The following is a 144179-nucleotide window of genomic DNA, read 5'->3' on the forward strand; positions in this document are numbered from 1 at the left end:
CTGGGGATTCAAAGGAAGGCAAAAAACCAGTATTTGTCCTCCACGTGCTCATATTCTAATAGTGGAGAGAAACTGAAAACAAGTACTTTATATACATACAGTCCTAACAAAGAAGTAATCTCAGAGGGAAATCCAGACAACCCTTTAAAGATTATGAATTGTAGAATTTAATTGTTGCTCTGCATTGGAGGGAAAGTTCCTTTCCACCAGATGAAATCACAGATCTGAACCAAGAAAAAACAGCAGGTGGCTTTTTTCCCCATAGCTCTGAAATGTGACCTGGTACCAAGATGAGGGATAGAAAACCAAACAGATCCAATCAGAGATCTGACTGTGATTGTGGTAGTATAGATGTGGGCTGTGCGTATATATGGTGTAGTATTAGAAGAAAAATAAAGTTTGTGGATGGGTAAGAGACGAAATATGTGGCAGCAACAAATTTATGGGTATGATAAATCATGTGGCCCTGATGATGTTTTAAAACTGTATTTAGGCTAAAGTAAAATTAAATATTTTATCAAAATATACATACATATTGAATTATATAAAGTATATACATTTATGTAGTTAGTTATAGAAATATATTTATAGAAATTGTATGTTCATACTAAAATGTATATGTGTATTTATAGCTTATATACTTACAAATATATAATTAATTGAAAATGAAATATTTCTATTGAAATATAACAGCATATTTAAAATACAGACTAAGAAGGGAATAAAGTGTTGTATTTTTTGAACCATCTACAATCTGACACAGGATAGAGATCGTCCTGGTGACCTGCTATCTGCCCTACCCCGATTTTCTTTTTTTTTTTTGGTGAGGCAATTGGGGTTAAGTGACTTGCCCAGGGTCACACAGCTAGTACATGTTAAGTGTCTGAGGCCGGATTTGGACTCAGGTCCTCCTGACTCCAGGGCTGGTGCTCTATCCACTGCACCACCTAGCTGTCCCCCCTCCCCATTTTCTCTAATGAATACAGATAGACAGATCCACAAAGACAGAATTTTATCTTGCCTGCAGATGATCAACTGAGATTGAGATTGTGTTGGTAGTGATAAGGGTAAACTTCCTTCAGTCTAAGAGAAAAACCCTGGCGTTCCAATTAGAATGGTATTTCTTTATGTCAGAGTCATGTTGGCCCCACTAACATTTAGCTTCCATTCTTCTTCCCATTTGGTTACTAGATTTTTCAGTTGTAGACATGGTTCCTACTTAGTGAAAACAGAGGTGCTGGTACCATCTGTAGGCCATTTTTTAAGGGAGTAAAGCCTTCTTCTGAAGAATATATTGCTCCGTGCTGCTGACCCCCAGTGTGTGCTTCATTTAGTTGTGAGAGACAGGGTACTAGGCCAAACCTCTGGTGCCTATCTCAGAAGAGGTTGTTGGGGCCAACTTTCCCTTCTCATTCTTTTTTTCATTTTGTAGTGGGTATTTGGGGGCCTCTCTTCCAACTGGTTAGCCCATGTCAGTAGACTTCAGGAAAAGCTGTTTTACTTCACACAATGAAGATGCGAGATGTGGAAGCAACAGACTGATGGGGTTTGAGGCTGTTAAATTAAACATAAGCAATCCCATGTTTTTGGTCTAAACACCAAGATGTACAACTGAATTAGAGGTTCTATCTGAATTTACTTTTCTGAAAGCTAAATTGACTTAAGCTGTCAACACGATACGGGGGAAATAATCAGCTGGGGCTGTCATTATGGAAATGGAAAAAAACCCCATATTTTTCTTTGTTCCTTTACAAAATTCATTAACTTAGCTAGAAGTGACTTTGGTGTTAGTGCCATGCAACAAGAAAGCACGGAGCCAGTGGCAGATGGTGTTGTGTCATGGTGTCCAGTGTATCCACCCCCAACACAATGTAAAATGCATCCATGCTAGGTAGTCAACTTTTCCATGGGGAACACTGCATGTAGCATGGAAAAGTGTAAGCTACACATGAAATTGCAAACTTCTCCCTATCTACAGAATAGAGGAGAATGTGATACACAGGGAAGAGGGGTGTCTTACTATAGGGTGCTTACTAATTTCCCTCTGCCAGAAGTAACCTCCTTCCTATCTGTACTCCCTGTACCTCTCCACTATACACCACACTTTCCCTTGTATTTTATATCCCCTGCCTTATCACTCCTATTAAGGCCCCCTTAAAGGGCAGGGGCCATGTCTTCACTGAATCACAGGGAGAGAAAAGAAGTGCTTATTTGTTGAAAAATAAAATAGATTTGAAAAAGAAATAGGGAAAAACAGTTATCTCCTGAGGCAAGCCATTCTACCACTGCAATACTTCTAATGGTTAGGAAGTTATCCTTCCCATCAAAGCCTGCATTTGGCTCTTTGTAACTTCTACTCACTGCTTGGTCTTCATGGTCATCCTTTTCTAGTTCCCTGCACAAGCAGTTTTTTTATGCATAGTAGGCACTCAAAACATTTTTTTTAAAACTCTCAATATTAGATCGGATCCACTTAAATGTTGGGAATACAATGTCATATTGCCTACAAGATACTAAAACATCTTAACTAAAACTGAAAAATTCCATCAGTTATCTGGCTGATTCACCACATTTTTCACTCAGCTATTTTCCTTCTTAAAGAAATGCTTGGCAATTGATCTGGATGCAGGGAGGGAAGGAAGGAGTATTTATATAGCACCCACTATGTGCCAGCTACTGTGCCAAGCACTTTGTACAAATATTTTCCCATTTGATCCAGTTTAAGGTATTTAAAAAATTACTTCATTTTCTTTAGGTTTTTTTTGGCACATTTCCAAAAGGGTGGATCCAAAGCCTGTTGAACAGCCACATTTCAAGAGTGTTCATTAAAGGCAACTTGGAATGAAGTCTGCAGTGGACTGCCATAGGAGTCTGTGCTTGGCCCTTGTGTGTTCCATATTTCTTAGCATTTTAGGTGACAATGATGGGCTAGCTGATGTGTCAGATGATCAGATCGGCATACAAAAAACAAGTCTGTGGCAAATGAAGCAGTCCTCAAAAAAACCCTTGGAAATAAGTTAGGCAAAAGACCATTAGGATCAGTTTCTTTGCTTTAATTACTTGTTTGATTGTCTACATGTCTATAATGTAGACTTAGCATTCGATTTTTGAGTCACTGTGGACTTAAGCAAGGCTAAGCTTCTATTCTGGGTAGTCATCCATCAGATATGCTTAGAGGAAATACAACTGACAAGTTTGAAACCTTTCCCAGATAATGACAATCCTGTCGTGAACAGAATCAGGTTTAATTTCTCACTCAGCAATCTATTTTGAGTCTGTATAGCCAAATACCAAGGGACAATTGTCATTTTGGGGTTGTAATTTTCCAAGTGTAATTCTGAGGCAGCAGAGATAAAATTCTTTCATAAGCAATTTGAACATTTGATAAACTTTAAAGCAATTAATTCAGTGGCTCTGTACAGCATTAAAGAACATGAAAAGATGCACAATAGAAATCAGGTTTAATCTTAATGATTTTCATTGCCCCTTCCTCTTCTCCCTCTTTTGGGGCTATTTATCACTTTAATGATTGCCACAGGAATTTTGGGAGATTGGCTTGTGTGGTACACAAACAATGTGCAATTGAACCAATTCCTTGTACTTTGTAGAGATGACAAATTTCCTTTTATTATTCTAAATCAACAAAGATCCTACACAGACAGTACAAGGTTCCTAAGATCTTTACTCATGTCATTCCCCTCTACCACCTGAGTCCCCCTACCATCTAAGAAACATCACGAATACTTAGAAGCAGCTCATTTATGCCGTGGATATTGTGATCAGATTAGCTTGGGGGTGGGGAGGGAACTCAGGTTCTTATATAATTACAGGGCCAGTTCTAACCTGGGTTTTTTTATTGCATGAACACTAAACAAGAAAAAAAAAAAGTGCTAAATCACATTAAAAAAAAAGTTGCAAGCTTAGTTGGGCCTGGCTATCCTGCTCAATGCTGATCTTATAACTTTCCCAGTGTACTATGTTCTCTAGGCCTTTATCCATCCTCACAAATGGTTACTACATTATGTACCATGCGGTATTTGTCACCAGCCTGTAGAAATACAATCTCTGCTGAGTATTAATCCTGATTAAAGCTGATGTTTACTTGATTTTAGAGTTTAATTTTGTCATCAAAGGTTAATCAGACTTAGATTTACAAATTAATTAGGGTAGGGACTTAGCTTCCTTGAAATGACCCACTTTAGCATTGTGGCTTGGAAGATTAGGAGACTGAAGTAACCTTGTTGAAATATCTGTCACTGAAGAGTGCTAACATTTAAACAGACTGTTGGAATTTGCAAATGGATATTTGGTGATGTTAACTTATAAGTGATTTTAAGAAACCAAGGAGGTTCCTGGTTGGCACAGATGATTACTTTGACATCACAGATGTAGACCTGGAAGGGACCTTATAAAATCATCTAATCTAACCCTATTCAATTTACAAAAAAGGCAACTGAGGTAGGGGGATAGAGAAAAAAAGTTTGTTTTTAACTGACTTCTCATTATCAACTTCTGATTAAGTAGGCCAGGAAATCTTGACTCACAAGTCCAAGCAAAAAGTAGGTATATTTCCAGGTAAAGGAATTTTGGACAAAGTTAGATTAAGAGTTTCCTATTTCTGTAAGATTATATCTTTCTGACTTACTGCATTAGCAGAAAAACATTTGCTCAGTTTTCACCCTGGAAAAATCAATCTGGGGTTCTGAGGTCTTCCAAAAAATTTTAAATGAAACTCAGGAGAGCTGTTCTGCCTGACTAGGTAAGTAACTTTCCTAAAGTAAAAAACATTCTAGGTCTTTTTCCCAAATAATCTTTATGGGGGAAGAGCCCTCCCTAGTGACATAGTCTGATGCTTCCTCCTCCCACTGAAAATGAATAAATTCCTTTGTTTTGAGAGATATTTAGAAAACCAAGGAAAGATTTCTTCAAACATCATGATCAGACTGCACAATACCAGTAGTTTTTTACAAGATTAATTTTCTTGACTAATGATAAATATAATTTTTCTCAATGTGCAACGTGATGGGAATAATTAAGGAGTCAAAGTTTCTCTGAATCAAGTATTTGAACCCTAGGGTCAACAGAGTATACACTTCACTACATCCCAAGAATTCTGAAATGAGTGATGAGATGCTCGTTCTATAATATTAAAGTGATGAAGTCTTGATCTAATTAATTTCAAGTTCTTATTTTGTCCTTAAAAAATATACTTGGCCACAACCAAGTTAGAAGAGAAAACCCTCTAAGATGGAAGAATATACACATGCAATGGCTTTGCAGATCACAGAAGCCCTCTATTTCATTTCTTTTCATTCAGGAAATCATAATGACTACTGTACGAGAACAATTATTCAGGGAGTTGTCCCTCTGAAACGAGATAAAAATGAAATGGTTGGCTTGTTCAAACTTCAGCCTTAAAGAGAACTAGACTTCTGAAAATCTTCTTTTCCTGTAGTATTACTGAGGTGGGCTGAATCCCCAACCACTGCATGTAGTGAAAATAAGTGCCATTTTTACAGTATTTTAAGTTTCCAAAGTGCCTTATAGCTCTTATCTGATCCTCTGAGCCTGAGGTAGGTACTTCAGTTATTACCCCCATTTTACAGATGAAGTTTAGAGGGGTTTAGTGAATTGGCCATTATCTTTGATGAGGCAAATGTAAGTGCCCTTAAGTGTCTGATGTTGGAATTTAAACTCTTTTCTCCTAAACTAGGAGCCCAGCACTCTCTAGCCACAATACCACATTGCCTCTCAGCTGTGATGTCCCAGAGATTGCATTTAGTCCACCATTATCCCATGTATCTCTAAACTTTTTTGATAATCATGGTGGATCAAGCAACTGCAGGGACAAAGCACACTATTATTTCCCTAAGGTTTTCTTCCTAAGGATTTGGAACAAAAAACTATAGTTAGATCTAAAAATATCAAATATGTAAAAAAAAAAAATTGTTTCCAAGTACTGGCAAGGAATTTTTAGGCTTGCTTACCCAAGCAGCTCACTGACACCCAACGTGTTTCTTTTAGTTTATGTGACTGAAAGTGAAATAGTGGGAATTTATAGATACTTCAAATATTTGTTCATGGAACCCAGGAAGTTTGCATTGCTTTAAAAGAATTTGAATGGTTAGAAATTATCTCCAAGGGATTCTTGGGGATCATTCTGTTTTATGACCTGTGGTTTGAGATGCTCCCTGACTATCTTTTCTAAGTCAGCCCACTATATCACTGATTTAAAAGTCAATTAAGAAAGGGGCTGAACATCACAGCAGGCCACTTCTTGTTTCTGGGCCATTGGTTTTGCCTTCTTTAAAATGACCACCACAAAAATGTGAAGGACTTGTAGCATTTGCTAGGGATGATCTCAGAAGTGAGAAAATGAACCACATATAGGTCTCTAGCATTCGCTTTCCCAGTTAAAGACAATGTAGGAAATGCACTTCAAAGCATATGCAATGCCAGGCTTTTTATTATATAATCTGTACCAGTCCTCCCTAGAAACTTGGATGGATTGTAAAAGGCAGAGGGCACCCAGTGCAATTTATTATCAGCCCAGAAAGCAGCTGCTTCTGTGAGTTGCAAACAAAAGCAAATGTTAAGCTGTTGAACAGCTTTCTTGTTTTCTGTGGATTATTCTAAAAGGGCTTTACTCTAACCTTAGTTTTGGAAGTTTGCCATTCTTGTAGGCCAAAGGAGACACCCAAATGGGACATGGAAGATGTGCATTTAGTAGTGATTACCATTATGAGGCCTCAGGATGCACAAGAATCCTACAGTCTATAAAGAGGTCTCTACTCATTTTTGAAATTACCCATTCACTACCCCCCATACGTTGTTGGCAGTGGGACATTAGGAAATGAGCATTTTATGAAAAAATTAAATATGGATACTATGTGTTGTGTGTCAAACTACTTCAAGGGCTTTTACGAAGACACTGGAAACCATGGCTATCCTGGGATTCGGAAGCCTACTCTTTCCTCACTAAGCTTAACTCGGATTTTTCTATTAGGCTTTTCTTTTTTTAAATAAGTAAATGAAAGAAGGTCTGAACATTGCCCTCCTAATCTGCGACCCCTTCATTTTCTTCTCTGCATTTGACCCTTCTGTAACTTCTATTTTTCTAGTAGTTTTTTAAAATAAGTAAACGAAATACGGCAGTGTGAATATATCCGCCTAATCTGCGACCCCTTCACATTCTTCTCTGCATTTGACCCTTCTGTAACTTCTTTTTTTCTAGTAGTTTTTTTAAAGTAAGTAAACGAAATACGGCAGTGTGAATATATCCGCCTAATCTGCGACCCCTTCGTTTTCTTCTCTGCATTTGACCCTTCTGTAACTTCTTTTTTTCTAGTAGTTTTTTTAAAGTAAGTAAACGAAATACGGCAGTGTGAATATATCCGCCTAATCTGCGACCCCTTCACATTCTTCTCTGCATTTGACCCTTCTGTAACTTCTTTTTTTCTAGTAGTTTTTTTAAAGTAAGTAAACGAAATACGGCAGTGTGAATATATCCGCCTAATCTGCGACCCCTTCACATTCTTCTCTGCATTTGACCCTTCTGTAACTTCTTTTTTTCTAGTAGTTTTTTTAAAATAAGTAAACGAAATACGGCAGTGTGAATATATCCGCCTAATCTGTGACCCCTTCACTTTCTCTGCATTTAAGACTCTTCTAATTCATATTTTTTCTAGTAGTTTTTAAAAATGCGTAACGAAACATGGTAGTATGAACATTGCCCTCCTAATCACTTTCTCTCCATTTAAGACTCCCCTAATTCGAATTTTTCTAGTAGTTTTTTTTTTTAAATACGTAAATCAAAGATAATACGAACATTGCCCTGCTAATATTCTGCCCCTTCACTTTCTTCTCTGCATCTACGGTTTCTCTCTAGGTCCAAATCCCACCCTTGTTCCAAAGCCAAGGCCATCTCGCGGTGCAGCCCAGACCCCTCTCTTAGATGGCTCATGCTGCCGGCCCAACTACCGGAGCCTTCTGGGTCCCCCCTATTAACGGCCTGTCTCCAGCTACAGCATTCTACGAGTCGGATCGGTTCCGTTCCATATCGGCTCCCCCAGTGGGAGGCCCAAGGCTGGACGGCCATGTCCTCTTTCTTGGCGAAGTAAAGAAAAGAGCGATAAAGAACAGGAATACTCAAGCCTGCTTTCTCAACTTACTTCTCTGCAGGCCTCCCAGGAAATATTTGTTGACTAAGCGAGCACCCCTAGGCCAGCCCCAGCTTTCGAGTCTTTTCTGGGCACCCTTCAGCCCCCGACACGAGGCGCGGCAACCCCCGACTGCGTCGCTTTCTCCCCCTCCAACCCCCCATTGCATCGATTTCTCTCCCCCTATTGCGTAGCTTTTCTCTCCCCTCATTCCATCGCTTTCTCCCCCAACCCCCCTTTATTGCGTCACTTTCTCCCCCCTCCAACCCCCCCATTATGGCGCCTTCTCAACCCCCATTGCGTAACTTTTCTCTCCCTCCATTGCATCGCTTTCTCCCCTTCCAACCGCCCCCCCCAAATAAAAATGCGTCACTTTCTCCCCCCACACCGCCTTTCCGGGACCAAAGTAAGCCAGCAGCTCAGAGATGTGCGAACCTGGCCCAGGGCCCTTTATATAGTCTCTCTTGCCCCTCCCCCCCAAGTTCCGGTCGGAGGCGGGGCGGGGTAGAACGTAGGCTCTTTTCTGTTTGTGGGCGTGGCCTTGGCAACGGGCCAACATTCGATTCTTCTGAGTCCCTTCTTTCCCAGTTGGGCTCCAGCTGACATGATGACCCTGTGGTAGGTAGGTAGCCCCTTCCCCATTTCCCAGCACTAGCTCAAAGCCATGGAGGTGGGGTGGGGTGGGGGGGACGACACACACCTAGTTCTCTCCTTTTGGGTGGGTGGGGGAGCTAGCGTCCTCTGGGATTGGCTGGGACGGACGGACTGGTGGGCTGGCTTCGTCCCCTACATTGGCCGGGAGGGACTAGATGGCTCTGGGGCCCCTTCCAACTCTCCTGTCTTGGCCTTCTGGGATTAGTTCGCCTTGGAGCGTTCATGTTTTCTCCCATGGCCCCTGTCTTTGGGCTGCTGCCAGGTCACCTGGTACTATTGAGGCCAAGAGGTACTACAGTCTGTCACCCGGTTACCTGTGTGTCTGCTGGGGTCTGGCGGGGGTGGGGGGTGGGGGGAGTCATGAACTCTCACCTACTTGAGTTTGGAGAAATTAGCGGCAAAGGCCCGGAGTGCCAGGCTGGCACGGCTGTGGGCTGTCATCTTCAAGGCCTAGAGTCTGCTAGGCACAGATAAGGGGTGTGTGTGTGTGTGTGTGTGTGTGTGTGTGTGTGTGTGTGTGTGTGTGTGTGTGTGTGTGTGTGTGTGTGTGCTTGTGTTTAATTCCCATGTGCTAAGCATTGGCAGTTTTTTATATTTCTATGTTTAGAGAATGAACATTTGGTCTGAATTTGGGAGAATCAATCGTGTGTGTGTGTGTGTGTGTGTGTGTGTGTGTGTGTGTTTGGAGGTGTTTCAGAATAATATGATGAGCCTTAATTTAAAAATATAAGTGTGTGTGTGTGTGTGTGTGTGTGTGTGTGTGTGTGTGTGTGTGTGTCCTAGCCAGGCAGAGCCAAGGATATTTCACAGTTAGGCTGATCACACAGGGGAGACAGAACACCAAGTGATCCTTTTGTCTTTTCTGAGCTGAAGTTGATTTGGGCTGCTTGATCTTTTGGATTCTGTCAATCTACAAGCATTTATTAAGTGTTTATTGTGTACCCTGGAGGGAGTACTCTCAGAGGGAGCCCTGGGGGATACACAAAAAGGCAACAACATGGTCCCTGACCTCAGGGCCTTACTGTTCTGGTGGGAGAGACTACATGTAACAGGGAGCTGCTGGGGTTTATTGGGGGGCAGGAGTCTGGGAGTAAATTGTTTAGACCTGAACTTTAGGAAAGCTACCTTGGCAGCTGAGGGGATGATGGATTCAAGTGAGGAGGGGCTTGAGGTTGGGAGACCAAACAAAATGATTGCAATGGTTCAGATCCCAGACCATTTTCATCAGGGTCTGAGGGGAGATGGTATCGGTGGTGAGGATGGTCTGATGTGCCAGGATCATGCTGCTTCAGGGTATCTGGCTGTTTCAACTAGGTTAGCTTACTTGCCCCTTGTGTGATAGTTGTTTGGCAGTTAGAGAAAGGAGAGTGGAAGATCCCTACACTGATATCAGATAGAATCATCTAGAGGATCCTAGAGCTTTGCCTTAAAGAAAAGAATGAAATAAGCTGCCCTGTCATGCAGAGTTGGCTTTAGGCAACAAATGATGAGCCCCTTGTCCCTGTGGACTTCCCATTTCACTAAGTCCCTCCAAATGTGCCCATTTCCTTTCCTTGGAACCTATTCCTCTGTGTGCCCTCCTCTCCCCTAGGCAGAAACAATTTAAAATCCATTGATGGCATCTTAACACCATTAAAAGTCATTCTCAATATGGAGAAGCTGAGTGTGAAACTCATCAGTTCCCATACCTTCCCTTCACTCATTTACAGCCCAGTTTACAACAGTGCAAGGTCTAAAGCTCTGACCTTTGGAACCTGTTGGCAGCCCCTCTAGGACAGTTATGATTCAGCCATTACCCTGGTGCCCATAGTAGCAGCCGTTAAGAATCTCCCTCTCCACACCCCTGTATGAGGGGGAAATGCTTGAATGGATGAGCACTGATCAAGAACGGCCCAAGGCCTGGACAAAGTGATCACTGCTTCTTCCAACTTCCAGAAATAGGGAGTTCTTAATATGGAATTGTCTTAGGGAAGAATTTCTGGATAACATTAGTTGTTTCCAGACTGAAATGGTTAACAGAGAAGCTTTGGAAATAGCATTCAATCCCCCAATACTTTTTGTGCTCCTAATCTGTGTAGAACATTGTGCTAGGCACTCTGTCAGATCCTATCCTAAGAACCTTAAACCTTTTTTTTTTTTTGGAGGGGAACATTGGGGTGGGAAGAACACATGAAATAGGACAATATGTGGTAGATCATTATTTGAATGGTACAGTGCAAGGGAATGGAAACTTAGAGGACGTGGGTTTTGAACAGTGGATGGGATTTGTCTAGGCAGAGAGAGGTATGGAGGGGGTATGGGGGGGGGAGGGATGGCACTGCCAAAGTTCCAGAGGTGGAAATGAATGTGGCCTGGTAAGGAGATGTAGAGGAGGCCCAGTTGGCTGGAGCAGAGAGGGTTTGGGTTTGGAAGCATTTGTAAATAAAGTTGAACCTAGGAACCACATCTTGCTGAGCCTTGAATGTTAGGGTGAGAAAGGGTAGCACTAGAGATTCCAAAAAAAGATATTTTTTTTACCTGGTAAATTACCAAAGCAATTTAGGAAGAATTGTGCAGGAAGGATTGAAATGAGAGAGAATCTAGGCAGGGAGAAGTGCTAGGATATAACACAGGCAGGAGGTGATGAGGGTCTTATGGGAGGTGGTGGGGAAGGGCCAGGGCCCTTCGAGATGAACCACCATATCTGGGTTCAGGTACTGTCTGCTTTCCAGACCAAAACTCAGCTACCAAGCAATGGGCCCATCACAAGTTTGGACACTGGTTACTAGAATGGGATTAGAAAGCCAATTCACAGTGTGATGAGAAGCCAGTGCAGCAAATACAAAGTGAGGACAAGAGCAGAGAAGTTCTGAGACAAGCTGCAAAGTGCCCATCTCAGAAGGGTTACAAGGCCTGTCACTGCAGGGTATTGTGAAGACCTAGATCCAGGACAGTCACATTGGCAAAAGTTATTGCCTGGTAAGCTGGTCTGCTCATGGTTCTGCATCCAAAAGGGATGGAATGGGTCTGAATGAGGTATCCAAGGTAGGGAAAACTTCAGAGAGCGGACCAGAGGAACATTTGCTATGATGAAGAAACATTGGAGATTGAGTGCTCACCTCTGTCTGCTTTGTAGCCAAGACGGAAAATTCTAGTCATGAAGGGCCTGGTTCCTGTGAGGGGAAATCGTACTTAACCCTGGGAAAGCCTTCAGTTTGGGTATCTGTCAGCAAAGCAGAGGGGTCCCCCAAGGCTTTCTCCTTTCTCTCTCCATAATCTCCTTTGGTGGCCTCAACAGTTTTCAGAGGTTCAGTTATCATCTCTACACAGATGACTCCCAAATCTCTCTATTTTCCGACTATCTTCTGGGCCCCTCAGACTCAAACTCGAAGCCACATTGCATAGTGGATAGAGAACTGGAGAGCTGTGGTTAAAATTCCATCTCAGATACTTGCCATGTGCACAAATCACTTGCTTTCTAACAAAAACCCAAATTGTGTTTTCTGCCTAGAGTGATCAAGGCAAACATTTGATTCTAGTTAAATGAGTCTATCAGAAGGGTGACTTGCATATGCATGCAAATGAAGCATTAGAAACCCACAGTCTAATGGGGGAGACAACTAGGTGCAAACAGGGTCTAGAGAGGAGAAACTGGAGATAACAGAAGGATGGGGGTCAGGAAAAGCTTCTTGTAGAAGGTGGGATTTTAATTTAATTGGTGTGGTCTTAGAGAACTTCCAGGGATGCTGCAAAGTTAAATGACTTGCACAGGGTCATACAGCCAATATGTGCCGGCGGTCAGACTTGAACTGGTGTTTTGTGAGTTGCCGCTTAGCTATTCCTCCAAATGTGGTGAAGAGAGTTGTGACTCCAGTTTGGTGCCTGGGCCGAGGGGTGGAATTGGTCCAAGAGCTCTGGGGAGGAGGGACATTCTTGATTCCTGCTTTGAGAGAGACAAATGTCATTTCGCACTCTCTTTGGGGGGAGAGAGAAAAGACCTTGGGAAATGGCAGGCATGGCAAGGAGCCCGTCCCTCAACATGTCCCTGATTCCCAGCTTCCCTCTCAAAAGACTTCAGGGATTTTCACCTTGATGAGCTTGGGGTATCTCTCTTGGTTGAGCTGAGGTATTTCCCTTGAAGTGGGAGAGCCTATTCATTCTTTCTATTTCCTGGTATATTCTGTTCTGTATGTTTCTAAGTGCTATATTTGAGTAAATGGATTTGCTTTCTAGGTATGATTTATGATGTTCTTTTTGTGTAGCCAGTGTTTGTTGGGAAGGAGTCAGGCCTGAGGGTGTAACCTTGGGGTGCCTTTCTCCATTAATGGTGAATGACTAAAGATGATAACAGCTTTGTTGCTTTTCAATCTAAGAAGGCAAATCAAGCCCCTTAGACCAGCAATGGGGGTTGAGGGGGACAGACTGATATGATTCTAGTCCAGTCCTCCCATCTCTCAGAGATGAACAGCATGCCCAGCCTCCAGATCCTTCTCCTCTTTCCCTTCAAGCAAGAATCCAAGTCTCCCATGCAGAGAGGTGGGCAAAATTCCAGAGGTATAACCTGTTATGGGGAAAATAGGGTAGGGGGTTTGGCATAGGGATACAGGTTTGGGGTAAGGGTCCTTAGGAATTCCTCTTTAAAGAATCACATCCTCTTGCACACAAATCCAATAGAATAAGATAATAGTTTATTTAGGGGCTGGGGAAGGGAAACCAAGAGAGAAATCTTTGGACTTCTTCTCATGGGGAGAAGGCATGGCACAGAGTGTGGCTCTGAGATACCAATCTCCTCGAGCAAGAGACAGGCAGATACTTTTACAGAGGTCTGATGGTGGTCCAATGAGGTGATCATCTGACTGTGAGAAATTCCCCTGTTGAGGGAAGACCATCCCCCGCTGGGGGAATTGGGTGAGGGGTGGCTTTGGATCTCTCAAGCCACCTCTCTCTCCTGCTCATGCCACGAAGGCAGCAGCCATACCTAATCTTATCTCCCCAGGGGTGAGGGAGACTGGAATGAAGGGTGGTGGTCCTGGAGATAGCTCAGTCCTGATCAGGTTCCACTTATCCCTTTGATGTGCCCCAGAGAACTTCTGGGGTGCTAGACCCTATAACATTCCCCACTTCTCTCTATATATAAGGAAAGGGGATGACGATTCTTCTGAAACTGCTTCATGCTGAGCGGGGGTCAAAGAAATCACTATGTGGGGGAGGAGGGGAGTGGAGAAGTGGAGAAGGCCTGGTCCCTAGTGTGAGGAGCTGTGAGGTCCAGAGGGTGGGAGGAGACACATAGGCACAGTGGGTAGCTGCCCTGAGGTTGAATCCTTGAGCTTAGATGGAACAGAAACAAAAATTTTAAAGAGACCAGAGCAAAAATGAAAAAGGACTTAGCAGATAAGGAGTAAAAAGTAGCAGCTGTTTTTTTTTCTTCAGTGGCTTTTCTTCCATAGGGCGTGGCCTGCTTTACCAGAGTTAAGTAATTAGATCAAAGCTTAGTTCTGTGCAGTTCAATGGTTAGACAAAAAAAAATGTTTTTCTTTGCAACTTTTATACATTACAAATAATTCCCAATTTTAACTATTCTACCATGAAAGATTTTAAGAGTAGCAGTAAACAGATTAACAACTGTGAGATACCTACAGGTTATTTCTTCTGGTCTAGATCCCAGATGCTAGGAATTTCTCTCTGAGCTCACTTTTTCTTGACATCACACGCTAATAAGGGCCCAGGTGAAGAGGGTAGAACCAGGGAGGGATGAAGGAATTTGTGATCCTCATGCATACACATTAAAGGCAATGTTGGCCTATGTTTAAGGGGTGTTCCCCCACTCCCCACAACCTGCTCCTTTGATGGAATAGTAGGACCTGAATGAGAGAGTAAGACAGGGGTTGCCCTTGAGTCATCCATAAACTTACCTCCTACATCCAGCTTGACCTTGGGTTTGGCCATAGAAATATTAGTAACAAGGGGCTGGCCAGGAGATCAGACTGCAGGGAGCTGGGTTTTCTCTAGGCCAACCTCTTGGGGCTGCACTAGGGACAAGGAGGTAGGGGAGGTGGCCTCACTTCCATGGGTCGTCCCCCACTCCTGTGTCCCAGTTTACTGCAGCTGCCAGAATCTCGGCCACCCAGAGATCTGCTGGTAGCAGACGTGATGGCTGCTGCTATTAGCGAGGCTTGGTCTATGGAACAGGCACGAGCCAGCTTTTTTTCTCTTTGGCTGCCACAAGGTCCCTGTTATCAAAAATCTTAAAAGCAACATCAAGGAGTTGTGAGGGTGGGGTTTGGGGACCCCAGTCTAACTCTCTCCTAATGTCAGGAGCAGATTGGCTAATAAAATGCATATTGAGGACTGTTATTCCTACATCTTTTCCTGGATCTAGATTAGCATATTTTTTCAGAGAGTTCACAAGGCAACTCATGAAAAGAGCTGGGTTTTGGTGTGGCCCCTGTGTGATCTCCTTCACCTTCTCATAAATGACTTGTTTCTTAACCCCCCTTCTCATTCCCTCAACCAGGCAGGTGACCATGTGGTTTCTACAGGCCTTGTCCTTTCTACCTTCTTTCCATCTTGGGTCTACAGCTGGAACAGCTGTAGTTCCAGGAACCCCAGCCCAATTTCCAACCTGCGAGTATTCATCCCCGACTTGTACCGCCAGGTCCCAAATCTGTTTTTTCTCATCGGGGGTACAGCAGCTGGCAAGAATAATATGCAAATCGGTCCAGGAAAAGTCAAACTGCATTGTCACAGACTTAAAGTCATCTATGAACTTTGTGGGGTTGCCTGAGTAACACCCCAATTTCTCTTTAATCTGAGGTAAACTGCTCATGGAAAAAGGAACATGCATTAGGGTTGTAACCTTCCCAATGGGAAATTCCCTTAATGGAAGCAGGGGAGCAGTGGGAGATGCTGGTATGGACCTGGGTGAAGTCGGTTGGGAAGAGGACCTGGGGGCTGGTGGAATAGGTATAGTCACATGCAGAGGGTCAGATGGAGGAGCCAGGTTAGTCTGTGGAGTGGGTGGGGGAGGAGTAGCAGTCTTTGGCTGTGGAGTGGGTGAAGGAGGGGTAAAGGAGACTGGGGGGATGGGCGTAGACAACTGCAGATTAGTAGATAAAGGAGATGGGAGCAGCTCCTGAATGGAAAAAATAGGAGCATAGAGAACGTGTTGGAGCTCCCCCAGATTGTGATAGGTTGTGGAGACTGCTGTTGGGTGGGGCAAGTAGAAGAGTACTGATGTCCACTCCCAGTGTGGCCGGAGCTCAGCTGTGGAGGGCATAGGGGATTGGTTCTGAGATCAGCCGGTGGGCAAAGAGGAGTCTCAGTCATGGAGTGGTATGACAGTGGTTGACCCATCGGTATGGAAGCAGGTGGGGAAGAAGGGGTGAAGTGAGAACCAGGTAGGGAATGAGTCTGAGGAGCAGGAGGGGATGGGGTCCCAGAGGAGGAGGATGTGCCAGGAAGGTTAGCTAATCGTTTGGACTTGCTGTGATTTTCTCTCACCAAGAGGACATCGTCCAATAAATCATTTAATTCCTGAGCCTCCTGTGAGGAAGGAGGCTTTTTAGGGTTACCCAGTGTCTCCTTAGATTCAATTGGTTTTGCTGGGCATATTCTGTTCTGTTCCTTTCCTTTTGAGTTCTGGCTTAAAGCCATAAAGGCCAATATGTATGGGATCTCCGTCCATTTTCCTTCATGTCTGCAAAACTTGTCTAATTGCAAAATGGTGTTATAGTTAAGAGTTCCATGTAAAGGCCAGCTCTCTTGGGATCCTAACTGATACTTTGGCCAAAGAGTGTTACAATAATAGATCATGCATCTCTTTCTCAAGTTTGTAAGTTCTAATTTAGTCCAATCTCTTAGGATGCACCCCAGCGGTGAGCCTTTCAGTATACTCCCTTTCTGCCCCATGGCTGTACCCAGATAATTGTCCTGTCTTAGGAGAATGGTCTGAACATGGTTCAGATGTTAGGTTGAACTCTCTCAAGGGAGGGAGATGCTGGCTGCCTGTCTCATAGAAGAGCAGAAAGCTGGCAGGGGATAGACACACAAACACAAAAGTTCTTACCCAGAAACATGGAGTCTGAGGGTCCAAGTGTGTTTGGATATCTGGACAAACTTTTGGGGAGTGAGGGAGACCCAGGCTGCCTGTCCGCTGTTGCATGTAAAAGCTGACCGTCTCTACCTCTCTGTGACTCAAATGGGAGGTTGAGTCAGGTGGGAGAGGGAGAAAAGAAACCCAGTAGGGAGGTTCCTACCCCCAGGTTTTGTGTGCCAAGAGGAAAGAGGAAATTTCCTGTACCCTTCAGCGTTGGGCACCAGTTATGTTGTGGGGAAATAGGGTAGGGGGTTTGGGATAGGGGTAGGGATTCAGGTTGGTATTCTTAGGAATTCCTCTTTAAAAATTACATCCTCTTGCACACAAATCCAATAGAATAAGATAATAGTTTATTTAGGGGCTGGGGAAGGGAAACTAAGAGAGAAATCCTTGGACTTCTCATGGGGAGAAGGCATGGCACAGAGCGTGGCTCTGAGATACCATTCTCCTCGAGCAGGCAGATCCTTTTATAGAGGTCTAATGGTGGTCCTATGAGGTGATCATCTGACTGTAGAAAGTTCCCCTATTGAGGGAGGACCATCCCCCACTGGTGGCGGCTGGAGTAATTGGGTGAGGGATGGCTTTGGATCTCTCAAGCCATCTCTCTCTCCTCCTCCCACCACAAAGGCAGCAGACACACCTAATCTTATCTCCCCAGGGGTGAGGGAGACTGGAATGAAGGATGGTGGTCCTGGAGATAGCTCAGTCCTGATCAGGTTCCACTTATCTTTTTAGGTGTGTCTGTCCTTTGGTGTAGTTTCTCAAGGAGAAGGTTCTTCGATGTGTCCCAGAGAACTTCTGGGGTGCTAGGCCCTATAACAAACCCATGTAGATACATGCATCTTACATGGGTATTTGCATTGGCCATCCTTATCTCTAGAACCACTGCCCTCTCCCTTCTTTGTCTTAGAATGTTTAGCTCTAGGCCTCAGCTAATGTGCCACTTCCTATAAGGAAGCCTTTCCTTAACTCTCTAATAATGTGTTCTCTCCCTCCTCAAGTGATCATCCATATACTTAAATATTTCCATGTCCTATCTCCCCAACAGACTGTAAGCCCTTTGAAATGGAGGACCACTTTTTATTGTTTCCTTGTATTCAGAATGTCTAGCACATTATCTTGAGCATAGGAAGTGGTTAAATACTTGTTGGAATAGATTTACAATAATTTGTTCAGTCATTTCTGTGATGTCGACTCTTTTTGACCCCATTTGGGGTTTTCCTGGAAAAGATACAGGGAGTGGTTTGATATTTTCTTCTCTAGCTCATTTCACAAATGAGGAACTGAGGCAAATAGGATCAAGTGACTTGCCCACAGTCACACAGCTAGTAAGTATCTGAAGCTAGATTTCAACTCATGAAGAGTCTTCCTGATTCCAAGCCTTTACTGCGCTATCCACTGTGCCACCTGGCTTCCCTTTCCATATAGCCTTTAAAATTTCATAGTTCCTTTACTTAAACCTCAGGACAACCCCATGAGATAGGACTGTTATTGGCCACATTTTACAGATTGTGACACTGTGGCTTAGAGAGTTTACGTGGCTTGCACATGGTCACATAGCTAGTAAGTGTCAGAAGTCGGTTTCAAACCCAAGTCTTCTGACAGATCTTCATTACTCAGTGGAATTGTGGGAAAGACATGGGGATAGTGGGTTTCACTGAACTCTCTGAAGTAGAGCCCCCTTCTCCATAGGACACTGAAAATGCACTAGAACAGGTTGGTTTCCAGGTAGTCCTCTCTGAAGGTCAGGGGATGGAATCGCCACTCGTGCAAGGTCGTTGTCTCCTCATAGGACTGTAATGTTTCATTCTTCCCTTTTGGATTCTTCCATAGAATACTAAGCCTTTTCTCCTGTCACAGCGAAGATGGTGTTTAACTTTTTATCTGAAGGAAATCCTGTAATTTGGGGGGGAGGGTGAGAGAGATGATTATTTGTTATAAATATTTGTGATCAAATAAGAGGAACAGATATGTCAAAACACCTTGACAAGTTAAAAGCAGCACATAGGGAAGGTATTATTGTTACCATGGTTATCTCAGCCGATGATTTTCAGGTTTGTTGCGGGCAACGATGTTGTCTCGTAGATGGACCGGACACAAATCCTATGGCTTTGCACAGAACCGGGCTCTGGCCTAGACACTCATTTCTAATTCTGTTGAGTTCTGCAGTTTTGAATCCAAGAGAACTGAGATGCTGCTAATCTCCCTAAATACGCTTGCAGTGGCTTTGCATCCAACTGAAAAAGATACACCGGAATTGCTGGCATCCACTCTCATCCACACTTGTTGGTTGTTGGTCCCAAGAAACAGAATGCCAGAACCTTCTGGATTTAAACTATAGAAAGTGAAGGGCTACAATTCTCCACTCCCCCTCTTCCTCTCCTTAGGTAAACAAAGACCATCTGTCTCTGGAATGGAGAAATTGAAAAGTGATGGGAGTGGCTCCTAGACTTTGTATATAGGTAATAGCCTGCTGCAGACTGCTCATTTTCATTCATTTCCACCTCCTACTTCCTTACCTCAACTTCCCCCCCACCCAGTGGTTAATCCACATAGGACAGAAGATTATGGCTAGGAGGGGTGGAAAGCACCTAGCAGCACTGTGCTGGGTGATCTGAATCAAGGGGCATGGCAAAACAGGAGGCCTGGAATCTGCTTCACTAAAAGAGCAAGACATGTTGGCAACCTGGTGATGGATACCAAACTGACTAATGCCATGTAACTGTAATGTCTAGTCTTTGTTGTTGTTATTCTTCAGTTGTGTCATGACATAATTTGGGATTTTCTTGGCAAAGATACTGGAGTGGTTTACCATTTCCTTCTCCAGTTCATTTTACAGATGAGGAAACTGAGATAAACAGTGAAGTGACTTGCCTGGGGTCACCCTAGTTAAGTGTCTGAGGCTGGATTTGAACCCAGGTCTTCCTGACTCTAGGCCCAACACTCTGTTCACTGTGTCACCTAGCTGCCCCAAAGAAAAAAGATGGGGAGCTATGTACCTCCCTCCATTCCTTGAAGGGGTGGGGGAATATGCGTATGGAATGTTGCATATACTGTGAGACTCTGTCAGTTGGTTAACTGTTTTTCCTTGCTAAAAGAAAAGGCTCACTTGGAGGGGGGAGGGGTGGGGGTGGCCTGTGTATTCAGAAATGATTCTGATGTAAAAATAAGAAGCATCCTACCTTGGCTTGCCTGTACCTGCCCAGGGGGCTTCCTGGCCTCTCAGAGCAGCCATTGAATCATACTCTAGGCACTCCTTCTGGTCACCTACAACTCCACAAAAGTTGCCTTGCCCCAACCCGAGATCCCCCTCTCTCTTCTCCCTTTTCCAGCTATACACAGTATGTTAACCTGACAATTAATGAAACAATAAATATAGGAGAAATAAGGTCTTTAATCGGGGCAGAGGATCTATAACTTGGAGTATCACAAAGCAAGATGCCAGGAGTACCCCAAAGATGGGGACTGAAGACAGGGTTTATATGGGCTAACAGAACAGAGGGAGCTATGAGACTGCCCTTGGGGAAAAGTAAATTTCTCACAGACAGAAACTACTAAATGTAAATAATAACCTAAAGTCCTGGAGGTAAGCTTGGGGATCTTTGGGAGGGGATAATTTGTTTGGGGGAGATCCATAAGATATTGACAAAGATTGGTTAGCCTCAGGCAATTCATTGGCCTGGGAATGGGGAATCTGTGGGGATCAGTCAGTTCTCAGTAAATTGTCTTTATCATCAGGCATATGCCCTGGGACAACTCCACCCCCAGGCTGAACCCTTGTGGACAATGATAACCTACCCAAACTTATGTCTGTAATGAATGTATTTTCATTCTACCATTCCCTCCACATCCTGGTGATTCTGAACCCTGGGCTGTCATTGGTCAAACCCTTTTGTCAGTCCCCTCTACCATCCACTGTAAAGGCACCCGTGTTTTCTGTTGTGCTCTCAGGAATGCTTGTTCCATAGGCAACAAACTAGCTTTTAGATCATCTTTCTTCTCCCTTTGTCCCATTGCCCTCTCTAGGACCAGGCTCCCTCCTAATGCCACAGTTTTCTGCCCTCCCCCCCCCCTCCCCTTTCCAGCACTGGTTTTACTTTCATTTGTACCCTTCTGATTCACTGATCATGGTATGGACTTTCAATAACCTTTGCTCTCCATTACCATTTTCAGGCTCTCCCTCTCTCTACCATAATTACTCAGTAACTTCTATTCCTTTGAGGTTCATTCAATCCATATTTATCACCCAATCAAGCTGGTGGTTGCTGTTATCTACCAACCTGCAGTAAGTTTTGTGTTTTGACCCATAGTATCTCTCTCTCTCTTCCCTAATCCCTGCCCTCATACCAGGGGACTGCAACATATTGACATGGGGAAAATGGGGTAGGGGGTTTGAGGTCCTTAGGAATTCCTCTTTAAAGAATTACACCCTCTTGCACACAAAAGCAGTTAGAATAAGATAGTAGTTTATTTAGGGGCTGGGGAAAGGAAGGGAAACCAAGAGAGAAATCCTTGGACTCCTTCTCAATGGGGAGAAAGCATGGCACAGAGCATGGCTCTGAGATACCAATCTCCTCGAGCAGGAGACAGGCAGGTGCTTTTATAGAGGACTGATGGGGGTGACCATCTGACTGTGGAAAGTTCCCTTAGTGAGGGAGGACCATCCCCCACTGGTGGTGGCTGGAGGAATTGGGTGAGGGGTAGCTAGGGATCACTCAAGCCATCTCTCTCCTCAGGACACAAAGGCAGCAGCCACACCCAAACATATCTCCCCTGGGATGAGGGAGACTAGAATGAAGGGTGGGGGTCGCAGAGCTAGCCCAGTCCAATCTGGTTCCACTTATCTCTCTAGGCGTGTCTGTCCTCTGGTTTAGTTTCTCAAGGAGAAGGTTGTTTGATGTGCCCCAGAGAACTTCTGGGGTGCTCTGGGCCCATAACATTCCCCACTTCTTTATATATAAGGAAAGGGGATGACGATTCTTCTGAAACTGCTTCATGCTGAGCGGGGGTCAAAGAAATCACTATGTGGGGGAGGAGGGGAGTGGAGAAGTGGAGAAGGCCTGGTCCCTAGTGTGAGGAGCTGTGAGGTCCAGAGGGTGGGAGGAGACACATAGGCACAGTGGGTAGCTGCCATGAATCCTTGAGCCTAGATGGAACAGACTTAAACAAAGATTTAAGAGACCAGGGCAAAAAAAAAAAAAAAAAAGAAAAAGGGTTTATCAGATAAGGAGTAAAGTAGCTGCTTTTTTTTTTTCCAGTGGAAGCTGAATGCAATACAGGGCGTGGCCTGCCTTACAAGAGTTAAGTAATCAGATCAAAGCTTAGTTCTGTGCAGTTCAATGGTTAGATTAAAAAATATTTTTCTTTACAACTTTTACACATTACAAATAATTCCCAATTTTAACTATTCTAGCAAGAAAGATTTTAAGAGTAGCAGTAAACAGATCAACAACTGTGGGATAGCTAAAGGAAAACCCATAAGCTAGGAACTTCTCATTGAGCTAGCTTTTTTTCTTGACATCTTGCCCTGATAATGGCCCAGGTGAAGAGGGTAGAGCCAGGGAGGGATGAAGGAATTTATGATCCTCATGCATACACATTAAAGGCAATGCTGACCTAAGTTTAAGGGGTGTTCTCCTTAACCTCCCCACAACCTTTAGCTTTGATGGAATAGAAGGATCTGAATGAGAAAGTACCAGGCACTGGCCAGGAGATCAGACTGCAGGGAGCTGGGTTTTCTCTAGGCCAACCTCTTGGGGCTGCACTAGGGACAAGGAGGTAGGGGAGGTGGCCTCACCTCCATGGGTCGTCCCCCACTCCTGTGTCCCAGTTTACTGCAGCTGCCAGAATCTCGGCCACCCAGAGATCTGCTGGTAGCAGACGTGATGGCTGCTGCTATTAGCGAGGCTTGGTCTATGGAACAGGCACGAGCCAGCTTTTTTCTCTCTTTGGCTGCCACAAGGTCCCTGTTATCAAAAATCTTAAAAGCAACATCAAGGAGTTGTGAGGGTGGGGTTTGGGGACCCCAGTCTAACTCTCTCCTAATGTCAGGAGCAGATTGGCTAATAAAATGCATATTGAGGACTGTTATTCCTACATCTTTTCCTGGATCTAGATTAGCATATTTTTTCAGAGAGTTCACAAGGCAACTCATGAAAAGAGCTGGGTTTTGGTGTGGCCCCTGTGTGATCTCCTTCACCTTCTCATAAATGACTTGTTTCTTAACCCCCCTTCTCATTCCCTCAACCAGGCAGGTGACCATGTGGTTTCTACAGGCCTTGTCCTTTCTACCTTCTTTCCATCTTGGGTCTACAGCTGGAACAGCTGTAGTTCCAGGAACCCCAGCCCAATTTCCAACCTGCGAGTATTCATCCCCGACTTGTACCGCCAGGTCCCAAATCTGTTTTTCTCATCGGGGGTACAGCAGCTGGCAAGAATAATATGCAAATCGGTCCAGGAAAAGTCAAACTGCATTGTCACAGACTTAAAGTCATCTATGAACTTTGTGGGGTTGCCTGAGTAACACCCCAATTTCTCTTTAATCTGAGGTAAACTGCTCATGGAAAAAGGAACATGCATTAGGGTTGTAACCTTCCCAATGGGAAATTCCCTTAATGGAAGCAGGGGAGCAGTGGGAGATGCTGGTATGGACCTGGGTGAAGTCGGTTGGGAAGAGGACCTGGGGGCTGGTGGAATAGGTATAGTCACATGCAGAGGGTCAGATGGAGGAGCCAGGTTAGTCTGTGGAGTGGGTGGGGGAGGAGTAGCAGTCTTTGGCTGTGGAGTGGGTGAAGGAGGGGTAAAGGAGACTGGGGGGATGGGCGTAGACAACTGCAGATTAGTAGATAAAGGAGATGGGAGCAGCTCCTGAATGGAAAAAATAGGAGCATAGAGAACGTGTTGGAGCTCCCCCAGATTGTGACAGGTTGTGGAGACTGCTGTTGGGTGGGGCAAGTAGAAGAGTACTGATGTCCACTCCCAGTGTGGCCGGAGCTCAGCTGTGGAGGGCACAGGGGATTGGTTCTGTATGGAGCAAACTGCCTCAGTTTACCCAAATAACTCGAGGAGACCACCAAGTCAAGCAGAGACAGATTTATTACATCCTCATGAGGACGGGCAAAACCCAATTACATATTGAAGTCTTGCAAAGATATGCCCAATCCTCTAGGTTTTTATAGTAATCTTGAAAAGAACTGTCCCCACGTACACCTAGGGTGGATGAGCTCACAATCTAACATCCAATCCTGTCTCATCCAAGGTGCGTGTTCAGCTCGTGATCAATGTATGGAGACATGCATACGTGTTCCAGGAGCAAGGGGGAAAAGGGGAGGGGGAACAAGGTCAAACCAAAGGAAAAGGAAACAGGGGAGTGAGAGTCAGATGTTTCACATCTCACAGTTCCCACTGACTCCCCTCTCCAGGCCCCTGTCTCTAAAGATAAGGATGACAGGGTTAAAATTTATCTTCGGCTATGTTGGGAAGTCAAAGAAATAATTGGCAATTAAACTTAAAGGAGACAGTGAGAATTTTGACAAGCAATAAACTTCTAACAAACTATACTGGGGCAGGTCTGGGTACCTTCCAGACCCCATCCTCAGAGTTTAATCTGACTCAAATCCATAATCATATCATACAATCCTCCGTTTTTCTTTTATGCTCAGAGAGCATATTCTGGATTTGAGTCACTGTCATTGAGCCCTTCAGCCATGCAGGATTTCAGCCCATCAGTCCAAGTCCAACTCATCACCAGTCTTTCCTTTGTGAAGTTTCAGGATCATGGCCTTTACTCCTGTCAGCTGCATCTGTTGAACTGCACGTTGTATCAAACCTATAAAGCAAGGGACTAAACAGGGACAAGTATAAGGAGAACTCCAAAATTACAAATGAATACCTAATCCTGTTCCACAGGTATCTTTCAGGAGGTAAATTGGGGTCTAATTAATTATCCCAATATACCATATACATGTCAATAACTACCAATATTATAACAACAAATGTGATTTAAAACCTCTTTATAATTTCAGTGATGTGCTCCCAGTGTCCATTCACTTAGCAATTTTCATCTTTGACCTCAGACGCCCCCATTAGAACCTTTTACAAAGCAAATTTAATAGCAAATACAACTGTTTCCCAACTTTATCCAAGGAAAGGGTAATCTCTAATTGACCTCTTCTAGGCCTGAGCATCCCCAACTAGACTCAGGCCCACCAGGCTACCACGACATTTCCCCACCCCTCCTTCCAATAGCTAAGGGAAAAGAGGGCGAAGATCTCTTCTTCTGTAACTGCTTCAGCTGAATATGTGTGTAGAGCTGACAGTGGAAGGTGCAGAAATCCTTGCAGGCCTGGTCCAGATGATGAAGGGGGTATATAGTCTGGAATTGCTAACATAAAATTGAAAGCCTTGAGCCTAGATAAAACAAACTATCAAGAGGTTAAAGAGACAAAGACAAAAAATTTTAAAAGACAACAATAGGGAAAAGGGGCAAACCAAAAGAGTGAATCCAGGAACCCCCAGATCCTGCATCAGGAGCAAAAAGCTGTTCACAAATGTCCTTCATCCAGTGAAAGGTGTCATGAATGCCCCATGCTGTTCAAAGCTTTACCTAGTTCTGTATCTGACAGACATTATTAACAACAAATCAAAGGGTTACCACTATCTTGCTACATGCAAGCCATATAATCTAAATGTTTCAAAATGCCACTGATGGCAGAACCCTTAAATCTTTCCAAATTACATATATATCCATTGTAAGAAGATGACCACAAATGAACTTACATAAGAGTTACCAAGTTAACTTCAATTCTAATAAAAGACTTAGGATGACATTTAACCAATTAATTTCAAAACAGTGCATGTCAAATAAGTTGTCCATAATAAACCATGTTTGTATTACAGGACATGCTCTATAGACAGATATTATTTCTTCATTACACAATAAACTTATATAACAAAACATTCTATATTTTACTCTTCTCTATTTTCTTGAAACAGACTTGAGATGTCTCTGGTTCAGTTTCTAACATACATAACTAATAACAGACAGATGACAAGGCTAAATGCTTATACATTCTAGTTGTTTAGATTCTGAAAGGGACTGGAATTTCTAAGCCAAATAGCTTGAATCTTAAACCTGCATCTCACCCAGATATTACAGTATTAATCTAGGGATGAAGAGACAATATTGTGTTCATGCTTATCAAGTGACATGATTATAGGAACTTGCCATAAAAGAAAAAGAACAAAGCTCCGAGGAAAGGTACTTCCCAACTCCCAGTAGAAGTTTTATAGACAGCCAGTGCAATATGCCAGACTTAACATCAGCCAGGTGGGAAAGTTTGCATTCCATATGTAATATTTGGGGAAACCGAGTCAGGAGACACCTACCTCAGCCTTTGCCAAACAGTCGGTCTCCCATCCTTTCCCAAGAGAACTCCACCTGCAGTGCACACATGTAAAACCCTATAGGGTTGCTGGTATCATGGATCATATGGCTCACCATTCCTTAATAGTAATAACTGGAGTCAAACTCAGAGCAATAATAATTAATAGTCCCATAACATCTTAAATAGCAAGTCTCAATAATCAGCACTAAAAGCGAATTCACTTCTCAAGGATCACATATCCTAGACAGCAAGTATTAACTATACTTGTACTTAAATAGGTTTCTCATCCCCAGATTAGCACTACACAAATGAATCTGCTTTGAGATGCTCAATAACAAGCAATGGTTGAAATAAGTGTAAGCAATCCCAAATTGCATACTGGGAACAAACTAGAAAATGCCCCACACAATAGCACATGGTAAAATGGGTTTAGATGTTAAACATAAGATACTGTCCTCAGAATTCCTCTAAACAATGGGAACATCTTTAAAGTGACAACTAGTTTGCATGTGTTTCTACACATGTTCTAATTCCAATTAATTAAAAACATAAGTAAACTTCAGATTCCCTGTTAAGATGATATAAGATAGCTCATAAGTTACTTATTGTTCACTAACATGTCATACATGACAAGTTCAGGCACCAATTTAACTATTGCTTAGCACCAATAAATCCAGATCAAAACAGCAAGATCTTTCTCATAGCTTACTAATTATTTAGATGTTCTAGTATTAATTCAATAACCAATTAATTCAATGTTGCAATAACAAACTTCCACTTTGTCCATTCTCATAATAGAAATATACACCAAACCTTAAGAATGAAACTCAAATATTCAGATATTCAGGATTCCAGAAAAGCTTTTTCCATTAATTAACAAATCATAGTAGGTTTGAACATGATTGTTATCAATATCAAATCGCCATCACAACAAATTAGCTTAACTTTATCTCTGCTCCCCTTCTCTCTCATCTAAAGTGTTTGCAGTGGGGAGGAATTTCAGCTTCTTCCAAACCAAAGAGGAAATATTCAAATAACTCATTCCAATCATAATAACAAATTTTACTAGGCCCCTTTTTAAATCCTCTCATTATCTCTTGTTGTAGTTGTAGTTGTTCTTTCAAACTACAGTATACCAGATCACAATACAACTTAAAGTAATCCAGCAGTTTCTTTTGCCAGTTTTTTTTTTATCTCTAGATTTCATTTCTTTCTGTCCTTCAAGGTAAGAGACTGCACTAAGGATTTCAAGTCCCATCCCCCTGTAATACCAAATTACATTTCACAAAGAGATCCCATCAAGCTTCTAACTTTTAGAAAAAAAAGCAAATCACTATACTTTACTGAGGATCTGTTGGATCTTAAAGCCTTAATATACAGCTGATAATATTCTTACTATGCCCACTTCACAGAAAACCATTATCACATTCAATTAAATTCATAACCCAAAGTAATTTAGAGAGTCCAAATCTGACCATATCTCCAATACAATAAACTATTAAACTATTGGGCACTTTTCCTTTACATATTACAAATCACCTTGAGGTAGTCAGCTTAAAGTTACACAAATAGAACAGTATATATTTCACTTAGAGTTAAATCAGAATTAATTCAATTAAACCTCAATTTGTTTTCTGAACGATATCATATAGAACCTCATTGATAATTTCATATTAGTATTAATTCATCCCATAATCACTTAATCTAAACACTTCCTATTTTCTTGTTTTTGTTTCTCCTTAAACAGTTCCATTACAAAAGAAAATTTAAAGTGGCCGTATATAGTTTGTATGATTCCCAAAGTTTCTTAAATAGATAGCCCAATCAAATTCAATTACCCTTCTTGATTCCCTAATAACACAAACTTTTCTTTTGCTAGTTTAAAGGAATATTTTAATGCCACATTTAGTCCTCCAAATTAGTCTGAAAGACAATGCCAGAGCAGCAAGATTCCCCCTGCTCCTCCCCTACTTCCTTAACCTAGCCAGTTGTTTTTTTTTTTTCCCAAGGGTAGCTTCTTCAATTAAACAAAACTTTTCCTTCTAGATTCCAAGCACAGACTTATGCTCTCTCCTCCCCCACAGCAGAAAAAGAGGAAGGGGTGGCTTTCTTCTCTCTCTCTCTCTCTCTCTCTCTCTCTCTCTCTCTCTCTCTCTCTCTCTCTCTCTCTCTCTCTCTCTCTCTCTCTCTTTCCTTCTACTTTCCTCTCTTTTTCCTTCCTTCCTTCTACTTTCCTTCTTTCTCTCTCTCAAAAATCCCAACTATTCACTCTCATACCCCTGGTCACAGTCAATGCAGACAGAGCAGACCATGTAGGCTAGCAAACAACTTCCTAACCATTCATTCCTCCTTCTCACTTAAATCAAACTTCCTCGTACCTTCTCAACATACTTAAACCATCTGAAACTAGCAAAGTGGCAGCTTAGCCAATATCTCACCAAATAACCCCATTTATCTATTTTAAGATAGACCCAGGGGATTCTCTTCTTTAATCTCCTATTACAAACTTTAGGTGTTCCCTAAGAACAAACTTCACACTCACTCTTTCTCCTTTGTGGTCAGCAACCTTTTACCTAAGGCTGCAGACAGATCACATTCCAATGGCTCAATTCAAATTCTGAGTAATTTACAATTCTACAATCCCCTTCTCAGTCCCTTCTCTAACCCAGACTGCAGGGATCAATTTCCCTTTCTTCTTCTTTTGTCAATACAGTTATTTTGATGGAATTTTTACTCCTGGACCTCTACTTTTAATTTCAATTGAAAAGGTCTCCTCCCAATTATCTAACCCAGGATTTTTTCCAGCCTCCTCTGGCTCTTTAAACTTGCCCTACTCTAGATGTTCTACCCGTATTTTGTTCAAGATCCTAGCCTGGTCTGGACTTTTTAACCCTGAACTCACCGGGCTCCTGTTTTTGCTCGGGATGTCTATTCAACCCTGGCTCAGCATGGACCTCCACCTTTAAAAGGTCTCTACCATCTAGTCGGTTTTTCAATCCCGCAAACAACAGGTACTAAACCCCCCCTAGGGGCGTTCCTATATTTTGTTCGGGGTGTCTTTTGTTGGTTGGGCGTCCCCAGACCTTTTCAACCCCGCAAACTCAATAGGACCTAGAGGGCACCCTAAGGTTAATTCTGTATCTCGTATCAGGGTGTCTATTCAGTCCTAGTGACCTGTTCAACCCTGCAAAACTTCAACAGACCTTAGGATGATAACTAGGGGTTCCCCGATTTCTTCCTAGAAATCCCCCTAAATGGTCACCCAGTTACTCACCAGTCTGGGTCTGTGCACACGTTGTGACCGAACCAATCCGGATACTCCTCATTACTTTAGCCGGCATCCCTGTGTCTGGTTGGCTTTTAAGTCTCTCTCTCTCTCTTTCCGGGCATGGATGCTGAGAAGCCTCACTAAGAGCCAGACCCCTGAACCTGCTGAACTCAGCAGGGACGTCCTTGTTCAGAAGGACAGGCTCCTGGGAGTCTCCAAAGATCCCCAAAGAGATCCCGGACGCGCCCCCATCTGTATGGAGCAAACTGCCTCAGTTTACCCAAATAACTCGAGGAGACCACCAAGTCAAGCAGAGACAGATTTATTACATCCTCATGAGGACGGGCAAAACCCAATTACACATTAAAGTCTTGCAAAGATATGCCCAATCCTCTAGGTTTTTATAGTAATCTTGAAAAGGACTGTCCCCACGTACACCTAGGGTGGATGAGCTCACAATCTAACATCCAATCCTGTCTCATCCAAGGTGCGTGTTCAGCTCGTGATCAATGTATGGAGACATGCATACGTGTTCCAGGAGCAAGGGGGAAAAGGGGAGGGGGAACAAGGTCAAACCAAAGGAAAAGGAAACAGGGGAGTGAGAGTCAGATGTTTCACATCTCACAGTTCCCACTGACTCCCCTCTCCAGGCCCCTGTCTCTAAAGATAAGGATGACAGGGTTAAAATTTATCTTCGGCTATGTTGGGAAGTCAAAGAAATAATTGGCAATTAAACTTAAAGGAGACAGTGAGAATTTTGACAAGCAATAAACTTCTAACAAACTATACTGGGGCAGGTCTGGGTACCTTCCAGACCCCATCCTCAGAGTTTAATCTGACTCAAATCCATAATCATATCATACAGTTCTGAGATCAGCCGGTGGGCAAAGAGGAGTCTCAGTCATGGAGTGGTATGACAGTGGTTGACCCATAGGTATGGAAGCAGGTGGGGAAGAAGGGGTGAAGTGAGAACCAGGTAGGGAATGAGTCTGAGGAGCAGGAGGGGATGGGGTCCCAGAGGAGGTGCCTGAAGGATTAGCTAATTGCTTGGACTTGAGGTGATTTTCTACAGGCAAGAGGACATCATCCTTTCCTTTTGACTTACGGTTTAAAGCCATAAAGGTCAAAATGTATGGGATCTCCGTCCATTTTCCTTCATGTCTGCAAAACTTGTCCAATTGTACAATGGTGTTATAGTTAAAGGTTCCCTGTACAGGCCAGTTTCCTTTGACCCTAGCGGATACTGTGACCAGACAGTGTTACAATAATAGATCATGCATCTCTTTCTCAAGTTTGTAAGTTCTAATGTAGTCCAATCTCTTAGGATGCACCCCAGCGGTGAGCCTTTCAGTACACTCCCTTTCTGCCCCATGGCTGTACCCAGATAATTGTCCTGTCTAAGGAGAATGGTCTGAACATGGTTCAGATGTTAGGTTGAACTCTCTCAAGGGAGGGAGATGCTGGCTGCCTGTCTCATAGAAGAGCAGAAAGCTGGCAGGGGATAGACACACAAACACAAAAGTTCTTACCCAGAAACATGGAGTCTGAGGGTCCAAGTGTGTTTGGATGTCTGGCTGACTGGCTGAGCTTTTGAGAAGTGAGGGAGACCCAGGCTGCCTGTCCGCTGTTGCATGTAAAAGCTGACCTGTCTCTACCTCTCTCTGTGACTGAAACAGGAGGTTGAGTCAGGTGGGAGAGGGAGAAAAGAAACCCAGTAGGGAGGTTCCTACCCCCAGGTTTTGTGTGCCAAGAGGAAAGAGGAAATTTCCTGTACCCTTCATGGCTGGGTACCAGTTTATGTTTTGGGGAAAATGGGGTAGGGGGTTTGGGTAGGTGTAGGGGTCCTTAGGAATTCCTCTTTAAATAATTACACCCTCTTGCACACAAAAGCAATTAGAAGAAGATAGTCATTTATTTAGGGGCAAGGGAAGGGAAGGGAAACCAAGAGAGAAATCATTGGACTCCTTCTCATGGGGAGAAAGCATGGCACAGAGCATGGCTCTGAGATACCAATCTCTTCGAGCAGGAGACTGGCAGGTACTTTTATAGAGGACTGATGGGGGTGACCATCTATCTGACTGTGGAAAGTTCCCTTAGTGAGGGAGGACCATCCCCCACTGGTGGTGGCTGGAGGAGTTGGGTGAGGGGTGGCTGCAGATCTCTCAAGCCATCTCTCTACAGAAAGGCAGAAGCCACACCCAAATTTATCTCTCCAGGGGTGAGGGAGACTAGAATGAAGGGTGGGGGTCCTGGAGCTAGCTCAGTCCAATCTGGTTCCACTTATCTCTCTAGGCATGTCTGTTCTCTGGTTTAGTTTCTCAAGGAGAATGTTCTTTGATGTGCCCCAGAGAACTTCTGGGGTGCTCTGGGCCCATAACAGTATATACTGATACTCCCTTGAACACCCTAACCACAATCATCTTTGCTGGATCTCCTTGCTAGTCTTTTCTGATAAACATCAGTGTCTCCCAAGGCACTATCCTGGGCCACCTTTTTTCCCCTTAACACTATCTTACTTGATGATCCCATCAGCTTCCAAGGTGTCAACTATAATCTTTATGCAGAGGATTCTCAGATCTTATTAGTGGAGCCCTAACCTCTCTCCTAACTTCTAATCTCACATGGCTACTGACTATTGAAGATTTTGGAGACGTCTTAAACTCAACATACCACCCCCACCCCCCCTTCTCCTCTTCCTAAGTTCCTGATTATTGTTGAGTATACTACAAACCTTCTAGTTACACTGGCTTGCGACCTAGGTGTCATCCTTAACTCTTCTTTCTCATCTCCCTCATTCAATCAGTTGCCAAGTCTTGTCGTTTATATCTTTGTTGCATGTTTCCTACACGCCTCGGTCTTACCTCTGACACTAGCCCTGCCCTTATCAGGGTCCAGGCCCTTATCACCTCAGTCCTGGACTATTACAATAGCCTCCTGGTTGTTCTCCCTCCCTCAAATCTCTCCCTACTCAGCTGTCAAATTGGCAAACTCTCAAATTGTACTTCCTAAAGCATAGGTCTGACCATTGACACCCCCACTCCAATTCAATGAATTTTAGTGGCTCCCTCTTGTCCCCAGGTTCAAATATAAACCTCTGGATTTGGCTTTTAAAGCCATCTATAACCAGAACCCATTCTACCATTTATAATCTTTTTACTTCTTACTCCCCTTAACATACTCTGTCATCTAGTGACACTGGCCTCCTGGCTGTTTCTCACATAAGACATTCACTCCATTTCCCGACTCCCAGCATTTGCCCTGGCTGTCCCCATGCCTGGAACTCCCTCTCTCCTCATCTCCACCTCCTGGCTTCCCTGGCTTCCTTCATTTCTGAGTTCAAGTTCTACCTTGTGCAAGAAGCCTTTCCTAGTCCTTTTTCATTCTTGTGCCTTCCCTTTGGGGTTATTTCTTATTTGTCCTGTCTAGATCATGTTTGTATGCAGTTGTTTGCATGCCATCTCCCCCATTAGATTGTAAATTCCTTGAGAGTAGGGACTGGAAGGGTTTTTTGTTTTTGTTTTTTGCCTTTCTTTGTGCTTAGCACAGTGCCTGGAACATAGTAAGCACTTAATAAATTATTGTTGATTGTCATCCTTAAAATGTAAGAAACCAAACCAATACTGGGCTGCTTGTCATAAGTGCCAAATGAATACTGTAGGAATTCCCAGGTGGTAGGGTCATAGGTTGTAATGTAAAGATGAGGCCCCAGTGATAATCTTACCCATTTAAAATTAATTGCCTTCATTCAAATCATAGATTTATAGCTTTAAGGGGACCCTTAGAGACAAGAGTGTCGCGATAAATATTTAACAATTTGCTTTATTAACATCTCCGTAACTTTCCTAATTCTAGGTAATTGATAACCAAGCCTTGAATAAAAATAAAAATAATAACCGAAGTCTGCCAAATTTCTGAAGTGTAAATACACTGAAAATTTAATAGTTGGCACTCCTGATCCGGTTTGAGCTGGCTCTAACATAGAGGTCTTTTAGTTTAACTATCTCATTTTACAAAGCATGAAAATGAAACTCATCCAGGCAATAAGCTCCAGGACCCAGGTGCTCTGAGCAGATCTATGTGGAAGGAGAGGGAATTCTGACTTTAGAATGAAGGATGAATTGGAAAACAATCCAATTACAGGGTTCAGGTAGATTAAGAGAAAGGCTAGTAGCCTTCTTGCAGTGTTCTTTCAAAAATACTATTTATTTTTTTATTGTGAGCTTAATCATCAACAAAAACAAAGTTCAGTATACAAAGAAAAACAAGAGATGATGAGCTTCTGTCATGTGCTCTTAAAAAAAGATATATATATATATGTATGTATTTGTGTATATATATCAATTTTACACATATATATTATAGTGTAGTTAACAAAATTATCTATATCTTCTTCTTCAGGGAGCTAGGTGGCACAGTGGATAAAGTGCTAGCCTGGAGTCAGGGAAGACTCATCTTCCTGAGTTCAAATCCAGCCTCAGACACTTACTAGCTGGGCAAGTCATGTCACCCTGTTTGCCTCAGTTTCCTCATCTGTGAAATGAGCTGGAGAAGAAAATGTCAAACTACCCTAGTATTTTTGCCAAGAAAACCCCAAGTGGGGTCACAAAAAAGTAGAGCATGGCTGAAGAACACCACCACCCCCTTCTTTATTTTATTTTATTTATTGTTTTCTTCTGTACATTTGAAAAACTCCTTTTAGTGATGTTCTTTTGGGCATATCTTTCATTACCCACTAAGTTCCCTCCCCACCAGATAAATAGAAACCCTTTCTTGTAATGAACGTGTACACTCAAGCACCACAAATCCATACCTTGGCCGTATCTGAGGACGTGTGTCTCATTCTAGGTCTTGGTTCATTGCTTCCCTGTCAAAAGGGTGAACGTCATCAGCTTCATCATCTATAGTCATGATTTCAGCCTTCTCTTTTTTGTTTGTTTTTTTTTTGTTTTTTTGGTGAGGCAATTGGGGTTAAGTGACTTGCCCAGGGTCACACAGCTAGTAAGTGTTAAGTGTCTGAGGCCGGATTTGAACTCAGGTACTCCTGAATCCAGGGCCGGTGCTCTTTCTACTGCGCCACCTAGCTGCCCCTCAGCCTTCTCTTGATGAGATGATTGGGGGGTAGCTGGCACCTCCCAAGAAGAGGAAGAGTATGACATGCCAGGAAGGGCATGGCATCATAAGGAAAGGCAGAGAAGCAAGAATGAGTTGTGTATATGTAGGGAAGAGGGAATATGTCTCCTTAGAGGGTCTCTGTTGGGAAGTATCAGGCAGGTGGAGACCACATTGTGCTGAGGCTTGAATGCCAGGACTTTGGGAATCTGATTCTGTGCCTCATTTGAAGGCTTTCTGAACAGGAGAGTGCTGGCATGATGAAATGGTAACACTGGAAGATTCCTTTGGGCGTAGCAAGCTTGGTTAGTGGGAGGAGACACTGGAGGTAGGGAAACTAGCTTATTGCAGAAGTCCTGTTATGAGGAGATAAGGGCCTGGACTGCGAAAGTCCAGGGAGAGGGTGAGGGACATCTTGAAGGGAGGTTCAGTAGTTCCTGGTGACTTGTGGGGGCATAAGGGATCAAGAAAGGGAAAAGTCAAAGATGATCCCTAAGGATGTTGGCTGACAGATAGGATGGGGTTAACATGAACTTAATTAGGTATGGGAGGAAGAGAATCCAGTTATTTTTTGAGGGGAGACAGCGGTACAAGAAACACAGAGGACTGAGGATGGAGCCCAGTGGAGCCCTCAAAATTAAGAGAAAGGAGAAGAAAGAGAAACCAGCTGCAGATCTCTGTGCCTTAGTAAAAATCTGCTTGGAGGCAGAGGCATAGACTCACTGCTGAACTTGCTCCTTTCAGTTTGCCGATTCCCAGAGTAGTCTATTACACTGCCCAAGTATAATTATTATTATATGGCTGAGTAAACTCAATACCTTCAAGATGTTTAAAATTCTCAGGTCATCCTCAGTGATGCATAGCCACACCATTTGTCAATATCTATTACACTGCAGCCTGCCTTAAGAGGCCATTGAAAAGAGCAGAAAAAAGTCATGTCTCAGAGAGGTGATTTGTTACCTAAAGGTCAAATGAAAGGGATCAGGGATGTGGGGAATACTTAGAAAGAAGGCAGATGGTGTGCTGGGTAATGCAGAGATACAAGTCTTTTCAATCAGTGACCTGGGTCCCCATATTTATTATGTAATAACATCATTCAGATTGTTTTTAATGGACAGTTTGTGTGTTAGAAGACTGATCAATATAGTCTCCGCTTCATTCCTTGGATCCAGTCTAGACATTGCTTTCTTGGGAGTATAGCCGGTACTATTCCTAGATTGGTAGTCAGAAGACAGATTCCCATCCCTCCTTCCCCTCTCTGTGACCTTAAGCAAGTTGCTTATCAGTTTGGGTTTCACTTTCCGCATCTGTAAAGCAAGGGAGACTTGAACCAAAGAGCCCTTCCAGGTTGGAACTTTTGATCTTGTGACTTGAAGCCCAGGAAACCCTTTCTAAAAAAGGGGGTTCAGGTACAGACTTACATGGAGCCTGAATTCTCTTGCTTCCTTACAGAGAGGGGATTAAGCTTATCGCCCCTTCTGTCTTCTTATACCTGTTATCTGCTCCTAGGTGATAAAGACAACTGCTGAACAACATCGATCTGTACCTCATAAGGCCAGATTTTATGACCAATTCTTTAGTCCCATCAGGTTCAGGATGATTCTGTCAGTGGTCATCTTCTCAGAGATGTGATATGGTTGCCAGAAGAATCTGCCACTGGCAATTTGCAACCTCTTGACCTCACATTCATGAAGTTATCATGTGACTGGAGATGTCCATTTCTCAGGATTGCTGTTTGATGACCTGGACTTAGAGAAAGAAACATTTCAATAAAAGGGGCAGCCATGGGCCTAAAGTATAGTCTCAGATTCACCCAGCAAGCCCATGTTCTCTCTGTCCTGTGTTCCTGGGGTGGGGAAGAGGGAATCCAAAGCAGAATGGTCACAGAATCTTTCCCAAGGGAGGGGAGCCTGAAGAAGAGTGGAAGATAGAGCTTTTCTACAAAAGAATGTGTTAGATTTCCCCATAAGAATCTGTCCCCATAAGGCTTAATAGCCAATCCTCTCTGACACATCTGCTAGGTGTAGGACAGAGCATCAGGAGTTGCTATGTCACCTTGGTATCATCTAGAAGCCAATGACTCTGTCCATTCCCATGGAACCAGAGCACATGCATCTTAAGACCACTCCTGCTACAACCTTATGATCTATTTCTTCCTCTTTCGTATTTTTATGGATACCCTGGGATAGAAAATAGACAGTGTGTCTTGTATATGGGATTTGGAACAATCTCAAGGAAAAACTGGGATCCCACAGAGGTGATGAGTCTATCTATGACCGAAGGCAGTAACATTCAGAAGAGGGAAGATATCATAGGGTCAGAGACTTAGAGCTGGAAGGGATCTTAGTGGTTATTTAGCCTACCCCTTTGTTTGACAGTCAGGAAAATGAGGCCCCAAGAGGACAAGCGACTTGCCCAAAGTTAGCATATAAGTCTTGGAGTCTATGATGAGAGTCAAGAGTCTTTCTCCAGTGGATAAGCACCAGCCGTGGAGTCAGGAGTACCTGAGTTCAAATCCGGCCTCAGACACTTAACACTTACTAGTTGTGTGACCCTGGGCAAGTCACTTAACCCCAATTGCCTGACCTAAAAAAAAAAAGTCTTTCTCACTTCTAAAGGTTCTAAAGGTTCCAGTTGTTTATGAGGGTGAACTCCTTAAAATCTCAAACCCACTGTCTCCTTTCACATCCCTGATGTCTGACAAAGACAGGTCACGTGTCCTTTAATGGAATTGTTGATCGCATCGACATCTCAAGATACTAGTCAGAAAACACTGGTCATGACAGCAAGTAAATCAGGCTAAACAATAAAGTTGTAAGCTTGCTTTTATCAATGACTCTCTAATGTCGATTGCACAGAGAAAAAGTAAATTAGACAAAAGCTGTGCTGCGCTGAGAACAGATCAAGTACTTTAATAATACTTTGCAGATCTTTCAAAGAGCTCCTGACAAATAATACGTCAAGCTCTGGAAGCGGTAGGAAGAAACAAAATGAATACCTGCCAAATCGATGGCTGTCTTCTATCAGGAGAGCTGAAATGAACAAAGACCATCCCACCCCCTGGCATGGCCAAGAAGGAGAAAGCCCTGGCTCATATTTTAATTAATACTCTCAGTGTATGTTATTAGCAAAACAGATAAAGGTCTACCAATTACCCTTAGAAATAAAGAAACCTCCCCCCGCCCCTCAGTCGTTTTTTTCCTTCTAAAATGTCCCTAATGTTTGGATTCCTTTCAAGAACTAATTTCCAGCTTCAGAAATTCTGACACCCTGAAAGGCTAGAAATATTTTCTTTATCTGAAGAACAAAAGCCTTTTGAGGATTTAGGATAACTTTGAAAACGCTGCTGGACAGTGCTCAAGGAGAGGGCTTGGTTCTCTGGGAAGCTCAGAAGGAAGTGTATTGTTAAGTTGTAAGCAAACCTATCCTGTGTCCCATGATGGGGAGACACAAAGAACAGCTAGCCATGTGAATTAATCTTTTAATTCGCTCCACATTTATTGTAGGATGTGGCAAAATTGTGAATTTCATTGAGTTAATTTTTGCAAAAACTCTAGCATTCACCTCCAGTTTTATTTCATGTGAAGATGAGCTTGGGGTTTTTCAACCCAAATTTGCATCTCTACCAGTCAGAGATGTTCCACCAGGTTGTGTCTTTGTTATGGTAGAACTTGATACTGGTCCGTGAAAGCAGGGGATTCCATATCTTTCCAGCTCTCCATGGATAGATTTGTTTAGGTGGGTCAGTTATCATTGCAGGAGTTTCCCCTCCCCCCCCCTTAACCTTGGTTGACAGAAACAACAAAAGAAGAGAGAGAATCCTGAGACCTTGGAGAATAGTGAGGTAGGGGAAGTGGTGTTATACTTAAGTAACTCAGCATGCTGAAATTCACTGTGAGCTGTTCCAATATTTTCTTAGGACCATAGCCCAGTTTCAGGATCAATGAAGGAAGAAAGGAAAGCAGGACGGTGGGAGGTATCTGTTCAGTGGTAAGTATACTTTTGTCAACTTCTGAGAGCTGCCGGAATACCTTAGGAATTCAGAGACCAGAGAAGCAATGCTTGCCAGGATAAGGACTTCAGCATCCTTTGATGTTTGGAGCAGACTGGAGAGAAGTTGAGAGGTAAGGAAATTGGTTGTTGCTTTAGTTTAGCTTAGATATCAAGTAAGAGAAAGTATGTAAAGTGCTTGCTATAAATATATATTTTATATATAGTCCAGGAAATTTTATGGAGGAAGAACTGGTAGACTGGATGTTGGAAGAGAGATGATTCCAAGTTAATGCTTGGAGTCTAGAAGACTGGTAAGTGAAAGAATGGATGAATGAATGAATGAATGGATGGATAGATAGATGAATGAATGAATGAATGAATGAATGAATGAATGAATGAATGAATGAAAAAAACACATTTATTAAGCAGTATGTGCCAAGCACTATACTACTCTGGGGTATACGTAGAAAAATTAAGGGGCAGCTAGGTGGTGCAGTGGATAAAGCACTGGCTCTGGATTCAGGAGGACCTGAGTTCAAATCCAGACTCAGACACTTGACAATTACTAGCTGTGTGACCCTGGGCAAGTCACTTACCCCTCATTGCCTCACAAAAAAAAAAAAGAAAAAGAAAAAATTGAGATAGTCCTTTCTCTCAAGGAATTCATATTCTGAATAGCTTAGACAACACAAAAAAGAAAGTTCATCTTCAGGGAGGAAGTCAAGGCCCAGAAGTCCCAAGGACTGGGGGAGAGTGGGAAGGGGGACGTGGCATGACACAGAGGCACTAAGGCTACTAACAAAAATAGCTAAAATGAGCATTCCAGAGGACTGTAGGCTATAGAGGCAGGCCGACTAGAAGGCCTGGTGGTCCTAGATAGATCTTATCTGAAGGGAAGCAGGTTCTCAATGTTAAGGGCTAAAATTCTAGCTAGTCTGTCTAAAATATCTAATGAGTGGTCGCCAATAAATTATAAGCTTTAGCAAGAGTTAGACTTTTAAGCGTTTATTAAGGAGAATAAGAATTTGATAAAGAGAGAGAGAAAGGCCTAGATTCCTATCAATTAAAGGGAGAGCGCATTTCTAGCTCCCTTCTCTGCCAGAGTCCCCAGGAAAGAGCGTCAGAGTGAGCGCCAGTCTCTTCCTTCCTCCTCCCACTAGCCCGCGTCACTTCCTGACGCCAAAGAAAAGACTCCTGGTCTTGCCCTCAAAGACCTTTGCTTCATGGGTGGAACTCTTCTACAGTAAGTCTCCAGCAGGTGGCGTCATTCCAATCGTTACATCAAGAATCCAAGATATCTATGGTTTCATAAATATGTATGACCCAAACAAATGATCACCTTGTGGTGATAAGCCTTTCTAGACTTGACTAGACTTGTCCTCAGGTGGCAGACCTGTACATAAGAGTACATTTATGGACCCCTATTTATAGACTTTCCAGCTTGGAAGACTCCCTGCCTTCCAGAACCCCAAATTGGACTCCACACTATGCTGAGGTATCCAAGTGAGCTTTTAATGGATACTAGTGCCATCTAATATCCAAGAAGTGTTCTAAACTACAGCACTGTGGGTTTTTATTGTTTCACTTTATTGATAGCTAGTAGAAGAAAATAATGGAAAATAACAAAGGGCATTCATTCATTTACCAGCAACAAGGACTAAAGTGTATTGTTATTAGAAAACCCTCGAAGGTACTCCAAATGTCACAAGTCCCAGGCCACTTATGTAGTTAATTCAAGCAACATGACTCTCATTTTGCTAACCCATCACTCTCTATGACAAAAAATCATTGGAACAAAAGTCTGTCTTTTCAGGCAATGAAATAAATAAGTCACAGGACCACAGAGTTTGAGCCAGCCTTCTGTCTGAAGGAACATGAAATAAAATTAAAGAAATGAATAGAAAAAAATCCAGCTTCTTTGCCTATCTGTCTTTCTATAAAAACAACTCAATTTCCATCTTTAGAAAGAGGAATCTCTTCTATAGTCCATGGGTTGGAGGATTGTGAATTGAGAGCATTTTCCCTTGGCCTAAGCTTCTTTTTCCTGCCTACTGAGTATAAACTTCACTCTCCTGGTATGGAATCACCTGCCTAGGAATGGTAGGACTGGGGAAATTCTTCTGCTATGTCATAGGACCCTATATTTAGAGCTGGAAGGCTGTCACATCATCCAACCCCTCCATTAAAAAAAATTTTGCAGGGTAATGAGGGTTAAGTGACTTGCCCAGGGTCACACAGCTAGTAAGTGTCAAGTGTCTGAGGCCGAATTTGAACTCGGGTCCTCCTGAATCCAAGGCCGGTGCTCTATCTACTGTGCCACCTCGCTGCCCCCAACCCTGCCATTTTAAACATGAAATAGCTATTTCAGCCTAGGTAATGTAACCTCCCTGTGCCTCAGTTTCTTCATCTTAAAGTCTAAGGCAGGAACTGAACTCTGGTCTTCCTAACTCCGGGTCCAGTAAGTGCCCCATCTCTTGCATCAGGTTGCCTCTGGATGAAACTGTAAGCATCTTATTGTACTTCACCCTCACAACAGCCCTGTGAGTTACATCCTATTATTATCCCCAGCATCTAGTACTGTTTCTGACCCATGGAAGGTATTCAGTAAATGCTTGTTTGTTCACTGATTATTTCCATTTCATTGATGAGAAAAGTGAGGCAAACAGAATTAAAATGACTTATAAAGGGTCCAGCTAGTAAGTGTCTAAGGCAGGATTCAGACCCAGATCTTCCTGATCCAATGTCTAGCCCTCTCTATACTACATCAACCTTCCTCTCAGGGTTAAAAAAGCCTCTCACCAGGGGCTAGATGGTGCAGTGGATAGAGCACCAGCCCTAGATTCAGGAGTACCTGAGTTCAAATCTGGCCTCAGACACTTAACACTTACTAGCTGTGTGACTCTGGGCAAGTCACTTAACCCCAATTGCCTCACTTAAAAAAAAAAAAAAAGGCCTTTCACCTAAAAACATAATTAGAGACAGTATGTGGAGGAGGAGGAGCTAAGGCTTGGTCATGCCCACAGAGAGCAATTCACTTCAATTTAATCATTAATCCTATACTCTGTGCAAACAGCTGTGCTAGGCCCTGTGGTCAGAAAGACAAAAAATAAAATAGTCATTGCCCTCAAGGTGCATCCATTCTGTTAGGGGTGGGGGTGGGGCAGAGTTTTAACATGCATGGGTCATCAGTGTCAAAGAAGTGAGAGATAGAGACAAAGGAAAAATCAAGACAAAGTCCTCTAGGAATATTTGAGAAGGAAAAGTTAGCCTAACCAAGGAAGGTGACCTGGAGAAGGTCAGAGGAGGACATCCCTGAAGGAAGATAAGGCCTTTCTGAAGAAAGGCAGACATGAGTAAGACTTACATGGACAACATCTTATAAGAATGCATGGAGGGGGGGCAGCTAGGTGGCACAGAGGATAAAGCACCGGCCCTGGATTCAGGAGGACCTGAGTTCAAATTCGGCTTCAGACACTTGACATTTACTAGCTGTGTGACCCTGGGCAAGTCACTTAACCCTCATTGCCCCGCAAAAAAAAAATGCATGGAGGATAGAGCTGCCTTGTTGAGTTGGGGGGATATTGGCTCAGTATGGTCAGGACTCTCCCCAAAATGCACAGTACAGGGAAGACTTATTCACTCGATCAGTCTCAATCAACATAATTTAGTGTCCCATTTTTTTACCTTAAATTTTTTTTGCATCTAGTTATATATCTCAACAATTCAATTTCTTTTATGTGTGACCCCATTTCCATTCCCATACATAATCCATGCTAACATCTCATGTACTTCCAACTAATGTTATTAATTTCTAACTAATGTTAATCTCTTACTTACAATAACATAATACCTAACTTTCTAACAATTATAACAAGTGGAATGTGCTGTCTTCAGAGGTAACAGTGGGTCTCCCCCATCACCAGAGGTCATCAAGAAAAAAACAAGTGGTCACTTGTGCCAGATGATGTCGAAGGGATTTTTGTCTACATATGGGTTAGACTAGGTTATCTCTGAGGTCCCTTCTCATTCTTGAAATTCTATGGGGTCACTTTTTCTTTAGACCCCACTGGTGTCAGCATTTTCCACCAGTTATTCTAATTATTATGGCTCCGTGTTGGAAATTGTCATCCATGAATATTCTCTCTCTGTCTCTCTCTGTCTCTATCTTTCTCTGTCTCTCTCTGTCTCTCTGTCTCTCATTCTCTCTCTGTCTCTCCAGAGGGGATAGATTTCATTGACTAGCAAGTTGGAGGTTAAGGCAAGAGAAGGGGCTAACTAGGGCCCACTGAGGTGCTGAGGGGGCCCTCATTGCTATGTCATTTTAAAGTTCTGATGATGACAGTTGTCAATTTCAAAAAAAAAAAAAAAAAAAAAAGTCCTATTCAGCTATTCCAACTCTTTTTCCTTTAAGGGAAAAGCATACAACAGAATTAACAATATTTCCCTGCTACCTCCAAATCAGGGTTTTGTCTGTTGATAGAAGCTTGAGAAATCGTGAGCTGAGATGTTTGTATTATTCAGCCTCATTCCCTAAATAACCCTTTAAATGAGACTCCTCATAAGAAATCTTTTTTAAAGAAAGAGAAAGGAGCCTGAGCACGCGAGTTTCAGTGAAAGTTCATCTGCTTTTCCCTTGCTTGGAGAATACTTTAAGCCCTCTCCATAGATCCGGTATTAATCTCATTCTGAAGATGGGAGATTAAAGCTCCAGAGAGAATTAAATCTCAGAGAACCTGGATCATTAGGGCAGTGCTCTGGTCAAGGTAGATAGCATTTCCTCTGTTATTAGAAAAGGTATCCAAGTGTAGGTGCTGTTTCTTGGAGAGGAAGGAATTAGGTGTCCTTTTTGCTTCCTGGAGGCCACAGATTAATTGGTAGAATAGCTTATATGTATGTATGTTTTTATCCCCCACCTAAAATTCTATGATTCGATGGTTCTCATTGATTAACTCTGGTGCTTGCTTTGGACCCTGTAGTGTCCTCAGGCGTTAAAGAAGGATTAATTCTGTTGCTCTGGAATGGGTGAATGGATGTCTTCCAAATTTATTAGACTTTTCAACATCATCTAAACATCCAAAGGCTGGTGAGTCTTTTCTTTCTTAAGAAGCTACCTGGTTTCACTGATTTGATTTGGGAGTAGTGTGGAGAGCAGGGTCTTTAGCATACAAACTTCAGATTCGGACTTTGCTCTCAGCCATGGACAAGTAAACAACAAGGTTTGGTTTGGTTTGATTTTCTTTTTCCTTTAGAACACTGTGTATCATCATCTGGTGCACAGATGCAGAGTGAATGCCATTCCAAATTGTCGACTCTCAAATGAGGCAGCCCAGTATAGTGGGTTAGACATCAAATTTGTTTGTGGATCTGGGTTCAAATCTTCCTCAGACAATCATTTAACTTCTCTAGTCTCAGTACCCTGATGTAGCTCTATGTCAATGAAGAAACTCCCCTTCCCCAGCAGAAATAACAGGATATAAATTATGACAGGATGTGTATAAACACACAATACATATACACACATATATACACAATACATATATACCTGTGTGCATATACACGTGTATGTTTGCACACACTCATACATGTGCATATGCACAATGTATATACATGTGTGTGTGTATACATGCACACATACATACACTCATGTATACGTATGTGTGTGTGTAGGCAGCAATGTGGCACAGTGGATAGAATGCTGGGCCTATCTAGTTAGTATCTTTTTTTTTTTTTTCTTAGTGAGGCAATTGGGGTTAAGTGACTTGCCCAGGGTCACACAGCTAGTAAGTGTTAAGTGTCTGAGGCCGGATTTGAACTCAGGTACTCCTGAATCCAGGGCCGGTGCTCTATCCACTGCGCCACCTAGCTGCCCCTAGTTAGTATCTTTACCAAGAAAACCCCAAATGGTGTCAGAAAGAGTCAGACATGACTAAAATGATTCAACAACAAAAATATGCCCATATATGTGCACAGAGGTATATTTTTCATCTCTGGTGAATCTCTAAGGATTTGGTGGTAGTACAAAGAGTTGCTCTGCCTCTGCTGTAAAGCCACTATTCTCTCTACTACAGTAGAGTGTGTGACATCCTAGAAGAAAGTGAATGTTCTAGTTCTTTCTTCACATCCTCAGCTCCTAGTACAGAGTAGAAACCCAAGAAGTGATTGTTGAATAATGACCTCATGGGGTTCTTAAACCTTCTGATTATAGGAAGCTGATATCCCCCAACTGCCTCTACTCAGTTCATATTCAAAAGGTATTCTGTTATTTTATGTGTGGATAATTAAAGCTCTCCATCACAACAACTGGCTCTCACTTTACAGTTCCCTCCATCACAGTTAATTTTTCCAGCTCATTCTCATTATCCTGATCAAGGATAGCATTTTCTCTCTCTGTATATGTGCGCACGCGCGCGCGTGTGTGTGTGCGTGTGTGTATGCATATACACACACAGATATACACATATGCAGACATATACATATATATGCATATACACATATATGTATATATCTATAGCTATAACTCTCTCTCTATATATATGTATATATATATATATGTCTGTGTATGTATGCATAGATATAGCCTCAGGAATGCCCTGTGAGGCAGGTGCTATTATTAGCCACATTTTGTAGATGAAGAAACTGAGGCTGAGAGAAGTTAAATGACTTGCCAGAGCTACTGCCTTTTTTTTTCAGTAATTCACATTTATGAAACCACCCCCATCATAATTTCTTATGGTACAATAGTATTCCATCACAACCACATACCACAACTTGTTCAGCTATTCCCCAGTTGGTAGGCACCCATCAATTTCCATTTTTTGCCATCACAAAAGAGCTACTATGAATATTTTATACAGATAGTTCCTTTTTCTTTATCTTTCATCTTTTGGGGGTACAGACCTAGTAGTATTATTGGGTCAAAGAGTTTTATAGTCCTTTGGGCATAGTTCCAAATTATTCTCCAGAATGTTTGGACTAGTTTACAACTCTACCAGTGGCATTAGTGTCCCAATTTTCCCATATCCTCACCAACATTTTTCATTTTCCTTTTCTGTCATGTTAGCCAATCTGATAGGTGTGAGGTAGTATCTCAGAATTGTTTTAATTCGCATTTCTCTAATCATTAGTGACTTATAACACTTTTTTCATGTAACTTGATAGTTTTGACTTCTTCTGGTTGTTCTGGTTGGGGGATATCAGCTTCCTATAATCAGAAGACTGGTTGTTCATGCCCTTTATTTATTTAGAATTTTATTTTCCCAAATTACATGTAAAAACAAATTTTAAAATCGATTTTTAAAACTTTGTGGCCTAGATCCTCTTCCCCCTCCTTCCCTACCCCCCTTTAAGAACTTAAGCAATTCAATATAAGTTATATATGTGTAGTCATGCAAAACATTTCCACATTAGGTTGTAAAAGAAAACAGACAAAAAAACTTTAGAAAAAGGAACTAACAAAAAATTATGCTTCAGTCTGTATTCAGATACCATTAGTTCCTTCTCTGTAGATGGGTTGCATTTTTCATAAGTCCTTCAGGGTGGTCTTGGATCATTGTATTTCTGAAAATAACTAAGTCATTCACAGCAGATCATCTTACAATATTGCTGTTATTTTGCATACAGTACATTTCACTTTGCATCAACTCATGTAAGTCTTTCCAGGTTTTTCTGATAGCATCCTGCTCATCTTTTTTTTTATAGTAAACTACATTTATATAGTACTTTAAAGAGAGATTTCCTTACTATAAACCCATGATGTTGATTATTGCAACAACAATAATAGCTAACATATATATATAGTACCTTATACCTGACAAAGAATTTTCTTCACAATAGCCCAGCAAAGTGCCATATGTTTTATCATCATCTTCATCATTGTCATCAGCATCTTACATTGTGCTCTTGCCTTTGCTTCAAATTTTTTTCGCAGTTACTATTGCTGTTTCCCTCCATCCTATACCGTCCCCATGATATTTACTCTATTTTCTTTTTTATTATTATTTTCCAGTTACATATTACATATAAGGATAGTTTTCAACATTTGTTTTCACTGGATTTTTAGTTCCAAATTTTTTTTCTCCTCCTCCTCCGTTCCTTCCCTCCTCCCCAAGACAGAAAGCAGTCTGATATAGGTTGTATATGTACAATCACATTAAACATATTTCTACATTCTTTTAATCTATTTTCTATTTTCTTTCACCCCATGTTTGGCTTCTGACTGCCCCCTCCCCCAATATTCCCTCCCTTCTTTCACCTCTCCCCCTTATCCCCTTCTCTTCCTACTTTATTGCAGGCTAAGATATATTACTCTACCCAATTGAGTGTGCATTGGCTCTTTGAGCCAATTCTGATGAGAATAAGGCTCACTCACTCCTCCATACCTCTCCCATCTTCCCCTCCACTTCATAAGCTTTTTCTTGCTTCTTTTATGTGAGATACTTTACCCCATTCCATCTCTCCCTTTCTCTTTCTCCCAGTACATTCCTCTGTCACCCCTTAATTTTATTTTTTAAAGATATCATCCCTTCATATTGAACTCACCTGTGAGTCACACCTCTGTCTAAATAGACTCCATTCAACTACCCTAATAATGAGAAAGTTCTTATGAGTTACAAGTATCATCTTCTCATATAGGAACATAAACAGTTTAACCTTTTAATATACCATATGATTTATTTTTTCCTGTTTAACTTCTTATGTTTCTCTAGGGTCTTATATTTGAAAGTCAAATTTTCTATTCAGCTCAAGTCTTTTAATCACAAATGCCTTTAAGTCCTCTCTTTCATTGAATTCCCATTTTTCCCCCGTGAAAGATTATATTTGATTTTGCTGGGTAGGTGATTCTTGGTTGTAATGCCAGTTCCTTTTCCCTCTGGAATATTATATTTCAGTCCCTCTGGTGTTTTAATGTAGAAGCTGCTAGATCTTGTGTTATCCTGACTGTGGCTCCACAATACTTGAATTGTTTCTTTCTAGCTGTTTGCAATATTTTCTCCTTGACTTGGGAGCTCTGAAATTTGGCTATAACATTCCTGTAAATTTTTCATTTGGGGATCTCTTTCAGGAGGTGATTGGTGGATTCTTTCAATTTCTATTTTACCTTCTGCTTCTAGAATATCAGGGCAATTTTCCCTGACAGTTTTTTGGAAGATGATGTCTAAGCTCTTTCCTTGATCATGGCTTTATGTAGGAGCTTTGACTTTGTTATCTTCTTCTGAGGGTGTATTTTGATCTTGCTTGTCACCAAAGAAACTTTCTAGGGTCAGCATTATTTTCTGTTTGCTCATTTTGCCAGCCTAGTTCTTGACTTTTAACTTCTTAAAGTGGGGCACTGCTTCCAGGGCGCCCAAGGTGGTAGGATGTTCTGTGATCTGGTCTGCAAGCCAATTTGCCCTGTGACCCAGAAGAGAATCCAGTTCCACTATGGCTGAAGGCTCTAGTGTGCCTATGCCCCTATTCCCCCACCCCCACCCCCACCCCCACCCCCACCCCAACCTGCTGTCTTGAGGAAGGATTTGAACTCAAATCTTTCTGATTCCAAATTCTGGGTTCTTTATTAGCTGCTATGTACCATCTTTTAATAAGTATGGTGTAGTGGAGGGTGGGGGCCATTTTGTAGTTTTATCTTTTTCCTGGGTCCCCACATCCAAGACCTTTTCACCTAGAACCAGCCTTCCATGGAGGGGATAGGCTTGCCCACAGACAGCCAACTTCATCTTCAAAGCCTTGATATCCCCTTAGAACCTTCAAGTGCATAGGCCTCACTCCTGAGACTGAAAGAATCCCAGCTCACCTCTACACCATGACAGGGCACTGGAGGAAGACTTTGGTGGGTTATGGAACAGCACAGTCTATCAGGAATTAAACTGATCATTTGTGTCACCATGATAATAATAATAATAGTAATAATAACAATTTTTTGGTGGGGCAATAGGGGTTAAGTGACATGCCCAGGGTCACACAGCTAGTAAGTGTCAAGTGTCTGAGGCCAGGTTTGAACTCAGGTCCTCTTGAATCCAGGGCAGGTGCTTTATCCACTACACCACCACCTAACTATCCCCCTTTGTGTCACCTTTGAGGGAAAGATGCATGATGGATATATTTTACCTACCAGTGTGAGAAGGGGAAAAAAAGTTCACTGAGGACTTATATGATAGGAAGATCAGATGTGTGTGTGTGTGTGTGTGTGTGTGTGTTCTTGTCAGGTAGCAAGAGTGGAAGTTAATGGATTCATTAAACATTCCATCGGTAAGCATGAAATCTTTTTTTTTTTGGTGGGGCAATGGGGGTTAAGTGACTTGCCCAGGGTCACACAGCTAGTAAGTGTCAAGTGTCTGAAGCCGGATTTGAACTCAGGTCCTCCTGAATCCAGGGCCGGTGCTTTATCCACTGTGCCACCTATCTGCCCCCGGTAAGCATGACATCTTAAAGAAAGGCTTTCATCATGATGGGGAATTCATGGAATGGATATATACAGGGATCATACAGAATAAGAAAGTATGAAGGGGCTGCCATTGGTGGAAGGCGTACCCATATCCCTGAGAAAGAAAGATATAACAAAAATAGTGATCTAAGAGTCAGGAGATCAGAGCTCTAGACCTGACACTGGGCCAACTTCATTTGCTCCATGATGAAATTGGGCTAGCTGGACTCTGGGTTTTCTTCTAGCTTGGAAGTTCTAAGATTCCATGCTTTACCATTCTGTTCTCGTGGATCCAAGGCCCTGGGCCAGATTGGCTAAGCCTTTAGGAGAGTTCAGAGTACTTCAGTCTGGATATATACTTAGTAAGTTTTCCTTTCTAACCTTATGATATATTACTATGCAGCTAGGTAGCATAGTGCATAGAACACTGGGCCTGGAGGCCAAAAGATCTGAGTTCAAATCCAGCCTCAAACACTGATTGGCCATGTGACCCTGGGCAAGTCCATTTAAAGCTCTGTTTGCCTCAGTTTCCTCAAATGTAAAATGGAGGCAATTAACAGCACCTCTCTCCTAGGGTAGTTGTGAAGATCAAATGAAATAACATTTGCAAAGCACTTAGCACAGTTCTTGGCACATAGTAGACACTTAATTAATGTTAGCCACTATTATATTGCTCACTTTTCTTTCCTTTTTTTTTTTCCCGGGGAAATGAGGGTTAAGTGACTTGTCCAGGGTCACACAGCTAGTAAGTGCCAAATGTCTGAGGCCGGATTTGAACTCAGGTCTTCCTGAATCCAGGGCCAGTGCTTTATCCACTGCAGCGCCACCTAGCTGCCCCTATATTACTCACTTTTATGCCCTCTACGATCAGGCCAAGCTAACCATCTTTCTTTTCCACACACATAGCCCTACACTTCCTGTCTCCGTGCTTTGGCCTGGAATGTTCTCCCTCCTTACTTCCCAGAATCTCCAGTTTCCTTCAGAGTTCAGTTCAACATGAAGCCTTTCCTTATCACACCCCTCCACCCCCACCCCCCAGCATAATCCCTTCCCCCTAAATTACCTTCCGTTAATTTTGTATATACTTCTGTGTGTACATGTTGTCTCCCTCTTCAGAAGTATGCTCCTTGAGGGCAGGATCATGGATTATCAAATGGAATATTTGTAAAGTGCTTAGCACAGTTCTGGGCACATAGTGGGTATTTAATACATGCCTATTCTCCTCCACTCCCACTGGAGGTAATCCTGTTTTCTCTTAGATTATACCAGTTGAGGTTAAGCTTTGACAAATCCTATGGAGCTAGTTAGTCAGTCCACAAACATATTAGTTTTTTACTCTGTTCCAGGCACCATGGAAAGCTGGGGATCCAAAGAAAGGTAAAAAAGACAGTGTCTGCTCTCAAGGAGCTCACAGTTTAATGGGGGAAACAACACGCAAACGACTATGTACAGACAAGTTCTAGACAGCATGAATTGGAAGTGATCAGCAGAGGAAAGGCAGGAGAATTACAGATGATTAGGGAAAGCTTGCTGTAGAAGATGGCTTTTTTTTTTTGGTGAGGCAATTGGGGTTAAGTGACTTGCCCAAGGTCACACAGCTAGTAAGTTTTAAGTGTCTGAGGCCGGATTTGAACACAGGTCCTCCTGACTCCAGGGCCAGTGCTCTATCCACTGCGCCACCTAGCTGCCCCTGAAGATGGCATTTTAACTGAGACTTAAGGAAGCCAAGATGCAGCAAACAGGAGGAAGAACATTGCAGGCAGGAGGAACAGCCAGTGCAAATGTTCTGAGGTGGGAGATGAAGTATTCTGTTTGTGGAGCAGCCAGGAGGCCAGTGTCACTGGATGGAAGAGGATGTGGAGGGTAGTAAGGTATAAGGACACTGGAAAGGGAGGAGGGGGCTTGGTGATAAAGGGCTCTGAATGCTAAAGAGAGCATTTTGCATTTGCTCCTAGAGGTGATAGGGAGCCACTGGAGTTTATTGAGGAGGAAGCCTGATTTCCTTGTGTCACATTGACATAAAGAGAAAGGGAAACATGTATTAACTGATGCAGAGTCAAGTCACCCAAACCAGAATAACAGAGATAGTGACTACAATTAAGTAAATGAAAGTATCTTTATAAAGAAAGCAGTTTCTCAGAAATTAGGAAAAAATACCAATAATGGTCCTGGAGAATAGAATATTCTTTCCTGATCTTGACAGAGAGGTGGGAACTATGGGGACAGATTGTTGCATTTATTTTCCAGTATAGTCACTGTGTCTATTTTATTTTGTTGTTTTCTTAACTGCCTTTACTATAAGAGATTGTCTAATTTCAGATGGTGGTGGATGGTAATCCAGAAATAACGAATATAAAAGGAATGAAAAGAGGGATGAAAATGTGATTTGAGGGGAAAATGAATGCTTAACAAAAAAGCATTTATTAAACACTTACTATGAGCCAGACACTTTGTTACATACCAGAGATACAAAAACAAGCAAGCAAGATGGCCCCTGTTCTCAAGAAACTTACATTCTAATCAGGGAACACAACATCCAAGAGGGAACTAGAGATGAGAAGAGGGTCAGAGGGCACAAGCATAGCTGTGTAGCTTGGGTCTAACCAGGAAGTGGGCAGAACTGGGCCAAATAAGGTGAAAGCTCCCCAGTCAGATTCTAGGGCCCCGGGGATGGGAGCCCAAATTCTGGTGAAGACCTCCTTGGAGGTGCCATGACTTGGAGCTGACCCAGAAAATCTCTATTTGCTTTTGCAATCCTTTCAGTTTAGACATGAAAATAACTAAGATCTATGTAATCCAAGGATTACAAGTCTCCAGATGAGAAATGTTTCAGAAAGTTCATCAAGCATCCTTTTTTTTCCCTTTTAAGTTACATCAGGAGGAGCTTCATATGATCTTGTGTTGTTCCTCCTACAGTCTGACGATCAAGGTAACTGAAGGGTACTCTAACTGGATTTGCAGTTGCTGTAATGTTTAGATTTGTTTTTAAGGCCCTCCTGTGACAGGTTTGAGGAAATGGGAAACAGCATTTAAAATTGCCAAGTGCTGCTTTTGGACCCATCTAGGAACACTGGGTGGACTTTGCCCAGAGACAAATTGAGGTTTGATGTCTGGAAAAACTTCCCAACACTTAGAGCTATCCAAAAGTAGAATGGGCTGTCTCAAGAGGTAGTGAGTGAGTTCCCCATGCTGGGAGGTCTTCAAGCAAATGCTAGACAACCATTTGTCAGGTGTGGTGTAGGGAGAGTTCCTGAGGTATGAGTTTGATTATATGACTTCTCCATCCTTTCCCACTCAGAGATTCTGTGACAAAACAATAAGCCAGAAAGCTATAAAGTAGAGTAGATGCCCTTGTGAAGACAGTCTCTGTGATCCTAAGTAGTTTAAATAATACCCTAGTGGTCTGTGGGTTGAGGAGTGGTGACATATAACTTATTGGGTGAGGACAAAAGAAGGTCAGAAAAGAGGATTGTATATGAAACTATGACTATTACATCTCTTCTCTTTCTCTTTCTGAATGTATGTGTTAGTATATATGTATGTATGTGTATGTATATATATATATATAGAGAGAGAGAGACAGAGAGACAGAGAGACAGAGAGAGAGAAAGAAAGACAAAGGTAGGCACAGCTAGGTGGATAGAGCACTGGGCTTAAAGAGTCATGAAGACCTGAGTTCAAATCTGGCTTCAGACGTTTACTCACTGTGTGACCCTGGGCAAGTCACATAACCTCTGTTTGCCTTAACCCACTGGAGAAGGAAATGACAAACCACTCCAGTATCTTTGCCAAGAAAACTCCATGGATAGTATTAACATGCTTTGGTCCACAGGGTCACAAAAAGCTGACTTGACTAGCTTGATGGCTGAATGACTGAACAACACATATATCTATATCCAGATATAATTTCATATAACATATATGTACATATAAAAATTTATCAAGGTAGTACCAACATCTAACTACTTTTCATTGTGCTCTTCTGAACTTCCTTATGCTCTTTTCTGTGTATTTTTAAATGTTTCATGAACACCTTTCTTTCTTTTCTCATCATTATGGTGATTACCATAACTCTCCCCCCGCCCCCAGACCTTCTCTTATAACAATTAAGCTGATTCAGACAAAACAAAACCTTACATTGGCCATGTCTGAAAATGTCTCGTTCTGCATCTAGAGTCTATCACTTCTCTGTTAAGAGGTGAGAAACATTTGCTTTAATTGATCTTCTTAAGTCTTTGAGAGTTGTTTTCCTCTACAAAGTCTTAATCCTTGTATATGTAATTCTGGTTCTGATCACTTCATTTTGCATCAATTCATATATGTCTTTTGTCATTATTTATGGCATAATGTATTCCATTATATCCATATACTGTAATTTCTTCAGCCATTCTCCAATTGATGGGTACCTCCTTTATTTCCAGTTCTTTGGCACTAGAAAAAGTGCTGCTATAAATATTTTTGCACATATGTGTTGCTGCTTCTTTCTTTGATCTCTTTGGAGTATATGCCTAGTAGAATTGGGTAAAGTATGCTGAGATTTAATGACTTTGAGGGGATGGTTCCAAATGCTTACCAGAAGATTAGAACAATTTACTGCTCCACCAACAGTGTATTAAATGAATGCCTGTCCTCCCACAATCCCTCCAGCAATTGTCATTTTCTTTTTTTTTTTTTTTGTCATCTTTACCAATCTGATGAATGTGAAGTGGAACCTCAGAATTGCTTTAATTTGCATTTCTTTTATTATTAGTGACATGGAGCATTTTTCTTAAGGTTGCTAATCATTTGAATTTCTTGCCTTGAGAATTATCTCTTCATATCCTTTGACTATGTATCTATTGTAGGAATGGCTAGTCTTACATATTTATTAAATCCCCAATGTATTTTAGATATCAGATCTTTATCAGAGATCTGCCCCATTTTCCCCAGTCAATAGCTTTCCTTCTAACTCTAACTGTATTGATTTTGTTTATGCAAAACCTTTTTAATTTTATGCAATAAAACTTCTCAGTTTTATCTCCTTTTTTTTAGAATAGAGTTTTTATTAGTTCAGTACTTCAAATTATTTGTGATCTCTTCAATGTGGATATTCCCTTTGTAAGTGCAGATCACAACCTATGAATGTTTTCTGTATGATTCTCATCTTGTGCAGTTATTGTCCGTGTTCTCCTACACATTCTTTTTATTTTACTGTTTGTTGATTATCTTCCCCCTCTTTTTATTTATTTATTTATTCACTTATTTATTTATTTATTTTAGTTTTCAACATTTGTTTAGATAAGATTTCCAATTTCAAATTTTTCTCCCTCTCTCCCCTCCCTCCCCCTCCCCTAGACAGCAGGTAATCTGATATAGGTTGTATATATAATAACATTAAACATATTTCTGCATTAGTCATGTTACACGAGAAGAATCAGAGCAAAAAGAAAAAAACCTCAAAAAAGAAAAACAACAGCACCAAAAACAAAAGAAATAGTATGGTCCAATCAGCATCCATATTCCACAGTTCCTTTTTTTTTTCTGGATTTGGAGAGCCCTTTCCATCATGAGTCCCTTGGAACTTTCCTGTACCGTTGGATTGGTGAGAAGAATCAGTCTATCACAGTTGATCAACACACAATGTTGATGATACTGTGTATAATGTTCTTCTGGTTCTGCTCATCTCACTCATCATCAGTTCATGCAAGTCCTTCCAGGTTTCTCTGAATTCCTCCTGCTCATTGTTTCTTACAGCACAATAGAATTCCATTACATTCATATACCACAACTTGTTCAGCCATTCCGCAATTGATGGGCGTCCCCTTAATTTCCAATTCCTTGCCACCACAAAAAGAGCAGCTATGAATATTTTTGTACATGTGGGTCCTTTTCCCTTTTTTATGATCTCTTTGGGAAAAAAAAACCCAAAAGTGATATTGCTGGGTCAAAGGGTATGCACAGCTTTATAGCCCTTTGGGCATAATTCTAAATTGCTCTCCAGAATGGTTGGATCAGTTCACAGCTCCACCAACAATGCATTAGTGTTCCAATTTTTCCACAGCCTCTCCAACATTTATTATTTTCCTTTTTTGTCATATTAGCCAATCTGATAGGTGTCAGGTGGTACCTCAGAGTTGTTTTAATTTGCATTTCTATATTCAATAGTGATTTAGAGCATTTTTTCATATGGCAATAGATAACTTTGATTTCTTCCTCAGAAAACTGCCTGTTCATATCCTTTTACCATTTCTTAACTGGGGAATGACTTGGATTCTTATAAATTTGATTTAGTTCCTGATATATTTTAGAAATGAGGCCTTTATCAGAAGTACTGGCCATCAAAATTGTTTCCCAGCTTTCTGCCTCCCTTCTAATTTTGGATGCATTGCTTCTGTTTGTACAAAAACTTTTTAATTTTTTTTTTTTTAGTGAGGCATTTGGGGTTAAGTGACTTGCCCAGGGTCACACAGCTAGTAAGTGTTAAGTGTCTGAGGCCGGATTTGAACTCAGGTACTCCTGACTCTATCCACTGCGCCATCTAGCTGCCCCCCAAAACTTTTTAATTTAATGTAATCAAAATCATCCATTTTGCATTTCATAAGATTCCCTATCTCTTGTTTGGTCATATGAAAGGTAAACTATTCCTTCTCCTAATTTACCTATGGTATCACCTCTTATCTTACTTATGGTATCACCCATTTTGACCTTATTTTAGTATAAGGTGTAAGATGTTGGTCTATGCCTAATTTCTGCCATACTACCTTCCAGTTTTCCCAGAAGTTTTTGTCAAATACTGAATTCCTATCCCAGAAGCTGGAATCTTTGGGTTTATCAAACAGTACATTACTAATGTCATTTACTACTGTGTCTTCTGTGCCTCGCCTATTCCATTGATCCTCCACTCTATTTCTTAGCCAGTACCAGAGAGTTTTGATGACTGCCACTTTATAGTAGAGCTTCAGATTTGGTACAGTTAACCCACATTTTTGTGCATTTTTTTCATTATTTCCCTTGATATTCTTGACTTTTTGTTTTTCCAGATGAATTTTATTATTATTTTTCTAGCTCTATAAAATAATTTTTAGGTAGTCTGATTGGTATGGCACTGAATAAGCACATTAATTTAGGTAGAATTATAATTTTTATTATATTAGCTCGGCGTATCCATGAGCAATTGATATCTTTCTAGTTATTTAGATCTGATTTGATTTGTGTGAAAAGTGTTTTGTAATTGTGTTCATAGAGTTCCTGGGTTTGTCTTGGCAAGTAGACTCCCAAGTGTTTTATATTATCTACCGTTACTTTAAATGGGATTTCTCTTTCTATCTCTTGCTGCTGGACTTTGTTGGTCATGTATAGAATCAGTTTTATCTTCTGTCATCATCTCTTGCCCTTGAGGGAGGAGCTAGGTAGAGTACTGTACCTGAACTTGGGAAGACCTGAATTCCAATGCAGCTTCAGACACTTAGTGGCTGTGTGACCCTGGGAAAGTCACTTAACAACCATAAGAAAGTAGTACCTACTTCACAAGATTATTGTGGAGATCAAATGAGATATTTGTAAAGCACTCAGCACAGTGCTTGCCACATAGTAGTTGCTTATGCCCTTCCCCTTCCCAATAATTATTAAAGACAGCTAGGTGGCTAAATGAATAGACTTTGGACCTAGAATCAAGAAAACCTGAGTTCAAATCCAGGCTCAGATACATACCATCTTTGTGACTCTGGCCAAGTCACTTAACCACTGTCTGCCTCATCTGTAAAATGGAGATAATAATAACACCTACCTCCAAGGGTTGTTGTGAGAATCAAATGAAGTAATATTTGTAAAGCACTTAGCATAGTGCCTGGCATGTAATAGGTGCTATAGAAATGCTAACTATTTTTATTAGGTATCTTCTTCCATCTTCCTTTGATTTTTTTAATGATGATATTTTGCATGTAGGTCATGTATCCATTTGGTGCTTATTGTGACAGATGGTATAAACTATTGTTTTAAAAAGCCTAATTAGGGCTAGGCTAGGTGGCGAGGTGGATAAAGCACCGGCCCTGGATTCAGGAGGACCTGAGTTCAAATCCGGCCTCAGACACTTGACACTTACTAGCTGTGTGCCCCCCCCCCCCCCCCCCCCCCCCCCCCCCCCCCGGCAAGTCACTTAACTCCCATTGTTCCGCAAAAAAGAAAAGCCTAATTTCTGCCATATTTTTGTCAAATATTGAAGCCTTAACCCCAGTAGTTGGTTTATTGAACATTATGTAATAATAATAATAGTTATTATTATTATGATTAATAGCCAGCATTTATATCGCATTTTTTGTTTGGTTTTTTGGTGGGGCAGTGGGGGTTAAGTGACTTGCCCAGGGTCACACAGCTAGTAAGTGTCAAGCATCTGAGGCCGGATTTGAACTCAGGTACTCCTGAATCCAGGGCCAGTGCTTTTATCTACTGTGCCACCTAGCTGCCCCTTATATTGCATTTTAATGTTTGCTTTTAGGCCTTGAGATTGTCGTATGAGAATCCACTGAAGGAAATAAGGATGTTTAGCCTGGCATGGGGCCTAATAGCATCCTTTCTTTGAAGGGCCATCACCTGGAAAGGGATTAGATATGACCCAGGGGGCAGACATAGGCATAATGGGTGGAATGAATAATGATGAAGAAGATACTAATAGCATTTAGATAATGCTTACTATGTGCCATGCAGTGTGCAGTCACTTTACGAATGTTGTTTCATTTAATCCTCATAATAACTCTGTGGGGTAGGCACTATCATTATCCCCATTTATGGAGAAGAAAACTGAAGCTGAGAAAAGTTAAGTGATCTGCCCAGAGTCACACAGCTTGTGACTGAGGCTGGATTTGAACTCAGATCTTCCTGACCCCAGGCCCAGTGCCACAGAGCTGCCTTAATGATTTAATATTAATGGACAGGAGGTTTCTAGTGGAGTGCCCCAGAGGTCTGTGCTTGTTCTCATGCTCTTTAACATTTTTTTTTTGTAGGGCAGTTGGGGTTAAGTGACTTGCCCAGGGTCACACAGCTAGTAAGTGATAAGTGTCTGAGGCCGGATTTGAACTCAGGTCCTCCGGACTCCAGGGCCGGTGCTCTATCCACTGCGCCACCTAGCTGTACCCGCTCTTTAACATTTTTAATTGACTTGTAAATAGTCACAGCTGGCATCCTCATGACATGTACAGATGACCCTAGGCCGGAAGATGTAGCTAAGACACAGGCTAACAGAATCTAGAACCCTAAAAGTCCCAACAGGCAAGAGTATTGGGCTCAGTCTAATAAGGTGAAATTAATTAGGGATCAATGTCAAATTTTGGTCTACTTAGATCCAAAAAACCAACCAACTACAGAAATACAAGACAAGGAAGGCACGATTAGATCAGGGGTCGGGGAGGGTTCTCAATGAATGTGGCAGAGGTAAGAGATGAAAAGTCAGTTTTGGGTAACAGGCCTTTGATCCAGCCTGCCACTTTGAAGGTTCCTACTGAAGGGATCCCATTACTTCCCCTGGTTGCCCAGTTCAGTACATAGCCAATTATTTAGTTTAGACAAGTTTAAATCAAGGAGGTTATAATCTACCCAGTGATAGCAGCCAAAGAAAGCAAGCACCTTAGGAAATGAAAGTTATTTTGTCTAAATAAACACAGCAGCTAACAGCCAATGACCCAGCAGTGCAACCTTAAAAAGAGAAAATGAAGTGTGGTACCTCAAAGAACATTTCATTTGCTATGTATGAAAACAAAACCACTAATATCAGTATTTTGATGGATGATATCCTCATAATTTCTACTGTGTGGCCAAGCTGGGAAGGTTTTAATGGAGGAGTTTTACAGTTCAGATAAATGATTGCCCAACTGTCAACACGGCCCCTGCTTGGATGAATGAAAAGCATTTAAGAGAGTGACACCCTTTGTGTTTACTCAGATGATTATATAAACTTAAGAGCATATATATGTAAACGTATACAGCCTAACTAGAGATTAATTTTCCTGCTAGGACATACAACAATTGGAATGCATAGCAGCTTTATCGTGATTGATGTAGATAAAGGAACACGACAGGTCTCTAGACTTTGGCTGGGCAAATCAGCATGTAGGACAATGTAGCTATCATTCATCTTTTTCCCCCCAAGTAAAACTGAATGGAATGAAATGAATTTGGATACTGGAAGGTGATGATTTGAGTATGCTGATTTAAAAAGTGAACACGCTCAAAGACTTTGCTGTGTACAAACTTCACATTGGCATCACTTTGCTAGAATAAAAGGTCATAGGGTCACAGAGCTGGAGCTTGGAAGGGGGCCTTGGAGGTCATCTAGTTTAACTCCCTCCTAAGGCTCACAGAAGAAGGGACTTGCTCCTGATCACAGAGTCAGTAAGCATTAGAACTGGGATTCAAACCCAGATCTTCTGATTCCAGGTCCAGTGCTCTCTCCACTATTATAGTTGTTGCATTGGATTGAACATTTTTACCAAACTGAATTGAAACTGGATTTTGTGTGTGTGTGTGTGTGTGTGTTTGTGTGTGTGTGTGTGTGTGTGTGTTACCTAAAGTATGGGAAAATATGCAGAGGAGCTAAGATTTTGACAGTGGGGGAACTAGTTCCCCACTGCAGATCCCATTCCATCTGTGACTTAGAGCAGGTCTTCTTAAACTGTGGGCCATGACCTCATATAGGGTGGAGCAACTGAATGCGGGGGTTGCCGAAGCTTAGTGGGGTTGAATAAGCATTTCTCAAGTGAAAAGGGGTCATAAGTGGAAAAGTTTAAGAAGCCCTGACTTAGAGGATCATAGATGAAGAGCTAAGCCAGACCTCAGGGGTTATCTCATTTGGGCATTGTGGGAAGGGTGCCCTCTACAGGCTTGTAGAACCCCGAGAACACCAAGGTGTGGCTATTCCTGGGGGGACTGGTCTCTGGAGGTAGAAGGGCTCACCCCAGCCTGCATCTAGCCACTTCCTATTTTCACTAATTGGCAGCAGTACCTAGTTTCTAAGCTCCTCTGGTCTATGTTGCTGAAGAATTTTAAGTACTGTGAGCCCCCTCTGAATTTGGCACCATTTTCACTCAGAGGAAGCCCTAAGGAAAAAGAATTCTGCCATGCCACAATGAAACATTATTAGAAAGGAACTTTAGAAGACCTTTGTTGCAGTGACATTGGCCTCCTGGCTCTTCCACAAACAAGATCCTCTGTCTCTCAGCTCTGAGCATTTTCACTGGCTGTCTGTCCCCCTTGCCTGGAACACTCTTCCCCCTCATCTCTGCCTCTTGGCTTCCTTTAAGGCCCAACTAAAATCACATCTCTACAGGAAGCCTTTCTCAACTTCTCTGAGTTCTAATGCCTTCCCTCTGTTAATTAGTTCCTATTTATCCTGCCTATGTATAGCTTGCATGTACATATTTGTTTGTTTATTCTTTCCCCCATTGGATTATAAGCTCCTTGAAGGCAGGGACTGTCTTTTGCCCCTTTTTTTATGTCTATTGATTGATTATACTCATTTTTCTCATGAGCCAGTCCTTGACCCAGTTGCTTCTCTCATTAAAAAGTTATTATACAAGCGTTGATAATGCAGCTTTTTGTCCAATGAATTCTGGTTAAGTCTAGTGGACAGCTGTTTGGAAAAGCATTTTGTTGTTCAGAAGAGAAACAATAGCTGCAACCTCATGACGTGTCCATTGCTAAGCTGCAAGGGATGCCATCAAGCAAAGATGCAGCTATATACAGGATGATGGATGAGCCACCACGTTCTAGCCCAAGAAATCTTATATACAGTTTGTGGCTAGTCATATTTTAGACAAGAAATTCAAAGACAGTCTGATACCCCTGTTGAGGGTAAATAATGGTAAAAGCTCTTCAAATAAGTGACAGAAATATGAACTCGGAAAGTGCTTCTATTTTAAAGAGTGTGTGGGTAGTAGCTGATTTTGAAAGCCCATGAAGAAACTGGTTTGATGAATATGAACCAACAGAATTGTCTCTTAATTGCCTTCGCTGCCTTTCTTGCCAGTGAAGTCAGGCAAAGTTTATCTCTAGCATTACCCTCGTGTAACAGCTATTTCCCTGTGGGCCTCGGTGATTTCACAATGCTATTGAAACATAAAAATGAATGCAGTAACAGATCCCAGAATGGGGCATAAACAGTCTTTGGTTTGTGTGACATAGAGGAGAGAAGCTCAGGAAGGGCTTCATTCAAAGTTTGCTCCTGACACTTCCTAGCTGTGTGACTACAGATAAGTCACTTCTCTGAGCTTCAGCTCCATCAGGAAAATGGGGATAACAGAGTAGCTACCTCACAGGGTTGGTTTGAGGCTCAAAGGAAGTAAATGTATTTGGGTCTCATGAGGACGCCAAGGGCCAGAGAGGGTAAGGAACTTGCTTAAGGTCACACAGACAACAAGTAACAGAGGCATGATTTGAACCCATCTTCTCAACTTCAAATGCAACATCCTTTCTCCTGCACTATGCTAGTTCTTTTTTCCACAGTTGATCCCCCAAATTTTTCCTGTTTTCTTATTGCCTTTTTATTTCCTGCACCTGGAAAAATGCCTAATGGTTTGGGGTGTTTTGAGAGGAGTACGATTTGTAAACGTAGGCTCAATCTTTTTCTAGTAAATTGTTTCTTTTCTCAGCCCTGAAAGGTTCTTTCCTATTTGGGGCTTTTCTTCCTAATTCCCATGGCTAGCCCTCTTGTTCCCTTAGCAAAGCCCCTCTGATAAATGAGATTTTTTTTTTACCGTATACCAAATGAAGAAGTTTCTAAAATTACTCTTCAATCTTGAAGTTTCCTATTCTCCTAAAAAAATTTTTTTAAGTTAAAAAACCCCCAACAACCTTTGCAGTCACATGTAAAGTGGATCAAATGTTGTGCTTTGAAATCAGGCACAGGTTTTCCAGAGTAGGGGTTTTGCTTTTAAAAGATTCTTGGATTTCTACAAGAGATGTGTACTCGGAACCCTGAGGCTGCAGGTGGCGGCTGGTTTTGATCATGAAGCTTTGCTTAGATTTCTCTCATCAAAAGCTCTTGTATAATAGGGTTCCATGGATAGGAGGCTCATTTCATCTCAGTGCCAGACAAAGCAGCCTTGCTTATAAGCCTCAGATGCACTGATGTGGCCACTCAGGGCCGCCTCTCCTCTGTCAGGTTCTGCCACAAGCATGTGATTTTGCTGGACCATGGGTTTTGTGTGTTCTACCTTTGTCTGATGGTCGCCCCCTTGAGCTTTCAGGATCTTGTGCAACAGAGACATATGGCATGTTTCTAGTAATGTTGCTGGTTAGCTATATAACCCTGGCCATTCCTAATGAAAAGTCACACACATATCAGTCAATTCATGAATCACCAAGCAAACACCTACTATGCCATTCTGGGCAGTTTAGCTTAAGTGTGTTTTATTATAAAAATTGTGGATGGCCCCAAATCTTTTCCAGGTACAAGGTATTCTTTGTGGATCTAATTTAATATGTAACTGTCTATTTCCTGGGACATCAGATGAGTCATTATTATTATTATTATTAATTCATTCATTCATTCATCCATCAAGTATATAGTAAGTGCCATTCAATTCCCCTACTCAAGAAGCTTCAGTGGCTCTCTATTGCCTTTAGGAATAAAGTACAAACTTCTCATTGGGCACATAAAACCACAGACCACCTGGCTCCAACCTGTCTTTCCAGTCTTATTTCTTTTTACTCCTCTTCAAGCACTCTATATTACAGGCTTACTGGCCTATTTCATGTTCCATGTCCACCATATTTCATCTCCTGCCTCTGGGCTCTTGCAAAGGCTGTCTCCCATGCCTGGAGTGCTTTCTCTTCTCACCTTTGAGCTTGTGAGATTTAAAATTGGATACTAGAGCATAAACCTCCCCTTTTAACCTTTCCCTTATTTATCTCCCAGACTAGTAAATTAAAGAAGCCTCTTATCTTTAGTTAGAGCTTTTATTGTTTGGAAATTACAAGGTGATGTTGATTAGAGAGATAGGGAAGTAGAAATACAAACAAAATAGTCTTAAATCTAAGCTTAGTCTATATTCCGTATAAAACTCACCAAAAACCATATAGGGCTCACCAAAAAACCCAAGGCCACCTCTGAAGCTGAGAGCCGCATCAAGCATGTGCTGTTATGGAGAACTGGCCGAGTAGAACCTCAGTCAGCCTCAGTGTGTGCAGCGCAAACAGCGGACAAGGAGAGCCGACCAAAGACCTCACTTCCGTTCTCTCCTTGCCTTTTAAGCTCGCACCCCGGAAGTGGAGTGCTTAGCAGACGGACCGTCATGGTCTCCTCCCTGAAAGGGTGGTCCTTCAAAAACTGGCGTCTTTCTGTTATCGCTAACCGGCTGTTAAAAACTTTCACTTTTTTACCACAAGCTATTAAAGCTTAAAACTACACTAAGACTTTTGGGACACCCTGTATATCTTGACATATCTGAACTATATCAGAGTCATTTTTGACCACCTGATCCCTCCATCTCAGGCTGCTCTCAAATAGGAGACCATCTCTATCTGCCTTTAACTTGTATCTCCTTAGCAGCACAGCAACAAGCAAGGCCTCAGGATTTATTGACAAAGGAGGGGGAAGTTCATTGTTTGTACAAGTTAATCTTCTTTTCTGTGATGCATTAACGTCCTTCAATAAAGATCATCCAATTTGGTTCCCACTCGGCAGAGAAGTTGAGAATGCATTTCAGAGTTTAATGTTTGTGTTTAATGAGTCAGAAGCACACTAATCTATCTAGTAACCCAGAAGGAAATAAAGAGGAAGTCGTTAATCCCCCAGGAAGGAGAGATGTGGAAGAGATGGCTGTTTTGCAATACAAAAAACCAAAAGACCCATTTCCACTTTGGGTTTGAACCCAAGGGCTCTATTCTTTTCCTTAGTATTTCGAAGGCACTTTGTCTTTCCTTAGATGTGGGTGAGCCACTACCAGGAGGATGAGATGCCAGGAAAAGCCTTCCTTCTAGTCAGATCTGTCCCAGAGCAACACAGGCCACCTTGGGGAGAGGATTGCACATAGTGCCCTCACTGTTCAGATCTGAGTTAGCCTAGAAGGCTTCAGAAGTGCCTTCCAGCTCTGAGAGTCTGGGGACCTTTAGAAGATAATGGGAGCCAAGATAAAGGTAGTTACATTTCCATGACTGTAATTTTCTTTTTTTAATGGTCCAGTACTTGCTAGAGGCCTGGGTTTTATTTGTATTACAGTCATTTCATTCATGTGGGAATATCCTTCACCATCACAGATTACACCACTTATAATTTAGGAGCTAAATCTTAGGGAGTTAGTTGTCTGAAGCCCCCAAAGTGACTTGCTTGACTTGCCTGTGGTCACAAAACTAGTGGAACAGAATTTGAACATAAGTCTTGCTGACCCCAAGTCCAAGACTTCTGCTTGCCTAGCTTTATTTTATATTTAAAATGTTCTTTTAAGCATTTATTTTCTCCTTTGTATCTTCACCACCTCTAATTGAAAAGAAAAGGAAAAAAAAACCCTTTAACAAATATGCATAGTGTAGTAAAACACATTCTCACATTGGCCATGCCCCAAAATATCTGTCTGCACCCTGAATTCATCATCTCTTTGTCCAGAGGTGGGTAGCATGTTTCATTGTTGGTCCTCTGAAATCCCAGTTGGTAATTCCATGAATTCTTAAATCTTTCACAGCTGTTTCTCTTTACAATGTTGTTGTCATTGGATGAATAGGGCTCCTGATTCTCCCTTCACTCTGCATTAGTTCATACAAGTCTTCCCAGGTTTCTCAGAAATAATCCTTTTCTATCCCATCCATATATGATCATTTATTCAGCCATTCCCCCAGTTGATGAGCATTCCCATAGTTCCTAGTTCTTCGCCCCTACAAAAAGAGCTGCTATCAATATTTTGGTACATATGGATCCTTTTCCTCTTTCTTTGTTCTTTTTGGGGTATAGACCGAGTAGTAGTAGTAACTGCCTGCCTTTAACTTACAGTAACAAAGCCTAGGTAGGCCTAGCTCATAAACTGTGCCTGCCCTGCCATTGTCATGACAGTAGGTGATGGGAGGTTCTTAGGTATTCCTCCTCCTCCTCCTCCTCCTCCTCCTCCTCCTCCTCTTCTTCTTCTTCTTCTTCTTCTTCTTCTTCTTTTTTGCAGGGCAATGAGGGTTAAGTGACTTGCCTAGGGTCACACAGCTAGTAAGTGTCAAGTGTCTGAGGCCGAATTTGAACTAGTCTTTTATTTGGGCTCTAGAGGGAAGTCAAAGACTTCGCCTCAAGGGGAGAAAATGGCTCAGAGACAACATGATTCTCTGAGTTACATTTCTCTTCCACCAGAAGGGAGGCCAAAACCTTTCTAGAGGACTGGATGGTAGAGAGAAACTTGAGTGAGAGTCAAGGAGAATTTTCTTTTGGAATGATAGTCCTGACCTCTGGAGTTATCTCTGTCTCCTAGCTCAGACCACGTGGTAGCCATGCCTAACTGACTTTCTTGCTATAGAATTTAATCTCCCCCTACTTCTTAGGGGTGTCCATCCTGATAGCTAGTTGGCCAGTTTAAACTTAAATTGTCCCAACCCCCGTGTCACCATGAATTGTTGTCAGTTCATAGTGAGGCAGTAAGGTATAGTGGATAGAGTTCTGGGCTTGGAGCTCAAATCCCACAGTAGCTGTCAAATGGGAACAATAATAGCACCTATCTTATATGGTTGGTGTGAAGGTCAAATGAGATAATAAATGTAAACAACTTTGTGGACCTTAAAGAGTTAAATAAATGTTAGCTATTGTTGTCATTGCCATTGTCTTTTAATCTGGGCAAGCAGGGATTCTTTAAGCCATGTCTGTAGCGACAATATGGCTTTTTAATTTTATCTTGTCTGGGGTTGTGCTAGAGCCAGCTAGAACCTGTGGGTTGTTACATCTCCCTTTTGAGCACTTACACCTTGGAAATGGGCCAGTGCTACAAATCAGGGCTTGACTGACTGTTTTGGTGATTGTCAGGGCTTAAGAAAGTGATGGAGAAAATGTTAACGATGCAAATTAAACTTCAAAGTGTGTTAAATATTTACGAGCACACTGCTGATTTTGTCCTTCAAAGCACTATGGACCTCTCTGTATTTTCTTTTTAAGTAAATGAGTTGATCCAGAAGTGATCATTTTGATTTCTAGGAAAACAGAATTTGATTGGTCTTACATTATTCCATATTTCTTAGAATTGTAGCTCCCAGGTCCGAGGTCTAGGGCTTGCAGAACTTAAAAACTTAAAGGTAATCCAGTCCACCACCTTTATTTTACAAATGAGGAACCTGGGGGGCAGCTAGGTGGCGCAGTGGATAGAGCACCAGCCCTGGAGTCAGGAGAACCTGAGTTCAAATCCAGTCTCAGACACTTAACACTTACTAGCTGTGTGACCCTAGGCAAGTCACTTAACCCCAATTGCCTCACCAAAAAACAAACAAACAAAAAAAAGAGGAACCTGAGGCTGAGAGAGGGTCACACAGGTAGTAACAACATCTGGATTTGAACTCATTTCCTCTGATTCAGAAATTGAGGTTCTTCCTACTACCACATACTTTCAGATCTTAAGGATCAATTAAAATACTTGAAATTAAACCACAATCCCATTTGAGTCTATCATAAACCCAAAATGACAAAGATCAGTTCATTTTAGGATCTCATTATGATGTAGCATGCATAGAAATTAACTGGGTGGGTGAAAGAGGAAGACAGTTCTTATTTTCACTTGGAATTTCATAATACTGATTCCTGATGAATTTGACCCAGAAATCTTGACTCCAAATACCTTCCTCCCCTCTCCCCAAAGCAGAAGCATTTCAGAGGACCTAGAAATGGAAAGGACCGTCTGGTCTGAACCCTGAATTTTACAGAGGAAGCTCAGAAAGGTTATGTGACTTGTCCAGGTTCTTCTCTCTCTCTCTCTCTCTCTCTCTCTCTCTCTCTCTCTCTCTCTCACACACACACACACACACACACACACACACACAATTTTGGTGTTATGCTAAAATTAGTTAAATCAATTCATTCAAATGCCTAGGCAACTCAGTGGGGGTGGGGCAGGGGATGATCACCAACCCAATTGTTTGAGTTCGTCTGATCTGTCATTTTAGTCAAGATAGAGCATTGGGTAGGCCTGATAGGCATTTCTTGCTAGGAGAAGAAGGGGTTTTAAAAGGTTATCATGCCCAGAATGAAATAATTCAGAGAGACACTACCTTGTTTGTGATTCATGCAATTACTGAATCTCTCCACTTCGATTTGCCTCCTTGGCCACAATGAAACTATGAAAAACATCCTCCAATGTGCGCCATATCCCCCCTCCTTGTTTCACAGATGGGGATGCCTTCTTCCCTTTGAAGACACTTCCAAGTATGGAGCAGCCTCTCTGGGATGGGCTGAGTACAATCCTTTCTGAACTAGGTATAGCTTGTTAGGAGATGAAGATCGATTCTCAGAATACTGGAGCCAGTTGTTTATTTTTCTTTTGTCTCAAGTTCCAAGCTGTCACTAGCTTACTCAGCATGCCTCCCCCTTCTCCCCACTTTGATGATCTTATTCATTATACTTATTATACTTATTCATTCTAACTACCTCAACTGAAAAAACAAAAGATAAAGAGTCACATTGTTTTCTGAGTTTGGGGTGGGTAGTGTAGCTTCAAATCTAGGCCTCTCTCTGTCTGAGGATTCTCAGGGGATTCCTGCTCGATATAATGTGTGTGTGTGTTAATGTTATATGTGTGTTGTGTATGTGTTATATATGTATTTATGCATGTATACACACATACACATACATCCTGTAACTGTCAGCCAAACAGATTCATTGTATGTATTTAAGAATGTGAAAGATTCAGAATGCCTGGAGCCAGGATGATTGTCCAGAGGTTGGGTGGAGCAGCAGTGCCTGGCACACACTTCACCAGTGTAATGCTGAGAAACAGTATTTGGATGTTGCAGTCAGCATTTGGTTGAACTTCATTCTCCACCACCTTTCTCATCAATCTCTCGTCTCCCCACTGTGGCTCCCCTGGGACTGTTTTTCCCTTACTGCCTACTTGAGAGATGTTTTAGTAGTCATCCTAGGTCGCCCCTGCATCTGGAGGTCTTCCTTAGTAGGATATGATAAATTACTCTGCTATTGTGCTTAATCATTTCCATTAAATATTATACTAAAACTGAATTAAGTTTAAATTAAATAAAAGAATAATATATTACATTGATTTTCATTTAGAAAACCTCATTAATTTCTGTTTGCGTTTAATAAAACTAACCTCTTAAATCATTTGTTCTAAGTTTAAAAAACATGGTTTCCACAAAAGGAAGGAACTAGTCAGGAAAAAAGGTATCTAAATTAACTGGGTAGAGGGAGGAGACAATAATGCTCATGAAGTAACCTCGATTCTGAGCTTGCTCTAGGATGTCTTTAGAAATTTGCAACTGCTCAGGATTTCACCTCAGCTACTTTGATGTATGACCTTGGGGGGCTGAAATAACCTTACACGCCAAGGTCAAATGACCTTAATGCAGCCCCCATGACCATATGCTCTGTATGAATCAGGTCAAATGATTTCCATGTAGGTCACATGACTGTGTGACCTGATCATGCCATGTCAAATGACTTTAAATTCAGGTCACATGAGCAAAATATTCTCATGGGGGTCCTTTATTGCTTCTGTGATCACACAGGTCTGACTTTCCCTCCCTTCCCTCCCCCAGGCAACTTTCTCCCCCCCAAAAAATTACTTCCTTTATGCTATTCTTCACATGTACCATTCCATATGCTATCTCTATGCCTAAACTGTTTAAATAACTGGAATTCACTCCTTCTTCATTTCTGCCTCTTAGAAAACCCACTTTTCTTGTACATGAGACCTTTCTTGATCCAGAGGCTGGTGCCACCCCTGCCCTCTATTACCATTCCATTTATTTTTTTCATACATACACACACACACATATACACATGCATGCATACATACGTACACATACCCGGGCAGGTAGGGGGCACTGCAGTGGGTAGAATGCTGGGCCTGGAGTCAGGAGAACTGAGTTCAAATCTGGCGTCAGACATTTGCCATCTGTAAGACCCTGAGCAAGTCATTTCACTCTGTTTGCCTCAGTTTCCTCATCTGTCAAATGAGCTGGAGAAGGAAATGGCAAACCACTCCAGTATCTCTGCCAAGAATACCCCAAATGGTATTGCAAAGAGTTTGACACAATACAACTGAACAACAATATGTACACGTATGATTCTTGAGAGCAGTGGCTATTTCACTTTGGTGAATAGTACAGTGATGATGATGATAATAATGACAATAATAGCTAACATTTACAAAGAACTATGTTCAAGGTACTTTACCAATATTACCTCATTTGATCCTCACAGTACTTGGTATACAGTAGGTTCTTATTTAATACTTGATTGATTGCCTTTCTGTACTTAGAGCTGGGCATACTGTTTTAATGATGTTTCTCCTGGAAGATACACATGACAACATAGCCTCTACAATGACAGACTCAAGCAGTTCTGCTTTCCCTCATTTCTGATACCCCAAAATATATTCCTTAATGTACTTCTCAAAACTGATGACCTTTGACTTCAGTTACTGTAGTGAAGCAAGGGGAAATTGTATGAATAAAACAACACTGACGATTTGATTGACAGATTCAGTGTTCAGTTATAACAATAGCAGTCATTTATATAGTGTTTTAAGGTTTGCAAAGCACTTTATAAACATTGCCTCATTTGATGAGCACAACAACCCTGTGAGGTAGATCTTTTTATTAGCCCCATTTTAGAAATGAGGAAACTGAGTTTGAGAGGCAAAGTGATGTTCCCAGGATCACCCAGCTAAGCAAAAGCCTGAGTGGGGATTAAAGTCTGGTCTTCACTCTTAGTCTCTAAGGCATTTCAAATGATTCATCAGAAGGCAACAGGGTTTTATTCATGGAAAGGACCCTGAGGAAGATGTGTTATCATCTGCTTTGCCATTACATCTAAAAGGTCACTGAACTTTTCCATCCATGCAGCTGAAACGTCCAATCTATATTGTCAGCCCCATTAGAATATGAGTTTATCAAGAGGAGGGACTGCCTTACTTCTATATTCATATTCTCAGTACTTAACACAGTATTTTGCACATAAATCCTTAATAAATGCCTTTTTCATCCATCCATCCATCCATTCATCAGTTGATCTGTCCAATTATCTATGCAAACAGCAGAGAATACTTTTTAAAGAAGTGTTTTTATTGATTTTTTTGCTTTCATGTCATCTAGATTTTCCCCAGCATTCCCCTTTCTCCTCCCAGAGAGCTATCCCTATAACAGAGGCTTAAAAAAACAGGAAGAGAAAGAAATTCAGCAAAATAATCACATTTTAAAAATCTGACATTCTCAGTGTTCCACGCTGATAGGTCCCCTCCACACAAAGGAGTAGGAAATGGCTTCTCACATCTCTTCTTACTCCTAATCCTGTAACATTCATTTTTCCTTGCTTTGTCATCGTCATTCTTTCAATGTACATTTTTGTGGTCATTGGGTATACTATTTTCCTGGCTCTACTTACTTCATTTTGCATCAATTCATTTAAGTTTTTCCGTCATATTCATCATTAATTTTCTTTCTTTTTTTTTTTTTTTTTTTGGTGAGACAATTGGGGTTAAGTGACTTGCCCAGGGTCGGTCACATAGCTAGTAAGTGTTAAGTGTCTGAGGCCGGATTTGAACTCAGGTCTTCCTGAATCCAGGGCTGGTGCTCTATCCACTGTGCCACCTAGCTGCCCCCATCATTTCTTGTTTTTTGTGTTTTTTTTTTCGGTAAGGCAATTGGGGTTAAGTGACTTGCCCAGAGTCACACAGCTAGTAAGTGTTAAGTGTCTGAGGCCGGATTTGAACTCAGGTCCTCCTGACTCCAGGGCCGGTGCTTTATCCACTGCGCCACCTAGCTGCCCCCCCATCATTTCTTATAGCACAATAATATTGCATTACCTACAACCAAGTGCCATAATTTGGCTAGCCATTCCCTAATATATGGGCATCTACTTTGTTTACAATTCTTTGCTACCACAAAAAAGTGTACCTGTAAATATTTTGGCGTGTGTAGGGACTTTCTTTTTATGTATGACCCCCTTGGGGTTTATCCCCATGCCATTTTCTTAACCTAATTCCAAATTGTTTTCCAGAATGGCTGGTCTAATTCACAGCTCCACCAGCAATGCATTAGTCGGCCTATCTTAGATAACCCCTCTAGGACTGACTATGCCCATCTTTTGTCATCTTTGTCACCTTGCCTGAGGGTGAGGTAAAACCTCAGGGTTATTTTGATGTGTCTTTCTCTTTCTTTTGATACGATTTGTGATTTGAAGCATTCTTCAGAAGGTTACTGGTAATTTGCAGTTTGACCCTTTATTTATTGGGGAATAAACAATAATCTTTCTATTAATACCATACATACCTATACCTCGTTGGTCACTTATTTATTGGGAAATAAACAATATTCTTTCTGATAACACCGTGCATACCTATACCTTGTTGGTACCATATTGTTTCTTTTCTTTTCCTTTTTTTTGTGGGGCAGTGAAGGTTAAGTGACTTGCCCAGGGTCACACAGCTAGTAAGTGTCAAGTGTCTGAGACCGGATTTGAACTCAGGTCCTCCTGAATCCAGGGATGGTGCTTTATCCACTGCGCTACCTAGCGCCCCCCCCCCAAATATTGTTTCTTTTCTTTTCTTTTTTGGTGAGGCAGTTAGGGTTAAGTTACTTGCCCAGGGTCACACAGCTAGTAAGAGTCAAGTGTCTGAGACTAGATTTGAACTCAGGTCCTCCTGACTCCAAGGCCCGTACTCTATCCACTGTGCCACCTAGCTGCCCCCCCGCCCATATTGTTTCTTCATTTCATACTTCAAGTCCTGCCCAATGTGGCTCCAGCCTACTTTTCAGATCTTGTTTCATACAGCTGCCCTTCATGCATTCTCCATGCCAGCCAAACTGTCACTCAACTTGACATTCCATGTCTTGCCCCTATGCACAGGTCATTCCTTATACTAGAATCCTTGTCTTCCTTCAAGTTTTAGCCTACTTGTCACCCCTTCTGGGATGTCTTCCCAGGTTGCCCAACTTGTTAGTATTCTCTTCCTCCTCAATTTTCCTTATACTGTGCTTACTTGTATACAGTTATCACTTCCAGATCCCAGCTTTCCCTATTGTGGTTTCAACATATTGTGAATCAGCATAAGAAATGACTGTAAATTGTAATTTAGGGGGAGTTTTGTGGAAGTTGCAGTTGGCATAGAAAAGGTTTAGAAACTCAGAAATGCATAAAATATATGTATAGTACTGTTTAATAGCAACATATTTTCTCTTTTAATACCATAAATACAGTATTCTCCTCAGATTTGTTTCATTTAAATTTTTTTTCATATTTATTTTTTATTTTTAAATTTCTTTTTCATACCATATTTTTCCTTAACATTGACCTACATATAGCCTATGACCAAATACTTAACCTGGATTGTTCTTAGGGGGACCCTTTTCTGCGATTTAGCAATAAAAAATAGCTTTTGGGGCAGCTAGGTGGCTCAGTGGATAAAGCATTAGCCCTGGATTCAGGAGTACCTGACTTCAAATCTGGCCTCAGACACTTGACACTTACTAGCTGTGTGACCCTAGGCAAGTCACTTAACCCCCATTGCCTCGCCAAATAAATAAATAAATAATAGCTTTTAGTGCTTCTGGCCTATTTTCCTGTACCAGTGGTGTCAAACCCAAATAGAAAGGGAAAGGAACTACTTAAGTGTATATTAGGGTCCCAGGCTATATATTGATTTAGAAAACCACAGATTAACACTGTCTATGTTCTATTGTATTTTTATTTATTTTTGTTAAATATTTCCCAATTCCATTTTCATCTGTTTCTGAGGCCAGGCTCCTGTTTGATTCCTTTGTTCCATACCTTCATTTTTGATCCTGGTAGGGATTCCTGAGTTATATTGTTTTCTGCTCATTTGTAGAGGCGGGCAGCTTTTGTAAGAACTGGTGTAGTTCACCAGGAAAGAAGCTCAGTGGCCATACCTGTGTGTGTGGAGCATCAGTCAAGAAGTAGAATGATACGGTCTGGCCAGATGGTGCCCCTTTTTCCCACAGAGATGAGAGGAGACAAGAGATTGGGAGAGTTGGCAGAGCTGAAGGGCACAGCATTCCTTGCCTCCTTTTCATGTGTGCCCCTGATGGTTTGTATATTAATCAGTAAACCCTGAAGAGTTCGATTTTAGTAGTCTGTTCCTATAGGAAACAAAGACATTTTTATTGAATTCCACCAGGAGGTGATTTCTGTTCAGAGACTAGAATTTGTGTTTTGGAAACTAACATATTTCCTATTATTAAACTTTCTGTTTTTCCAGTTTTCAAAACAGGCTGCTTAAAAGGAAAGGGAAAATAGATCGCCTTTTGAGTATATGAAGATATTTTAGTACAGTAATAAACAAAATTACAGAAAAATCTATTCCTTGTGTAGTGTCTTGCACATAGTAGGCTCTTTGTGATGATTGATTGAGGCAGGACCTCTGTTGAGAGGGTGATGTGGGAGCCTTGAAGAAAGAAGAGCTGAGATGGAATAGGCACTGTGAGGATGCAAACAGTGAGTCAATCAAAATCGGAAAAGGCACAGTGAGGATATAGGTGAAAGGTGTAGTCATTTACAGGGTGAGATGTGTGTGTGCTGTACAATCTTGGAAGGTTCATCAAACTAACCAAAACTTGAGAGGCTCCTGGCCCCTTTTCTGAAGAGCACAGACTAAAGGCCCGCTTCCTGCATAGGAGTATACTAGAAGGTATTTGTGGCACAGCCAGTGATAGAGGAGTTTGAGTCAGGAGATCTGAATTCAAATCTTGCCTCTGGCACTTCCTGTGTTGGACAAGTGACTTGACCTTTCTGAACTTCAGTTTTCTCATCTGTAAAATGGGAGGGCTAGACTAGATGATCTCTAAGATAGGATCTAGGTAAGTAGGTATAGTGGATACAAGCTTGGACGTGGTGTCAAGAAAATTGAGATTCAGATGCTATTTTGGACACTTACTAGCTGTGTGACCCTGAGCAAGTCAGTTAGCTTCTCTTTGCCTCAGTTTTTTTCATCTCTAAAATAGGCATAATAATGTCATCTACCTTGCAAGGTTGTTGTAAGGAGCTAATGCTATAAAATATGTAAATTGCTCTGCAAACCTTAAAGAGTTATAGAAATATCAGCTCATAAAAGCTAGCACTTTAAGGTTTATAAAGCATTCATGTTGTTTTTGTTGTTGTTGTTGAGTCGTGTCTGTCACTTTGGGACACCATTTGGGGTTTTCTTGGCAGAGATACGAGAGTCATTTTTCATTTTCCTCTCCAGCTCATTTTACAGATGAGGAAACTGAGGCAAACAAGGCTAAGTGACTTGTTCAGGGTCACACAGCTGGTAAATGTCTGCGGCAGGATTTGAATTTAGGAAGAGGAGTCTTCCCGACTCCAGGCCTAGCACTGCATCCACTGTGCCACCTAGCTGCCCCTTATAAAACATTAGCTAACATTTATCTAGTGCTTTAAGATTTACAAAGTACTTTATATAACTTAACTCATTAAATTCTCACAAAAACCTTGTGAGGTATAGGTGTTCTCATTATCTCCATTTTACAGATCAGGAAACTGAGGCTTGGAGGTGGTTAAGGGACTTCCCACACAGGGCTAGTAAATGTCTAAGACAGGATTTTAATTCAGATCTTGGTAGTGCAGAAAGCACTAAAGACTTTCTGAGAATTGATCCATCCAGTGCTGGATGCAGTGTATTCAGGGAGGAGCCAGGTTTCAATGAAGGCTAGGAGATGGAAGGATTGGGAGAAAAAGAGGTTCCAAATGAAAAGAAAGCTGTTTATTATGGAAGCAGTATTACAGAGGGCATGGGGTAGAAATAGGACATGAGTGGTATCAGGCTAAAGAGTGTGAAGATGAAAGAATGGGAATTGGGGATTGGGGATAGATTACCAAGTAGCAATGATTGATTGAATAATATAGGAATAGGGGAAGTAACAAGTGATAGCAAGTTTGCTAGTCATAGCAATAGTAGTGGGTGGCAGATAAATTAAAATGCTCATGGTCTTAAAGGGGTTATGATTTATAATGCTTATGGTCTTAAAGGGATATTGCTACTCATGGAAGGGTCAGGAGCATAGGACTTCTTCCTTCTCCTTTGTTCTATGGGGCAGTTAGGTGGCTAAGTGGTTAGAGCACAGGCCTTGGAGTCAGGAGGATATGAGTTCAAATTTGGCCTCAGACCCTTGACACTTCCTAGCTGTGTGACCCTGGGCAAGTCACTTAACCCTAATTGACATCTGAGGCCATCTCCAGTTGTCCTCATGTATATCTTGCCACTGTACCCAGATGGCTCTGGAGGAGAGAGTGAGGCTAGTGATTTTGCATATCCCTCCCTCACTTAAATCCAATTCATTGCAAGTGATGACATCACCCCCTGATGTCATGGTCTTCTTCAAGAATGAAGGACAAGGGGCAGCTAGGTAGCTCAGTGGATAAAGCACCGGCCCCAGATTCAGGAGGACCTGAGTTCAAATCCGGCCTCAGACACTTGACACTTACTAGCTGTGTGACCCTGAACAAGTCACTTAACCCCCGTTGCCTCACCAAAAACCAAAAATCAAACAAACAAAAGAATGAAGGACAAGCAACAACAACAACAACAACAACAATGTGAAAGGGAAGTGAGTGGATACTGTCAGGTCCCCCTGTGGTCAGGGCCTTGACTGGGATCAGGAAGGGGTGGTCACTGTTAGAGCTGGAACCAACCCTCTCTTCATCCCTGGCCCCCCTTCCCCCCAATCAGTGAAACGGCCTTCTCACTTTTAAAAAGATTCAGCCTTCAGTCTCTTTTTCCAAGCCAAGGTTTCCAACTTCATTAGGCCTGTGTGCTACCAAAGCATCAGGATGAACAGTGGAGGTCAAATGTCTGCATGTGTAGTCAAAACATGACTGTTTTGGATATCTGCCATTATATATCGATATATTACATATTACATATATTATACATTATATATTGCCTGGCAGTGTTCCATTTGAATCTCTGCTTATCCAGAGCTAGGCAGTGGGGAGAGATAAAGGATTCTAACTATTAACAGAGTAAAACCTCCTATAGAACAAGTGGACACAGAGCTGTGTGACCCAGGATATCACTTAACCCCTCAGGGCCTCAGTTTCCTCATCTGTAAAATGGTAATAATTATAGCACCCATCTCCCAGGCTTGTTGCAAGGACTCCATGAAATTGGGTATGTGAATATTCTGGGGCTATTTTGGATAGACTCACTCTTGGCTTCTCTTACCTGAATAAAGTGAGATCTTTTCATGTCTAAGATCAGGAAATCTGTGTATAACATGAATAATTATTGATTACAAAGACAAATTCAAACTCTGGCCTTAAGGGCTGAAATAGACTGGAGCCTGACAGCCAAGAACTGGTGGTGGCATATTATAAAAAGCTACATGGAGTGACCTAGCAGCAACATAGAGAAGAGAGAGGCTCAGCGGGGCATCTGTCTTTCCCCAGCATGCAGCTGCAATTGGACGCCATGCATTTTTCATGTTCTGGCTCTGCCTCCAGGTGTACCCACGTCAGGATAAGGGGATGATGGAGGTCAGCTCTGTATTATACTTTGACTTCATGGTGAGCAATGAATCTGTCAGCTTTGATACTTACTATCCAGATACCCTCATCTCATATGAGAAGCTAAGGCTCTCAAGAACTGTGCTTGTAAAAAGAGATCTATTTATTCATGGATGTAATCCCTGGCATAAAGAATTAGGTCTGAATGGGAGGCACAGGCCATGACACTCCTGCATCCACTCCAGCCTACCTCCCTCTACCTCCTATTGTTGCCTGGCCTCCTGAGCTTGGGCAACTGTTGCTGCCAACACCTCGACCCTTGTCCCCCATCAGTGTGGCTATGGACAAGGCTGCTGACCTCATCCGAGTGACTTCTTTTATTACAGCACTACCCCCCCTTCTTTTGTCACTATGCCCAGGACCGCCTCTGGACCAAGCCTCGATTGGGCTGGTTCCCCCGCCCCCAGCCCTAATTATTGGAAAATATCTCTCACATCTGTTCCCTTTTATGTACTCACATAGCTACTACTCAAGTTCAGCCACTTATTACCTCTCCCCTGGCCTATTGTCATACATAGCCTCCTAATTGGTCTCCCTGACTCCAGTCTCTTTCATCTCCTATCTACTATGGGGTAAAGCCTCTATCATTTTGTCCTAGTTAGAGAATTATTCAGTGCAGAGGTAGCCCTGAATGACAGATACAATTTGGATTGGGAAGGGGGGGTTCCTTGGGCATTAACAGCACCTAGTACAGTGCCAACAGGCTATTCTCTGACACTTAAAAGCACCAGGTGGCTCGACCACTTGTGGGGGAAATAACTGATATAGGTATCCTAGTTAGGCCTGCAGGTAATCCAGATAAGTAACCCTAGAAATATAAGGACTGACCTCTCCAGTGCAGCTCAGATCCATTTCCAGGCCCTGGTGTTACATTAGGCAAACCAAGCAAAGAACAAAACAACTCCCCCTACCCACCGAAAAAAAACCAAACACAACTGCATGGGACCCTGCCCAGTTGTGAAAAGTTTTTTTTAGTTTAACCTGTCTATATTCTTTCTCTTATCCCTCAAACCCATGGCAAAACAGATTGGGGAGGGAAGAAATTCCAAGTAGCAGGAACAGACTGGATTGATAGAATAATAAAACGCATTTAAATGGACATGCTTTCCCAGCATTGCTGAGGAAAATCTTAACTAAAAGAAGGCCTTTTAGATGTCACTTTTCTCTTGACCATTTTATTGCCAGGAGCCTGATTAAGTTGGAATTACTTTTAATTTTCTCAGGAAGTGCACAAGGTGATAATTAGCGTGATGTGCAACTTGGCAGTTGTACTTAATGATGGGAAGCAGTGGAAATGCTGGTCCCTGCTGCCTGGTGGGAGTCTCTAAAAACCAAAGAGTCTACACACTTTTCCAGATTCATAATGTTATAAAAAAACAAAAAAGAAATTCTACAACATAGGAAATATAGTTAGTCAAAAGTGCCAGGTATCATAAGGTTTACCACTGGCCTTGACTTTGGACTGGGCTATCTGAGGAAGTTGCTCATTTTGAAGATATCATTGGGAGGAGGAAGGAGAGGGAAAAAAGCATGTTGCTTTGTATTTGAATTTGTCCATTCAATGTTAACTCAATTATTTTTGTTACTACTATTTATCATTTTTTCATGTATATAGATGCTATCTGTAATATTTTATCCATGTATATAAGTGGAGGAGACTAGCAAGGAATGTCTCTACAGGGACATTGAGGCTGTGTGGAGTAGGCCACTCTGTGTGATTTGAGAAGGGCCAGAAGGCCTTCTCTGTATCACGTCTTCCATTTGAACACTCCTGTCATATATCAACATAGAATAGAATTTGGCACAATCTAGACGTATGAAGATTTGAATAGAGACCATTCCCCTAGATATCTATTTTAAGACCTTATAAGTCATCTACACTTTAGTGTGGGTTGATTTCTCAGAACTTTTGCAACAACAAAGCAAGAGAACAAGTTGTTTTATGGTAGGAGAGATAGCTCTCTAACACAGGCCCACTGCCTAGAGAAGTCTGTGTGAGGGATCCTGGGCAACAGGGCAGAGTGTTTGGGTACTAGGCATGAAGGAGGCAAGATATCTCAGTTAGATTTCACTTACTTCAGTTGTATTTGGAACTTGTCCTGAATCTAACCATTTTTTTTGTGCCAGATTTGAACTCAGGTCCTCCTGAATCCAGGGCCAGTGCTTTATCCACTGTACCACCTACCTGCTCCCAATCTAACCATTTTTAAGAAGCTAATTTATGCCTATCAGTAGGTTTTGATTCCATTTCTCTGTAAAGTATTCTAAGTTCCTGTATTTGATTTTTCAAGTTTTGGAGGAGGGGTGAGCAAATTATATGAAATTTCCTAATGAAAACTAAAAGCTCTTTCTTTGGAAAATGAATTACAAAACTTTCAATCAGTTACATCCTGATGAAAAAGAAGCATGATGCTGTATTGTTTTTCATGAAGGCATTGTTAAAAGAGCCTCTTTCAAACTGTTCGACTTCTTCTGCTTTATTTGCAAGGAGATGAACATAATTTTGGATGTCTCATTCTAGCCAAGACATATTATAGGAAAAATTCAGGTTCAGTACTGAAACTTTAATAGCAGAAGTCCTAATGCCACTGTTGAAACATGTGCTTGTGAATTCAGTGTCAGAGACAGAAGAAAAGGATCAAGTTTGGTTTTGTGAGATGGGCAAATGGTCAAGCTTGTGCCTCGGCAGAGCTTTTTTTTCATCTTGAGACTTTGATGATCCCCACTCTGCCTAACACAAGTAAATTTCATTTGATTTCCTTTCTTTTTTTTTTTTAGTGAGGCAATTGGGGTTAAGTGACTTGCCCAGGGTCACACAGCTAGTAAGTGTTAAGTGTCTGAGGCCGGATTTGAACTCAGGTACTCCTGACTCCAGGGCCGGTGCTCTATCCACTGCGCCACCTAGTTGCCCCAGACCCAGCATGTTATAATAGATAGAACACTGAACTTAAGAGATAGGAAGATCTTAGTTCAAAGCTGCCTCAGACACTTAATATTTGTAGTCTTAGGAAAGCCACTTCACCTGTCGTGGCCTCAGTTTCCTTATCTGTAAAATGGGAATAACAAGTATAACAGTGTTCTTGGGAGGATCAAATGACATCATGTATGTAAAGTGCTTTGTCAACATCAAAGTGCTACAGAAATTTTATTTTTATTATTTATATAAAGCACGATAAGTTATATATAGCAATAAATATAAAATTGATACTTTAAAAGCTATTAATAAACAGAGCAAATTACACAGCTCTTAATGAAGAGGTTTTTTTTAGGTAGTGATGGTCTATATGCCAAGAATAGAGTACAGAACTTGGGAGTGTTTGTTTAAGAGCCATAAAGTACAACATGGTATAACTAAGCCTGGCAACTGAACAGAATGGTACAGAATTTCAGAGCTGATGGGGACTCCAGCAACCATTTAGTCCAATCCATGCATGATTTCCTTCCACAACAACCCCAACCAGTTTTGGACTGAAGACCTTTAGTGAGGAGGCGCCCTCAAGTATTTAGAGACAGGCCATCTAGACCTACCCCCTCATTCTACAGATGAGAAAATGGAGGGGGAGCCAGGAAAAGTGACTCGTTCCTGGTCATCGAGACAGAGTTTGAACCCATGACTTCTTGACTCCATGTCCAGCCCACTCTCTGCTCATGGCCTGTGTCAGCGCTTTCCTCTTTTGCAGAGTTCTCATTGTTAGCAAGTTTTCCTTGACTTGAATCTCAGCTTGTTGCTTTCTGACGTCCACTCGTGGCTCTAGTTCTGCCTTCTGGAGACATGTATAATAACGCTAATCTCTCTTCCACCTGACAGCCCTTCAAATACTTGTGTAAGAGTGGAGGCTGATTGAGTGGATCAATCAATCATTCCACCCAACTTAAAGTAACAAATAAGATACTCTGGCCCTGATACTTTTATCAGGTGAGAACATCTCCAGGAATCAGTCAATCAATCAATCAATCAAAGGCATTAAACTAATGGACAGTGTGGAGGTCTATAAAATAGCAAGCCACTTCAGAATTGCAGCATTCCACGAGTGAGGTGAGAGAGACCAGTCCCAGACAAGACCCAGAAGGAGCCACTTGGGTCACAGGAAGATGAAAAGGAGTAAAGCCTTAGCCATCCCTCCCTCTTGATCAGAGGATGATTTTGTGATCTTCAGGGCTTCTCATCAGCATCCTGGGGGGCCTCTGGATAGCTGCTAACTCTATGTGCATTGGGGGCCCAGGACAAGCTAGGTTTACTGAGGAAAGGCAGCATCAGGACTGCAAGGAGCCCAACAGAAGGCTATATCTAATAATACCTAAGGCAGACCTTCAGGTGAGCTCATGAAGGGGAGAAAAGGCCTGCCAGGATCTGTGAGTCACCCACTCCCTTGGCCGCACGGGCTCTTGTTCTCCTGAAGCCACATTCTTCTCTTCTGGCCTCTGTGTACTTGTGAGAGAGTGTGCCTCTGGTTTTGGGAGGGGGAGATGTGTTTGGATCAGCAACAAGCCTTCTGGGTTACCCTTAGAACTCTCAGGGGAGAAGATGTAACTAAACTCTGAGGAACCAGTTTGCCAATGAGAGTGGCATTCAAGACAGTAAGACCCAGAATCTGCACTTCACTTGAATACAGCTCTTATGCCCCTTCCCCATCTTTTCTTCCCTAGGCTAAAAGCCCTCTATCCTTCCACAGATCAAGTCAATTAAGTCCATTAAGTCAATGCCTTTTATCCTCTAAGTTGCTGTAGCTTATTGGTAGGGACAGGGATTGAACCTGTGATCTCATTGGTATAGGGAACTTTGAGGTGAAGAAATTCCTACCAATGCAGGTCAGCATTTTCCTTGCAACTTAGTCTTGCAGTTGCCTAGAACATTGAGAGGTTAAGTGAATTCCCGGAGGTCATGTGAACAGTCACACCCAGGTTTTTCTGGTTTCAAGGCTCGCTCTCCATCCACTAGGCCACACACTCCATCTTCTCAGTAGTATTCCTAAAATGTGGCATCCAGAATTGAACACAATTCTCCTCCCATGGGTCCAGCCAGGGCAGAGTACAGCAGGGGAATCCTTGCTTCTCTCGATGGCCATGATTATGTTGCATTCATTCTACAACATCCCTCAGATCTATTGCTTTGCAATGCTTCTCTCATCTTGCACTTATGCCACTGATTTTTTTGGACCTAAGAGTAAGACTTTATATTTATTTCTACTGAATTTCATCCTAATAGATTTGGTCCTGTGTTCTAATGAGTCTTTTTTGAGTCCTTATTGTCAGTCAGCATGATAGCTAAACTTCCTAGCTTTCTGGCATCTGCAGATGCGATAAGCATGCCACTTGCACCTTTATTCCAATCATTGATAAAAAACATTCACTACCTCAAGCCCTAGTACAGATCCCAGAGGCAGTCCATTGGAGACTTATTCCTTCCTTTTTGGTTTTAACCAATAGCTTTTGTTTTTTCTATCACCTTTGTTTTGAAATATATTCCTTCTTTTTCCTCAGAAAACTATCCTTGTTTAAAAAGAAAGAATAAAAACACGAGGAAAAAGCAGTTCAGCAAAACTATGCAACACATGAGTTTGTTAGTATCTATAGTCTTTCATAGCTATTGTCCCCCACCTCTGTGAAAACGAGAGTGAGGTACATTTTCTCTATTTTTCAAGGCCAAGCTGGATAGAGACCACCTTCTAAGAAGTCATTATACTCTTTGGGTCTGGCCATTTCATAATTCCACTTCTGAAATAGATATAACCATGACTTTTGTCCAGGCTGGTCTTTTCATGGAGCAGCCCAGTGGTATCCACTGAATGCTACCATGTAGAAAGATTCTAGCTGATTGGTTCAACCTCAAAATTATGGCTGCAATGGTTCTAGAATCATGCTGGTCTCTCACAGGTTTGGAATGAAGGGCTTCCCATCAATTGGTTGCCCTTTTTCCTTTGCACAGGCTTAAAAAGATCATTAGATGGATAAATGGAATGTATAAGCAAAGAGAATCTTAGTGGAAGTGACTTTCTAGAAGGCTGTGTTCTTAGAAAAAGACTGAGAGTCCGAGGGATAATCAAAAGAATGCGATTCTGCCAAACACATTACTAGTGAATGTGTGTACAAACATTCACTGTTGCATCCTACCTGCCCAGATTTTAGGGGAAACAGAAAGAATGACACAGATTTGGGACCCTTTCAAAATCAAAAAGGGTACAGGAAGGGTCCTGTTGTCAGTGTAGCGCTTTGAGCCTAAACCCATTCGGATACTACTCCATTTCATCCTTGTTTTTATCATGAAAAGTTGACAGGTAAATGTGAATTCAAACCTTTGACCCATCCTCAGCTGTCAAGGCAGAAAAGATAATGAATTACTATAGGTTTTCTGCAGTTGGCAGGAGCTCAGTATGAGTCTGTTTGCAGTGAAGTTGCTCCTTCTTGTAGTTCTGGATTGGAATGGAGACAATCGATAATTGGCCTGCTCAAAACAAACAAGCAAACAAAAAACCCAAACCCAAAACTCCATTATTGGTCATGCACAGTAGGGAAAGGCTAATGAATGGTGCTGCCTCTATCTTAAATGAATTGAGATATTATTTAACAAAGTCGCATAATAAGTAACGGGTATTTTCAGAATGTTTTAGGGAATAAAAACCACAACAGGAAATGAAAGCATTTTATTGAATTTCACTGGGAGGTGATTTCTATCCAGAGACTGGAATTTACAATTTGGAAACTGATGAAGGTGCTGTCTTAGAGTTTGCATTTTTCTTTCCAGTTTAAAAACAAGTTGCTCATAATAAAGGGAAAATACATAAGCTTTTGAGTACATGAAGATGTTTTAATAGAATAATAAGCAAAAATTACAGAACAATCTATTGCCCTCCACTCCCCAAATATATCCTCACATTTTTTTTTTGCAAGGAATCAGAGTTCCTATAGAACAAAAGTAAGTCTTTAATAATCTTTTTGAAAATTTGGGGACAAAGACATAAAAAGCAATGAAGTTAACGGGCTTGGTTTTTGTTTTTCTTTTTTTTTTAAGTTAATAAGCTTTCCATTTGATTGTCAATTGTGGTAGTAACTTTGTTAGATAAATGTTCTGTGCCTACAGGGACAGGGGAGGCATATATATATATATATATATATTTGAGAATGGTTTTCTAAAATGTTGGAAAACTGCATGCTATACCATACATATATGAATTCCATTCATTACAAATGTGAAATAAGAGAAATAGGAAAAAAACCATGTTATTGTCTCTCCCGATTTTCTCCTCATTAATTTGAAGGAATGGAGTTCCAGAGAAAATAGAGATAACTGCAGTGGGAGATTGGGATGGGGGTTCAGTGGAGACCATAGGCATGCATAGAGTGGGCCAGGCATGCCAGCATCCCCCGAGTTGAACATTATCAATGCTTAATGCTTGCTCCAGGGTGTGTCCCATTACTGCCCCCCCATACACCCCCACCCCCATGATGGAGACTGCAATGAAAACATTATATAGGGCAAACCAGCTGAGGGATACTTTCAGATTATTATCTATTTAAATGAACATAGGTTCTTTGATAACTTACCTGGACAGGTTGGAATATTTGGGTTATATAGCTTCCATGTTTTAATGCAGTTAGCTAAGTTCTCCCTCATTTCTCCCAAATGGAACTATGCCAAGAATAGGGTGACTGGGGCTTTATCTAAAGGCAAGATACTTAGAGGGCATTGGCCACACCATCCTGGTGGTGTTTCTTTTCTGTTCACTCTGCCCCTGAGGCAGCAGTGGTGGTGCTGTGTCGCTATTCAGCAGATTGGGGATTTTATGATGTTCCTGGGGCTGCTGTGGAGATGAGTCTACCTGCCTTACCTCCTCCACCCATTCCATGTGACTTCCTTTCCCTTACATGGTGATGGTCACAAAACTGTATAAAGAGGACAGAGTGTGCGAAGAAGCAAGGGAGTGGGGAAGGAAAGGGAACAAGTGTTTATAAGTGCCTACTATGTGCCAAGCACTGAGTTAAGTGCTTTATAAATATAACCTCAGAACATTATTGCCTTGAAAAACTGTGAAGATGAATTGAAGAGAAAACCAGTCTGCAGAAAGCTCAGCTTATGCTTCTTTGGCTTAACTGTCAAGAACTCAGGGTTGCTTCCATGCCGTGTTGAGGTCTTGGAGAAGGACTTTGATGGAGGAAAATGGAACAGGCCAGCTAGCTTAGTGATTTCTAGTGATCTCTCCCCATTAGTGACAACTGGGGAGGTAATATATTTAGATTCAACCACCTCAGGACCAGATGCTACTTCAGAAGATGAAGTCAGGAAGAGTGGCTGAACCTGATGTGATAAATTTAGAAGATGATATAATTGTAAAGGCATGCAGAGTTCAGTTTTCAACATATTTCAAAAGAAGGGTCCAAAATAATGGAAATTATCATAGGATGGTGATTTTACCAAAAAGGGGGAACTGAGAAAACATTAGTATCTTTACAATTATATTCCTACTTTCTCTTCTCTCTTAAAACCTTTATGAGCATGATCTCTGGAGGTGTTGAAAGTATACTTGATAAAGACCTGAGAAGGGAAGAGGAAGATAATTTATGTAGCAGACCACATCTTCACAATCACAGGATTGACTCAGTGGCACAGAGAAACTAAGATCTTAAAATGTCTAACGCTTGTTGATTGCTCCCTCCCAACTCCCCAACAAAAGAATTCAACAGTGTGGTTCTAAACATATCTGTGAAGCAAGATATCTCCAGTACATATGTTAATATCATATTTGATATTATTTGATAGATGCAACCACAGACCTAACTTTTGTTCAACAATCCACTGAGTATGGCCATCAAGAGATAAAGAAGAGGGAGAGAAATGCTCACCTAGGGTTTTTGCCTGTGTTATTAGAACATCTGAATGGGACATAAACCCCTCGATGGCAGCTAGTTGGCACGATGGCTAGAGCACCAATCCTGAAGCCAAGAAGACCTGAGTTCAGATCTGGCCTCAGATGCTAACTTGCTGTGTGATCCTGGGCAAATCACTTAACCTTATTTTCCTTAGTTTCCTCATCTGTAAAATGAACTGGAGAAGGAAATGGCAAATCACTCCAGTATCTTTGCCAAGAAAACCCCAGAGGAGGTGAAGAAGAGTCTGAAACAAATGAACAACAGCAAGAAAATTCCTTGAAAGCAGGGGCAGTTTCATTTTTGTCTCAGTATACCCATTTCATTGGGCAGTGCCTGGCACATAGTAGGTGCTTAATAAATGCTTGTTGATTGAGAGCCTGTAGAGAGCTCAACTAGAAGAAGGTAAGGTTCTTTAAATGTTCATTTTCATTGACAACATTTCACTAATTGGATCACATACCAGAACACTGCAATGCCTCTTCAATGAAATATATAGTCCTTTAAAAGAAATTAACCTAACCATCCATGCTGGAAAAAAGTGGATGAGAAACACATATTGTCTGGATTACAACATTCAGTTGCATGAGCAGTCCATTGAGTTAGTCCATCAGTATGCATGTCTTGTGCAGGGGGTTCAGATATCCAATGACCTGGGCCTAGAATTTAATAGGAGAAGACAAGGCTGAATTACATTTAGGAAGTTGCACACTCTTTTCAGTGATCCCAGGCTACTCATGGCTTCAACAGCCCATATCTTTAACACTACTATTCTCCTTGTAATGCTATATGGCTCTGAATTATGAAGCATCATCATTTCAGAATAATCAAAATTGCAGGTAACCCAAGAATGATGGGTATAGGTAGGTTGTGACAAATTCCAAACAATGACATGCACTTGAGAGGTGACCTAAAGGCTAGGAAAAGGGATGAGAGGGCAGAAGAAAGGTTTCTGGCAGAAGGAGGCAATGTGGGAGTTGGTATGACTGGCCTGCTGGCTCTTCCATGAACAAGTCGTTCCATCTCTTGGCTCTGGGCACTGGTTCTGGCTGTTCTCCGTGTCTTAAATGTTGTCCCCTTACTAGCTGTGTGACCCTGGACAAGTCACTTAACCCCACTTGCCTCACCAAAAAAAAAAATTAAATGTTGTCCCTCCTGGCTTCCCTTTCTTTCTTTCAAGTCCCAGCTAGAGGCCTACTTTCTATAGCAGGCCTTTCCCAAGCTCTCTTAATTCTAGTGTCTTCCCCTGCTGATTGTAGTTCCCATTTATCTTTGTTTCTAGCTTCTTTGTACATATTTGTTTGTTTGTCTCCTCCATTAGACTGTGACATCCTCTCCTTGTATGCCCAGAGCTTGGTAGGTGCTTAATACATGTTTTTTGACTGGAAAAACCCATGATAGCTTTAGATTCAGAAGACTCATATTCAAGCCCAGTTATTTTTGTGACCTTGGGCACATCATTTAGCTTCTCTGGGCCAGAGTTTGTTGCTTTGTCAAATAAGAAGGTTGGATTAGATGACCCCTCAAATGTCTTCTGGCTATAAATGAATGATGCTGTGATTTATGAAAAAATGTAGACAAGAATCATCCAGTAGGGAAGGTGTGGAAGGGTTGCACTCTGCACTGGTGAAAGTAATGCTCACATGGATAAGGTCCAAGCTGCATTGACGTAGCAGAGTCACGATTTATACTTGCTCCCTCATATTCCTTGAGAACTATGATCTCTGCTTGTACCAGCCCCACAACACACAAACACGTGGGTCTTCCTTGATGAGGCATTTGAGACCCTATTAAGTTGTAGCAGCTGGTGTTTAAGAAGCAGCAGCAGATGGAAACTGCAAAGAAGAGGTGAGGATGCAGAGACTCGGGAGAGATGACAAACCACCATGTAGGTAAACACACACTGTAGTCGTGTGGTAAATTTACAACCCACTTAATATTTTGGTAGGTTGCTGAGAATGACTAATACAGCCTAGAGATAGGGCACAGAAATGTGGTCTTGGGGGAATGTAAAGATAATAAGGCTTAGGGAAAAAAGGAGGAGGTTTATAAAAGGGGATGAAATTATGTTTCATAGGAGCATGGTGGGTAGGCGTGACCTTGCATCCTTTTTGGGTTCATCTCTCTAGTGCTAACATGGGAGATATATTATCATGAGTGGGATGGAAGAGTTGATGGGATGCAGGAAAGCATCAGCATGTAGTTGGGGACCAGTGAAGATGGAAATCATAATACTTTTTGCACAAACACCCCAGGAAAATTAACCTCCCTGTACACCCGGGAAATGAGTACTGTGATGGCTATTTTATAGCTGAGCAAACTGATGAATCACAGTGAAGTTATGTAACTCAACCAAAGATGTACAATAAGACATGCAAAGGGCTGAAAATAAACCAGAGATTCTGGCTCCTCAGTTCTTCATTTAACCAAGCATGGGTCTCTCTCAAACACGAGGTCCCATATACCAAGAGGGAAGGCATTAGGAAGTAAAATCTGATGAGGTATTTTTTTTCTAGAAATATTACAGTTGTCATCCCCAGGGCTGTGGTACTTGCAGGTCCTGGCAGGTGAAGATAGGATATGTAGATATATTTCTGGGAACTCTTCATAGGATGTTTCCATATCAAAGACAATGCAGGCAGAAGCACCAGTGCTTCTGAAGAACAGCACACTTGATGCAGCCTGCAGAAAGAACAGCCATACTCTAGGACAGCTAAACACAGTCATTGGAAGTCTTCACTGTTAGTCAACCAGGATTATTGCCTTCTGACTTCAGCCTTTTATCAGATGAAAGAAAATCGTCAGTGTAAACTGGCAAATTTCTTCAGTCCTTCAGCATTCATAGTTGAGGCCTCAAGTAAGAAGCAGCATGACCCTCTCAAATACTGAACCCCAAAGAGAAAATATGAACATGGATTCACAGGGCTTTCCATTTTAAAATTTGCCTGTCCCTTTACATCTTAATTTATTAAGCTTACGTGAATAATCACGAAAATAAGTCATGGCCATTTTACAAAGTGGAGGCATTGGTCTAAAAGAATATAATGAGTTCTCTGCATGAAAATGTGTGTTTATGGGGGCGGCTAGGTGGCGCAGTGGATAAAGCACCAGCCCTGGATTCAGGAGTACCTGAGTTCAAATCCAGTCTCAGACACTTGGCACTTACTAGCTGTGTGACCCTGGGCAAGTCACTTAACCCCCATTGCCCCACAATAAATAAATAAAAATAAAAAAAATAGAAACAAAAAAAAAGAAAAAGAAAATGTGTGTTTATATACAGACTTCCAATGCCTCTGCTACAGGAATTCCCTCATGTAACCTTAACCAAGCATGGATGGCTAGGTTAACCACGTGGGGGCAGTAAAAAAAGGAAGTGTTGGGGCAGCTAGATGGCACAGTGGATAGAGCACCGGCCCTGTAGGCAGGAGGACCTGAGTTCAAATCTGAACTCAGACACTTAACACTTACTGGGTGTGTGACCCAGGGCAAGTCACTTAACCCCAATTGCCTCACAAAAAAAAGGAAGTGTTGGTGATTAGGAAAGAGTGCTTTTGAAAGAAAATGTGTGCATAACCAATGCAAATCTGAATACAAATTCTGAATTGGTTGCCTTACTGGGCCCTGTTCACTACGAGGCAGGTTACATAGCATGTTTCTTTGTGTTAGGAAAAAAACCAAAAAACAGATGCATGAGTTAAAAAGGAGATATAGTTCTTACCCATGGAGTTTGCAATTAGAAATTGATAAAAAAAAAAAAAACAGGTGCTAACACGACATAGACTAAATTGGTAATAATTTATAGGCCAAAAGAGATTATCAGAGGCAAAATTGAGAAATTTATCTTTAGCATTCTTTCTCCTCCCCAAGCTTCCCTTTCTGTGTTCTCTGCTTTGTAGGGCCCCATCCATCCTTCCTCCCCTCTTCTTGCTTTCTATCCTCTCTCCTCTAGCAACTCCATACTTTTCTCTTGCCTCAAGCCTATCTTTCCTCTGTAAGCTTCACTTTCCCCATATAGAAGATACTGATAATATTTCTTCTGTTGCCAGGTGAGGGATCATCTGGTTATTGTTAGGAAAATGCTGTGTATATCTTAAAGTGCTAATGAAATATGTTATATTCTTGTCATGACAATCTAATTCACACTAAGGTGCTAGTGACTTAATGAGTTAATGTGTGCTGTTCCTTATGGAAGTAATTGCATTAGAAAAGAGAATTCAAACGCTGGCAAAGAATTGTTAATGGTAATTTGTTGTGTCCTCTCCACCATCCTCCCACCCCCAATCACTGGCACCAAAATATAGAAAGAGGGTCCTTTTGGTGTTCTTTGTGACAGCATCAGCATTTTCTGTCTAATCCAAGAGGTTCCATGAGATTGGCTCGCCTTTTTCCAGAATTTTAGGAACTGCTGTCCACTCATCTTCAAATCAAGCAAGATTCTGGCTTTTGTGGGGACAGAAAGGAATTCTTAATATCTTGATTGCCGCTAGGCTGTAGGGAAATGGTCCTTGAGGGATTCTTTTAACTTCCCCTCTCATGTTATTGGAAAAAAGGGACTTCTGTGATCTGTTTTCATAATCTAGGTATGAAGTGGAAGAGGTACAGGTAAAGTGAGCACTCCTGGAGATGGAGAGAAAGGGGCCAATCCAATCCAAAACAAAACAAGCAAACAACAACAAGACAATGTGGAGGAGAGATCATAAATATTTGGCAACAGATTAGATGTGTGGGACAAAATGAAAACAATTTAGAGCTGGAAGGAAACTCACAGATCATCTACTGCATCTCCTTCGTTTTACAGATGAGAAAACTGAGGCCCAGGTATGTTATATAACTTGGCCAGGGTCACATTTCAGCAGTAGGATTTGAACCCAAATCCCCTTACTCAAGAAGCAGGACTTATTCCATTTTACCACATTGGAATCTAAATCTAAACCGTACCCTCATAACAATGCCAAATATAGTAAACTATCCACTCCCATTTTATAGACAAGGAAACCGATGTTCTAAGAGGTCACCTAGCTAATAAATATTTGAGGCAGTATTCAAATCAAGATCTTCTAACTCCAAGTCTATCACTCTTTCCCTTATGCCATGCTGCATTGAAGGGGGAAAAAGAGGAAATTTTCGAAAATGATTAGAGGTGACATGCCAGGGAAACAGCAATAGGGCAAGGGTCTGGAAGCAGTGTTGGGCCCATGAACTCAGGCACAGTTTGTAAGATCAAACTGGTTATCTAAGATAAGAATGATCAGGTCTGAAGTCATGGGAAAAATTAAGTACACAGGAATAGGCAATGAGCAGTGTACATGGAGGCCCCAAAGTCTTGAGGACCTTGGACAGGTCTTAGGGGTTAAATCAAACAAATATCTGTAGCCAACGAGGTCAGGTTATTTTGAAGTAGCAGCTCCAGCAGAAATACTGTAGTGAACCTGCTGCATTTTTTTAGACTTCTGGCTGGGCCTGGGTAGCTCTGAGCCCACAGGTGCATCATTTTGGCCTGATGGAGAGCTAGAAGCTTGTAGGTAGACCCTGTTCCTCAGAGAGACAGCTAGAAGGTGTAGAATGACTGTGAAGTTCTTACATAACAATTAGGAGGCTGGGTCTCTAGAATTGAAAAATTGTGTTATTGCTAATGTTGATAGATAGGGAGGCTTGGAAGAGGAGTCAATTTGGGGTAGGAGCAGGATATTTCCTAACTGCTCTTTTAGCTTGATTTTCCTTATTCCATTTCCCAGAATGCAATGGTAGCTTTATCATTTCTATTTTTCAGAATTCTTTTTCCCGATCCTAAACACTTTGATTAGATCTTTTGATGCAATGGATAGCAGTTGAAACTAAGATGGCTATAAAAGTACCCTTTAATGGAAAGGAAAACATTCAGTAGCAATGCTCTGATGTCACAAAGGATTTCAGAAATAAAAGATAATCGGATTTCATTTCCCATAAGCTTATGAGATTTCTCCCCCTCAGGGGACAATTCCTCAACCATTAGATGACAACTAGTGGTTAAATTAGGAAATACAAGTTGGATTTATAGAATTGGTCATAACACGAGCCTCTTTCTACCCCTTCCCTGGATGCCTCTTAGCTATTTTGATTGATTCATTTTTAGTGTTGAGTTCAAAAATTAACAAATCATTGTTCATCTGGTAAGGTGAATGCTTAATAGGACTTCTGCTGTAAGATGATAATGCCAAGGGTTGGAATCTGGTGGAAGTAAAATATTTTAAATGCAAAGGCAGTGATGTGGGCCATACACTGTAGGGTTACCGTGGGAACCGTAATCCGGAATTTTCATGACTTGTCTTGTGTGATTACAAATTTAATGCTGTAGGAGGATTGTGTTGCTTTTTTTTTCTTCGTTTTGAGGATAATTTATTTGTGAATAATCAGGATTGGATCAGGCTTAGATATGACCTGAATCTGCCCAAACTGGAAGGTTCCTTGGTCCCGCAAGAAATTGAAGAAACAAATGGAGAGGAAGAACAACACTTGAAAAGTCCACTGGCACAGGGCATGGTAAGTTTTCACCTAGGGAAGTGAAGGAAGGAGAGCTTTGCAACTCACTTTGACTCAGCTTTGAAGTCATGTGAAAATGAGGGCCCTCCACCTCCCCCAAGTTTTCTTCAACATAACCCTGTGGCCTAACCCAAGTGTAAGCAACAGGACTGACAGCATGAAAGGCAAGGGTGTTGCTTCTTTGGCCTGATGCACTACAGCAAATTGCAGATGGTGACATCTCACTGTGGAGGACTGAAGGAGAGCTGCAGCTGCCAGAAGCAGTCTGTTGTGCAGCAAACAAGAAGGGTCCTTTAGGAGGAAGGGCTTAGGACTTCCCAGGAATTGGAATCTACATTCAGGCACATGAGGACATGTCTACAAAAGACCAACTATCTAGGTGAAGCAAAGTTAATGATATAGGATGCCAAACAGCTGAATGTTTCTAATGGTCACAAATATCTGGCTGTAGATGTTCTGTAAATATCCAGCTCTTTGGTATTCTACAGATGACCAAATAGCCAAAGAACTGCCCGAGTGTTTCTGTTTTCCATTTGTTTCAGAAAACAATAGGCTGTGACACTGTGTCAATAAAAGCTATAGCTGTAAGCCAAAGGGCAGCCTTCACATCCATATATGTGACATAGAAGAACAAGGACAGACTGTCCCACATGTGTCAGAGCACTGGGGTGTCTTGTGAAATCTGAAGGACAGCAATATCTTCATTGCATCACTATGGAGATAGGTGACAAAGTTTCTGTTACTTAAATAGAATCTGCCGGGAGAAAAGTATTGAGCGACATTATAAAAGACTGCATTTTGTTTTGTTATTTTCTCAGAATTGCAGAGAAGGTGCTGACCTACATTGGAGAGGGAGTTTCCTATTATCAATGAAACTATACGTCTGGCCCCTATCCCTAATCTCTTAGTTTCTCAGATAAATATATATGCGCCTTCCATGTTGCAAGATATCCAAACCTCTCTGGGTACTGTGTGCCCTACAGAAAAATTTGAGAAACACTCTGATAGATGATGAATATGGGCAGACAAATGGTGAATGCAATTCACTACAGGGGAGTGGAAAATGATAAAGATATGAGTTACAGAAAATCCAAGAAAATGAAATATGCCTTTTGGGCCAGATAGCACACAGAATTTAATCTGAGAAAAAACTTGGTTAACAGTGGATAAAACCATTAAAGTTTCAAAAGATTCCTGGCATAAAAATAACAAACTAGATCTGAAGAAATGTGAATTGAAGTGGTCCCAAGGAGTCACTCAAGTCCTATAATATGGTCATGTTGATGTGATCTTTAATACAAAAGGATTGCTGCCGCTCAGCCTAGAAAAAAAGGAGGAATGTTCTAGAATTGCTAGAACAGAAGAGGGCAACTGGACTTTAAAGTTTGGTGTTTTCTACTAGGAGAGGCAGCTGCGAAAGTGGATAGAGAGCTAGCTGAGGCTAGCTCGGAGCCAGCATGACCTGGGTTTTAAGACCTGCCTCTGACACAGGCTGGCTGTTTGACCCTGGGCAAATCCCTTAACCTCTCAGTGCTCTAGCTGACTCTCTAGGACTAGAAGTTGTTGAGGTGTCAACCTTCATTGATAAAAGGAACTTCCTCATCTAGAAGTTCCCTATATACCAATGAAATCATAGCTCTAACCTGTATTTCCTTTTTTCTACTAGGAAATCAGAGGCAGTGTGGCATAATGGCTAACCTATTAAACGCAGCATTACATAAGCCCTGGATTCAAATTCTACCTCTGACCTATACTAGCTAAGTAATCATGGGCAATTTCCAAACTCTATAAGCCTCAGCCAACTTTCTAATAAGATTTATCTACTGAGTTACAAATGGGTTGAGATGACATCTTGAAGGTTGGGGAAATCCCAAATCATTGTGGACATGTTAGGAGAACCAGGGTAAGGGGACTACCTGAAGTGCACAAATGGACTATACAACTAAGAAATGAGAAACTTTCATTTTTTATATAGTCCAGACGGATAGATAATGAACAGAACATCTACATTTGAATAAAAGATTTTAAACAGAGATTAGATAATTTTGTAGAGCAATACAAAAAAGCCTGATGGAGGCCTAGGTGAATCTCCTATCATACTGCAGAAGTAGGCATAAGTACTTTTATGTTAGAAACAAGAAAGATAGGTAAAAGAAATGTCTATTGAAACAGACTGATATAAAACAAGAAAATGGGAAAGTTCACCTACAATGAGAGCGATTTAGAAGTAAAAGCAATGTAAAATTGATTAAAAAGGCCAGAGTTTCTGAAACACCATCAAAAATCAAAAAGAGACAAAAGAAAAAAAGGAGAGAACAGTAGAATTTACTGATTTCAAGATTAATCCAAGTATCAGAAGTAAAATTGATATCGTAGATTCATGCCAAGATAGTTCCAAGATAGCCAGTTCTGGCTGTCCCCATGTTCCTGTTGGGGGCATATTGGGGTGCTAAGCCAAAGAGGATTGGTGATTGAACTTGGAAGAGCCACTCACCCTGCGGGCCTAAGGAATGAGGAGAACTGGCTTTTGGTCTCTTTCAAGACAACCTCTCTGTCTCAGTCCCCATGGGTTGTGTTTGTCCTTAAAGTAAATTGGAAGAGCATGTGGGCCATTGGAAGGGATAAGGGAATAGGAACATCTCCACTCAGGCTCTGTGGTTTGGATCCAACCACATATATAATGCTAAGAATTTTCAATTCATACACCAGCCCAAAGTGTTAGTATTTAAGTAGCCTTTTCCACCATAACATGGAGATAGGAAAGACACTGGCCATTTGGTGCTCTATTTGAGGAATGGAACAGTGAATGTATCTACATGTCTTCCAAGATGTCACCTTTGTGCCATCCAGGAAATCGGTAATTTGTGTTACTTGTTTGGGATCTATTTGTTCAAGTGCAATCAAAAGATGAAATTGGTTTAATGGTAAAGCCATCCAAAATCACTCTGGAAGAGTCTTAGATTCCATTTCACATTGTATGTACTCTGTGGTGCTCCTTGGGTTACAGAACATATGGCAATTTTCACAGTATTTAAAAAATTGTACCCTTGGGTGAGAAGGAAAAGTTGAAAATATATTTGCAAAGATGCTCTTTTAATTTTATTTTATACATACATTTCTCTCTCTCTCTCTCTCTCTCTCTCTCTCTCTCTCTCTCTATATATATATATATATATATATATATATATACAAACACACACAGTTGAAAGAATGAACTACAGTGCAAAAAGAAATCTCTACATCTCTAGCTGTGTTGAGCCTATTTCCACCCCCTTTTCTAGACCCAACTACCCATAAACTGTCCTAGACAGAAGAGAATTTCTTTTTAAGATCTTCAGGGAAAGAGAGCTCCCAACCTCTTGATAGTATGGTTTTTTTTTCACTGAATCTAATGTCTTTTCTTCTTGTCATCCACATTATGAAAGCTTTATACAGTTAACTCTTATTATAAGCTCATAAAGTCATTATCCAGCTTGTAGATTATCTGGGCACTATGCTTTCATCTCTCTCCTATTGCCTCCTTTTCAAATATTTTCCTGTTAATTAGTAAAAAGCGGACAATGGAAGGGGCATGAAGTGAAACTCAAATCAATTTTACTTTTGCTACTTGCTAATAACTGGTAAAAAAAATACATTGATGGAGAAGATGGGAAAACTGTATCATGGGAGAGAAAAGGAATTGTTATTCAGAGAAGACAAGCCTAGGGTATAGAAGCTATCAAGCAATGGTCAAAGGCCATGGGTTGAGTAGGAGAGTGAAAATTGGGACCAGAATAAAGGAGAACAAATTCCAGCGAAGCTTGACAATGGTCCAAGGCCAGAAACAGGGACAAAAAATTAGGGTTAGTACAAAACTCTAAATTGGGATATGTGTGTGTGTGTGTGTGTGTGTGTGTGTGTGTGTGTGTGTGTATGTGTGTGTGTGTGTAAGTAAGAGGTTAAATTAATGTAAGAAATAATTCTGGGGGCAGCTAGATGGTGCAGTGGATAGAGCACTGGCCCTGGAATCAGGAGTACCTGAATTCAAATCCGGCCTCAGACACTTGACACTTACTAGCTGTGTGACCCTGGACAAGTCACTTAACCCCCATCGCCTGCAAAAATAAATAAATAAATAGTTCTGAAACGCATTGTGTTGTAAATAGCTCAGCTTAGAATCAGGAAGACCTGGGTTCCAGTTCTGCCTTTGAGATTTAACTAGCTGTGTGACCATGGGCAAGTCACTTAACCTCTCTGAGCTTCAGTTTCCTTATCTGCAAAGTGGAGATAATAATGCCATAGGCTTGTTGTGAGGGCTCAAGTAAAATAATGTATATAAAGTGTGTCTATAAATCACACCTTAAAGTGCTATAGAAGTGTCAGTTATTAGTATCATAAAACATCTTGCAAGTATAATAGAGCATGTGCAGAACCTTGAAGAGACCTTAAATGCTAATCAAAGCCTGAGCTATAAATAGACCTTCTTCCTGGGCCACTGAGGTGAGGGGTGGAATGGGCATGGTACAACAAGCCAAGAGTTTCCCAGAGGAGGAGGAGCCTCCTTCTAGGCTTCGCTAGAGCTGAATCCAGTATAGATTGTATTTTGGTCCAGACTAGATGAGCTCCTTAGTGGGGGTAAAAAAGTGCAATGCAACAGGGCCTTGGACCCAGCAGCAGTTCTAATTATTAGACAGGGACTTAGTGAAGCAGTCATTGGGAACTTTCCTGGGCCCAAGAAACTAATAGAGCCTCTCAAGAGACTAACTTCTGCAGCTTTGTCTTCCAAAGAAACCAGCAGGGCCTTTTGGCCCAGAAGTCTTGAAAGTCCAAAATTCCTCTGGGGGCTAAAGAGGAATGCTAATCCCTCAGAACTACAAATGCCAGGATGCTAGTCAGGTCTAAAACTCCTATTATTTTGTAAGTATATATAGAACAAATATCAACATACAAATACAAGGTGTTTTGGGAGGGTGGACAGTAGCAAGTGGAAGGATCAGAAAAGGCCTCATGTTCTTGGAAGAGGAAGGTATAAAAGGAGGGTATCCCAGGCATTGGTATAGCATATTAATAAAATAAGCCCATTAATAGATACAAAGGTATAGTGAATAAAGTTTTGAACCTGGAGTCAGGAAGACTTGTCTTCAAATCCTGCCTCAGATTAACTACTGGGTGTGTGGTCATGGACAAATTGCTTAGCCTTTGCAATCCTCAGTTTCATCATCTGTAAAATGGGGATAATAACACCTGTAGGACTCATATCAAAAGGACTTTGTGATCCTCCAATGAGATGAAGGAAAGCCCTTGGCCAACCTTAAAGATCTATAGCTTTGTCATGCGTTTCATATACACACACACACACATATGTATATATACATATATATAATACGTACACACATGTGTATGTATATATGTGTATATATGTATGTACACATATACACATATAATCTTTAAACTAAAGTTAAAAATAAAACCCCCAACACCACACCACACAACTCTCTAGAGTTAATGTACTCTGGGCAAATTAATGCATATAAATGAGGACGTTTTCATGTGCCATCTCTAGCACATGTTGCTATGGTATTTAATAACCATTTTAGCTGGCATGTAAACACTCAAACAGCTTCACAATTCAGTTCTGAACGCTAACACCCACATAAACCTATGCATTTTCCCCACATCCAGAAAGACGTCTGGGACTCATCTGAATAAGAAAAACAATAGGATATGTTTTCTTTATGTCATTTTTCTAGGCAAACAAGGAAAAAAAGCTTCAATTGGTCAACAAGTTTTTATTAAGCACCTACTATGTGTCAGGCAGTGCACTACACACTAGGGATATAAGGAAAGGCAAAACATAGTTTCTGCTCATAGTGTAGTGGAAGGAGTATTGGGCTTCAAGTCATGAGAGATGTGGGTTTGAATCTTGCCTTTAATGCTTACACATTGTTTCTAGGGACAAGCCCCTTAGCACCTCTGGGCCTGTTTGCTCATTTGTAAAATACCACTAGTATCAATTCTCAATAGTAGCAATATTCTCAATATATAGAAAGTATTTTGCAAACCTTAAAAACACTATCAAAATGCCATCATACTCAAGGACAAGGAAATGGCTTTAAGGCCCAATCACATACATTAGCGTCAGAGAGATCCAGTTATGTGATGTGATTTGAGGAGTTTTCCAAGGGTCCTTGCCATAAAATCTGAAGTTTTTACCATTAGAGTTGTTTCTTTGGGTTATACACCTCATGTCTTGAAGGCTTCTGTTAAAGTATGACTCTCTTGGAGTTAGTGATGAAAATAAAGCCAAATGATGGAATAATTTTTTGGATGAGCTAAGGGGAATGGGATATGGGGACAGGGCACTTTTGACTTGGGGGGGGGGAAAGATCCTTCTAGTTAGTGGCAGTCCCAAGGCTTGCCACTGTCGAGGTCCTATTCAGGGTCCAGGTGGACAGGATTATTGTGAGGAAAAATGGAGCAGCTAGGTGGTGCAGTCAATAGAATGCCAGGCCTTGAGTCAGGAAGACCTGAGTTAAAATCCAGTCTCAGACGCTTACTAGCTGTGTGACCTTGGGCAAGTCACTGCTCTATTTGCCTCAATTTCCTTGTCTGTAAAATGAGGTGGAGAAGGAAAGGGCAAACCATTCCAGTATCTTTACCAAGAAAATCCCAAATGGGGTCATGAAAAGTTGGACACGACTGAAACGACTGACAAACAACAACAAAACGAGATAATAGATGAAAATACCAAAAAGCTTTGTTTTCCTCATTTGTAAACTAGACAGAACAAAAGCTCTTCCTTAGAGAGTGTTTCTGTCATAAAAAGATGTGTGAAACGGATATCAGTGCCTCCCTTCCCACTTTTGTAAAATAGATGGGACAACAGTGGTCTTTTCCTCACAGGACAGTTGTGAGGTAAAATTGAAGTAAGATATGAAATGTACCTAGAGCTTCAGTTTCCTCTTTTATACAATGGACAAGAGAACAATGGCCCTTGAATTTTGTAGGGTAAAAATGAGGTCATATATGACAAGTACAGCAAAGCCTCGGTTCTTTTGTGAAATAGACATAACAAAGAGTCCTTAGGAGGTAAAAATGAGGTAATGTATGGAGATTGTCTCAGAGCATCAGTTTCCTCTTTCTAAAAAAAAAAGGATCCCAAAGCCCCTTCTTCAGACAGTTTGTGAACCATAAATGAATATATGAAAAGTACCTTGGTAAAGCAATATTCTCTTTTGAAAACTGTATATGCCATTAGTAGCTCCTTCTTCACAGTATTGTTGTAATGTAAAAGTGAGGTAGTATATGGGACATAACTCAACACATCCATTCCCTTTTTCTTTTCTTTTTCTTTCTTTCTTCTTTTGTAAAACTGACATCAAAGCAATGGTTACTCACATAGGAAGGTTAAAAATATTGTGAGGTAAAAATAAGGTAAGATATGAAAGAAGTTTATTTTTCCACTTTAAAACAGATAGAACAATCGTTTTGGGGAGGTAAAACATGAGGAAATCTATGAAAAGTTCCTCAATTGCTTTTTCCTTTTTTGTAAGTGGACATGAACACAAGGGTCCTCCCCCCAGAGGATTTTTATGAGGTCATATTGATGTAGGAAATGGGAAGTCCCTGAGAGCTTCAGTACATTCTTTCTGAAAATGGAGATAACAGGCTATTTCACAGGCTATTTTTGTGAACTGACTGGAAAACAGACCTTCCTCAGATAGTTTTGGGAAGGTTAAAAGAAAGTCATCTTTGAAAAGTACCTCAAGTGCTTCCATTTCCTATTTTGTAAAATGAACATGAAAATAGTGGATCCTTACTTATAGGACATTTGTGAGGTAAAAATGAGGTAATATTGGAAAAGTCTCCATAGCACCTTTCCCCATAAGAAAAGTACTTCAAGACTTTCTCTTTCTCTTTTATAAACCTGACATGAAAAAAACAATGGTCATTCCTTCACATAGGAACATAGGAAGGGCAGGATTGCTCGGAGGTCAAAATTGGGTAATGTATGAAAGTACCTTAGAAGTTTCTTTTCCTCAATTGCACAATAGACAAAAGAAGAACAGGCCTTCCTCAGATAGTTCTCTCTCTCTCTCTCTCTCTCTCTCTCTCTCTCTCTCTCTCTCTCTTTGTGGGGCAGTGAGGGTTAAGTGACTTGCCCAAGGTCACACAGCTAGTGTCATGTCTGAGGCTGGATTTGAACTCAGGTCCTCCTGAATCCAGGGCCGGTGCTTTATCCACCAGATAGTTTTTCAGAGGTAAAAATAAAAGTCATCTTTGAAAAGTACCTCAAGTGCTTCAGTTTCCTCTTTGGTAAAACGGGCATGGCAACAACAATTCTTCCCCAGAGGATTTTTGTGAGGTAACACTGAGGTAAAAAATGTAAAGTGTCTGAGATCTTCAGTACTTTCTTTCTGGGAGTAAACAACAAGCTCCATCCCTTCCTCAGGGTGTTTTTGTGAGGTAAAAATGAGGTAACATCAAAATTACCTTAGAACTTCAGTTTCCTCCTTTGAAAATTGAACGGGAAATAATGAACCTTTCCTCTTGGGATTTTTTGTGAGGTAAAAATGTGGTAATATTGGGAATCTGTTTCTTCTTTCTTCAAAAGAAAATGACCCAGTGAGCCTTTCCCTCAGAGACTCTTTGTGAGGTAACAATGAGGAGATGTGAGAAAAGTCTCTCAGAACTTTATCTTCCTTCATCAGTAAAACTCACTTCAAAACAGTGAACATTTTAGTGAGTTAAAAAACGAAATTACCCTCACAGCTTCATTTTTCTACTTCATAAAATGGATATGACAACACTGGTCCCCTTCCTCAGAGTTACTGTGGTAAAAATGTGTTAGTGGTGGAAAAATATCAGAGAGCCTCAGTGTCTTCTTTTGTAAAAATGGTATAACATGTGGAAAATACCTTACTGTTTCTGTTCTCTCATTCATAAAATGAACATGATAACATTGGTCCCTTCCTCAGAGTATTTCTGGGGTAAAAATCAGGTTATGTAGGAAAGGTTCCTCAGAGCCTCTCAGTTTGCTCTTCTGTTTAAAAAAATGACAAAAATGGCCCCTTCCTCACAACATTGTTGTGAAGATCAAACCTGCTAAGCTATACAAACCTTTAAATGTGAGCTATTATTTTGGTTCATGGGATGTATTTTATCCTTGGCTTCTTGATAAACTCATTCTGTACAAAATCCAGACTGCCTCATTTATCTTAGATAAATAAACCCACATTCCTTCCCTATTTTCTGCTAATCATTTTTGTTCTACCTATCCCCATCCAATGTTTATTTTGCTTGGAGGAGAGATGGGATGCAAGATGAGTTTAGTAAGTTTGTATCCCCATGCTCTATTCTCCTAACCCTATTTACCCTCCTTTCCCCTCTGGGCTCCTCTTTGTACTCATCTTGTTTTAAAGCCTCCCCACCCGTTGGGGGGTGCGGGTAGGCAGGACTAAAACCCCTCTTACTTCCCTTGACAATGTGTGTGTCTGTGTGTGTGGAGTGTGTGTGTGATGTGTGTGGGTCTCGATGTGTGTGGTGGTGTGTGTGCGTGTGTGTGTGTGTGCGTGTGTGTGTGTGTGTGCATGTGTGTGTGTGTAGGCAGGAATAAACCCCCTCTTGCTTCTCTTGACTGTACCCAGTGGGATGTCTGCTTCCCCGGAGGCCATTGACTACACTCCCAGTCATTTTCGGGTAGCCCAGGCCTGTGAACGTAATCAGTTTAAGAATGTCCTGTGTACAAGTACAAGATGGCTGAGGTGGGTGGAGCCTGGGCTTTGGCGGGCTCTGAGTGGTTAAGCCCTGTGGAACTGAGTTGACGTCTCCCACTGTGACGTCAGCCCGTTACCTAGTGAAACAGTATTTAAGCAAGTGCTAGCGTTCTGCCTAGGCAGAGCCAAGGGAGCGGCCCTGGTTACAAGTCACTTCTCAGCCGCCTCCCGGTCGGCTCTGGTTTATTTTCTGCTGTTTAACTCAGAAAACATAGTTTTTGTCTCCTTATTCCTGTATCCACAGGTTCTACCAACTCTCCACCTGCCTTCTTGACTCCCGGAGGTTGTTAGCCCAGCATTTCCCAAGTCGCTTTTTACCATGGCCTGTAGCAGTTCCCTCAGGGATGAGTTTATCGTAGGAGGAAAGTATCATCTAATAAAGAAGATTGGGTCCGGCGCGTTTGGTGACATTTATCTAGCAACCAATCTGCTGACGGGCCAGGATGTGGCTGTGAAACTTGAATCCCAGAGAAGCAAGCACCCTCAGTTGTTGTATGAAAGCAAGGTCTATAGGATCCTCCAGGGCGGGGTGGGCATCCCCCACATGCGATGGTTCGGTCAAGAGAAAAGTTACAATGTTCTTGTTATGGATTTGCTGGGACCCAGCTTAGAAGATCTCTTTAATTACTGTTCCCGTAAATTCAGTTTGAAGACCGTCGTAATGTTAGCTGACCAGATGATCACCAGGATCGAATATCTGCATAGTAAGAACTTCATACATAGAGATATTAAACCTGATAACTTCCTGATGGGTATGGGACGTCACCGCAACAAGTTATTTCTTATTGATTTCGGTTTAGCCAAAAAATATCGAGATGGCAAAACCAAACAGCATATCCAGTACCGAGACGATAAACATCTAACTGGCACTGCTAGGTACGCCAGCATAAATGCTCATCTTGGTGTAGAACAGAGTCGTCGGGATGATCTGGAATCACTTGGCTATGTACTAATGTATTTCAACAGAACAAGCCTTCCATGGCAGGGACTAAGAGGGGCAAGCAAGATGCAGAAATATGAAAAGATTAGCGAGAAAAAGATGACCACACCTATTGAAACATTATGCAAGGGCTTTCCACCAGAATTTGCCATCTACCTCAACTACTGCCGCTCTCTGCGTTTTGAAGAAACCCCGGATTATTCATATCTGAGGCAACTATTCAGCCTCCTTTTCAGATCCCTGGCCCAACCACACCAGGAAGGCGACTATACCTTTGACTGGACCATCCTGAAGCAGAGATCACAGCAAGCAGGCGTTTTTAGTGGGCTGATTTATCAGGGTCACTTCCCAATAGGTTTCTAAGAAGCAAGAAGGGCAATTCCGATCAAATGATCGGATAAAAATGTAATGATTTTGTCTTGACTTTTACAAATTGTTGGAGCAACTGTTGATTAAGAACTTTAATTCAAAAAGCAAAAAAAAAAACCAAAAAAACACACACAACACCTTAATTCCAGAAAGCAAAGAAAGAACTTCACCTGAGAAAGCAAAGAACTTCATTTGAGAAAACAACAAAAACAAGAATTTAATTTCAATATAAACTTCAGTGGTAGACAAGATGTTAAAGACTCAAACTCCACCAGATTCCTAAGCTTGGCCCTGATAAGGCAAAGATCGTAAGATAAGTTATTACTCTTCAGTTCTAGAAATACCAGAACATTATGGACATTTGCCAATAGGGCAATCTTTTACAGCTTAATTTTAGTATTAACTGGCTCTGGGTATCCTGAGATAGAACATGTGGTGTCCACTTGTTTCTTTGTTTTGGGGGGGGTGTATTTTTTTTAGGTACAAAACTCTTTACTAAGTGGTTGGCACAGGTCATTTTTGAAATATACTGTTTTGACATCTCATTCAGAACTGCATGAACAGTCTTTAACCCATTTGGAACATTTGCAATTACCCACAATTGGGCACATACAGATTTTTCCCCCTCCTGGAAGTTTGGAAACTGTAAACTCAAACCTTCCTAAACTTGGCTAAATTGTATTCGCAAGTCAGCAGCTAGAGAAACCCAGTTTGGGGGGTTTTTTTGTGTGTTTTTTTAAAGGATCTGAAAGACTGTCCACTTACCATGCTAGAAATAACATCATCTTAGATGAAGATTTAAGAAAAGATCTTGTTGACTGCTAGATTACCATCTAGAACTCTATCATCTCTACAGATTCCCTTGTATACAAAAGAAAAACAGCAGATATGCCACAGAAAGATACAAGACATCATACGATTGAACTACTATGTAAGTTGCCTAGTAAATGTAATCTCTGAAAAAAAAAGTTATTTGAAATGGAAACTTTTTTTTAAAGTTAATTTAAAAATTTGGTTTTTGTGAGAAAAAAATCCTGCTTGCTAGTTTATGAGAGGATCAGCATATCCATAATTTTTAATAGGTTGTTTTAGGGATATTGATCTTTTTCCTTTGCAGATTATTTTAGATTTAATATTATTACTCTTTCCTCTTTTTTTGTATTTTTAAAAATTCTGTCTCAATGGAAAAGGCATACTTGTCTTAAATATATGTGTGTGTGTATATATGTATCTATATGCACACACATATATACATATATGTATGTGTATACCTATATACACATATATACACAGTCATGCATGAATGCAGGCAGTTTATGTTGCTATTGGCTTAAACAGCTATACTGATTTGCTATGGTCTTTTAGAAAATTAGAAGAGAAGTGTTGAAAAGCTTTTTAACAAAGGAGATTTCGACATCCTTGTGAAATGGCTATGATCGGATTGATACGAGCTCTTAGCTTCTCCCTGTGTGGTGTTCTCATGATTGCTGCCCCCAGCCCCTCAAGGCTGTCTATATGAGTGTTCTTAATCTCTTTCTTTTCCTTTATCTGTGATCCATCAGAAAGAAGGATAAAAGAAGCCCACAATTCTGATGGCTACATTGAATAGATCAACTTATACATTTATAGCATGCCTGCATAAATGTAAAAAACCCCACCACCAACAAAAAAACCCTTGCTGTCTGAAAATCCTACCAGGTGCCTCATGTGTAAATGTAGAGTTTGAGGCGTTAAATTTGTGAGATCCTGAGATATGGAAAGATCTGTTTACTGTCTCTTGATTTCATATATAGTTTTTTAAAATTTGAAAAAAATGTCTCAGCAATAAATTCGTGATTGCCATATTCAGTTTTTAAGGCCATTTAAGCCTTAAAAAATAAACAAGCACTTGAGGATAGGCAGCATTTCTAAGGGATTCTTTTTTTCTGCCTGGTTAAAGTATTAATTGATTTGGTTCTTTAGTAAGAAGTTAGTCTCTAAAAGTTATCTTTACATATGGTTTGTGTAAAAGGAAAAAAACGGTTTGACTGATAATAGCTGGAAAAAATATTTTCTGGGGCTTAGGTCTTCATTTACTATGCACTTAGAGGATACACTTTTTCTGATATTTGTTCTGGGTTGGTTGGTTTGTCATTTAAAAAAAATGTGGTATAGTCTAAGTTTTTTTTATTTACAACTGACATTTTAAAGCAAGATGCCCATTCTGAATGTGTTGCCATTTTGTCTGCAGCTAGAAGTGAGCCACTTCCATCATTGAGCCACTTGCCTTTTCTTCAGTTTGACAAGAGAAGAATCAGAAATTTGGTGAATTTGCTAACATCTTGACTGGAGATAAAGCTCATTTGGACAAAATACAAATTACATCTTTCCACAAAAATGATGGTTCCAGTTGAAGACACAACATTCCATAATTAGATGATCTAGACACTTGTGCTGTGGCTTATTTTGCTGAATTTTAATGTAACCAAGGGGACGGCTAGGAAAGAGATTGGGAGGGTTATTACCATTTCTACTATGTTAACCCAATGGAGGGGATACAGTTCTTTTTAAGTGTTGGGAATTTGCCATTTCAACTTGTTTGAATGTCTCCATTTGGAAAAATAATAACAAGTAAATGCCAGCTTGGGGAGGGACTGGTCTAATCTCATATTATTGTACAAATGTTCAAATGACCTATATGTGCATTTTAAAAGGTATCATTTGTGTTTTGGTTGACCACCCGCTAAGAAAAAGGGGATATAGAAGATTGTGCTGAAGATTGAGATTTTCTCCTTCAAGGGGACTCATTTTCATTTTTCTTACTTCAAGTGTAAGGAGTCAGATTCTTCAAGTTGCAAAAATTCTCCCTGGGAATAAGACTTGGCCAGCAGTGAAACTGACCATTTTATGGTGGAAAAAGATTCACTGATGCTGTTCTTTCCATTTGCTTATAGATAGCTTCAGTTGCTCTGACGATATAGTAATCTGCATATATCACCAAGCCTCCAAGTGATCAGCCTGGACCATTTTTCCACACTGTCATCTGTTCCCCAGCTCATGCCCAGCATAAACATCTGCCCTATTGGGCATATTTTGAAGCCTCATTAATACAAGAATTAGCAGTAAATTGGAGCAGTCCAGTAGTGCCTTGTATAAAAGACGACTGAAATGGGCCTAACCTTGAATATAGGACTAGGATCGGAGTAGAGCTTATGTTAAGTTCTTTGCCTTGCTGACCTTTAGGAAACACAGGCATCTGGGAACCTGTTCAGTGTTTTAAAATATTTAGTAGTTATCCACAGCTTTCAGAAGGCTCTTTGAACTTACATTAAATGTATAGTTTGCCTTCCCTCATTTGTGCATAAGAAATAATATTAAAACATTTCAGTACTTGGATAATATGAGTCTAGCACTCCAACTCTGCTGCCACAAACCCATATTTTGAACACATCATGGTTCCGTTGTCATGTTATCATTACATCAAACTTTGCAGTTTTAAGTACATTCAGGTAAAAGTTATGTATTTGCAAAGCACTGTATAAATTTCCATGAAAGGTACATCCAAGACAAGTTTATTTACTAAAGTATCTTTGGGAACAAAAGAGCTAGTGCTAAAATGTATTATTTGAAAAGTCAGTTTTTCGTTGGTTGTAAGGTGGTCATTCCAAAAACAAACTTCAGCTGCTTTCTTTTTTTTAACAACAAACAATTTGAAGTCATTCCAACTGAGAAAATAAAAGTCTGATTTCAAGCACTGTAATATTTTTTGTTTTGTGACTTACTTGGGTATGTCCTCTAACATTACAGCTTGTAATCTATCCATACTCTCTCATCATGTTTCTTGCCTATATTGAAATTTTCGGGATAAGGAGTAGTCCAGCCTAATGCTTTGAAGACCTTTTTCTCATTTTCTTGACATTACAGGGATCCCAGTAGAGTATGTAACCTCTATACTGATTATCCCTTTTCTTGATGAATGCCTAGGCCACTTTTTCCTGTGGGCCACCTCCCTAATGACATCTTTTGCACTGCTACTGTACACACCTCTATGACTATTAAGGTATGTGGTGATTTAAATTGTATACTTACTGAGTTCTTAAAAAATTTCCCTACTTTCTCTTCTACAACAGCTATTAGAGCATAGACTGCCATTATTTTCATGGTGGTCTTATTACAAATGCAATGTGAGATAAGCAAATGTCTCATGAAAGATTTCTTGTTGTCCTAAAAGTAACTCAGTCGATAAATATTAAGCACCTACTATGTGCCAGGTACAGTGCTAAGTGCTGGGGTACAAAAAAGGCAAACAACAGCCTCTGCCCTCAAAGAGGTCACAGTCTAATGGAGCTGATAAGAGGCAAACTGGACAAACAAGCTACATACAAGTTAAATTAAAAATAATCAAGAGTGGTAAGGCATCTGAATCAACAAGAATTGGGAAAGGTTTCTTGTAAAAAAGTGAGATTTTAGTTGGGACTTGAAGGAAAGCCGGAGGCAGAGATGAGGAAGGAGGGAGAGCATTCAAGGCATGAGGATAGTGAGTGAAAATGCCCAAAGTTGGAAGGTGGAGTGCCTTGTTTGTGGATAGAAAAGTAAATGGGAAGTTGGAAGATGTAAGGAGATTAGAAAGAGGTGTGTGGGGGGGGTATATTATGAAGTTTTGATATTTGATCCTAGAGGCAATAGAGATCCACTGGAGTTTTTTGGGGGGTGGTTACAGGGTCAGACCTGTGCTTTAGGAAAATCACTGTAGTGGCTGGATGGAGGATGGATTGGAATGGGGAGGGACTTGAGGCAGACAGCCCCACTAGCAGGCTTTTGCAACGATCCAGGTAGGAGGTGGAGGACCTATACCAGCAGGATAGTAGTGTCAGGGGAGAAAATGGGGTACATTGAGAGATATTTCAAAGATGAAATCAATAGGCCTTGACAATGCCTTGAATATGGAGGGTGAGAGATAGTGGGGAGTCCTGAGTTGTAAGCCTAAGGGACTGGGAGGATGGTGTTACCCTCTACAGTAATAGGGGTTGGGGGAAAGATGATGAGTTGGGTTTTGAACATACTGAGTTTGAGATGTCTATTGGACATCTGGTTCTAAATATCTGAAAGGTAGTTGGAGATGCAAGACTGGAAGTTAGGAGAAGAGGTAAAAAATGAAATCCATGCAAGCTTATAAGATATTTTATATACATTCTCATTTGCTTTTCACAACCACCTTGTCAGTTAATTTCTGTTTATTATTATTATTAAGTTGGGAAAACTGAAGCTAAGAGAAAATGTGATTTTGCCCCTGGTTGCTCAGTGTCTCAGAAAGGATTTGACCCCAGGTTTTCCTTACTCCTGTTCTAATGCACTATATTACACTGACATCTTATCCAGTTCCCTCCTGAATTAAAAGACTGTGAGCCAGTCTTTCGTTTAGATACCTCTCTTTGTTTTATTTCCCTTTTTCATTTATAGTGAGGTCAAGATCAACCTTCAGGTTTTCCAGGAGTATGTCTCTTTAGCCACTGGGCAGGAATCTCATACTTTGAGAACTAACAGCTAAATTAATATTTGTATATAGTTTTTAGACTGATTCTTGGCACTCATCGCCCTTTTGTACAACACTGCTTCCATTCCCTGTAGAAGCCAATGGAGACCATACGGGACTGAGGGCCATTTTAATAATCTTTTTATTGCATGGGTTGCTGTAGGTACAGAATTGATTACCAAGTGGCAAGCCTACCGTTGAAGCTCTCTGTACTTAAGCTGGTCCTACAAGCAGACATGGTCTCTTACAGGTCCATACTCAAAGCCTTTCCAGCATTACAGGACCTTCCAGACCCTGTGCCCTACTGGCATAGATTTAAAGAACCCAGTGGGCCATGTGCATGACATGCTGAGTGATCAGCATAGGACTTTTGTGAAGGTTCATTCTGAATAGAAGAACTGCAGGGGGGACAAACATCAAGCATTTACACAAGCAAAATAGTGCAGTGAAAGGGGTTTCTGATGCCTTGTAAGATGGACGAGATGAAAGCCTTAGAAGGTGTTGGGTTTTTTAAAGCTAAAGTGGGCCTATTTGAAGGCATTTTAATAGTAGTGTAAAATTCATGGAGTGGACATGAATCTTAACTAGAAAAGTAATTGAGAACCTTAATGCATCTCAAATATTTGTCCCGAGATTAAATGAAAGAAGATGGTATTAAAAGTTGCATTAACAGTTACCATCCCTGCCTCTCACTCTTCCTAGCCTAGTGAAAAATGTGGGGATTTTTACATGATGATCCCAAAGCTCCTTAAGAGCTTTATATTCCTAGAGACTTTTCTTTCCAAATAGATAGAAAGCCTTACCTAGACACAAATCAACCCTTTTTCTCAATCATAATTTATGTAAGATCCAGGAAATGAAATGAAGGCAAGGGAAAGATTCCCTGTGGGCCAAAAGCATGTGAGAAATCCCCAGCATTCAGTTACCAACTCCTCCCCCCCCCATTTGAAGGGAAAGGTTTAGTGTTAAATAATACACCCCAAAGGCCTAAATTTGTACTCAATTTGCATTAAGCTGAGCTGGTTATACAGTTAGATAGTGTTATAGAAATGTAATTTATGATTGGTGACCTTAAGTCTGATTGATGAGAACATACTTAGGAAAACCTTGCAAAAAATTAAGGAGTAAAATCCGAAGTAAATGAAATATTTGACTGTTCTGTAGTAAACTTTGTTCTGATTCAGAGGCACTCCATTTGGTACACAAGGTATTATTATTATTATTATTATTATTATTTTATTTATTATTTTGTGGGGCAATGAGGGTTAAGTGACTTGCCCAGGGTCACACAGCTAGTAAGTGTCAAGTGTCTGAGGAAGGATTTGAACTCAGGTCCTCCTGAATCCCGGGCTAATGCTTTGTCCACTGTGCCACCTAGCTGACCCCCACAGGGTATTATTCTTCAAACTGCTCATCAGGCAACTTCACTGAGTTAGTTCAAAGTGCATCGTTTTAAAGTTCATTACTTTTTTCTATATTAATCTTTTATTCCAGAATCTCTCCTTCTTTCCATCATATGTCCTAACACTGTTTTTGTTAAGTAAAAATTGTTTGATTTGACATTCTTCACATATTAAACTGGGTAAGATAAACGTCACACGGATTGGAAACTGACTTAAGGATGACAAACTAGGTCTAGTCTGAGAATTGTTTGTGAATGGTAAGTGTTAGGTTGGATAAGAAACCAACTGGTGGATTAAGTTTCCCCGGGGCCCAGCCTGGCAGGGGATAAGGGGGGGTGTAGGGGAGTTTAGCAGTTTCTTCTCAATTCATTCATCCTTCCTCTAGCCCACAGGCAATGGGAAATTGAGCTGAGGGTGAATCCCCAAAGTTAAAGCCTCATTTGTTCATCCACCCCTGAATCATACTTAGGATAAGCACAGAAATATCCTGATGATATATGAATTTAGCCACCGAAAATTAGATAGTGAAAGGAATACAGTATATACAGGAAACTTTTAAAAGTCTGAGATTTTTTTAAGTAATTGCTCTTAGTCCCAATTTCTCTAGTCCCATAATGCTCACCTGTTCCACGTTCCACATTGTATTATGATTATTTATGAGCATATCTTTTCTCCTCTAATAGGCTATGACTTCATGTGGTCAAGACTGCATCTTACTCATATCTCTGCCACCCAAAGAACTTGGCATGGTGCTTGGACCACAGTGACTACTCAGTAAATTGTTTTTTAATTGAATTGCCTGTAAATATAGGTGTAGTGATGTAGAGTGGTAGTGTACTTTATAAAATTATTAGTAGAATTTTAGAAAAATTAAGAACTAAATATTTGTAGAAAGGAAAAAAATTATAGACACATAGGTTATTCCAAAAGTCTTAGTACAGTTTTTTTTGTTTTGTTTTGTGGGGCAATGAGGGTTAAGTGACTTGCCCAGGGTCACACAGCTAGTAAGTGTCAAGTGTCTGAGACCAGATTTGAACTCAGGTCCTCCTGAATCCAGGGCCAGTGCTTTATCCACTGCACCACCTACCTGCCCCCAGTACAGTTTTGAACTCTTAAAGAACTGCATTAGAACTTTGGGGATACCCTGAATTAAAGGCAGAACACTAGGCCAAATATATGAGGTATTCACAGCAAGGGATAGAGGATAGGAACATAGGGACTAAACCTGTGATTTCATTGGTTTAGGGAACTCCTTCTAGATGAGGAAATCTCCACCAATGCAAATGATTCTTAACTCCAAAATTTCTAGTCTTAGAGAGTTGCCAGAAGGCACTGAGAAGTTATATGACTTGTCCAGGGTCACAGTCAGGATGGGTCAGAGACAGGACTTGGAGTGTATGTCTTCCTGACTCCAAAACTGGCTCTCTCTTCAGCAAACCTTTTGGCAAAGTGGATAGAGAATCATTTTTGGAGTCAAGCCCCACCACTCCCATATAGTAGCTGTGTGGCCCTGGGTCACACTTAACTTTCCAGTATCCCAAGTGCACCTCTACATTGGAAGCGTGAGGTTCTTCACTGGGAGTTCCCTACAGTAAAATAACAGGTGCAGACCAAAAAAAAGTAAAGTCTTAGATTTGGTTTCAAAAAATCAGTTTCCCTCCCAAGTGCAATATTGGCAAGTCAAAGTTAGAAAGCAGTTTGTCGGAAAAAGATCTGTGGGTTTTAGTGGACTACAAGCACAACAGAAGTCACCAGGGCAATGTGGCAGCCCACAAAAGCTTAATGCCATCTTAGGCCTGCACAATTTCCAGGAATGATAATGATAGGTTAGTAAGAGTATTAATGCTTTATCCAGATGTCAGACTACATCTAGTTTGCACTAAGACTTTTGCAACACCTTATATTTAAGACAGAATATGTTAGGATAGAATGTTCTGTCTAGTGCTAGGCATCCCATTTTAGAAAGGACATTGGTAAGTTTGAGAGTGCCCATAGAGCAAGGGGGATGGGGAAGGTTTGTCATGTCATATGAAATTGATTATTTTTAGCTCAGAGGCTGGTGGGGGGTTTGGGGGGCATAGTAGAGGGAAGAAGAAGGGATATGTTAGCTATCTTCAATTATTTGAAGAGCTATGAGGTAGAGGCATGATTAGACTTGTAGAATAAACCTCGGATTGATCAGTAGAAGTTGCAAAAAGACAAATTTCTCAGCAATTAGAGCTGCCTAACACTGGAGTGGACTGCCTCCTATGGTAGTAGGTTCCCCGGGCAGTGGAGATATGCAAGAAAGGACTGGATGACCACTTCAGGAGCATGTTATCGAGAGGATTCTTTATCAGGTATGGTTTAGACCAGGAAAATCCTGAGGCCTCTTCCAAACTAGAGATGCTGTGATTCTGATTCTGTAACAAAAGGAGTAGTATATGTTACTTAAGGTTGTGCCAGTATGATAAATGATTATGTACAGTTATGAAGCAAATGAAACAATATCTTCTCTTTGGTGCCCCCTTCATGTTGTCCTGGCTGCCTAAGGCCCCTAACCAAGGTGATCCCCTACACAATTGCCTTTCAGGCAAAAGAACACACAAGAAGTTTCATCTTGGAAGAAACTGGAGGTTTGTACTTTTAAATTCTCAATAATAGTTATAATAGCTAGCAGGTTTGCAAAATGACTTACAAATAGCATCTCATTTGATCCTCACAGCAACTCTGGGAGGTAGGTATTGTTATTAACCCCATTTTACAGATGAGGAAACTGAGGCAGACAGATAAAGTAACTTGGCCAGAGTTACATATCTAGCAAATGTCTGAGGCTGGATTCGAACTTGGATCTTCCTAACTCCAGGGCCAGTGCTCTATCTATCCACTGGGCCATGTGGTTGCCTTAGCCACAATTCATTATGCATTTGTATAATTACTCATGGTCTGGTTGAGCTCTTTTAGTAAAAGAGGATGCTAACTGGACATCTGTCTGAGACTAAGTGGTGGGGGATAGGAAGCTCACAGGGTCATCAATTTGGAGCTAAACAACCTTAGAGATTCATAGATTTGAAGCTGGAAGGGATCTCATTTTATAGATAAAACAAGAGGCCCTGAGTGCCTTGCCCAAAGCCAGACAATTAGTAAGTGACAGTGGTGGGGTGGGAAAAGAATCAGCACAAAGCAATTTTAAGGGATGTTAGAAAATTTCTAATTCAGATTGGTGAGGCCTTGATAGTAGAGTTTCTATGATTTAGTGAAGCTGGGGTGAGGCAAGGGAGCTTTGGAAATTCACTGATTCCAGATCATAGACAAACTTTTTTTGTGACAGTGAAGAAGGTTTGCAAAATGATTCTTAGATGTGGGCATAGCTCAGCTCCATGAACTTCATCTGCAGTATACTACAGACTGAGTTCAAGAGGCATAGCTATGGCATTCTCTTTTTTAAAAATAGAGAATTTTAGTGATTTAAAAAACTCTAGAGCATCATGTTTGCTGAAAACTACCATCTTTATTTCGCCAATGAATTATCTATCATCTTGTATCATCCAAGTGTTGATGTCTTACCATCTTTGCTGGAAATATTTGCAAACAGTAAATATTGTCATTCTTTGTTTCTGTGCATTTTGCTACTTTATGAGCCATTTTTATTGACAATATGTCATGTGGTTTTGCTATGACATTATAGTGTATCATTATATCTGCAATTGGCCACTGAAATATTGATTTAGGAGCCAAAGGCCTAAGAATTGTGTAGAGCCTGTTGCATCTTACAGTACCGTTATTGTCCTTTCCCTTGTCTTCTTACTGTTTAAAGGACAGACTTTTACATAATTACTGTTATTGCATGTTGATTGAAGCTTTTTTCCCTCTCTGGAAACAATTCAACTAGTCCTGACCTGAAAGATTTTTACTCTGAATCGTTACATTTTCTGAATTCAGAAGAAGTGAAATTCCAGCCAGCTTTCTTTATATACAGAGCCTTGTGGGTCAAGATTCTGTATATCTCTCTATAGTTATCACCAGAATCTCTCTCTCTCTCTCCTCTTCTTCTTATTCTTTGCTTCAAGACTACATTTGCAAGTAAGTGAATAAATTAATAAAAATATTTGTTAACAGTTTATTCTGTGCCAAATATCATGTTAAATCCTGGGAATACAAATTCAAAAGCAACATATTGGAGTTGTGGGGAGGCAGGAATGGCACACTTTGATCACAGAGGTGGTGACTGAGACCATGTTGAAAGTATATTAATACCCCATTCAGGATCAGTAGAAGAGTTGATTTTTTCATGATTCCAGAACTGGAAGGGGTGAGGGAGAAGGCAAGGTAACTATCTTGCTTGTTGAAGCCAGAAAGTAGTAGGTGAAGTGAGGAGGTCACCAATCAGGACAGTCAGGCCCATGGTGGAAGTGGGACTAGAGCCAACATTTTAGTTTGCTCTTTTTCATTAGTTTTAATTCTGGTCTTGGATTTATAGTTGAGTTAGACCTTACTAGCACTTTCCCCTCTTACTAAAAGATCCCTTCCTTGGTAATGACATGCTTATGATGGAAACGATGCTTTCATTCTTTCAGCAGAGGATTTGGTGAAACATGAGCAGGAAATTCAGACATTCTTATTAGGCCCCATCATTATACAGAGAAGAAGGACATGGCTCAAGTATCTTTGCCAAGAAAACCCCAAATGGGGTCACAAAAAGTCAAACACAACTGAACAACAATCATATAGATAAAACCTCTACTCTCAAGTGTTCACCGTCAAAGATGACAGCTTGACTTTGGGGGAGGCTAATCAGTTGTACTGTTTTGAGGACTCCTTGAGGACCAGAATCACATTTTGCCTTGTTACATCTTAGGATCATATAATCATAGATTTATAGCTCAACAGTTAATAACTCCAATCTCCCCAATTTGCAGATTAAAGTATCACAGAGCTAGAGCTGGGAAAGACCTCAGAGAGTCTAATCCCTCTTTTTCCAGAAGAGGAAACAGGTTCCCAGAGATGCAGTGATTTGCTCAAGGCCATCCAGCTAGTAAGTGTCGTAGGCAGGATTTGAAGTTAGGTCTCCTTGACTCCAAGTCGAGTGTTCCAGATCCTACTGCAGCCTCTGAATTCCTCATTGTTCTACGAATAGATCATGTTCACTTTGGTCCCATTGCTTTCTCACCTTTTGTTCGATTTGCTCTGGTGCCCAAAGGGAAGGGAAGCCTGTTCGACTGGAATTCATATTGGTGAGGAGGGCAAGACAGACTAAAAAGATGCTTGGTATACATTCTGGGAACCTGAATGGCATAAATAGGCAAGGACTAGCTAACTACATGCTTTATATTTTGTTTGGGTGTGAGTCAGAACATGATAGTCTTCAAGACCCCTGCCAGCTCTTAGATTCCATAATTCTATACTTTTGGGATCAGTAGCTTCATCTGCTTCTTTCTTTTTTTTTTTTTAATTTTTTTTTATTTTTGGTGAGGCAATTGGGGTTAAATGACTTGCCCAGGGTCACACAGCTAGTAAGTGTTAAGTGTCTGAGGCCAGATTTTTTGAACTCAGGTACTCCTGAATCCAGGGCCAGTGCTTTATCCACTGCGCCATCTAGCTGCCCCACATCTGCTTCTTTCTAAGGAAGCAAAATGTTCTTAGCATCGATAGTACCATTGGACATGTAATAAGGACATTAATGGTGAGAAGATATTGGGGCAGGGGGGAAAGTCCTAAGTGTTCTTCTCACCATAGAAAATAATAGCCTATTACTTTCTGAAAAATGAAAAGAATGGGAGTGGTTTATAATGATTTTATTCAGCATCTGGGAATTCTTTTAGCAAGTTATTTTCTCAAGGGCTCTTGCTGCTGTGAGTACTGTCACCCTAGCAAATACATAGTGATATTTTCCACATTTTGAAAAAAAAATCTTAATTGTGTAATATTTTAAAGTACATTAGTGTGAACAGAGGCCAAGAGACATAGGTCACAGTAATATACTTCATAAAATTTCTTTATAAGCTGCCAGTATTAAAAGTGTCTATGGGAAAAGTAGAATTATCTGCCCCTTTTTGAGTAGAGTCATTGAATTTGGTGTCAAGGAAAAAAAAATTGGGGTCACATCCTGCTGGGGTTTTGACTATGACGTTCCTGATTGAAGTCAGTGGGAGTTTGGTGTGTGTGTGGAATGATGACAACATATCCACTTTGATGACTTGGCTAGATTCAACATTGGCTTTTGAAGTGCATAGCAAGAGTGATATCTGAGAGAACTTTTCAGTGGAAGACCCTTTGTCAAAATAAATTGTGCTTTGCACATCTCTGTAAGAAGATTATTACTCAACTCATTTTCCCTTTGATCGATCTGGAGAACACTGGTAATAGACAGTATTCTTTAGCTTCTACTGCCATATTGAGAGAACTAGATATTGCATTTAATTCTACTTATTGTGTAAACATTCTTGTATTCCTCATTGATGGTATTATGTATCAGAGTTCAGAGTGGTTATCTCTAGCAAACAGAAAGCTATTTCCCTAGCTATGGTTATGCTTAATGGTTCATAAATGTCTGCATAATAATGCTCTCATTTACTTGCCCTCCTCGTTTATTTTCGTCACTACTAGTTATTCTTTAAGGTCTCTTGTACAATGCAAATTAGTCATCCAGTTTTCCCCATATTGGAGGGCTGAATTTATATTACATGATCTGGCTGCTTTTAACTAGAATTTCTTGTCAGGTGTTTCTTAGAAAAGCATCTTACTATTTGAAAGCTGTTTGTCCTCTGCGGCCCCAAATGAGCCATAGTATCATCATTTTTTTCATTAGTCCATATATATGGGAAATAAGTAAAAAGGGAAAACGGCTGGCTGTATTTGGAGTCCAAGGACCAATGTTGGAATCCTGCCTCTGTCATCAGTGTGACCTTGAGGAAGCTACTTTTTTTTTTTTTAAGTTTTGAGTCCCAAATTTTATCCCTCCTTCCCTCCCTCCCCTCCTACCTCCCGCCTCCCTGAGGCAGTAAGCAATCAGATATAGGTTATACGTGTGCAATTATGCAAAACATTACCATATTAGTCATTTTATATTAAAAAACTTGACTAAAAAAAATGAAAGTGACAAATAACATGCTTCAGTCTGTGTTCAGTCAACATCAGTTCTTTCTTGGGAGGTGGACAGCATGCTTCATCATTAGTCCTTTGGGATTATCCTGGAATTGTATTGCTGAGAATTAATTGTCATTCACAGTTCTTCATCAAACAGTATTGCTGTCTCTGTGTACAACATTCTGCTGGTTCTACTCACTCCACTATACATCAGTTCATGTAAGTCTTTCCAGGCCTTTCTAAAATCATCCTGCTTGTCATTTCTTGTTTTGGGGTGTGTGTGTGTGTGTGTGTGTGTGTGTGTTTTGCTGTTGTTGTTTGTTTGTTTGTTTTGTTGTTGATTTTGGTTTTTTGGTTTTTTGCGGGGCAATGAGGGTTAAGTGACTTGCCCAGGGTCACACAGCTAGTAAGTGTCAAGTGTCCGAGGCTGGATTTGAACTCAGGTCTTCCTGACTCCAGGGCTGGTGCTTTATGCACTGTACCACCTAGCTGCCCCTGCTTGTCATTTCTTATAGTACAATAATATTCCATCACCATCATATATACCACAGCTTGTTTAGCCATTCCCCAATTGATGGGCATTCCTTTGATTTCTAATTCTTAGCCATCACAAGAAGAACTGCTACCAATATTTTGTACTGTGAGGGCCAAAATTTGATATACGGAGCGTTATTTGGGTGACTCGCCTTAATATTGGGGTCCCGGAAATATGAGGGACCTTTTAGGTTTAACCCTCCACTCTGAAATGCCCTTTTTAGATATTTCTCCCAGGCCAATAAGAAATGAGCCTCTAAGTTTTTTTGTTTGTTTGTTTGTTTGTTTTACATATAAGGTATTTTATTTTTTCCGTTACATGTAAAGATAGTTCTCAACTTTTGTTTATACAAGCTTTACAATTTAAGATTTTTCTCCCTCCCTCCCCTCCCTCCCCCCTCCCCTAGACAGCAGGTAATCTGATATAGGTTATATCTATATATCTATATATCATATCCATATACATATAGATAGATATATATACACACATATATATATATACACATAATAACATTAATCCTATTTCTGCATTAATCCTGTTACAAGAGAAAAAATCAGAGCAGTGATGCAAAACCTCAAAATAGGAAAAAAAAAAAAACAACAGCACCCAAAACAAAAGAAATAATATGGTTCAATCAGCATCTATAATCCACAGTTCTTTTTTTTTTTTCCTTGGATTTGGAGATCCTCTTCTATCATGAGTTCCCTGGAACTCTTCTGTACCATTGCATCAGTGAGAAGAATATAGTCCATCACAGTAGATCAACACTCAATGTTGATGATACTGTGTACAATGTTCTTCTGGTTCTGCTCATCTCACTCATCATCAGCTCACGTAAGACCCTCCAGGTTTCTCTGAACTCCTCCTGCTCATCATTTCTTACAGCACAATAGTATTCCATTGTATTCATATACCATAACTTGTCCAGCCATTCTCCAATTGATGGGCACCCCCTCAACTTCCAATTCCTTGTACATGTGGGTCCCTTTCCCCCTTCCATGATTTCTTTGGGCAAAAGACCTAAAAGTGGAATTGCTGGGTCAAAGGGTATGCACAGCTTTATCGCCCTTTGGGCATAATTCCAAATTGCTCTCCAAAATGGTTGGATCAGTTCACAGCTCCACCAACAATGCATTAGTGTTCCAATTTTCCCACAGCTTCTCCAACATTTATTATCTTCCTTTTTTGTCATTTTAGCCAATCTGATAGGTGTACCTCAGGTGGTACCTCAGAGTTGTTTTAATTTGCATCTCTCTAATCATTAGAGATTTAGAGCCTTTTTTCATATGGGAATAGATAGCTTTGGTTTCTTCATCAGAAAACTGCCTGTTCATATCCTTTGACCATTTCTCAATTGGGGAATGACTTGGATTCTTATAAATTCTATTTAATTCCCTATATATTTTAGAGATGAGGCCTTTATCAGAAGTACTGGCCTCAAAAATTGTTTCCCAGCTTTCTGCCTCCCTTCCAATTTTGGATGCATTGCTTCTGTTTGTACAAAAATTTTTTAATTTAATATAATCAAAATCATCCATTTTGCATTTTATAATATACTCTATCTCTTGTTTGGTCAAAAACTGTTTTCCTTTCCAAAGATCTGATAGGTACACTATTCCTTTCTCTCCTAATTTACCTATGGTATCACCTCTTATGTCTAAATCATGTATCCATTTTGACCTTATTTTAGTATAAGGTGTAAGATGTTGGTCTATGCCTAATTTCTGCCATACTATCTTCCAGTTTTCCCAGCAGTTTTTGTCAAATACTGAGTTCCTATCCCAGAAGCTGGAGTCTTGGAGCCTCTAAGTTTTAATTCACAAAAGGATCAGATTTTATTACTTAGGAATTAATTAAACAACAAAGGTGAAACTAATAAAAATCAAAGATAAGGCAATAGGAAACTAGAAATAGAGATAGATATTCTTAACTCTAAACTTAGCCTATGCAATCCCCAGACCATTTTCCTATTAAGCTAGTTCAAAGGAATTTAGGGTTTTCCCTTCATTAACTCACCAAACACCTGAACAGCCCTCTATACCGAGAACCAGCACCATGCCACCAGGACAGCAGTCGCCACACTGAGAGCGAACTAGCATTCTGGAAGTGACTGGAGAGCTAGTGTTCCAGAAGTGCCCTCTAACCTCCCTTCGGGGAGTGTTCAATCTTTTCTCCCCCAAAAGGGGAGGTCCTTCAAAAGCTGCCTTTATCACAAATAATTTTTACCACAGTACCAATAGGCCTTTTTCTCTTTTGGGGGATGTCTTTGGGATATAAACCTAGCAGTGGTATTACTGGATCAAAGGGTATGCCCAGTTCTATGGCCTTTGGGCCTAGTTCCAAATTGCTCTCAAAATGAACTAGATCCATTCACAACTCTACCAGCAGTGGATTAAGTGTCCCAGTTTGAGGAAGCCTATTCTCTGGGCCTCGGTTCCTCCTCTACAAACTGAGGACACTGAATCAGACAGCCTCAAAGATTCTAGTTTGAAATATACAATCCAATAAACTCATGTCAAGGGAAACAGCATACCACCCACTCTCAAACACTTAACTTGATTTGACTAATTTAGAGGTGACAGATGCTAATGGTTAAAGGGAAGCAACTTTAAGACTTTCTACTTCAGTCCCTGTCATTGGGGTGTTAGGAGACTACAGCTTTGTCAAGATTCAGGATAATTCACTAGGAAACAGGACCAGTGAGCTAATTATTAAGGATCCAGAGTCCAAGAGAAGTGGAGGAAGGGAGTCAGGGTAGAAACTTGAGCCAGGAATATGAAGCAAGGCTTTATAAAATAGCTGTTGGGCTCAAAATCAGGAGAAATGGAGTTCCCCTTTTCACCTGGAAGATTCTAGGAATAGAGTATCTTCAAGGCTGCAGAAAAGATATCTCAGGGTTAGATAAACATAATTCATTGACAGCCAGTCTTTGAAACCAAATGTGCTTTTGTCTTTGAACTCGTGCCTCACTGATAGTAAAGAGTCAAATATTTTGAAACAAAAGGAATGGTAGGTTTCTAAGTTATAGGTTGAACTGATTAATGGTGTACCCAGTTGAATCATGAAAATGACTGAAATATATGAACTAACCATTTGTGACCTGTTTTATTTTGGTCCTCTTAAGTACAGGTGGCATGACATTGTGCTGGACTCAGAGTCAAAAAGACCTGGGTTCAAAACCTGCTTTTGACACAGTCTTCTCCAGAATGAAGAACAAACAACAACAGTAGATTCTTGTCTTCTTCCAACTGTTGTCATTTTAGCCAATCTGATAGGTGTCAGGCTATGCCTGTTTCTGTTTAAATTATGGAGAACTAGGCTGGGGTTTCTAAGATATTAATGGCGATTGTACTCATTTAGGTAGTAAGCATTTATTAAATCATATTAAATGTTAGGAGAGCATTGACTGCATTTAACACAAACCGGAAAACCCCCCAGCACCATATTGTCTTTAAGAGAGAGCATATGGCCCCAAGCAGAGTTCAGAAGCCCTACATTACCTAAAGAAGAGAGAGCTCAGCTACAGGACAACCTTCCTCACCTAGTGTGTGACCCAGAATGGTGTTTACCTCATGGTCTGTCTTTTTCTTCTTCTGATGGTGGCTCAAAGCTGATCAAAGTGAATTGGCTTAGAATCATTCAATTCCATTGGTTGATGTGACCTGAGCGTGACCCATATTAAAGACCCTGAGGGCAAAGGCACTTTCAGATTGGTGTGGTTTTAATCTCTACTTCACTGAGCTAATCTGATCTCTATTGTACCTTTGGGCTGGTTCTGAAAGAGACCAGCTAAAGTTTCTAAAATAAACCTTGGGGGGGGAGAAATCCCCCCAAAAACCCATTATTAATAATTTCTGTTCTCACACCTCTCTCCCTTGCCTCCTTGGTTCTTCTCCTACTGCTTCAGACTTGCCCAAGTTTCCCTCACTTTTTTTTTTTTGCAGGGCAATGAGGGTTAAGTGACTTGCCTGGGGTCACACAGCTAGTAAGTATCAAGTGTCTGAGACTGAATTTGAACTCAGGTCCTCCTGAATCCAGGGCTGGTGCTTTATCCACTGTGCCACCTAGCTGCCCCCTCCCTCACTCTTAAAAAAACCTTTACTAGAGTCAATCTCCTACAGATCTTCCTTTTTTGAGAATAAACTGTATACTCACTGCCTTGGCTTCCTCTCCTCTTACTCACTCCTCAGCCCTTTGCAATTTGGCTTCTAGGATGATCACTCAACAAAAGCTATTCTTTTCCAAACAGTCTTTTAATTTCCAAATCTGATAGTGTTTTCCTCAGTCCTCAGTCCTGTCTGCTGTATTTGACACTCTTAACTCCATTCTCTTCCTGAATTCTCTCCCCTCTCTGGGTTTTCATGACACTACCCTCTCTTAGTTCTCCTCCTACCTAGCCCTCTTCTAAACTTCTTTATTTCTGTCAATACTGCCATTGTTGGGGGCCTTCCAGGTTCATTATCCTGAATGCCTCACTTCCACAGCCAAGCAGTTGCCAAATTTTGCCATTTCTACTTTCACAACATCCACTCGCACAGCTGCTGACTTAGTTCTGACCTTCATCACCTCTCACCTATTGAAGTGGCCTCCTAACTGGTCTTCCCACCTCAAATATCTCTCTACTCCAATCCATCTTCTACCAGTGGTATCAAACTCAGAAACTGGGCTATTAAACCACAAATAAGGATCCCTTCAGGCCTCACACTGGCTTGGTTTTAAAATGTAGTGTCATCTGTGTTTTATTGTATTTTTATTCATTTTATTAAATACTTCCCAATTACATTTTAATGTGGTTGGAGCCATGTGCTTGGGCATGTTGTGGGCTTTATGTGCTGCATGTTTGACACTTCTACTTTACAGAGCTGCCAAAGCTATCTATAACCATATCACTTCCCTACTTACTACTAGAATCTAATTTCAGCCCCTCTGTTTGGCATTAAAATCTCTTATAGTCTGGCCCCAACAATTCTTTCCAGGCTCATTCTACATTATGCCCCTTCCTCTACTCTACAGTCCAACCAAACTGCCCTTTCTTTTTGCCTCAAACACAGCACTCCATCTCCCATCTCCTTGTCTTTGGCTGGGTCATCTCCCACTTCTGGAATGCACTTTCTCTCCTTCCTTTTTCCTTATAGAGCTCCTCTTTTCCTTCAAGCTTCAACTCAGGGACCACTTCCACATGGACAATTTTCCTGATTCCCCCAAATGCTCATCCTCCCTAACCACCTTATATTTATTTTTTATTTATCCAGGATATGTTTATACATTATATACTTGTATATGTGTATTGTCTCCACTGATAGAAGATGAGCTTCTTAAAAGTAGAGATTCTTTCATTTTTTTTTGTGTTTGTATTTTAAACACCTACAAAGGTGCCTAGCATCTAGTAGGCATTTAATAGATGCTTGTTGATTAGCTGATTGACACTTCTTAGCTGTGTGATTATGGCCAAGTCAATTCCCTTCTCAGCCACAGGCAACCTTTTCTAAGACTACAGGGTTTGGGGGGAATTTCCACACAGGTGACCTTAGGAAGAAGATTTTATCTTTTGATCTTGATCTAGCCTTTAGGAAAAGTCATTTCCTCTTCTAGTCAAAAGAAGATGGGAAAGTGGTTGGACAGAAATATGTGCAAAATGGTGTGACTATAAATAAGCATTAGATTTTTTGATGGATATCCTGCTTATTAGAATCACTTTGGGCAGTGTCGATTTAATCCTATTAACCAGTTGTTTAAATGAAAAGGAAACCTTTTGTTAAAGGACAAGGCTGCAATTCTATTTTTTGGCACCTGGTTGGTTCCTCAGGTGATTGGTTAGGAGAAAAACTGAGGCTATAAAGAAGTCCTGGTTTAAAAAATAGATATTGCCCCAAGGTACTTTGGGAACTTTACCCTCCTTTTAAAATATCATTTAGGAGGGGGTAAGAGGACTGGATCATAAGAAAAGAATAAAGCAAAGGCCTAGAGATGCCGTTAGCAATGGCAGCATTGATTTAAAGAGAATAAAGCTCAGGCCAAAAGAGATAGCTCATCTCCTCATCCCTTCCTCTTCAGCCCCTTCTTCTAAGCTGCTCCCTCTGCCTCATTTTGCTCTCAAATTCCCACTGCCAATGTTCCTGAGGTCTGGTAATCAAGCAGCTTGACTATAGCTTAAGGAAAAGAAACTAGTAATTGCTGAATAAGCTTTCTCAAAATTATATCTCCCCCCCCCCAATATTTTTTTCCATAGGGTCAATGCTAACAAATGACGCTCTAGAAATGATTTGGGTCTATTCAAGCTTATTTGTCTAAATAGATAATTATCTTAGCTCATAATTCTGTCAAACAGGGCACACCATAGCAGAAATGAAAACTGGAGAGGGGCTACATTGGATCTTTTCCACACAAGGAAACAACATAACAACAAGCTATAGCACCAACCACCAGACTATCCCAATTCCTATCGATCTACACATTGATTCTCTAATATATGATCGTTTGAAAAGTGATTCCTTTTGAAGAATCAGTATGCATAGCAAAAAAACCCAACAACAACAACAACAAAAACCTACTAGCTTATTTCTGGCGTAGAGCCAAAGACCCAGTGACTTGATCCTCCAGAGATTTGCTGGGCAACCATGAGAAATCCATTGCCTCATGTGATTTATAGTAATTGTGAAATAAATATTATGGGAAATGAAAGTAAGACCAAAGGTCATAGCTATGCATTTATTTAGAGTATTCTGTTGACAAGGTGTAACATTACTCACTTTTAATGAAGCCATAAGACTCTACAGTTTAAGCAAGAAAGACAGGTTTCATCTTACTTTTGGTACAGTACATTATAGTCATTATTCACAACATAATTATACCCCAGAGTATCATAATTACAAAACGAAGTGATGGAAAAGAAGTGTGCTGCTAGACAAAAGAAATATTAGGCTGAAAAAAATTGTCACTCCTGACCTGATGGAGAAACCTTGAATGAGAACAAAAGAACATTTACCCTCGCTTGATGCCAAGTAGCAGAGTCATCTGCTTTTTGATGACACTGCTATTGGTCCAGTAACCTGAGAAGACCTTCATGGTTGCTGAGTCTACTTAACACTGGGAGGATGGAACTTGGACCTCTAGGGAAATATGCTCAAGGCCATAATACTAATTAATTGAAATGTTGAGGAATTAGAAAATTTTTTAAAAGGTTCCTTGTATTTAGACAAGATGACTCTCTGGTGTTGACAAGATCCACCATCCCTCCTGTACAAGGATCCTTTTTCTGGGATCTATTTTTGTGATATATGAGACTGAAAGATTTTGCCACAATTCAGATGGAGGTTTCCACCTGCAGAAGTCCAGTTTTGATTTCTTCCTTGTTGTTTTCATTGTTCCCTTTACGTTTTTAGTTGTATATACCATTTATGAGGTCAAGCCCTTTTTATTGTTTTATTCCTTCAGGTGGAGATTTTCAAGTGGGGCCTAAATAGCTACTTGCTGGAGCTGGTTAGAGGCTGGATTAGATTAAGGCTGGTTAGAGGCTGGATTAGACTAAGGGCCCTTCCAGCTCTGATTTCAATGGGCAGCAACTGCAAATTTTAGGCTTCAAGTACGGAAAAACTAGGTACAGTGAATAGAGTGCTGGGCCTAGAGTCAGAAAGATTCATCTTCCTGAGTTCAAATCCGTGACCCCATGTGACCCTGAGCAAGTGACTTCACCCTGTTTGCCTCAGTAAAATGAGCTGGAGAATGAAATAGGACACAATTCCAGTCTCTTTGCCAAGAAAACCCCAAATGGGGTCACCAAGAATCAGACACGACTGAAAATGACTGAACAGTAACAAAAAGGGAAAACTCACTAACAATTCGAACTATTCAAGGGATGCCTAGTAGGTTCTCCCTTACTAGAAGTTCATAGATGAGAAATTTGAGTAGCTTAGAACTGAGGATGGTGATCATATTTCAAATGCAGTGAATTTGAATGCTTAGTTTCCCATTTGTCAATTTAATTCTGGTGGCATTACCCTGGTTGTTACTAAATGTATCTCTAAATGAAAAGTAAAATTGTCAACCTCCCCTCCAGATGTGTGATTTATAACATACTGATTATGTGGATATTTGTACATTCCTAGACAAAAGATTGAATTTTCCAATTTGTACCTAGACGTTTGGTATGGTATTGGCATGGTTGCTTTGTAGCCTTGCTAGGGCAGGGAGGGAAGGCCCAAGAAAGCAATAAATATTCTATCAAAAACGCCAAAGAAGGAATAACGTGAGAGACCTAACTCCACTCCATCTGCTCTTTAAAAGAGGGTATGTCTACAAAGCACCAAGTTAAGAGGGATTTGGCAATTATGTGCTTACTTTGTAAATATGGGCTTTAGTTAACGTGAAGCAGGGCATCTATGTGGCACTTCAGTGGATAGATTGCCAGCCTGGAGTCAAGAAGATTCATTTTCCTGAGTTCAAATCCGGTTTCAGACACTTACTAGCTATGTGACCCTGCAAGGTCACTTAACCTTGTTTGCATCAGTTCCTCATCTGTAAAATGAGCAGGAGAAGGCAATGGCAAACCATTCCAGTATCTCTGCCAAGAAAACCTCAAATGAGGATCAGGAAGAGTCAGACAGGACTGAAAAACTACTGAATAGAAGTAATGTGAAAGCTAGAAAAGGTCTTAAATTGAATTTCCTTGGGTTAAGGTCTCGGCTAAGGTGTATACAAATAAAGTCTTCACCTGGAAGTTAAATATAAATACTAATAGTGGTGTTTTTGATATTGGAAGCAGAGAAGGAACATTTTTGATTAGAGCCAGCAAATACCAAACTCCTTCTTGTGAGCCTATAATAGCCCATTTTCCCATATGACCAGTAGGGATTCCTATACTGTCCTAGGAATTCTCCCAGAAACAAGAATCCCTTCCATTCTTTTTTTATGTGTATCTGCCAGAAGCATGCAGGAAAATGTCAGATCTGGCAGTGTCTGAATACTCTGCTGGCTTCATTTAATTGATTCTCTATTTAAACTAGAAATAAGGAGAGGGGATAGAGAGTGCTCTCCCCTCCTCAGCTTTGTCCTTTGGAGCCAGAAAAGGAGAAGCAGGCTGAACAATGGAGTATGCTCAAGATGAGAACTAATTTATGGTTTTCCATTGCTTCTTATGGCATCCTCAACTATTCCTTTCATTTCTTCAATAAATTACTTGTGGCACTACTTACTGACTCACCATGGAATACTTTATGTATAGCAATAATTGTATATTTCAATAATGTATAATTGCTTATAGTAAGTAAAATCAACAAAGGAACCTTCTTGGAGAAGGCAGGAGCCAAAATATTATAGGAAGTTATTATGTTGATTAGTTACTTTGGGGATTGGGATTTATTAACTTTATTTATAATTGTTATTTATTTTGATCATTGTTCATAACAAATTAATTATTAATATATCCCACCCTTTGTTCTTATTATTAATTAAAGTCACCTACTATAGTAATAAAATGTATTTAATATATAGCACCTGTGGTTAAATGTATAAAATCTGCTAATTGTTGAAATAATTCTTACTATACTATTAGCACCCTGCACTGAACATTATAATTTCATTAATTAAAGAAATTGTTGCTCTTAACATCTCATTTACTTTTGCAGTTCAATCTGCACATCTTAATTCATTGACATTTACAAGAAAGGAACTTGGTGGTAGCTCACCAAAGCCTTGGATTACAGGTCTCAGGAACAACAACAACAAAAAAAAATGAGCATAAAGTGGAAAATGTTAGCAAATAGAATTAATGGAGGGGCAGCTAGGTGGCGCTGCAGTGCAGATAAGCACCAGCCCTGGATTTAGGAGGACCTGAATTCAAATCTGGCCTCAGACAATGTGACCCTGGGCAAGTCACTTAACCCTCATTGCCCCACCAAAAAAACAAATTGAATTCATGGAAGAAGATTGAAAGGTAAACCTGGTCACTGAGACAAAATGTTGTCATCCTCTTTAATTCCCATTGTTTGGTAATTTCCTTGGCTAGACTTTTGATGTGAAACTTTGAAAATTAAACCGACTATCCAAAGTTGGCAAACCTGTACACGGTGTAAAAAAAATATTAATTAACAACTTAATCTGAAAAAAATTTTATAAGTTTGGGTTATATGAAAAATTGTAATTATATGAAAAATTATAAATTTAGAAAAATATAATTGGACCATAAGTCCTGCCATGGTCGCCATTCGAATGTAAGAATATTTTAGTTTACTTTCCTAATTTGGGGGGGCCTAATCTAACTGGAGGACTAATGTATCTGGGGACTAATGTATCTGGGGACTAATCTGGGGATTTTTGATTGTCTGGCTATCTGACTGCTATTAACTTAGTATAAAGTTCCCCACACTCCTCCCAAATTGATAAGCAAAAGATTAAGAAGCCTCTTAATTAAATAATCAAAGCATAATTTATTTATAAAAATCAATGTAAACGATAAGGGTTAAGAAATGCAAATTATACAACCTGTCTGCTTTTAATATAATAAGGGCAGTTGCCACCCACTTGCCTTAGGGTATCCTCCAGCTTTCTCCAACTTTCTCTTTCACTCCCACTTCACTTTCATTGCTCAGCTCCTTTCTTCTAACTCCAAGCCCCTTTCACTTTGTTGACACCCCTGAAAAGCCCCTTAGCATCCTCACCTCTGTTGCCAACCCCCTGGCATTTCTAGCATCTCTGTATCGTAGCGCTTTCTCCAACCACGGTACTGTCTCCTCTGTGCTGACCACCCCCTTCAGCGTCTCTAGTGTCCCTTTTTGTTAACTGTCTCAGGTGAAGTCTGGGGCTCGCTGAGTTCATGCTCCCCGGGCATAGCTGGAGGCTGGGTGAAGCAAACCCCAGTGTCTCTGAGGGTTTTGTGTGCCTCCCTGCTGTGTGCACAGTCTCCTAGTAGCCCAGCTCAGAGCCCCCACCCCCAGCTGAAGTGGAGGGGGAGGGGAAGCTCTGCTTATGGAGCCTGAGGCTAATTTCAACGCCCACAAAGGGGAGGGTTTCACTCTTGTTAATAGATTTAAGAAAAATTAGAGAGGAAATTTGAATCATTAGCCTCAGCATGCCCCTAGATAACTGTACATTATGTGATTTACAACAATGTGCTTCAATATTACATTTTCTTATTTGAGATTTTTTAAAAAGCAAAAATGATGGAAATGAATCTATGATGAATAATGTTATAAGATAATTGAATTATTACCCAAGGCTAACTGTAGGGCATATACACAGTAGAATCTCCAAATTTCAAGGTTGGAAAGGCCCTCTGAGGTCATATAATGTATCAGCAATTCCCTCAATAACATCCCCTAGAGGTGGCCATTCATCTTGGGATTGAAGTCCTCCAGTGATGAGGAACTCATCACTTGCCAATGCAGCCTGTGAGTTAATTAAGTTCTTCCTTATAGTGAACAAATCCCTATTATTGCTTTGATAGTTGAAGCAGTACACCTTGTTTTTGCCTAAATTTCTTGGATACCAGAGGTAAGATTTTGCCTGAATGATGGAATGGTTATTTTGTAATCCATCAGGTCAAATTGTGATGCCCTTTAAGATAGGATGTTAATCATAGGGTCACTGATTTAAAGATGAAAGAGACCTAAAAAATCATTTAGTCCAATCCACACCCTTTTCATTTTAATGGAAGAGGGCCCAGAGAGATTCTGATAAGCAAAGTCTGGATATTTTGTGTGGCTCCAAAGGAAAGAGGAAAATATAGGCAATCATGAGCAAGATTCTGCTTTTAGAATGGCTTCTATTTGAATTACTCAGGCAATCAAGGCCAAAGGTTGGTTTTGTTGGTAAGGAGCTTCCTTAAGCAGAGATTTGGTTATGTGAAGCCTCTGCTCAAAAATCTTCAGTGGCTACGGATTCCCTAACTGAATGCATTTCAGATTCCTTTGTCTGGCATTAGAGATCCTCCATAATCTGTTGCCACCTTAACTTTCCAGGCTTATTTTATGTTTTAGCCCTTGATGAGCTTGCTATTGCAGCCAAACCAGCCTACTCTTTGTCCCTTGGATGTCCCTTGTACTTTTCAGTTACTGTACTTTTACTGTGTACCATAGGCCTGAGATGGCCTCCCTCCGCCTGTGGAATTCCTCACCATCTTCTAAAGCCCAAGACCAAAGGACCCTCTTCTAACAAGGCTTTTCTTATCCTATATCCTGGTAATGACCTTATTCCTCTTAGACTTCAGATAGCACTTTGTGCCCTTCTCATGCACTTAACACAAATTAATGTATATTCTCTGTCATATCCTATTGTTGGACTTCAGGGGAGTCAGGTAATACATGTATAAAAATATCTCTGTTCATTCCATCATATGTCTAGGGAAGGGGCAGATTTAGAAGTAGACTCAGGATCTAGGATGGAACCCTGGTTCTCCCAGCAGGTGGTCTGGGGAAGATCACTTTATTTCCCTGGGAAATAGTTTCTCCTTCTGTTAAATGAGGGGCTAGATTTTGAAGATTCCTTCTAGCTTGAAAGCCTGTTTTTAAGGAAGTCACATGGCTAGAAATAGCATGTGGTATACCAGGCTTTCACCCTATTGTTTCTCCAAGAGAAAACTGCTGATCTGGCACCATCCAATCACAGGATACTTTTTTTTGGTCCCCAAATAGCACAAATGCTACTATTCAAATGTGCATATTGTCTGTTCTAAAAGAGCTGAATTGATTTGATTTTAAAATTTGTAAAAACATTTGCTACTCCGGTGGAATGAACTCCAAGTTTTGTCTGGAGAGAATTTTCCATTCAAGTTTCTGATTTCCAGGCCTCTAAATACTGTAGTTTATAATTAAGAAGATAGCAAGCCTTTCATAATAGCCCAGCAACATTGGTGAATTTCACAAAAATGAAATGTTTTATTAAAATTTCATTTCAATTGTTAGGTAGTTTCTTTGTGCCGTTACTGATGCTCAGATTTTGGTGAGTATATGTATGTGTGGCATAGTGGATAGAGGGCTAGCTTTGGAGTTGGGAAGACTTGGGTTCAGTGCCTTTAATTTGATAACCATATATCAGCCTCTAATCTTTCAGTGCCCCAGGCACCGCTCTACGATTGAAAGTTACAGATGAGAATTCCCATCCTCTTTTTTTTTTTTTTAGTGGGGCAATTGGGGTTAAGTGACTTGCTCAGGGTCACACAGCTAGTAAGTGTTAAGTGTCTGAGGCCAGATTTGAACTCAGGTACTCCTGACTCCAGGGCCGGTGCTGTATCCACTGCGCCACCTAGCTGCCCCCCATCCTCCTTCTAACAATAAAATCACAGGTAGATCCAGACCTCCCCCCTCCAACAACATCAGCAACAGAAGCAACAACAACAGTGTTCATATAAAGAAAAAACCTTATTCTTTATAATAGATATGATCAATTTACTGATAATAATATAATCATGGAAGGTTTGGGATTATGTTCTACATAAATGCTTGCCTACCTATTCAATTTTGCTGCTGCTCTCTCCAGTATTAGGACATAGTTATGCTAGGGTCATCATAAAGGAAAGGAAGGCATGTGTTGAAGGTGGTGCTGAGAGGAAAAGGTTAAACCCCAGGAAGCAGAGCAATGACAAGAGGAGAGAGGAAGTCTGGGAGCCACTAACTTCAATGAAAAAATTCATCAGTTCTTCTAGCCTATAACCTTACTGCTTATAGCATCATAACTGACACTCATAAAGTACTTGAAGGTTTACATAGCGTGCTACATATATGATTTCATTTGATGCTCCCAACAGCCCTCCATCATTATGAAGAATGAGCTGTTATCATTCTTCACGACAATCAAAATGGCCAAAAAAAGTGAGATAGGAAACATAACATTTTTAGAAATGATAAAGTTTTAGTCAACGCATAGGTGTTAAGGCCTCAGCAGTAATAGAGAAGAGAATCTAGAAGAGGGTATTTAAATGTACTCCTTTGTGCTATATGTCTTCTTTCCACCCTCCCCCAATATTTGCAGACAACGGATCTCTTGTGTTATGTGGTTATGCCTGGCATGGTGGCATACACCTGTAATCCTTGCTATGGGAAAGGCCAAGGGGTATATTTCTGAGCTGCAGATGGGCTAAGCCAACCAGGAATCAGCACTAAGTCCAGATGTAATATGGTAAACCTCTGGGTGACAGGAGGGGAGGACCAGATACCTAGGGAAGGGAGAACTGGCCCAAAACAGAGCAGATCAAAGCTTCTGTACCAATCAGCAGTGGGATTATCTCATGAGTGACCACTGTACTTCCAGGGAGACCCAGTCTCAAAAAAGAAAAGAAAAGAGAAAAAAGACATATATATATATATATATATATATATATATATATATATATATATATAGTTCCCTAATATATTAAATCTGTATAAAACCTCAGGAGTATTTAATATAATTCAAGTCTATATATTGGTAGAGTGAACTCCCAGGTGAGGAAACTCCCTCTACCAATGCAGGTCAGGACTGTTCTCTGCAACTTAGATACTTAAGGGGTCAACAATACCAGTGGTGTCAAACTCAAATAGAAACAGGATTACTAACTATACCTAAGGATCCCTACAGGCTTAGAAAACTACATATTAACATTATCTATGTTCTATTGTACTTTTATTTATTTTGTTAAATATTTCCCAATTATATCTGGTTCTGGCCCTGCTCAGAGGAGTATTGTGGGCTTTCATGTTTGACATCTCTGGTCTATAGACTGAGAAGTTAAGTGACTTGCTTAGGCCATCTACAATTGGTGCCTCCACTTTCTCTCTTCTCACTCCCATATTAACCCCTTAATATTTAGCTTCCAAACTCATCATTGCACTCCTCTCCAAATTACTAATGATCTCTTAGTTGCCAAATCCAACAACTCAATCCTCATTCTCCTTGACCTCTCTGCAGCCTTTGACATTGTTGATCACTCTCTCCTCCTGGATACTCTCTTCTTTCAAGGTTTTAGGGCTACCCCTCTCTCCTGGTTCTCCTCCTACCTGACTGCTTCTTCTCTATCTCCTTTGCTGGATTCTCCTTCAGATCATGCCCTCGAACTGTAGGTACCCCGCAGAGCTCTGTCCTGAGCTTTCTTCGCTTTTCTTTCTATACTACAGCTGATGATTTCATCAGCTTTCCATGGATTTCATGACCATCTTTAGGCCTATGATTTCAAATCTAACTATCTTGCCCCAAACTCTCTGCTGACCTCCAGTCTCATATCTCCAACTGCCTTTCAGACATCATCCTCCCAGATAACAACATAGGAGTCATCCTGGATTCCTCACTTTCTCTCACACCCCATCTCCACCCCCATATCCAAGCTGTTGTCAAGGCCTGTTGATTTCACCTTTACAATATCTCATGAGTACTCCCCCTTTTCTCTTCTGACACAGCCCCCACCCTGGTGCAGGCCTTCATCACTTCACCCCTAGACTACTAAAATAGCCAGATGGTGGGTCTCCACACTCCAATACATTTTCCATTCAGCCACCAAAATGATTTTCCTAAAACACAGATTCAGTCATGTCATCCCCCTACTCAATAAACTCCGGTGGCTCCCTATCACCTCAGGATCCAATACAAAGTGCTCTGTTGAGGGGTAGCTAGGTGGTGAAGTGGATAAAACACCAGCCCTGAATTCAAGAGGACTGGAGTTCAAATGCGGCCTCAGACACTTGACACTCACTAGCTGTGTGACCCTGGACAAGTCACTTAACCCTCACTGCCCAGCAAAAGTAAATAAATAAATTTTAAAAACAACAACAACAACAAAGTGCTCTGTTTGGTTTGTTTGTTTTGTTTCATTCAGAATTCTTCAGAACCTAGCCCTTCCCTATCTTTTCAGTCTTCTTACACCTTACTCATTGCCATGTACTCTTGGATCTGATGACACTGGCCTCCTGGGTGTTTTACAAACAAAATACTCCATCTCTCTGCTCTGGGCATTTTCTCTGGCTCTCTCCAATGCCTGGAATGCTCTCCTCCTTTGCTCTGACTACTGACCTCCCTGGCTTCCTTTAAATCCCAATCCAATTTCTATGGGAAGCCTTTTCCAACCCTTCCCCATTACACACTAACATATGTATATATTACACACATATGATGTATTTACATATTATGCATATGTATATATGCACACAACAGAAGTCATTACTACAAAAGCATGTCTCTAGTCAGTGTAGAAAATTCTGTAGCTACAGAAGAATATGCATATACATATACTGCATTGACAAACAGCTTGCAATTTTAGTCTCTCTCCCTTTCTAAAGATCTAGGGAAATTCAGTACAGAAATAAGTAAATTTATTTCCACTACTGAATTGATTGGCCAAGCCAAGCAAAACAGTTTATCTGATAGAATGTGTAGACAAAGCATCAATATACTTTTCTTTCATTGCCCTGTCCTCGATTAAATAACTATTCTACCTCTTGGCTATTGGAGAACTTCCTTAAATCTGTCAAAAGTTTGATTTTGAATTTTTTGTTTCATGTCAGAGAGAATTTCAGCATGACCTCATGTGCTTATAGACCATAATATCAAATACATTTTGTTTTTTTTTCCCTGTGTTTTGAAGGATGAACACCAATAACCCTCCATTGACATTGTAAGACTGTCATGGAATACCAGAGTCTCCAAATAATTGAAGCTATAGGTCACCCAAAAGGCAATGAGAGGTGAATAATGGGCTGGGACAGGATACAACACATTCCAGTTGAGGGATTTTATAGTAGAAGTTGAGTTAGGATTGTCATCTGAGAAATATGTGACCAGAAAAAAGGATGGGTTGGTCATGTATTGAGAATAAGGAATAGCCACTGGACAGTCCACATGATCTGACTGGTATTCACACAAAGTCAAGAGATGCAGAGGAAGGTCCCCAATATGTTGAGTTATCTTTCTGTTGTGGATTTATTGAAGGACATGGACAAGAGTTACATAGGATGGGTGCGTGGTAAAATAATGGAATTTGGCAGACTGATTGGGATGGGCCACACCTCTCCTGTCTTGAGTGACATATGCTGCTGATGTCAGCAGGAGAAACCACTCTCTGATCGAGTTTGAAGGACCTCCCCTTTTGGGGGAGGGACAGTAAATGCTCACTGAGGTGAGCGCTCTTTCCTTCCAGTGGTGTGAGCTGTGGGAGTGGGCAGATAGAGGTTCTTTCTTAGCAGTTTTGTCCTCTGGGCCCTGACTGCAAAGCTGTTTCCCATTGAAGCTATGGACCCTAGGTGGTGAGTTAACATATGAGTCTTGCTCTTTTGAATTAGCTGAACTGGAAGCCAGTTTGGGGATTGTATAGACTTAGGTTAGAGTTAGGGGGATTATCCATATTTCCTTTTCCCTATTCCCTTGTCTTTGATTTTATTAATTCCACCTTTGCGGTTTGTTTTATTCCCATTAATAAAACCTGATTCGTTTGTGGAAAAGAGGCTGTCAGGCTCCTTTCTTATTGGCCTGGGAGAAATATCTAAAAAGGCAGTTTGGAGGGGAGGGAGCTTTGGACCTAGAGGTCCCTCATTTCCGGGACCCCAATATTATGGCGAGCCACTCAATTAACTCTCCCTATATTAAATTTGGCCCCCACAGGTAGGAATGGATAGGTTGTAATCTGTATTGTTGGATGGGGTGGCTACATTGTTAAGATCATACTACCACTGAAGCACTAAGTGTGTTTAGAAACAACATATGGAGCAGTTAAAAAATCTGAGCCTACTGTCAGCCTGTAATTTCTAAGTTCTGTGCTGGCTGTGAGGTTCCCATCCTTGGTACCCTAGTTGTTAGGAAAATCAGACAACTCATAGAGCATTAGAGCTGGTCGCTATTAGATGGTACATTGTATACTATATAGTCCAATTCCATTTTGTAGGGGAGTTTGAAACAGGGAATGGAGTAATAATGTCCAACATCACCAATGACAACAGATTCGGGATTAGAATTCAGGTCTTCTGAATTACAGTCCTGCTGTTACTTCCAGTAACAGTTCTCTCCACCTGCCTATCAATTTAGCCTTTTGGTCTCACATCCCTGCCTATCCCTCTGGCTTGACTGTATCCAGAATTAATGAGAAATGGGGATTTGGAGAGTATTAAGAAAAAATGCATTTCCAACTTCACGCTTGTGGAAATTTTGGCTGTTATATTTCTCTCTCTTTCTCTCCCTTTTTTGTGCCCTGGCTGTTTTGTTTTGATTCTGTAAAACCTACTATGCCCTTGTCAAAATATCCAATGCTTTCTCATGATGGGACAGAGATTCCCTGTAGCATCCTTCTTGCCATTTGTGCATCCAATTGATTGCAACTGTATCCAGAAGAAAGAGAACAAATGTTTTGTTGCTTCTCCTGCCAAATCATAGATTACATTTGGAAACATACCGTTGATGGACAATTAAAACTCAGAAACATGGGGCTTGCCAACCCAAAGCCAGGAAGCCAAGATAAGAAAGAACAGTGAGGTGTTTTTTTTTTTCAGTTGTTTTTTGATAAGGTAACAGAGGGCCAAAAATTTAGTTTTAATATTTAATGTGCTGTGTTGTTCTCTATATTCTTTTAGTTTTCTAAAAAGAGTTGATTCTTTCTGGTGGCAGCCATCCCAAGTGTTAGGGTTTGTCAAAGCCATAATTTATCCACTTTCAAAGCAAGAGCCATCTGTTTGGAAAAGGTTTGAATCTGAAGCTTTTGTAACAAACAAAACAGTTGAATGTGGGTACATTTTTTTTTTTGCATGTGTGAAATGACAGTCGACAAGGAGGTTTTCCCCAAATGTTTATAAAATAAGGGTGAAAGCCCATTTTAATTGGAATGCATTTTTGGCATGGTTTCTTAAAAAAATATGCCATTGCTTGGCACTCTGAGACACTTGAGTGTCCCTGGGCCCAGGATAATTGATCAGGTCTCAAAAATGGGAAATTCCTCGAAAATCTTTTCCTCTTGCTCCTGCCTTGATTTTTTTTTCCTGATGTTGGAGCCCTGGTGCATTACAGCAGTGGTAGTAGAGATAGCAGGAGGGTGGGGTTCCTCTCTAGGCCAAACAAATCTGTTCAGGACTCTTGTGCCATTGGGTGCTTATACCGATTCAATGTGATGAAGATCTTTGCAGTATGGCTGCCTTGAAGGTCAGCGGAGGCTGAATGGACATCCAGAAGATTTCTTGAAGAAATGTAACAAGCACTTGGCAGACTCTTGGCTGCCTCTAACAAATTTCCTCAGCCCTATTCTGTCAGATGGAAGAACATTTAACCAACGAACAGCTATATTGAACAGAAAAGCTGGGGAGCTGGCAGCATCAGAGACATTTGTGAGAGAACATTGAGATGAACTTGTAACAATCATCAAACAGCTGCAATCAACACCCGTGTCATGGGAACACGTTTTCCTCCAGACTGCAACATGTCAAAACAAAATCCAATTGCCAGAGGCCAATGGGAAAGCTGTTTGGATGCCAGTCTAGTGAAAGAGCCCATCTGAAAAAGGTATTCAGTGCTGTATGCATGCATGGTCCTCAGCAACTCTCTCCCTTATAGATGGTAGATATCTTTTGTAGCTTGGTGGCTGCTTTTGTTCTCTTAACAGCTTGCTTCCCATCATTTCCTTCTTTTCCAACACTCCTGCTATGCTTCAAGGCCAAGTCACTAGAGTGGAAGGCAATTATCTGGATAATTCATATAAAAATTGCTTTTGCTTGAATTCCACATTGTAATTGGCCTTCCTTGGCCTGACCCCAGTGCCAGGCTCGAATAGCAACACTCCCAGCCCAATGACAGTCAGGCTGACTTTGGTTGGGGAGCTCCTTATGTCAATCTATCACAAAGTGTGGAGGAGAATAGATGCAATTATTTGGACAACTCGGGCAAAAAACAACAGCTACAACCTGCAAATGACCCACTTCTGCCTGAATTACTTAAATAATATAATTGCCTCCATTCTCCACCTCACTTTAATCTATTTTCATCATAACTGTGGCAGGAAACACAGATCCTATACCTAGGCAAAGATTCATTCTCTCTCTCTCTCTCTCTCTCTCTCTCTCTCTCTCTCTCTCTCTCTCTCTGTGTGTCTCTCTCTCTCTCTGTCTCTCTCTCTCTCTCCCCATACACTTTTAACTTCCTTGTGAGTCACACAGAAAACACCATTAAAGTTATTCAAGTGTGAAGAGCTTGGATTTTATTGGCTCGTATCAAGCAGTGTGTTAATTACCTTTTGCAAAGTTAACTTCTCACTCAAATGTTTGTGTTTTTTGGTTGGTTTGTTTGTTTCCTGTGCCTGTGTATAGGTTTGGTTTGATTTGTTTTTGTTTTGTTTTTTTGCTATAGGACTTGTCTAATTTTCTGTGAATAATGTATTATATGGTACATATGTGTTGATGTTACCTCTCCCCACAAAACAAGTAAATACAAATTTAAAATGTTTGCCTACAACCATTACAATCCATAAGCAGAAATAATAGCAACAAAACCTAACCAGGCACTCCAGAAACCATGTCTTCAGTCCCTGGAGGAGTAAATCAACCTAGCTTTGGAACTCCTGCCCTGGGGCTGAGCTGTCAGTGAGTTAGTAACTGAGTTAGTGAGCAAGTACAGACTTACCTGGTACATGATATACAGCCAGCCCTGGACCAGATCACATTTCACATTCTATCCAGCCAGCCATCCCAGCCATCTTACCATCTTCCATACCACAGAGGGTATGTATGTCCTCTCTCCATTTTTCCACTTGCTCTGGGCACAATAATCAAATCAGTATTGCCATTGCTTCTGGAAAGCACCTGACTGCCCTTTTGGATTGGCTCAATTCAACACCGCTATGACACCCTCCACCAAACCTTCTTCCCAGGCTACCACTCTCCTCTATGCATTGAACTCCCTCATTAGAACTTCCTTAAGGGCAGGAACTGTTTTGCTTTTATATTATATCTTATCTTCACTATAGATTATATTTCACTTTTCTCTCCAGCACCTAACACAGTATCTGGTGCATGGTTAGTATTTCAAATATTTTTGTTCACTCTTTCATTCTTTTTTTCTTTCACTCATTCTAGGATGGCTAGAACAATTGGATAATGTGAAATGCAATAGCAATAAAAGTAAAGTCTTATGCTTTCGTTCTGCAAATCAACTTGGCCAGTATGAGATGGGGAAGGTCCAGTTGGCCAGTATAAATAAGTGGTTGTTCAAATGGTTTTTTTCCCCCTTGAATGATAAAGAATAATAATAACAGACAATGATATATCACTTTAAAGTTTGCAAAGCAATTTTTTGAAAGATTCATTTATTTATTTGTTCATGTATTCATTCATTCATTTGTGTTTATCTATCTGTCTGTCTGTCTGTTTATTTATTTATTGTGGGGCAGTGAGGGTTCGGTGACTTGCCCAGGGTCACACAGCTAGTGTCAAGTGTCCGAGGTGGGATTTGAACTCAAGTCCAGGGCCGGTGCTTTATCCACTGTGCCACCTAGCTGCCCCCCAAAGCAATTTATGTACATTATCTATGTCACCACTGTATATCTGAATGGCAGAAGCATGTAACAAAAAGAAATGAGGTCTTTTACATAAAGCGAGCATAGACATAAATATAGATACCTAAAATAGTAGACAGACAATGTGCAGATGGCATGAAGTTGGGAGAGGGCGCTAATACAATGGGTGCTGGTCAGAGCTGGGATCTGAAAAAAATCTTGATGGGCTAGAACAATGGCTAAATTGGATTATGTGAAATGTAATAGGCATAAATGTAAAGTCTTATGCTTTAGTTTGGAAAATCAGCATGGCCAGTATGAGATGGGGGAAGAACAATCGAACAGCAGTTTGAAAAAGATCTGGGGATTTTAATGCATTGCAAATTCAATGAGTCAACGGTGGGCACAGCAGCCAAGAATGTTAATGCAATTTGGAGCTACGTTAAAAGAAGCCTAGCTTCCAGGAATAAGGAAGTGGTGGTACTTTGGTCTCTGTCCAACATTACCCCACCAGATCAGGTCACTTCTAGAGTGTTATGTTCTAGGTGCCACATTTTCAGGAAGACATTGATAGGTTCCCCTACCTTGAGGGGAGTTGGTCTTCAAGAAAGGACACACTGACCTCTTTCTGTCCCATGCAGTCATAACAGGTGATTACAACCAATAAAAATCAAAGATATACATTTGAGGTCTGAAGGGCAAACCAAAAGAAATAGTAATAATAATTGTTAGCATTTAAAGTATGGTTTCAAGTTTGCAAAGCATTTTACATATGTTAACTCATTTTATCCTCACAACAACCCTAGGAGATAGGTACTAGAATTATCCTCATTTTTATAGTTGGGGAAACCAGAGTCACATGACCAGAGAGTATCTGAGACCACATTTGAACTCAGGTCTTCCTGACTCCAGGTGCAGCATTCTACCCACCTTGCCACCAGCTGCCTCAACTGAAATTCAAGCTGAATTTCAAGGAAAGGAGTTCTATCCAGAAAAACAAAAAGGAGGGCGGTTGAACCACTTAAAGGTTCTGGTTTTTAGAAAAAAACTAGAAGGTAAGTTAAGCAAAAAAATAAGTGGCCAATATTTGTTTCCTATATTGGAAACTTAGATGAAACATTAAAATAAAATTTGGGGGTGAAAATAGTTTATAGAGAGCTATGCTATGGTATTCCAACGCAGATAAGTAAATATATGTATGTATGTGTATATATATATATACATGCATGTGTGTATTTACTTATATATCTATATACACATATTATTTATATATTTCTAACCTGGAGTTGATGGAGCTGCTGTATTAACCAAATGGATTTTATGATTGATAGGAGCAAAATGTCCCTTGACAAAAACTTCAAACTGAAGCCAGATAGTCCCTAATTCACTTATTACTTTCCCCAAGAGAATAAGTAAATTTAAATGCCCCTTTGAAGTTCCCATTCACTATTTTCTTTCCAAGAGAGTAAATAGATCTTATTGTTCTTCCTATCTACTATTTAGGCTTCCTTGTCTTTGATAAAACCTTCCGGTTTCCAAGTAATCTAATCATTGCATTTGCTAAACTGATGTGTATTGTTTAACTAATTTACATTTGCTTTAGGTTGATTTGTATCATGCTAATGAAACACTCTGTAACCCTTGAGCCAAGAAAACCTTATATACCCTCAGAAAGAGGGAGTCCTAGAGCCCTTTTTGGAAGTGGAGTCCAGCATAATCATGTTTATTTCTTCTTGGGACAAAATAAATTGGTATTATGGATGTGTGTGTGTGTGTGTGTGTGTGTGTGTGTGTGTGTGTGTGTGTGTGTGTGTGAGAGAGAGAGAGGCAATTGCGGTTAAGTGACTTGCCCAGGGTCACACAGCTAGTAAGTATCAAATGTCTGAGGCTGGATTTGAACTCAGGTCCTCCTGACTTCAGGGCTGGTGCTCTATCCACTACGCCACCTAGCTACCCGGTATTATGTTTTTCCTGTCTGTCTCTGATCTGGTTTTTCCTTTAGGAGACATTATATTCTCTGATCTCTTTTGTTCATAGGAGGACAGGTATGGAAACAAATTGTAAGAGATATATTAATTTCTCTGATCAGTTTATTTTTTTGTAGGAGACAGGCAAATAAAACTATATTTAATTTTCAACAGTAAATTATCATATATATTTACTTATATATACACAAATATATGCACATGTCATCCTGTATATATTCAGTACATATCTCCCCTATATTCAGTCCAATCTCCCCTAGTAAACTGTAAGCAATTTCAGAGGAAGGACATCCCCTTGTTTCTTCTCACCAAGGGCAATTTCATACACAGCAGATGCCTTATAAATGTTTGTCCAATTCTATTGAAGGCCTAAGATGAAACCAAAATCAGACTTGGGAGTCAGTGACCTCCATGTGTACAAATGATTTAGGATAATTGGGGGGTCAGTTGTAAATGATTGGCTATGAAACTGAAAAACAAATGAGCATGGGCAAGACCAGCAATTTTTTCAGTGAGGGAACTCCTGGTATGTCAATTCCTTCCCCCAAAGCAGATGCTTCTGTGACAGAGTAGATAATTCTGTGATAGTGTTTTGAAGCACATAGAGGTTAAGTGACGTTCCTAGGGTCACACAGCTAATAAGTTTCAGAGGTGGGATTTAAATGCACAGTTTCTTGACTCTAATTCCAGCACCATATAGTGATTATAGTGGCAACATGCTGCTTCTAAAATCTGGGAAATGTGCCTCAGAATGAGCACTTAAAAAATAAATCACCAGTGATTCGAATCAAAGCATTCCTTCAGCAGTGAGCAGTTTGAAACAATGCCCCACTATTTGTTTGAAGCTAACCTCCAGATGAAATAAGCTCTTAGCTTACCAAAATTTCATGTGCAACGATAGACTTATAGTGTGGCTTATACGAAAATTAAATACCTTTTCTTGCCTGTATGGATAAAAGACATTTTTTCAGGGACATATGAAATATTTGCCTTAAGGATTAAAAAATTGTAAAAAAAAAAAAAACCTAGCAAGGATCTATATAATATTAGTTGAGTATGTATAATAATAATTGACATTTATATAGCACTGTCTCAAAGTTTGCAAAACATTTTCTATATATTATCTCATTTTAGTCGGGGCCCCCCACCGTGAAGTAGGTGCTGATTCATAGGATCAAGGATTTGCAGCTTGAAAGAACCTTAGAAATCATCTAGTTTGGTGATTCTTTTTTTTTTTTTTAGTGAGGCAATTGGGGTTAAGTGACTTGCCCAGGGTCACACAGCTAGTAAGTGTTAAGTGTCTGAGGCCAGATTTGAACCCAGGTACTCCTGACTCCAGGGCCGGTGCTCTATCCACTGTGCCACCTAGCTACCCCTAGTTTGGTGATTCTTAAACTTTTTGGCCTCAGGCCTCTTTATACTCTAAGAAATAACGAAGGGCTGTTATTTATGTGGGTTGTATCTATTGGTGGGCAGCGAGGTGGTACTATTGTGGATAAAAAGTTGGGCCTGGAATCAGGAGGACCAGAGTTCAAATTCAACCTCATAAACTTACTAGCCATGTGACCCTGGGCAAGTCACTTAACCCTGTTTGCCTCGGTTTCCTCATCTGTATAATAAGCTGGAGAAGGAAATGGCAAACCACTCCAGTGTCTTGCCAGGAAAACTTCAAATGGGGTCACAGAGAGTCAGACATGACTGAAAAACAACTGAACAACAATAAAAATATCTATTAGTATTTACTGTATTAGAAATAAAAATGTTTTAGTATTATTATGAAAATAATTTTGACCTTAAAGACCCTTTAAAAGGGTCTGAGGGTCTCCGGACCACACTTTGAGAAGCACTAGTATAGTCCAACCACATCTTTTTTTTTTTTTTTTTTGGTGAGGCAGTTGAGAGTTCAGAGAAGGAAACTGAGCCCCAGGATGAGGAAGTGCCTTGTCCAAACCTCCAGAGAGTATTGGCAGAGATAGGATTTAGTCCTTTGATTTTACATCCTCTAATCTTTTCACTGTACCACAATAGCAGAGTCCAGAATATAGAGTGAAAAGGGAGGAAGGGCAGAGGAAGATAGTGAACAGGGCAGGCAGCTAGGTGGTGCAGTGGACAGAGCACTGGCCCTGGATTCAGGAGGACCTGAGTTCAAATCCGGCCTCAGACACTTAATACTTACTAGCTGTGTGACCCTGGGCAAATCACTTAACCCCAATTGCCTAAAAAAAAAGATAGTGAACAGGGCTGAGTTTATTAGCAGAAATGGGTCATGGTGAAGCCCTCCATAGCCCTTCTTCAGCCTGCTATGTGGTACAAAGGAAAAAGCAGTCCCTCTTGAGTCAGGGGTTCTAAGTTCCAGTCTCCCCTTTTGTGACACAGAACAAGTTGCTTGAGCCCCCTATAAAATGAGGTTGGCCTAGTTGGCCTCTGAGGTTCTTTTCAGTTCTAGATCTATGTTCTTATGATTCTACATTGATTCCCAGAATCCTTTATGGTCTGAGTCTTCAGGCCATGTGGTCTGTCATGTTGGGGGCCAGGATATATATATATTCTTCCCCATTGGTACCATTGGAAGTGCCTAAACTGGGTATCTAGAACTGGATATAAGATTCCCAGATATTGGCATCTGGGACATCTGGGGAACAGGTGGGGTAGTCCTTTTTTAAAAAGATTTTTCGGGCGGCTAGGTGGCACAGTGGATAAAGCACCGGCCCTGGATTCAGGAGTACCTGAGTTCAAATCCGGCCTCAGACACTTGACACTTACTAGCTGTGTGACCCTGGGCAAGTCACTTAACCCCCATTGCCCTGCAAAAAAAAAAAAAAAGATTTTTCACAGTTTTATATACATTATTTAACTTGATTTAGTTCCGTATACTAAAGCTAAAAGTAACTTTAGAGGTCATGTAGTCTGAGCAAACTGAAGCCTAGAGATGGAAAGGGACATGTTTGTTATATTAATGTTATATATGTATACAGACACATGTACACACCTGTACACATTCAACCCATATACATAAATACACATAATATAGACATATGTACACATATACACCAATCAATAACCATTTATTAAGCATA

General features: G+C 40.9%; 1 protein-coding gene and 1 long non-coding RNA gene across 4 annotated transcripts; one reads left to right on the plus strand and one right to left on the minus strand.

Moving 5' to 3' along the window:
* Positions 1-8731: 8731 nt before the first annotated feature.
* LOC122734204 (casein kinase I-like) lies at positions 8732-106907 on the plus strand. 3 transcript variants are annotated; one of them, XM_043974950.1, is made up of 5 exons: positions 8732-8781; positions 38570-38774; positions 38868-38954; positions 102117-104112; positions 105412-106907. In XM_043974950.1, exon 4 carries the CDS (start codon positions 102192-102194, stop codon positions 103173-103175), a length of 984 nt encoding a protein of 327 aa, XP_043830885.1. In that variant the 5' UTR covers positions 8732-8781; positions 38570-38774; positions 38868-38954; positions 102117-102191; the 3' UTR covers positions 103176-104112; positions 105412-106907. The 3 variants fall into 3 exon arrangements, with proteins under 3 accessions (XP_043830885.1, XP_043830886.1, XP_043830884.1); XM_043974951.1 differs by lacking the exon at positions 38868-38954 and adding an exon at positions 91992-92117; XM_043974949.1 differs by lacking the exon at positions 38868-38954.
* LOC122734205 lies at positions 25184-29605 on the minus strand. The gene is made up of 3 exons (XR_006354018.1): positions 29548-29605; positions 26275-26326; positions 25184-25270 (listed from the first exon to the last, which is right to left on the minus strand). It is a non-coding gene; the product is annotated as an uncharacterized LOC122734205 (long non-coding RNA).
* Positions 106908-144179: the final 37272 nt, after the last annotated feature.

The sequence above is a fragment of the Dromiciops gliroides genome, chromosome X (assembly GCF_019393635.1).
Source record: "Dromiciops gliroides isolate mDroGli1 chromosome X, mDroGli1.pri, whole genome shotgun sequence".
Classification (NCBI taxonomy): domain Eukaryota; kingdom Metazoa; phylum Chordata; class Mammalia; order Microbiotheria; family Microbiotheriidae; genus Dromiciops; species Dromiciops gliroides.

Coding starts and splice junctions, on each gene's coding strand:
- LOC122734204 (XM_043974950.1), top strand. CDS start 102,192: ATGGCCTGTAGCAGTTCCCTCAGGGATGAGTTTATCGTAGGAGGAAAG.